This window comes from Cannabis sativa, chromosome 6 (assembly GCF_029168945.1).
Source record: "Cannabis sativa cultivar Pink pepper isolate KNU-18-1 chromosome 6, ASM2916894v1, whole genome shotgun sequence".
In the NCBI taxonomy this organism is placed as follows: Eukaryota; Viridiplantae; Streptophyta; class Magnoliopsida; order Rosales; family Cannabaceae; genus Cannabis; species Cannabis sativa.
In genome coordinates this window covers 2304638-2448816 of record NC_083606.1, presented here as the reverse complement: position 1 = coordinate 2448816, position 144179 = coordinate 2304638, and the positions used below count along the sequence as shown (strand labels likewise).

General features: G+C 32.6%; 11 protein-coding genes, 2 long non-coding RNA genes and 2 pseudogenes across 26 annotated transcripts in view; 10 read left to right on the top strand and 5 right to left on the bottom strand.

The window, feature by feature from the left end:
• The window catches only part of LOC115725477 (cytochrome P450 71D11), a 4228-nt gene extending 873 nt beyond the window's left edge, over positions 1-3355 (bottom strand). The window contains exons 1-5 of one of the 8 annotated variants that reach the window (XM_061116846.1): positions 2547-3355; positions 1508-2170; positions 987-1157; positions 695-869; positions 285-408 (exon numbers count right to left, since the gene is read on the bottom strand). In XM_061116846.1, the coding sequence (XP_060972829.1) occupies positions 1532-2170; positions 2547-3284 (1377 nt within the window). In that variant the 5' untranslated portion in view covers positions 3285-3355 and the 3' untranslated portion in view covers positions 285-408; positions 695-869; positions 987-1157; positions 1508-1531. The remainder of the gene's footprint in view (positions 1-284; positions 409-694; positions 870-986; positions 1158-1507; positions 2171-2546) is intronic. The other 7 variants (XM_061116841.1, XM_061116843.1, XM_061116844.1 and 4 more) reach the window with 7 other exon arrangements.
• A 7477-nt stretch (positions 3356-10832) lies between these two features.
• On the top strand, positions 10833-12995 carry LOC115724780 (cytochrome P450 71D11-like; annotated as a pseudogene).
• A 26082-nt stretch (positions 12996-39077) lies between these two features.
• Positions 39078-47711, top strand: LOC115724988 (serine/threonine-protein kinase Nek5-like). The gene is made up of 8 exons (XM_030654378.2): positions 39078-40562; positions 44863-44929; positions 45240-45285; positions 45382-45427; positions 45537-45621; positions 45700-45742; positions 45840-45894; positions 46434-47711. Exons 4-8 carry the CDS (start codon positions 45405-45407, stop codon positions 46513-46515), a joined length of 288 nt encoding a protein of 95 aa, XP_030510238.2. The 5' UTR covers positions 39078-40562; positions 44863-44929; positions 45240-45285; positions 45382-45404; the 3' UTR covers positions 46516-47711.
• Positions 41135-42877, bottom strand: LOC115723257 (nicotinamidase 1-like). Its single transcript, XM_061117711.1, has 4 exons — positions 42872-42877; positions 42121-42282; positions 41829-42017; positions 41135-41412 (listed from the first exon to the last, which is right to left on the bottom strand). The coding sequence occupies exons 1-4, from the start codon at positions 42875-42877 to the stop codon at positions 41383-41385; spliced, it is 387 nt and encodes a 128-aa protein (XP_060973694.1). The 3' UTR covers positions 41135-41382.
• Positions 47712-52057: 4346 nt separating the features above from the next.
• LOC115724989 (uncharacterized) lies at positions 52058-53793 on the top strand. The gene is made up of 2 exons (XM_030654379.2): positions 52058-53439; positions 53545-53793. Exon 1 carries the CDS (start codon positions 52592-52594, stop codon positions 53192-53194), a length of 603 nt encoding a protein of 200 aa, XP_030510239.1. The 5' UTR covers positions 52058-52591; the 3' UTR covers positions 53195-53439; positions 53545-53793.
• A 3386-nt stretch (positions 53794-57179) lies between these two features.
• Positions 57180-61287, top strand: LOC133028970 (cytochrome P450 71D9-like; annotated as a pseudogene).
• On the top strand, positions 59015-60063 carry LOC115725212 (cytochrome P450 71D10-like). Its single transcript, XM_061116840.1, has one exon. It carries the CDS (start codon positions 59132-59134, stop codon positions 59717-59719), a length of 588 nt encoding a protein of 195 aa, XP_060972823.1. The 5' UTR covers positions 59015-59131; the 3' UTR covers positions 59720-60063.
• A 5828-nt stretch (positions 61288-67115) lies between the features above and the next one.
• On the top strand, positions 67116-69132 carry LOC115724980 (cytochrome P450 71D11). The gene is made up of 2 exons (XM_030654369.2): positions 67116-68103; positions 68204-69132. The coding sequence occupies exons 1-2, from the start codon at positions 67174-67176 to the stop codon at positions 68840-68842; spliced, it is 1569 nt and encodes a 522-aa protein (XP_030510229.2). The 5' UTR covers positions 67116-67173; the 3' UTR covers positions 68843-69132.
• A 953-nt stretch (positions 69133-70085) lies between these two features.
• On the bottom strand, positions 70086-74049 carry LOC115725211 (alpha-N-acetylglucosaminidase-like). Of its 6 annotated transcripts, XM_061116837.1 has the most exons (7): positions 73573-74049; positions 72343-72410; positions 72124-72226; positions 71774-71872; positions 71251-71337; positions 71057-71160; positions 70086-70261 (listed from the first exon to the last, which is right to left on the bottom strand). In XM_061116837.1, the coding sequence occupies exons 1-5, from the start codon at positions 73621-73623 to the stop codon at positions 71320-71322; spliced, it is 339 nt and encodes a 112-aa protein (XP_060972820.1). In that variant the 5' UTR covers positions 73624-74049; the 3' UTR covers positions 70086-70261; positions 71057-71160; positions 71251-71319. The 6 variants fall into 6 exon arrangements, 3 of the variants coding, with proteins under 3 accessions (XP_060972820.1, XP_060972822.1, XP_060972821.1); XR_009688184.1 differs by lacking the exon at positions 70086-70261 and adding an exon at positions 72544-72589 and having other exon boundaries at positions 71010-71160; positions 71251-71449; positions 71774-72226; XM_061116839.1 differs by lacking the exon at positions 70086-70261 and having other exon boundaries at positions 71010-71160; positions 71251-71449.
• Positions 74050-79669: 5620 nt separating this feature from the next.
• On the bottom strand, positions 79670-81780 carry LOC115724990 (uncharacterized). The gene is made up of 2 exons (XR_004013326.2): positions 81504-81780; positions 79670-81267 (listed from the first exon to the last, which is right to left on the bottom strand). It is a non-coding gene; the product is annotated as an uncharacterized LOC115724990 (long non-coding RNA).
• Positions 81781-81789: 9 nt separating this feature from the next.
• Positions 81790-85031, top strand: LOC115724987 (tabersonine 16-hydroxylase 1-like). Of its 2 annotated transcripts, XR_009688181.1 has the most exons (3): positions 81790-82572; positions 82630-84476; positions 84590-85031. XR_009688181.1 is itself a non-coding variant. In XM_030654377.2 (2 exons), exons 1-2 carry the CDS (start codon positions 84198-84200, stop codon positions 84875-84877), a joined length of 567 nt encoding a protein of 188 aa, XP_030510237.2. In that variant the 5' UTR covers positions 82239-84197; the 3' UTR covers positions 84878-85031. The 2 variants fall into 2 exon arrangements, 1 of the variants encoding a protein (XP_030510237.2); XM_030654377.2 differs by having other exon boundaries at positions 82239-84476.
• An 18367-nt stretch (positions 85032-103398) lies between these two features.
• LOC115724983 (cytochrome P450 71D11) lies at positions 103399-105549 on the top strand. Its single transcript, XM_030654373.2, has 2 exons — positions 103399-104375; positions 104726-105549. Exons 1-2 carry the CDS (start codon positions 103458-103460, stop codon positions 105359-105361), a joined length of 1554 nt encoding a protein of 517 aa, XP_030510233.1. The 5' UTR covers positions 103399-103457; the 3' UTR covers positions 105362-105549.
• A 14933-nt stretch (positions 105550-120482) lies between these two features.
• Positions 120483-131858, top strand: LOC115724984 (cytochrome P450 71D11). Its single transcript, XM_061116836.1, has 3 exons — positions 120483-121442; positions 122252-122798; positions 131616-131858. The coding sequence occupies exons 1-3, from the start codon at positions 120525-120527 to the stop codon at positions 131711-131713; spliced, it is 1563 nt and encodes a 520-aa protein (XP_060972819.1). The 5' UTR covers positions 120483-120524; the 3' UTR covers positions 131714-131858.
• LOC133038688 (uncharacterized) lies at positions 123418-123959 on the bottom strand. The gene is made up of 2 exons (XR_009688180.1): positions 123916-123959; positions 123418-123771 (listed from the first exon to the last, which is right to left on the bottom strand). It is a non-coding gene; the product is annotated as an uncharacterized LOC133038688 (long non-coding RNA).
• Positions 131859-139128: 7270 nt separating the features above from the next.
• On the top strand, positions 139129-141064 carry LOC115724982 (cytochrome P450 71D11). The gene is made up of 2 exons (XM_030654371.2): positions 139129-140150; positions 140249-141064. The coding sequence occupies exons 1-2, from the start codon at positions 139233-139235 to the stop codon at positions 140885-140887; spliced, it is 1557 nt and encodes a 518-aa protein (XP_030510231.2). The 5' UTR covers positions 139129-139232; the 3' UTR covers positions 140888-141064.
• The last annotated feature ends 3115 nt before the right edge of the window (positions 141065-144179 follow it).

Sequence of the window (144179 nt, the reverse complement as noted above, 5' to 3'; positions counted from 1 at the left end):
CAAAAACAAACAAGAAGCTTTCAGCAACTTAAAAGTTCACTAATCAAAGATAGAAAATAAAAAAAATTCAGTTACCAGCGAACATTAACTTTAGAGAGGGAGAGAGAAAATAAAAAACTGATTTAAAAACAGAATTCACAACAATATTAGCTTTATCAAAGATAGAATATTAATTCAGTGTGATACTATGCTACCTAGTGCATTCATCCCATCTTTCTTAAGATGATATAAGGCCACATCATGTAAAAACCAGCTACAAGAATCACCGGAAGAGTTAAACATACCATAGCTATGCAATACAAATGTACTCAGAGACAGATCAGCATAATTAACCCACCCACCTTCGAAATCCTAGACCAAGGAATAAGTTTCCTTCTCTCACTTCACATGATTTCAAATTTACTAATGCTGCAAGCACAAAGTAATACAATATCATATACGTTTCTTTTTATACAGAACCATCCTAAAACATAAATACAGAACTAAATAGTAAATAGAATCGCTAAAGTGATTAAGGAAGCAAAAGTCACAAATTTATGGAAGTTAGTTTATCTCAGATTGAATCTTAGAACAAAACAAATATATAAATTAATTATGCCTAAATGAAGATGATTACTTTGATAATGCCTAAATCAACTCTAAGAACAAAACAACAAAAAAATGAAATAGATGAAAGGAATGAGCCTGACCGTACCTTTTTCCAGTGAACTTCTCCTCTCCTCTCCGATCTGATGGTTGGTATTTAACAGTGATGATGCCCCCTAACTGCAGAGGAAAACCCGCATCCCTTTAAACCCTTAAACCTTAACATAGATCGGAATTGAAGCAGAACAGATCAAAGAAAAAAAGATAGATCCAACCTAGGTTTACTGGAAAACAAATAAACAGATAAAATTCAATTAAGAGTATTAAATCTAAAGAGAACTAGAGAGAGATAGAGTTAGGAAACGGAGTAAGAATTAATAGTATAGAGAGAAGCAGTGTACGGATTGGAAATCGCGAGGAGCAACACCAGGAAGGTAAAAGGAATGAATAGAGGAAATGCTGAAGAGAGCAAGGAGCAACACATGGCCATGGCTGTACGAGTGGAGATCCTACCCATCATCTGCTTCTTCATCGAAGCAAGAGTGTGAGAGAGAGCTGCCTCTTTCGTGAAACTGAACAGTATTTTAGGTTTAGTTTTAGGATTTCACTTTTTGTTGCGTCGTTATTATCTCTTACTATTGTATTTTGTGTCGTTTTCAAAAGCTCGCTAACACAATATTCAAGTGTTAATAAAAGACGCAAAATGAAAAGTAAATTTTTAAATTTTCTGCTTATTCTCATCGGTTTAGTTTTTAGCGTCATATACCTAAATGACGCAAATAACATATTATTAGTGTCATTTTTAAAGAGACGCCCCACTTATTTGAGTACTATTCACGTCAGTCAACGCTATGAATAGTAGCATTGACTGACGTAAATAGTGTAATTTGTAGTAGTGAATTTATTGAAAAACTAAACACACCTCATTATTAGTTCATAATTCCTCTTAATTTGCAGTGCTAGTTGACAGTTCTTGAATGATAGGAATAACTTGTAGAAAAATTTTTCTCTGAAGGGTTGCTCTAAAAGACTCAGTCATGTCCAAATCTTCATTTTTCACTCCATTGGGAAGCATCCAATCAAAGTGATATAGCAACAATGCAAGAGAAAGCTCAACACTGAGGAGACCAAAAGACATACCAACACATATTCTTCTTCCACCACCAAATGGAAGATATTCAAAGTTGTTACCTAATTTCGAGTCGATACAATTACTATCATCTAAGAACCTTTCCGGTTTAAAAATCTCAGGTTCAGGCCAATAATTAGAATCTCTTCCAATTACCCATGCATTAATTATAGTGTTTGTTTTAGCAGGTATCTCATAACCATTAATCTCACACTTCTTTTGATTTTGTCTTGGCACTATCAATGGTAAAATAGGATGAAGTCTCATGGATTCTTTGATAACTGATTTTAAGTATTTCATCTCATCGAGTGCTCTCTCATTTCCCAACCCTTTTCTTCGAAAGACTTCTCTAACCTCATCTTGTGCCTTTTTCATTATCTTCGGATTCTTCATCAATTCTGACATAACCCATTCTACAGATGATGCTGATGTCTCAATCCCAGCACCAAATATTTCCTAGCATAATTATTAATTATTCATAACTATATATATTTATATATATTAACAAAAATCACAAATAAAACATATAAAATACTCTCTATATGAGATATAATATTATCTGAAATTATATGTATTTATTCGTTCGAAAAAGGGAGTCATGTGAGACATAAAAAGTTTTTAATTCTAAAGTGCTAATGTAAGTGTTTCACCAACGCAAACAACTTATAGAGTTGCCTGTGTTTGCAACCTTGTAAAGTTTAGCATTGGTAATGCTTTAATAAATATAAAATTATCATAAAATGAAAGTAAAGATATGATAATTAAATATATAACAAAGTGCTTTCACCAAGTGAATGTGTTTTTCTAATTGTTATAAAATGAAAGTACTTACAAAAATTATTGCATAGATATTCTCATTTGTCAAAGAAAATCCAAGGTCATCATTGTCATGATGATACTTAAGAAGAACATCAACGAAGTCTTCATCACTTCTCTCTTTTGGTTTTTGCTTCTTGTGCTCATGGATTATCTCTTCAAATATTTTTGCCGTCCTTTCTCGAAGCCTCTCGAGTTTAGGTTTAGAACGACTCATCTGATAAAATAACTTAAAAGAAGGAAACAAGTCAGAAAGTTCAAACCCTAATGATACCTCAACAATTTCCGTCAACAAAGACAAGAACTCTTTGTTATGAATCCTTGTTCTACCACAAGCTGCACGCGAAATAATGTTATACATCAACGTGTTGAGCCTTTCACTGAGATTAATAACATTGCCAACATTCGATGAAATCGAGTCTACAAAGTTGAGCATTTCCTCTTCTCTAATGTAGTTGAAAGACTGAACTCTTGTTGTATTCAAAAGCTCTTGCATGAAAATCTTTCTTACCTGTCTCCAATGCTCACCATATGGAGCAAAAGCAAGACTAGCACCATCATATAACATGATTTTCGAAAAAAGAATTGAGGGTCTTGATGCAAAATTAACATCATGGACTCTCATCACTTGTTTGGCAAATTCTGGTGATGAGATTACTATGGTTGGAACTTCACCAATGTTCATGTGCATCAATGGTCCATATTTCTTGGCTAAATCTCTTAGTGTATGATGGATTAATGAAGAGCCAAACATGAGGTTGTGAATGTTTCCCACAATATGTTGGAAGTGATTGTTCAATAATTTTGAGACAAGTATTACTTATATATATATAGTGAAAATTGAATAAGTTTAAAATTAAGTATTAAATCTAAAACCTTAAAAAAAAAATCTAAATTTTCAATCTTGCAAAACAAAAAAGTAAAGAAAATTGAATTAAATTTTTAAATAAAAATTTAAAAATAATATTTATATTAATTTATTTTAATTTTTATAAGAATGTAAATTATTTCTTTTAGAAAAATTAGGAGTATTATACATATATACACTTTTAAAAATACATACAGATACTTTTTTTTAACTTATTTATTGACTTTTAAATTTTTTTTAATTAATTTTTGTAACAATAATTTATTTAAAATTATTATTTTGGATCAATATGATCATCTTCACATGTGTCATTTTAGTTGAGCTTAATTAACAGTTTGCCAACATTAAAAAATGAATTGTGACAAATTTTTAATGGTAGAAAGTTTTGCTACCAACTACTTATATACATAGTTAAGTGTTACTATAAATTTTTTTTACTTTTAGTCGCAATAAAACTTGTGACTAAAAGTGAAAAAGTTGTGGCTAATTATAAACAATAATTCCAATGTGTTGTGGATAAAAAGTCCATATCTAAAGGTATATTAGTCACAAAAATTACAATTTGTTGTGACTAAATATGTTTTTAGTCACAATAAAAGTAAATTAGTGACAACTTGTATCTAAATACTATCTTTTAGTCACAAGTAACTTTTTGTTGTGACTAAATAGTTACCTTTAATGACAAAAAATGTATATTATAACTAAAAGGTTGTCACTCAAAATGACATTTTTTTGCAGTATGTTGCAGAATAAATTACACTATATAAAAAAAAAAAGAAATTATTAAATATTAAGTAGTAGTTATATTAGTCCCACCCACCTAACTTATATATTTAGATCTCAAATATTAAATTTTCTCAATATGTAATTAATAGAGAGTTTGGTCCTATTCTTCTCAAGTTAAAAAAAAAGTAAAGCTTAATTAAGGTTAATTAATAAGGTTGGCTAAACTAGGGACAGGAAAATTTAGCTATATAAAAACAAGTTTGAAAATTTTTAAACTATAATTTGATATACTTAAGATAAGCATATTGCTATGGGACATCAATGTACTTAGTACCATTATATATGAGGTGGCCTCTATGATTACACTATAAAAAAATCTTACTTTTAGTCACAACAAAACTTATGATTAGAAGTAAAAATGTTATCATTAATTACAAATTATTACTCTTATGTCGTGACTAAAAATTCCGTGACTAAAGGTATTAGTCACAAAGATCACAGTTTGTTGTGACTAAAAAGTAATCATTAAAAATAATTGTTTTTTTTTTATAATGTTAGTTAACGATTTTTTATAACTTTTATTAAAATAAAATAAGTGAAATTTAATACTAAATTATACCAGTAATGATATTATATCTTTCAAGGGTGCTAGACACTATAAGTAACCTTTAACATTTCTCTTTAAAAGATTCATCAAAACCTTTTGTTTGCACCCTTTAACTACCCTATGTAGTATATTTAATTTTATGGTCATTTTATATCATTAATTGATTTTTTATTAGTTGACTTTTTACTTCTTTAATTTAATCTACCGGTTACCACATTCAATTGTTGTACTTTTATGTTTACCTAACAAATACAACAAGAGAGTAGAAAATGATTTTTTTTTTTTGTGTCAGTCAACGCCCAAATTTGTTGTAAAAAGACCGCTTCAAATTTTTTTCATTAGTTTTTGAATGACACAAGTTTGCGTTTGTTAAACCAATATTTTTTATTTTTTACGTTAGTTTTAAACTGTCATAAGTAGCGTCACTTTATAACCGACACAACAAATTAAGACTTAAAAACAGAAAAATATTAAATTCTGGGCCAAAGCTCATTGTACAAACCCTAGAAAAAACCCTGCCCTTAAATGCACACTTTTCTTATTTGAATAGCAGTCGCAAGCCAACCCTTTCTCTCTTTCTCTTTCTTGGGTATCTCTCCAACAACCAGCCATATCTCCTAGGTTTATTTAACTCCGAAAATTTAAAGTATAAAATTAACCTATATGTTATATAACAAAAAAGAAAAATAAAAATCTTAAAAATTAAGCTAATAATATTCTAAATCCAAGACAACATCCATCAATAGATCCCTATATAATAATTATTGGGGTATCAACCCAAGTTCTACATTGGAAGAATAGACAAGAGTTGTCTTGGATATATATGTTATACCTTCTCCATTAGTATGAGATCTTTTGGGAAGGTGTCCAAAAACAAAACTATGAGGACTTACGTCTAAAGCTAACAATATCATACTAATGTGAGAGTCAATGTGAGATAGCAGTCTGATAAGGTGGAAGAATGGGGCCCAACAAGTGGTATCAGAGCCAAAGGTTTAAGAGTGTTTGGATAGTAAGTTGGATTTGCAACGCTGTCTTGGTTTTGGTTGCCGGCTGATTTTTTTTATTTTTATTATTACATAATTTTTGTTTAGATTAAATTGTAATATTCATATTTATTATTTATTTTGAATTTGTATATTTTTTTTTTCTAAATTGTATCTTATGGATCATATTGAAAGATGTAAATTTTTCATTATCTAATAATGCTTGATTTGGTATATATAGTTTTAATTAATTATTATATTTTAATTTGACAATATATTGATTTTATTTATTTTAATTAATATTATTTTTTGATGGAAATTAATATTAATTATTATATATTTACTATTTAAAAATATATATTAAAAAGTAATTTAATTTAATCTACATAATATATTTGCCAACAGTTATAAGGAGTCATTTAAAGTAACTTTTCTCAACAGTTCTAAACCGTCATTTAAAGTGATTTTTCTCAACAGTTATAAACCGTCTTTTAAAGTTCTGCATTTTTATGACACGTGCCCACATAGTCAATGGTTTTAGTAACTGATGAGAAAGTATAAAAGACACTTATAAACCGTTAGAAAAAGTCAATTTTTTAGTAGTGTTGTGTCAAAAGTCTTCCTAACAAAGGTAATGGTCAGGCGGCAAGTTCCGTCGGTAATAGTGGTGGCATAAGGTGGTTTCGTTGGAGGGAGACTACGAGTATGTGGTCCTTGGTTTGAGGGGAGGATTGTTGGGGTATCAACTTAAGTCCCACATTGGAAGAATAGACAAGAGTTGTCTTTTTTTTGTAAAGGAAACCGATACAGGTTAAAATAACAAAGGTAACAAAGTTACAAAACCAGAGGAGGATTTTCTTCCATCTATAATAGTTCATTGTCTATTCTAAGGGCATGCAGAGATACCCCAGGAGAACTAGACAATAAAACTATAATATCAAAAAAGAAAACGTACTGAGAGTTGTCACTTCCGATCCACTAGTAGAACACCTACAATATAAAGAGAAAAAAAATTAATACATAATAAATATTTAATAAAAATAAAATTCCTCTTACAAATAAAATAAAATAAAATATGAAAATTTTATATAAATAGTCACATAGAATTCTCTTATGTAAATACTAGAACTTATCTATTCTCATCTCCATTGCTGACGGTGACTGCACTACATTTGATGTGTTATTATAAGACAACCTGACCTTATAAAATTAAAACTAGCCATATAATAACTTTACAAAACTAAAACTAGCCATGGTAGCCTTGAAAAACTAAAACTAGTCATACTGACCTTATAAAATTAAAACTAGCCATACTGGCCTTACAACCAAAAACTACCTAAAAAGAAGGTCAAGTGTATCTAAATCATAAAGGCTACAAAAGAGTAAAGAATAGATGAGGAAAATAAATATATGTAATATATAAAATTTAAAATAAAACAAAATAACTTAATTTTAGAGTTAAAAATGAAAACTTTTTAAAATAAATAGTAGTAAAAATAATAAATAGTCCACAAAATTAGAGATAGAAAATACTGTCAAAATACTTTTTAAGATATCTGAAAATTATTATAAAATTTAATAACATTTCATACCTTAAACAAAGGTAATTAAAAATTACAAATTTCACCATCAAGAGCTATCTTTACGCGTGAAATAATACCATAATTTCGGACCCGTCGGAATATCTAATTCTTCATTGCGGTTTGACGGACTTTGACGCTGTGGAGAAAGGGTGGTGGTTAGAACAGAGGCACCATCCTCAGCCGCAATCCATTTCTAAAAGTCCCTCAATAGAAAATTTAAAAACGAGTGCAAAAACACTCAACAAAATAGATACTGATTATGAAGAAAAACTAAACAATATCAAAAAAAAAATGGAAAAAAAAAATCACATTCTTCTATTCAAAACAAACCTATAAATAACGAGTGAGATAAAAAGCTTTAAGTTTGAAACTGAGAAACCTAGATTTGGTGAACCCGTGGAGGAGTTGAATGATAGGCATAGGTGACCAACGCATAGTTGTATTATGGCCGCCTGAATCTAGACGTCGGATACATCCGGATTGAAGCATCTAACCTCGAAAACCTGAGATTCTGATCGGTTTGGAAAAATTGAGTAACCGTACCAACCACATTACCCGCAACAATCTCCCGATGTGCCTGATAAAAACGGCCAGGCATACCCATCCGGGCTTGGAGCTCTCAACTGACCCATAGACTAGATACATATGTCTGTTTTTGTTTATTTTTACTGTCACTCTCACTCCGTACTTGGCTCTTCCAATTTATGTAAAGACACTCTCTATTTACCTCTCCATATTTTTTTATTATGACAAGAGTTGTCTTGGATATAACTGTTCTACCTTTTCCATTAGTATGAGGCCTTTTTTTTGAGAAGGTGCCTAAAAACAAAACCGTGAGGGCTTAGACCCAAAGCGGATAATATCATACTAATATGAGAGTCAAGGTGAGGTAGCGGCGTGACAAGGTGGAAGAATGGGGCCCAACAATAATAAACACACTGAAAAAAAATATCTACTTTTAGTGACTATTTTTTAGTTCTAATATAAATTTTTTGTGACTAAATGTGATTTAGTCACAAAAAAAAATTACTTGTGACTAAAACATATTATTTAGATACAAGTACGTTATCTCTAATTTAGTTTTATTCACAACAAGTATTGTGACTAAAAACACATTTAGTAACACCAAATTGTAATTTTTGTAATTAATACCTTTAGCCACAGACTTTTTAGTGACAACATAAAAATTATAATTTATGATTAGTCACAATTTTTTATTTTTAGTCATAAATTTTATTGTGACTAAAAGTAAAAAAATTTGTAGTGAGGCTTTGTCAAAGTTAAATGGAACATTTAATCAATTTTAATATGTTGAAAATTAGCAATTAATATTAATGTTAACTTGTAATTAAAGATGGTGTAATACAAGTCCAATTCCAATGAGGCATGATAATTAAGGCAACCATGCCATTAATAAAAGAGAAATGCTAAAGGGCACCAGTGGTGTCTAGCACCCTCTTATGTGTTAATATCGCTATTGGTCAAACTAAGTATCGGGTCCCACATAATTTAATATAATAACTTTTAAGAAGTATCGCTAGCCAATCGCAACGTGACATGTCGAGAAGGTGCTAGGCACCACTGGTGCCTAATAGCAATGCTCTTAATAAAATACGTGCTCTCACTTTATACTTGTGCCATTACAAAAGTTTGGTTATTAATTAAGTCAAGCCAAACCGAGACAAAAGCACAACTAACAAAAATTTAAATCGTACAATGAGATACTTATACTCTAAGCTATGTCATTAACTACTAATTTAATCTTTAAAAAATGTGATTAAGATAAATTATTTTTTTTTTAAAAAAAAATATATATATATAGTTATTGAATTAGTAGCAAATGAGACAAGGATTTTTATAGAAGTTTGGCCCCCTTAAAGATAATACTATACTATTAAGATGATCACTATAGCTGGGATCAGATATAGCTCTCTATAAGGATACAAAACATGGATCAAGTAGAAAGATCTCTAATGAGAGAGATAAAAAGCCTTAGAGGCATGTGAGAGATGAAGTGAGAAGAGAGAGAGCCCTATTGGGCATGTACAAGAGAGAGAGAGAGGAGAATAAGTTTTCGGACTTAGAGTGATTTGGAGGCTAGGTTAAGGTTTAGTAACTTGGGTTTTCTAAGTTAGAGTTAAGACCTTTATATAGGAAGCCTAAAACCATAATTTACAATGAAACCCTTAGATATTTACACATTAAATTAATTAAATATAAAAGACTAAATTACCCCTCAAAAGTAGATATTTTCCATTAGTTTGTTGGGCTGTTAAGGGCCCAATTCACAGGTAGCTTGCTGTTTACGTTTTAGGTTGTACATAGAGTCCTGCCGGGTTGATAGACCTACAAGGGAGGTACGTCTGGTCGGCCATGGTCCTGCTAGGTCAATCCTGGCCAGCCATGGTCCAGCCATGACCTGGTAGGTCATGTGCCTGCCACGATCCTGCAGGTTACTATGAATTTACCAAGAGGAGACTAGTCCTTGGATGTAGAGGCAAGCCTTTTCCAAGTGGAGAATAACTTTGTACACTGTTCTCTTGCAGAGGCGAGGTTCCCTTGGTCGAACAAAAGTTCCCATGGCCCGGAAGTCACCTTTTTGGCAGGCCAACTTGTGCCCAGATCTTGGCCGGCCTATATGTTCACCCTGGCCGGCCTATAGGCTCCTCTTGGCCGGCCAGTCATGTTGGTACAGCCCCTTGATGGCTCGTTCCACTTCTTTCAGTTGCTGCTTGATAATTTTGACATACCTTGTATGGAGAGCCTGTCTTGCTACTGGGAAGGATGTATTCCACCTGTACTCTGTCTTCGGCTTACGTGAATATGCCACATTAGGTTGAAAAAATTTAGGTTAACATTAGCCCTCTAAATAGCGTAAATCATTGTAGCTTATTTAAATATTCACTACCTTTTTTTTTATTAATTATGTACATCAATTTTTTCTGTAATTTCTTATATCATTTAACTCGTTATTATAGTGTCTTATGTGAATTGGTATAGAGAATAGAAAATGAAAGTCCTAATTACTACAAGTTCTAATTGATAATTCTCAACAGATTAATTCTATGCTATGAACAGAATTTAAAATCAAAGAACACAGAATTTACAAGCTTCTTCTGCATTGGAAACGCATTCCAACCGAGTAGTGCTTATTGGGTTCCCTTGAACGGGGTACAGTAACTTCCACTATAAAATCAATTCAATTACAAATTCCAGTTCTGATTCTTCAAATCAAACAATGTAATCTAAATTGACTTTTATACAAAGTTACCTAACACTTGAACAACCTCAAGCTTTGAGATCTAAACTCTTTTAGATCTCTGTACACAAGAACACTTAGCATACACACAGCTAAACCACCTTCAGCACAGTAATCTGAACTCCCTTCAAATCAAGCAAATTCGAACTCCATCTTCAACCTCAGGAAGATCTCTGGAATCTCTCTCTACAAACAACAAAACAAAAACAAAGATATATTGTGCCCTAGAAAATTTTTAAACGTGGCTTTATAGCTCAATATATAGTTTCCCAGTTGCCCTAACCAGAATCTTATTAACGAACATTATTATTTATTTATTTGAAAGGAAAAGAAATTTAATCAACCAACTAACTTTACTAAACTTACTTTTTAGACTTAAATTATTATAGTACAAAAGTTACCTACTCTCAAGGTAATAGTATACTAATAATATATTATATATAGAACAAAGTATATATTATTGGCGATTTCACAAACTAATAATTAAGCTCTTATTTAAGCCCTATCATCATGACTCTCTACATGGAGTTCCAACAAATACCCTCTTTCCAAGTCCTTTTCTTTTCAGTTTTTATGTTTATTTTGGTGAGCATACTCTTGAAGAGAGCTCAAACAATCAATAACTCAGCTTCAAAACTACCCCCAGGTCCATGTGGAGACTACCCTTTCTGGGAAACTTGCACCAACTTTTGGGCCCTTTTCCTCATCACACACTCAGAGACTTAGCCCAAAAACATGGACCATTATTCATGTATCTCAAAATAGGACAAGTTCCAACCATAGTAGTTTCATCACCCGAGTATGCGAAAGAAGTCATGAAAACCCATGATATTTCTTTGGCATCAAGACCCAAAACTCTTGTTGCAAAAACAGTGTCATATGATTCTACTGACATTTTATTTGCTCCATACGGTGAGTATTGGAGAGAGCTTAGAAAGATTTGTTTCCAAGAGCTTCTAACCCCATCTAGGGTTAAAGCTTTTCAACCCATCAGAGAAGAAGAGTCCTTTAATATTGTAAAACTTGTTGCTTCAAAAGTAGGCTCACTTATCAATCTTAGTGAAATGACCAGAAGATTGTCTTATAACATCATATCTAGGGCTGCCTTTTGCAACGAAAGCAGTGATTATGATGAATTCATATCAATTATGGAGGAAATTGTTAAATTGTCTGGAGGGTTTGCATTTGGAGATGTGTTTCCATCTTTGAGTTGTCTTGATTGGTATACTTTAAGTAAATTTAATTATTATAAACTACGGGCATCAAGAATAGTGGAAAGAATCATCAAGTTACATACAGATCAAGACAAGGAGATTAAGTCATCAACAAAGAAAAGTGGAGAAGAGGAAGACTTGGTTGATGTTCTTTTGAAGTTTTATAAGAGTGAAGATCATCATAAGTTCACATTAACTAGGGACAATCTTAAAGCAGTCATTTTTGTAAGTTCTCTCTATATATATATATATATAGATATTATTATCAATTTTTGTGAAATTTAATTAACATTCTTAATTGGTGACAAAATTTTCAGAACATATTTGGAGCGGGGAGTGACACATCAGCAACAACTATAGAATGGGCTATGGCAGAACTGATGAGAAATCCAAGAGTGATGAAAAAAGCTCAAGATGAGGTTAGACAAGTCTTTGGCGAAAAAGGATTAGTAAATGAATCTTCAATCAATGAGATGAAATACTTAAAATCAGTTGTTAAAGAAACTCTAAGGTTGCATCCTCCAGTTGCCTTGTTAATTCCAAGAGAAAGTAGAGAAAAGTGTGAGATTAATGGTTATGAAATACCTACAAAAACTCGGATAATTGTAAATGCATGGGCAATTGGAAGAGATCCTAAATATTGGATTGAACTTGAGAGTTTTATGCCAGAGAGATTTGTTGATAGCTCTATTGATTTCAAGGGAAATAATTTTGAGTATATCCCATTTGGTGCTGGAAGGAGAATATGTCCTGGTATATCATTTGCTCTCATTAATGTTGAGTTTCCTCTAGCATTTTTGCTATACCATTTTGATTGGAACCTCCCCAATGGAATGAAAAATGAACATTTGGACATGACAGAGAAATTTGGTATTACAATCTGTAGAAAAAAGGATTTGTACGTAATTCCTTCCAAGTATGATCCACCTTCTATGGTCAAAGCACAGAAGATATAAAGTAAAGTAGTTTGCCCTAGGTTGGTTTTTCTTCTTTTTTATTGTGTTGAACTATATTACTTACACTTTTACATGTTGACTGAAATAAACCAAAAAGCATATTGGAGATCTAGTAACTTTGTAATACTAAGTAAATGATCTGTATCAGTTGAAATAATTATATCAATAAATATTTACTAAATAAAAGTAATATTACATACTTTTTTTGAAATTTTTACATCAAAAATACCAAATAGTTTTTTTATTATACATATACCTGTGCACACTCAACCTGAGTTACTCTTTTACACTTTAAGTTCTTTTACACTGTCACACTCTCATGCAAGTAGACATGAAAATTGGGCGGTTAATGTATGGGGAATACAATTCCCGCCCCCATCCCCGTCCCATCCCCGTCTAATAACCAACGGATTCGGGGTAGGGGAATACCCATCGGTTATGGAGAACCCATCGGGTATCCAGTAAGGTAAAATGAAAAAAAAAATAATTGAAAAAAAATTAAATTAAACCAATATTCTCACAAATCTATTTTTTTTTTTTTGGGTATAAACTTATATATATTCATGGCTATTTACTCGATCATCATTGTCCCCTTCTCCATTGCCAAAAAAAAAAATTAAAATAAGTGTTAAATCTATAGCAAATAAGTTCAGAGGAAAATACCCAGTTGTAGAAGATGATGACTCCGACTTTATTGCGCCAGTATTGAAATAACGAGATCATGGACCTGCGAAGAAGAAATCTAAAGTGTCTATTCATCAAAAAATTTCCCCAACTTCTGAGAATAGGAAAGGGAAGGTTGAAGTTGATGATGGGTTGGAGGTTTGTTTTTAGTTTTGTTTTAATTTTTCCCCAACTTTGATTTTTTTTTTCATTTAATTTTATTTTTTGGTTTGTGTATATTGTTTTGATTTCTTTTTAGGGTTTATATTTTTTAGTTATTTTAATTTTTGTTGGTTTGTGTATATTATTCTGTTCCTTTAAATTGGTTTATGTTTTGGTTATTATGTTCTTTTTTTTTGTTTTTTCAGATTTTAGTGTTCTTATATATTTTGTTGTTTATATTAGGTTTGTTTCCATATATCTTTATGGCTTTGTCTTTTTGTTTTATACATTTGTTATGTGTGACTGTATTTTTATTATTATTTTGTAGTTTTTTTTGACAATTTTAAAAGTATTTATAGACATTATTGTTTATTCTTGATCATATTCCTCTTTAGATTCTTCACATATTTTCTGCTTATGTTCTCTGTGGAATTCATGCATATCTATAATATCAAGGACTAAACATAAGAATTACCATAGAACGTTTACAAATTTAGTCCTTAAGATTATTACATATCAAACTGTGTTACTACATACACTTATTCTGTTATTTTTAACATAAAGAATACTATTTCTGGTAATTTATTAAAGATGTTCCGAAATATACAGTTCGGTCAAATTTTGAACATTTCAGAGTACAAATTCCATCCCCAAACTGCTCACATCGTTTTATTGAAGGAGGTTAATCAACCCAATCTGAATTTTTTTTAGGAAAAGGTTGTTGCCCGTTATATTCAATTTAGTGCAGAGGACTCCTATTTGATATCTGGTTTGGAATGTTATGGTGATTGCAATAATTTGTTATTTAGCCAAGAATCAAACCAGTTTGTCAATATATCCATTCCTAGAACTAAAACTATTGACTGTTGTCAATTAATAACATTTTCTTTATGGGGTCAAGCCAAATGCCAAATAATTCATAATAAAAAAAGAAATGTTAGGGCTTTCAATTTCAATTGTATCTATTGATTATGGTCTAATATGATTATCTTTCTATTACCATTTTCTATACAATAGTAGGTTTACTAAGGTAATTTATAGTCTTCTCAAATATATAAACCTCAATTACATGTAAACTTTCTACTCTCGTGATAAATTAAACATGCAACAGGCATATTAAACACAAAAACCCTATAAGCTATCTAAACTATTCAGGTACTCTCGTCCTATATCGAAATCCAGTTCTATTTCACTATAGCATAATTGACACTCACTTCTCAGACCTCGCATCAAAATCATAGACAGTTTATTGGTGATCAGGCAATTAAAATAAATTAAATACGAATGAAATAGAATACATAGAAACTGTAGAAAATAAATCATATTAAAACCATAAATAATGTCAATAATATCCATCTAAACCCTAATTAAATATTTAGCTAATCATGTTCATGGAAGCAAAATCACACATGTTTAACTAAAGAAAAGAGAAGAAAAGAATGCTGAAAACCCTCTGAAGAATGCCTCTAGTATTGCAGTTGATCTCTAAAATTCGTACTCTGTATCCTTCTGTTTATTTCCTTCCCTATTGCCTCTCGAAATCAACTGAAGTTTACTCTTTATATAGCCATTAAGGGACTAAAAAGATAGAAAATCACACATGCTGAAATCCTATTCAGCTTTGAATTAGGAAGCCACACCAAGCCCACATTGAGAAAAAAATAGAATTTTTGTATCATCATAGGGGCGGGCCGCGGCACCCACTTTGCTGGGTCGCGGTCCGTGTGTGGTTTTCATGCAGTGGTAATTGATTTTTGAATAGGCGAGCCGCGGCATGCCCATTCCTGGGTCGCGGCTTAATCTTTTTTTTTTCTGGGCAGGATTCCGATTTTTCACATTGATATTTTGTGTGATCTTTTATCTTTTACTCTCATCTTTTTCGTTGATATTTTTCAAATCTTCATCTATTTTAAATCTACAAAAATAAAAGATAACAAGCGTAAAATTACTCCAAATACGATTAATACTAAATTAAAACTATACTAAAATTAATCTAAAATTAGTACTAAAAATAACCTAACAAAAGTTTAGAGAACCTTATATTGTTTGCAACAGAATAATATGGCTCCTTCCACTCAGATCTCTAATCCTTGTTCCTTTCTATCACAGGGTAATTAAAAGATCTGAGCCTAGATCTGTTAGAAATTATTTTACCAGGATCTATTTACTATCATGTATGTTGGATTAACAACCTAATATGAATTCTAAAACAATGAAAAGAAACACATATAAAGTTAGAAAACCTTACAGTGGGTGCAACGGAATAATATGACTCCTTCCATTCAGATCTCTAGCCCTTGATTCCTTTCTAGAGCATAATCAAGATATGAATCTGAATCTTCTTTTCTCCTTCTTTGATGCAGAATTTCCATAGTCTTACATACTATGATTGAGGTACCACTTGATGTGTGTGGGCACTACTCATCTCACAAGGATTTCGAAATTTTTCTCTATTTTTCTCTCATAATTTCGTGGCTTATCAAGCATACAAATACATGCAAGAGAAGAGAACAAGGGCTGCTATATATAGGGAAAAGGGAGAGCACAACTTTTCAAATAAACAGTTTCCTCTTTTACTGTGTAATTGATTAACTGCCTTATTTAGTGTGATCCACCACTTTCCTATTACTGCTAGGCTTTGATTAGCAATTACATGGCAATTAAAATTGAAAATAATAATTGGGAAACATGCAAAGGGAGTGGCCGGCCATGGAGTGTTATGGGCCTCACTTGGATTTTGCAGTTTCCTCAATTTTATTTCTATTTCTCCAAAAATGCTATTTTTCCAATTCTAATCATTTAAATGCCAAAACTAATTATTTAATAACTAAAATAGATTATTAAATAATATTGTCATTTAAAATAATTATTAATTAGACATACAAAGTCTCTTAATTAATAATTAAACCTAGAAACCCTTTTATTTACGATTTCATCCTTACTAAGTGAGAATTCATAAAGTAGACATAGTCTAACTTTTAGAATTATAATTGATTAATTAAAGTCAATTAACTGAGTCTTACAAGCTGTATGGTCTCAACTAGTATGGGGACCATGTGTCTATACAATCGAGCTTCCAATAAGTCGAACCGAATTTACCAATATGTCTATACCATGTGTACTCATTGAATCCACACTTAGAACTTGGAATTGCACTCTCAGTCATATAGAACGCTCTATATGTTCCATGATATAGACACGTCATTAATTATCCATTGTTATAACCCTAATGTGATCAATGATCCTCTATATAGATGATTTACACTGTAAAGGGATTAAATTACTGTAACACCCTACAATGTATTTTATGTTAAATAAATTAACAATTAACCCAAGATCTATTTGTATATAACATAGAACACAATAGTAGTATATGATAATTGAGTATGTGTACCTGATTGATCCATAGCAATTATCTCTGATTGATCCACAGCAGTTACTCCAATTTGATAGTGCAATACTATCAACTAAGTCTTCCTCCCTAGATCTCTAAATCAGAAGTAGTTTATTTTCTCTGATTATCAAAAGGTATACAATTGTGATGAGACAATATGTATTTATAGAGTTAGGGAGGGGACTTAGCTACAAAACCCTAGTTGGGCTGGGCCTGCTCATCAAAGGCTTCAGTCAACTAGAAAAGCCCACACTTCTGCTTCACCTAGACTTTACTCACAGATGCTAAGCCCATTAACAATTGATCACCAACAACATGGGCTAATACAGCAAAGAACTATCCAATCAACCCAAGTTTTAATAAAAACCAATAAAATATAATGTAAGCCCAAATAAAAGTCTAACATTCTCCCACTTGGGCTACATTGATTTTAATACATATATATTATATATCAAAATAATTTTGTTTGAAAATGACTCATGGGTTGAACAACAAGAAAACATTTGTGGCCACTTTAAAAATTGATAGTTCTCTGATAGCATCTCAACATACCGGTCCAATTTAACCTTTGATAATGAACTATGACAGTCATATTGTTTTTAGCTCAACAAAAGACATTCATAATCACAAATACCAAAGTATTAAATCGACATGGTCAATAAGTCTAGTAGTGTGGTAAGGAATTATGTTCAACATGTGATCAATATAAAATAACATAATATCCTTATCAGTCCTCAATTTCACTGATACCGTGATGCTTAATAAATAAGCCAGTGAAATTAAACATACACCACTTAAAATAAGTAAGTGTCACTAAACTTGCTTAAAGAATTAAGCCAACAACATATCATTGTCAATAAGCAAATAAATTTAATAGACAATGATCACAACAATATGAACCACATGCTTTCAATTCAATCATTCTCGAGAATATAACAAAACATAATTGAAAACATATCCATTCAATAATAAAATATTGAAACATAAAATGTAGTTCATAACTTTATTCAGAAAATTATAAATAATAATTTCTAAAAACAAACAGAAAACAAAACTCCCACTAACCCAAAAGATCAAAAGATTCTAAAATGCCCATATTAACAACATGTTTATTAAACAAAGACGGCACTTAACCCTTTGGTTAGAGGATCAGCTAACATCGACTCGGTCTTGCAATTTTCAATGACAATGTCTCCTTTCTTGACCAAGTCTCTGACAGTGAGATACTTTATTTCCATATGTTTAGAAGCACTACTAATCTTGTTATTCTTTGAAAAGAAAACAGCAGCATTATTATCACAATAGATTAGCATAGGTGTGGAAATAGAATCAACCACTCGTATCTCCGAAATAAAATTCTTCAGCCACAAAGCTTGCAAAGATGCCCCATAACATGCAACAAACTCAGCATACATAGTAGATGACGTGATCAAAGTCTGTTTGACACTCTTCCAAGAAATAGCAGCACCTGCCAAGGTGAAAATATAGCCAGAAGTTGACTTTAAATCATCTACACAACCACCAAAATCTGAATCTGAATAACCAACAACTCGAATATTGTCAACCTGCTTATACACAAGCATAAAACTCTTCGTTCTTTGCAAATATCTCAAAACTTTCTTGGCTGCAATCCAATGATCAAGGCCAGGATCAGATAAATATCTCCCAAGAACATTGACTACGAAAGCTATGTCAGGTCGAGTGCAAACCTGAGCATACATCAAACTCCCTACTACACTTGCATAAGGGATGTTCTTCATTGCTCCTCTTTCCAAATCGTTCTTAGGACATTGCTGCTTAGTGAACTTGTCCCCTTTCAGAATAGGAACAGAACCAGCTTTACACAAATCCATGTTGAACCTTTTGAGCACACGATTAATGTAAGCTTCTTGAGATAAGCCAAGAACTTTTCGATTCCTGTCACGATGGATCTCAATCCCCAAAACATAGGATGCCTCTCCAAGATCTTTCATATCAAAATTGGAAGACAGAAAATTTTTGGTCTCATTTAGTAGTGACAAATCACTGTTGGCAAGTAAAATGTCATCTACATAAAGAACAAGAAAAATATAACGACTCCCACTGATCTTCATATAAATACACTGATCAAACTTGTTCTCTACGAAACCAAACGATGTCACAACCTGGTGAAACTTCAAGTACCACTGGCGAGATGCCTGTTTGAGACCATAAATGGATCGTTTCAACTTGCAAACTAAGTGTTCTTTTCCATTCTCCTTGTAGCCTTCAGGTTGAGACATATAGACTTCCTCATTCAATTCTCCATTCGAAAAGCGAGTTTTAACATCCATTTGATGCAACTCTAAATCAAAATGCGCAACTAAGGCCATAATAATTTCGAATGAATCTTTAGTGGAAACAGTGAGAAAGTTTCAGTGTAATCAATACCTTCTCTTTGAGTAAAGCCTTTAGCCACTAAACGCGCTTTAAACCTTTCAATCTGTCCCTTTTTATCCCTTTTAGCCTTTAAAATCCACTTACAACCTATTGGTTTAAAACCATCAGGTAATAAAACTAGCTCCCATACACCATTTTTCTTCATGGAGTCGATCTCATCATCCGTAGCTGCTAACCATTTTGAAGATTGTGGACTATTAAGTGCTTCACTAAAAGTGACAGGATCCACAAAATGATCAATATCATATTCTCCTTCTCCAAGATAAACAAAATTATCATGACACTTTGTTGACTTCTTTTGTCTCTGAGATCTTCTTAGAGGAGGTACTTCTGGAATAACTTCTCTTTGTTGATCATTGTTTTGAATAACATCTTCCACAACTGGAATTTCTTCAATAACAGGATTCTCATTAACAATAGGAGCTTCATCATTAATAGGCCCTTCATCAATAATAGGACCTTCATCATCTTCGATATCGGGAGCAATATATTCATCAACAATGGGAGCATTACCAACTGGAGTAGGATGGAGACTACTATTATCATCTCTTGAAAATGACATAGGAATACAAATTCCTTTAGAGGACTCCCCCATTTCAAGAGATGTTGAAGGAATTTTTTCAGCAACATCAAATTCCAGAAATTTAGCGATTCGAGATTCAACAATTCGCGTACCACGAGTGGGACAGTAAAAGCGATAGCCTTTTGAGCGCATTGGATAACCAATGAAATAACAGCGATTTGTTCTCGGATCTAACTTTTTCAAATTAGGATCATAAATCTTTACTTCAGCTGGACAACCCCATACTCGAATTAGGCTTCCGCCCAGTCCACAACTCAAAAGGGGTCGTGGGAACAGATTTACTGGGAACACGATTTAAAATATAAGTTGCAGTCATAAGTGCTTCACCCCATAAAAACTCTGGAAGATTTGTTCTACTCATCATACTTCTAACCATATCCATGAGAGTGCGATTTCTTCTTTCAGCAACGCCATTTTGCTCTGGTGAACCAGGCATAGTGTATTGAGCAACTATACCATTTTCTTGTAAGTACTCTGCAAAAAGCCCCATGTGTTGTCCAGATTCTGTATAACGACCATAATATTCTCCTCCACGATCAGAATGAACAACTTTGATGACTCTTCCTAATTGTTTCTCAACCTCCTTTCGAAAAATTTTGAGTTTATCAAGGGCGTCAGATTTTTCTTTAATTAAATAGGTGAATCCATAACGAGAAAAATCATCGATAAAAGTGATAAAATACTTATTTCTGCACAACGTGGTGGAATAAGGACCACTGATGTCTGTGTGGATAATTTCCAATAAAGATTGACTGCAGTTTGCAGTCTTCTTTCTTGTTTTAGTCAATTTTCCACGAGTACAATCAACACAAGTATCCCAATCAGAGGCATCAAGAGGAGGAAGTATTTCAGATTTAATTAAACGATCAACCCTTTCTCTGGAAATATGACCCAATCTTTTGTGCCATAACAATAAGGATGTTTCCTTAATATGAGGTCTTTTACCCACAGTATTCACAACATTAAAAGAGGAATCTAAAGGAGCCAATGACAACTTGTAAAGACCATCAGAATAAAAGCAATTTCCAATAATTCGAGAGTCAAGCATAATGTCAACATTATCATTTGCAAAATGAAAAGAATATCCTTGTTTAACCAAAAGCGGAAGCGAAACTAAATTCCTTTTAAAAGTAGGAACATAAAAAGTATTGTTCAGAATAATCTTATCACGAGACTGTAATTCAAGAATAAATGTTCCAACATAGATAACGTCAACTCCAACATCATTGCCCACTTTAAGCTTGGACTCCCTCTCACTTGGCTTCCTGAGATCCCTTAGCCCCTGTAAGGAAGCAGAAACATGAACAGTAGCACCACTGTCTAACCACCAAGAATCAATAGGAACATCAACTAGATTAGATTCAAAACAAACACATGCCAATGGATTACCTGATTGTGCTTGCTTCTTTTCTAACCAAGTCTTAAATTTGTGACAGTCTGTTCTCCGATGCCCCAATTTTTCACAAAAGTAACACTTCACATTAGAGTATTTGGACTTTCCGTTGTTATTCTTCTGTTTATTCTTATGCTCCTTACCATTACCATTCTGTTTAGTAGCACCATCATTTTTATTCTTGAATTTTCCTTTTCCTTTGTTGGGCTTGAGGTGAGAAACATAGTTAGCAGATTCATTCTTCTCCCTTTTAAGCTTGCTTTCTTCAGCTACACACTGAGAAATTAGGTCGCTGATAGTCCATGTTTGATTGTAAGTGTTGTAGGCTGTCTTGATTAGGCTGAAAGAGGCAGGAAGAGCATGAAGAGCTCGATGAATAATGAAAGAGTCAGGAAGAGGAATATTATGATCTTTCAACTTGGACTGAACATTCACCAATTTCAGAATAAAATCTCGCACTCCTTTTAATTCATCATACTTAATGGTTGTCATTTCATCCATAAGATGTCCAAATTCGCCGTTTTCTCCAGTGTCGTATAATTTTTCTACAGCATTGAAAAACTCTTTGGCATTTGTAGTGTCTGGCAAACCACTCAATAGATGTTCAGGAATGGATCTTTTCATAGTAAGAAGACTGAGACGACTTGACTTTTCCCATTGTGCATGATGAGTTTTCTCGGCAGCTGTACTGGAGTCGCAAGTTCACAGTTTTTCTTCTCGTAGGCACAAGTCCATATCCATTATGCCTAAAGTAAATTCCACATCTCGTTTCCATGTCTTGTAGTTGGAAGCATTCAAAATATGGATGGAAGCATTATTGTTGTTCACAGAAAAGGAGACTGAAAAATTCAAAAATTAAAACTTGAATAAGCAATATGAGCAATGTATTAGAAAATATTGTAGAATCAACTGGTCATTATAAACTCCCCTTTGGGGTGAGAATATAACACACACATGATTTACCTTCATGAAGTTAACAATAAAGAAAAAAAATACATATCATTTAAGAATTTTATTACCTTTGGGCAAATAAATTTCTTAAAAATATGTATTAATTCAAACAAAAAATAATAATAAATTTATATATTTAAATTATTACCTTTGGGCAAATAATTAAAATATATACATTTAATATTAACTCACTTCATGGAATGTGAACTAATATATGTAAATACTACCTTTGGGCAAGTAATTACACATATAGTCAACCAAAAATATAATATTTTCTTCAACATGTGAAATTTGGTGATAAAACAATCATTGAAAATTAATAATTTTCAACCAAATTTCCAAAAGAGATATATAATTGCTTTTATTATATTGATAATCAAAAAATAAAGTGTCCACCATAACACATTATTTTTGTATCAAACAATCAAGTTTTATAACTTTAGAACAACAAATAATCAAAAGATGTGAATATAAGAAAATTGGTGGAGACTACATAGTCAAGATAAATTAAACAAGAGAGTGACTATGTTTTATGGAACGAGAAGAAACTCAAAAAATTTTCTATGATTGACAAATTTCGAAAAATTATCAAAAAATATTTTTAATAATTTTTTAACTACATAATTATCATTAAAATAATAATAATTATTAAACGGAGTCAAAAAATTAATTAAAAATCATAGAAAAATCAGAAATTAAATTCTAATAACGCTGAAAAAAAAAATCGTCGAAAACGGACCTCCCAGCCGGCCCCACGCGCCCCCACGCGCCGCCTGCGCGAGTGGGCTTCGCGGCTGGGAGTGGTCTTCTTCCTCCAGCCGGGTCTGAAACCGGGTACGCGACCCGGATCTCCTCCAGTCGGGTCTGCTCTCTTTTTCCGACCAAAAATCGACGAAAACATGGGGAAATTGATGGGTTTCGATCGGGAATCAATTTCTAGTTGATTTACACTATTAATTTTGTGTATTAAAAACTAAATGGGTAGATCTATGGCTAAAATCAATCCCAAAATTGAAGAACACAAAAGAAAAAAAAATTGTAATGCTTATCTTATATAAATCCGAAATTAATTATGTAGGAACATTGATAAACAATTAATTATGAGAAATCTATTATCAATTGTAGATCAAAAACAATAAAATCAAAATACACAAAATATAATTTCATATTATAATCATATAAACCCTAAAACTTTAAATTTAAAAATTCTCTTAATATACACAATGATTTCATGCATATAATATATCAATTGAAAGAGAATTTAACGATCAATAAAACCCCTAAAGTTTTAAGATTTATAAACAAAAAATTGCACATAAAATAATAACGAAATTGATATGAAATTATGGATAATTAACATATACAAATTAATTATACTAATTATAGGTTCTAAATCATATACAATAGGCAATCTGATACCACATGTTAAATAAATTAACAATTAACCCAAGATCTATTTGTATATAACATAGAACACAATAGTAGTATATGATAATTGAGTATGTGTACCTGATTGATCCATAGCAATTATCTCTGATTGATCCACAGCAGTTACTCCAATTTGATAGTGCAATACTATCAACTAAGTCTTCCTCCCTAGATCTCTAAATCAGAAGTAGTTTATTTTCTCTGATTATCAAAAGGTATACAATTGTGATGAGACAATATGTATTTATAGAGTTAGGGAGGGGACTTAGCTACAAAACCCTAGTTGGGCTGGGCCTGCTCATCAAAGGCTTCAGTCAACTAGAAAAGCCCACACTTCTGCTTCACCTAGACTTTACTCACAGATGCTAAGCCCATTAACAATTGATCACCAACAACATGGGCTAATACAGCAAAGAACTATCCAATCAACCCAAGTTTTAATAAAAACCAATAAAATATAATGTAAGCCCAAATAAAAGTCTAACATTTTATCCTTAAAACACTTAACCCTATATAAATGATATTTCAGCTAACTGAAATGAGATCTCTACCATTTATCTTCGTTTGGTTAAGCTCGAATGAAATCATCCTGTACTTTCTATTTGCCAAATAGAAGCTATAGATTCCATATTTATGTTAGCGCTCCTACTCAATTGCACTACCGTGTTCACAAAATGTATGTATCACCCTGACCCAAAAGTAGGCTTAACTAACAAATCAAAGAACACGAGTAACACTCTTGAGATTGAACCTAACCATATCAGGATTAAGATCATTTGATCTAGGATCAACATGTGATATTGAATTGAATAGATATTACGATAAATTTTAATATATCTAATCAAAGTTCAATATCGGTCCCTTCCGATGTATACTCCATACATCCGATACTGGTAAACTTTGCCAATGTCCTGGAAAGGACATAACACTTTTCCAAGGTGTAAGAATATCTATCGTTGATTATACCATGTCAGTCTAAATCCAGTGTTCTGACAAATCAGGGAATAAACTTTTGAACATATACTTAAGATTATATTCCATTGTGCTGACAACACTATAATCTTTAACAAACTCATATGTTTTGGACTTAAAACGAATTCATACATTATATACATATAATCATGAAATAAATCATGTGAACCATGCAACATAAAATTTTATTTCTGATATTTATTAATAAGTAAATCTGATTATATTGAAATGAGTTTTATTTAGGGCATAAAACCCAACAAGATCTCCTTCAGGTGCTGGGTTCTTCACAATTTTCCACACTATGATTGAGTACTTGAGTGGGCATGTACTCTATCACTATAGGGATAAAATTTTGATGAAGAAAGAGAGGGAGATGAATTCAAAATAGAGAGAGAGAGAGAGAGAGAGAGAGAGAGAGAGAGAGAGAGAGAGAGAGAGAGAGAGAGAGAGAGAGAGAGAGAGAAGGCCATTTCTTTTATCTAACAAACTAGGAAATTAAGCCGCGCTTTGCGCAATATTATTCAACATATTTTTTTTTATCTTTTTATATTGTTTTTATTTTTTGTATTGTTTAAGTAGTATAATATAAACTATGATATTGTGTTATTTGAATTATGAAAAAAAAGTAGCAGAATATAACTTTTGAAATAAATTTAATTCAATTGTTTTTTCAAAATATGTAGATAGATATTGTTAATTTTTGACAAATACAGAAAAGGATGGAATCAACATAAAATTGCATGTGTTTTTAAAATTAAATAGAAAAAAAAAAAGAGAACAACTCAACAAATTTCGAAAAAAGAATAATAAACAATTACAAAAATAATTTAACAGCTATTTATGAAATTTTTGATATTTTATTTTATGGTATTGGAATTTCTTCTCCACATAGGTGATTGTAGGAGGTTAGTTGTAAAAAGAGTTGCTTAATATTATATATTTATCTTTGAAGAGTGAAATCGAAGGATTTATATAAAAAATATTAGTGATGGAATTTTACTATATGAAATGTTTAGATAAAAGGATTAATTTTGACTAATTAGGTGGATGTGACATTTGTACCTTAAACTCACTACAAGAAATGTCACTTTTGCCAGCACATTTTTGTGTTGGCAAAAGTTAGTATTGCGTTGGTAAAATAGAATTTACTTGTGATGTGTTGGCAAAAGGGGTTGGCAAATCAATGTTGGTATTAGAACTTTTGCCAGCATAAAATGAAAAGCACTAGCAAAGATGACTTTTCCCAGCGCGTAAATGCGCTGGTAAAAGTTAGATTTTAGCAAGTGCAAATGTACGCTGGCCGTAAAACTTTGACCTCTTTGTCAGTGCAGTTTACGAAATGCGCTGGTAAAAGTTACTTTTACCAGCGCAGTAGCGAACTGTGCTGGTAAAAGTGACATTTTTTGTAATGACTGTAATTATAAAGATAACAAAAATAATGAATAATACTAATTTTTTTTCATAAAGAAATGTTTAATAATTTCTCTTATTTTGTGATTTCATTAAGTAATATAGCTAATTAAAAATATAAGTATGGTTTGAAGTTGCTTGTGCATTATTAAAAAAAAATTGACAACGTGAAAAATAAAAAGAGAGATTGAGAGAAAAGGTAACATAAAATAATGGATTCTTAGTGCATGTGACATTAGCTCGATTTATATATAGATAGATGTATAGATATAGATATATATATATACCATATAAAATAAAACGAAAATTTGAAAAGTGCCATTGGCACATTATCATTCTAGTATATATTTTGACGCACCTTCATGAAAATTGCATCTGCCTCAGGAATCGACTTGAACATGTCACCGCCAACGTGAATAATCCCTGAAAATTAAAACATACTAAATAATCAATAATAATAAATATTGAATTTTTGTTTTAGAAAATTATAAACATTATTAAATTATTTATTTATTTATTTAGACATCTCTACTGAAATTGCTATAAATTATTCATGTCACATATTCAATTTGAACATTACTATAAGACACTCATAGTACATAGAGAAGTGTTATTATATAATTAGTTACCACTTTCTTATAATATTTACATGATGAACCTTTATCATTTCTTTATTTATTTAGGTTCAATATTCAATAAAAGTAAGAGTCCCTATTGAACAACATCTATAACAGCATTTTTTTCATTATTATTATTTTGTTACTTTACATAAAAAAATATTAAGTTGATGAAAAGTAAAATAAATAAATATTTTTTTAATAGTTTGAGTACTTTTATCACCTGTGCACCACCAACGGAGATAGAGATGCTCTTATATATAACCTCGATTTATTTATATAGATTGGTAATAAATGTTAAAATATGATTAGTTTCTTCATACTCTAAATGCTAAAGTTTTTACCACCATTATTATTAATGGTTTTTAGGTCAATGTATTTATTTTTAATAACATTAATTTGTTATTATAAGTAAATACCTCAATAATTAATATGGAACTATAGTTTTTATTTGTTTACATATATGACATAAAACATTCATGCTGTTTAGAGTATTTTTAATAAAGATGCAAATATTAGTGATTTATTACTAAAATATAAAATAAAATGTAAAAAATTTACTTTAGTGTGATGTGCTAAAAATTTATCAAAATTTGTCACACAGTAAAATTTTATATTTTCTTCGGATCGCAATGAATACATTACTTTTATATTTACTTAGTTATTATGAAGAGGTTTGTATAATATAAAGGGTTAATGTATATGAAGATAATGAAATATTATGATATAATATTATGGTATTCAGCCATTCAAGGTAGAGAGAAAAGTAACCTTTTGCTTTAATGATAAAATTCAGCTCAAAAGCATGCTGAGGTATAGGCCATCCATTTATAGAAATGTTCAGAGTACAAAGAAGAAAGAAGAGAACACTTGTCACTCTATTACAGACCAATGGACCACAAGGATAACAGAAAAGTTCACTGAGGACACGATTACATATTGATGGGACCATACAATACAATAGCAGAGTAATTAAACAATAACAGAGTAATTAACAACAAAGAGGATGATTACTGATTAACCAGTTTCTTAACACCACCCCTCAAGCGAGAGGGTGATAGAGTTACACCAAGCTTGTCTATAAGGAACTGGAACCTTGAATGAGACAATCCTTTAGTAAAGCAATCTGCAATTTGGTCTGATGATGGCACGTACTGAATGTTTAGCTTTTTCTGTAGGACTCTATCTCGAACAAAATGGAGGTCAAATTCAACATGCTTTGTTCGAGCATGGTAAACTGGGTTTGTTGCAAGAGCACTTGAAGTCATATTATCACACCATACCACTGAAGATGTAGGCAGAGGAAACTTAATCTCATTGAGCAAAGACTCAATCCAAATAATCTCAGCTGTAACATGTGCAAGCGCCCTGTACTCGGACTCAGTGCTTCACCTTGAGACAACAGATTGTTTTTTAGATGACCAGGACACAAGTGTGTCTCCAAGGTACACGAAGTATCCTCCTACTGACTTCCTGTCATCTGGACAACATGCCCAGTCAGCATCGGAGTACCCAGTTATATTCAGGTTGTTGCTATGTTGTATGTGTAGGCCATGATGTTGTGTCCCTTTCAGATACCTTAGGATCCTCTTTGCAGCATTGTAGTGTGTTGTTGTGGGACACTTCAAGAACTGGCTTAGCTTATTTACAGCATAAGCTATATCTAGTCTGGTGTGGACAAGGTACTGCAGCCCTCCAATTAGACTTCTGTAGTGAGCTGGATTTTCCAGAGCAGTACCTGTTGGAATTTATTTTACTAGGATCTTAGATCTACTCACAAGTATGTTGTTTAACATCCTAAATATGAACTTTCTAAAACGATAATAAACACATATAAAGTTTAGGAAACCTTACATTGGTTGCAGCGGAATAATATGTCTCCTTCCACTCAGATCTCTAACCCTTGTATCCTTTCTGTCGCAAAGTATTATCAAGATCTGAGTCTGAATGTCCTTCTCTTTGATTTGGGATCTTCACGATCTTCCAGACTATGATTGAGGTACCACTTGCTGTGTGTGGGCACTACTCTATCACTCAAGGTATTTCGAAATTGGAAGAGGAAAAGAGAGAGAATGAGGGGTTCGGCTATAGAGAGAAAGTGAGTGGCTGAATTTTCTGAAAGGCAATCTCTTGAATTACTGAATAACTCTTTGGAACCACTAGGTTTAGGTTAGAAATTATTTGGCATTAAAATAATAAAAATAATAATTGGAAAAATACTATACAAGTGGTTGGCCATGGTGTTAATGGGCCCCACTTGGTATTTTGCAGTTTCAACAATTTTCATTTTTATTTTCTCAAAAACGCCAATTTTTCAATTCTAACCATTTAAATGCCAAAACTAATTATTTAATAACTAAAATAGATTATTAAATAATATTGTCGTTTAACATAATTATTAATTAGACATATAGAGTCTCTTAATTAATAAATAAACCTAGAATCTCTTTTCTTTACAATTTCGCCATTGCTTAGTGAAAATTCACAAACTAGACATAGTCTAATTCTAGAATTATAATTGATTAATCATAAATCAATTATTGAGTCTTACAAGCAGTGTGGTCTCAACTAGAATGGGGACCATGGACCTATATTACCGAGCTTCCAATAAGCCGAACCGAATTTACCAAGTAAATTCCCTAACTTATTAATTCCTTGTTGAATCCACTCTTAGAACTTGGAATTGCACTCTCAGATATATATAGAGCGCTCTATATGTTCCACGATATAGATACGCTATCTCATTTAACCATCGTTATAATCTTAATTTGATCAAAGATCCTCTATATAGATGATTTACATCGAGAAGGGATAAATTTACCGTTTCACCCCTCAATGTATTTGACTTCTTAAAACACTTAGCTACCTGTAAATGATATTTTAGTGAACTAAGATATAATCACTGAAACAAGAGCTCATCCATTTACTTCTATTTAGCTAAGCTCGAAAGGAATCATCACTTGACTTGTAAACACCTGTAGAAGCTATAGATTTCATATTTATGTTCAGCGCTCCCACTCAATCATACTATCATGTTTCCAAAATATACGTATCACCCTGACCCAAAAGTAGGCTTAACTAATAAATGAAAGAACATGAATAACACTCCTGAGATTGAGCCTAAGCATATCAGGATTTAGATTATTTTGATCTAAGATCAACTAGTGATATTGACTTGGACAAATACAATGGTAAGTATTATAATATCTTGACTAAGTTCAATATCGGTCCAGTCCAATGCATACTCCATACATTCGAAACTAATATACTTTACCAATGTTCTGGAAAGAACATAACACTTACTCCAAGTGTAAGTATACTTCATCGTTGATTATCACATCAGTGTAAATCCACAACACTGATGAAACAGGGACTTAGCCTTTTGAATCATATAATTACAATCACATTCCACTGTATTGACAATACTGTAATTGTGAATGAATATATGTTCTGAACTTAACTGATTTTGTGCATATATATATTAAACCATAAGCATGAAAAATACATGTTAACATAAATCACTTCAAATCTTTTAAATTGATAACTAATCAGATTAGATTGTAATGAGTTTTATTTAGGGCACAAAACCCAACAGTACCATCGGTTATAAACAGAGGCTTACCAGCAACCATTGGGGTTGGACAAGGTTTTGTATTCATCATGTTGAATTTATTCAACAGTTCAACAACATACTTTCCTTGAGTGAGATACATTCCTGTACTATCCCTGTAGACTTCAATACCAAAAAAATAATTCAATGCTCCAAGATCTTTCAGAGAGAAATTTTGATTAAGTTTCACAACAAACCTTTCAAGTTTAGTAGCATTGTTACCCGTGATGATAATATCATCAACATACACAAGAGCCATAATAATGAACTTTTTGGTTCTGAGTATGAAGAATGATGTATCTGCCTTTGAGTGATGGAAATCCCACTCAATCAGAGTCTGTTTCAGCCTATCAAACCAGGCCCTTGGTGCCTGCTTCAAACCATAAAGGGATTTTTGGAGTTTGCACACATAATTAGGTCTTTTGGGGTCTATAAAGCCTTCTGGTTGTGTCATGTAAACTGCCTCTTCAAGTTTCCCATTTAAGAATGCATTATTGATGTCAAGTTGTCTAACTTCCCAGTCGTTTGTGACTGCAATTGTGAGGACAATTCTGATTGTGGAAGCTTTGATTACTGGGTTTAAAGTCTCTCCAAAATCCAAGCCAGGTCTTTGACGAAATCCCTTAGCCACAAGACGACCCTTGAGTCTTTGCAGAGATCCATCATCATTGTTGCCAACCACATTATACTCTGGTGAATGAGGAACCAGAATCCATGTCTTGTTCTTAATTAGTGCCACATTTTCATCTGACATGGCTCTTGTCCGACCCTTGTGTTTCAAAGCTTCAGCAACAGAGATAGGTTCTCCTCCACTGTCTTCCCACTGTGTTTTGCTCAAGTAAATTTTTGGCTTGACCACACCTGACTTCGATCTTGTTGTCATGTGATGACCAACTTGTGGGACTGTTCAATAGTAGTCTCCTGATTCTGATCTGCATACAACTGCTGAGAACTAAATTGTTCTTCTTGACTATCCAAGATAGTAGTGTTGGCAGGGTCAATGTTTAAATCAACAAAAAGATGTCCAGTAAGATCTACCTGACTAGTGTGTGATGAATCATGTTCCTTTCCTGGTGATGATGCAGCAGTAGCTTGTGGAGTGCTTATACCAGTAGGTAGTTCAGTGTTTTGAGGGACATCAGGTATGTTTTCTTCTGACTGAGGCTGAAAACTTGGTAAAGTGGACCAGGTACTTGGTGTTGTGACATTAACAGACTATTTTTTTTATGTGTATTGAGGAAGCCATTTTTAAATGGGAATTCATTCTCATTAAAAATAACATTCCTAGAAATATATAATCGACCTGTTGAACTCAAACACTTATATCCTTTGTGATGTTAACTGTAGCCTAAATTGACACATTTAGTTGAATGGAACTAAAATTTGTGATTTTGATATGGCCTTAGACAAGGATAACATGTTGTACCAAAAGTTTTTTAGGAATTTATAATCAGGTTTCTTTGAATACAACACTTCACAGGGAGATTTTCCATTCAACACAGGAGTAGGCAGTCGGTTTATGACGTATGCTGAAGTTTGAAAAGCATCAACCCAGTATTTCAGTGGCATATTGGCTTGAGCAAAAAGTGTCAAGCCCATTTCCACAATATGTCTGTGCTTTCTTTTAGTACGACCATTTTGTGCAGAAGTATGGGGACAAGGATGATTAAAGTCTATACCACATTCATTAACAAGGTTAGCAAAAGCCTGATATTCTCCTCCCCAATCAGACCTGAGTTGTTTGATTTTAGTGTCAAATTGATTTTCAGCTAAAGCTTTAAATTGAATGAAAGCACCTAGAGATCATGACGTTAACTTTAATCTATTGAAGACATAGAAAGTAAATTACATATGCAACTATAAAACACATCATCAAATCGAATGTGTGTGGTGCGTAGGGGCTTGTGTGTGCAACACAAAATGAATTGATGCAAGAGACACACATAGTGAGAAACACTTTTTAAATATTATTTTGATATTAATAAAGGACGAAATGCATCCAAAAAAATAAAAATAAATAACCTTACTACTTATAATTTGATATTTTTTGTTTTGTTACATGAAAAACTTTAAGAATTTGCTTTCAAAACCACAAAACAAATTATTTTTGTGTCATTTGGAAGTAAGATTCTCTTTAAAATTAGAATTAATTAAACAATATATAATGATTGGCCAAAGGAGGAGATGATGATCATATTACAATAATAAGAAAAGTCATTGTTGTTGATGAGAATCGCTAAAGGTGATTTTTTCAACACTGTTTAAGGAGTTATTGATTTGGTTCCACATTATTTTATAAATATATATATACACATATGTAATACATACTTGAATTGGTTAAATGACGATCAAATTAATATATTTTAACAAAAAAAAAGTATGGACTCACACACTTCATAATCATATTTGTAATTATTAGAACAATTACAAAAAAGGACATTTGATGATTTTAAAATGCTAAAAGGAAGTAAAATGAAAAGTAGCAATTCTCAAATTGCCTAAATTGATGAAGAGATTATCTAATGTGAGATTACATCAAAATAATAATTTATACTATAATCACAGGTATCATTCTTACAAACCATTTTCGCTACATCTATCATCCTAACTCACTCAAGGAGATCCACGAAACCTAGAAAACAATCCATAATGCTGAATCATAGAGTCAGGTTCTTTTTATTTTAATTATGAGATTGAACACATATATTAATAATGAAAACAAATGATAATTCATAGAACACAATCTAAATTAGGAAAAAAAAAAAAAACTAACAAAAAGAAAGAGCTTACATGGAGGTGGCTGGCGAGAGGTGATGATGACGAAGAAGAAGAAAAAGAAACAGCTTCAAATGCGGAAATAGCCACACACTGCTATGGCAGAGCCATCCTCATGATGATGGTGGTGGAACAGAAGGGGCGATATGGTGGTTTTGGACAATGAATTCTAAAAGTTAGAAAGCTTCAGTTATGTTATGACATGAAACCCTAGGAGAATTTGTTGGGAGATATTATAATGCGTTACAATTAGTGACAAACTTAAATGAGAGAAATAAAGTCTTAGAGCTAATTAAATAAGGAAATAGAATAAAAAAACTAATTAAATTAGAAAATTGAGATAATTAGGATTAGGAAAAAAAGCTCATAAACTTGCCACATCACCTCTCTTTTAACCTTCTTTTATATATCTTTATATATTAAAAGTGCCTATCTAACGGCAATTCTTGGTTTAACGATTCTTTTTTTTATTTAGCCTTATACGATTAACTTAACAGAGTGTTAACGTTAAACGTTAACAAATAAATAAACCCAATAATTAAACCCAAAAAATTAAACAATCTTTTTCAAAATTAAAAAAAATATCTTACCCACATATCTCTCTAACAACTTACACAGCTTCATTCAAATTTCAAAAAATAAACCCAATAATTAAACCCATAAAATTAAATAATATTTACGATTAACTTAATATCTCTCTTTAACAAACTACAATGTTTGAAATTTTTTTATTCATTCAAATTTTAAAAAATAAACCCAATAATTAAACAAAAAAAATTAAACAATCTTTACGATTAACCCATTCATCACCGCCAAACACAACAAAACCCCTCTCTCTTCATGACTAATATAATTCATTTTGAATGGTATTGATTGTTTATTTTTTTTTTTTTGGAATTCTTTTCTCAACGAAATTTGAGTGAGCGATTGAGTATTCACGATGTTGTAGTTTAAGCAGAAGAACCAGACTAAAAGGGCCTATTATACTCGTTGTCAGTGAGGAAGAACTTGGCACTGTTGTTATCGACACTGCTTTCAAATCATATACACACAAAGGCCATCTTCCAACTCTCGGCTCATATCTTAATGATTTCCTTCTATACTGTCCCAATATTGTTGGATCAGATGGTAAGCAATTTTTAAAACTTTATTCATTAATTGACACTACATAATCATTGGATTAGACTCCTTTTTTTTTTGGTTGTTCCCATTGTCAATGTGAATAAGTGTTATATCAAGTAACTTAGATGAAAAAATAACAATTATGTTGACTATTCATGACAAAAGTGTATCATCAATGACGATCATATGTATGTGCAAATAATTCTTGTCTAAGAATCTAATTTTCGAGATTTAGAGGCAGACACTAAATGGACTTAACAACTGGAGCAATTTGGTGATGATCTAAATTAGAGACTATGCTATTTGGCAATATATGTCCTCGTTACCAAATTAAATTCTTAATTTTTGGATGTATTTTATGATGAAATTGCTCAATTAGATAGAAATTTCTCATACTCTATTTTGCGGCTGTAGTTAGTGTTGCCAAATAATTTCTTGTTCCAATTTGAATGGATAATATTTCTATCAACTAAAACATGTATTTTTTGATTTCGGAAAAGAGAGAATGGTATTGAATTGGATTTTTATGCATTTGGTTTGTTTTCATTTTGTATTAAACATAACATTATTTAATATAATAATTAAAAATTATAATACATTATTTTTTATAAGAAATTATAATACAACTAAGTATACGTGCATCGCACCTAATTTCAGCACCTATTCATTCTTAAAATTCATGATTTCTGGTAGGCTGACAGTGGTAGCTTCTTAGGAATACTTGTACACATTAATTTTGATTTTGCTCTGTTTTTGACTCCATATCTAAGATTTCTTCTTGGTAGTGAGAATGTTCCTTCAAGTGTTAGTTATTCTTAATTTTGTAATATTTGAACTGGAACAAATGAAACATATATTATAACCTTATTATTATTGTTTCCAATATGTTTTTACTAACATTTGTAGTTTAATTTAAACTCCATTATACTGGACATAAAAGTTAAATTTAAATTTATTATTCAAATCTCTCTAAATTAAATATTATTTATTTTTAATTCATTTATTTCCTTCCGAACTCATAATATAATACTTAATATAAAACATAGCATACGTGCATCGCACGTAACAATATACTAGTATATATATAGATTAGACTAAGGAGCTAATGTTATGTTGTTGTCTCTTGTCAGGTTACAAGCATAACACTATCTATTTATATGAATTTTTTTAGAGTTAGGTTTAAATTATATGAAATTAAAAAAGATAAATAAATGGCTAAAAATACACTTAAGTGGCTGACCATACAATGGGTCCCACTAGTTGCAATTTTGCAATTTTATTCAATAATTCATCTTTTTTTTTTTTTCACTAATGTCATATTTTCTAATTTCAATCCTTTAGATGTCAAAACTATATATATATATATATATATATATATTTGATAATTATAGTTACTTATCAAATAAAATTTCTATTGAACTTTTTTGTTAATTAGACCTTTCAGTCTCTTAATTAATGAATAAACCCTAAAATTTCTTTTCTTCACAATTAAGCCCTTTCTTAGTGAAAATTCATAAATATAAGGCATAGTCTAATTTAGAATTATAATTGATGAATTAAAACCAATTAACTGAGTCTACAAGTAGTATTATCTCAACTAGTGTGGGGACCATGAGCCTATATAATCAAGCTTCCAATTAGTATAGATCTAGAATTTACCAAGTAAATTCCATAACTTATTAATTCTTCCTGACTCCACTATAAATTTAGAATTGCACTCTTAATTATATAGAACACTCTATATGTTCCAAGATATAGATACGCTATTAGTTATCCATTATTATCAGCTGACATTGTACTTTACTTTGGAGTATAATATAAAAATGTTAAAATTGTTTTACAAAAATAAAAATCCACAAAATGCAAAGCAAATAAATAAAAGTTGAGACAAACAAAAATACAAATTAGAAAGATAGTGTTATTCAATCATTACATTTTTATCACAAACAAAAGTAAAATTAAAGCTACAAAGAGGAATCACTGTCATTTCCATCATTCACCAAGTTCTGGTTTTCATCCTCAATAAGTTCAACTAGTAAATCATCAATTTCTTCAGTAACATAATCTTCATCAAGTTCAAATTTTTCCGTCTCAACATCCATTGATTGGACGTTAGGTTCAACATTTACAGCTTGTTCATTGGATTGTAAAATCAACTCCCCGAGATCAACCATCAACACAAAATTTGATGAGTTCGAATAATGTACGACATCAACATTTGTCTCGTCTTCATGGTTGTCAATGTCCCAAATTTGTCGATAGTTAACATCTTCAACAACATTCCAATCACGATCTCTAAGTGGATCTTGAAGATAGAAAACTTGTTTAGCTTGATTAGCAAGTATGTACGACTCATCTTGATACCAAATTTGGTATATTTATACTGGTTATATTATTTTCAATGATTATTTTCTTTTTTATTGGATTAGTGTTATACCACTTACATTCAAACAATGTCACCGTATATGCACCAGTATACGATATGGTTATTACATCTTCAAATGTGTCGTAATAATTAAACCCTTCAGTCCAACAACACTAACTCCTCTATTTTGTGTGTTTCGCTTTTCATCTCTTTCGGTCGCAATAAATCGAACACCATTCACTATACAACCCTTAGAAGGTTGTTTAATAATCTGAGCCGAATGCTAAAGCGAGCAATTCATCACCATTTTGTAAGGAGCTAAGTTTGTGCAATGCATATATCTAAATACATAAACTGTATTAATATGACATGAAAATATATTTTCGAAATAAAAGTTTAAAATGCTCTCATTGTACCGTCTTATAAAACTACGGGCGAAAAGTTCTTCTATGCAAAACATTGGGGTTACTATTAGGATATTCTTGTCTGATTTTCTCCAAATGTTCACTGTTAAATGTGATAGCGTCAAGGTACGATAGAGAAAGAGAGAGAAGAAAATAGGGGTGTTCATCAAACCGCTCAAATCGCTCGTACCGTAAAAAAAAATGCAGTTTGGAATTTTTTGTGGTGCGCTCGCGGTTTGAATTTTTCTTAACTCGCGCAATGTGGTGCGGTTTGTAGTTTTCAATTGTTAATATGCAGTTCAAACCGCACCGCACCACACATTATAAAAATATCAATTTTTATATTTATTTAGGTCCGATATGTGAATGTCCAACCCAAAGCCTACTAATTATTGTATTATTAAAACTTAATTTTTTTTCATATTTATTTTCAAGCCTTATTGTATTTTTGATTAGTGTAGCTCAAGCTTTGTTGTATTTGTGATAGTTTAATTATTGGTGATAGTCCAAACCGCAAAAACTGTACCACACCGCACTATTTTTTGCGGTGCGGTTTGCGCAATTTTGTAGTTTCGCGGTGCAGGTACGGTTTAGGAAATTAAAAAAATTGCATGTGCGAATTGGTTTGAAAAAATTATCAAAAATTGCACCACCCGCACCGCAAACACCCATAGAAGAAAAACTTAATATTTAAGAAAGTTTATCATTGAGAGATAACAAACTTACTCTATAGAAGCTTGTATTTCTGGAGAATTGTCATTTTATTGCTATAATTATTTTCTGGTTTTCCATACTTCTGTCATCTCTGTTTTTTCCTTTGATCATTGTTTGTGATTTGTTAAATCTTGTCATTGCTAATTGTTCAATTGCTTAAAGTTTAGTTGATTTGATTCTAAAATTTTAGTTGTAATTTTCCCACATCTACATAATTAGTAAGTAGGCCACAATGATTTACGCTATTCATAGGGCTAAAGTTGGGTATCTATTTGATCACTACAAAAAATCTTATTTTTAGTCACAACAAAATTTGTGATTAAAAATAAAAAAAATTGTGACTAATTATAAATTATTATTCCTATCTTGTGACTAAAAGGTCCGTAGGTAAAAGTATTAATTAGTCACGAAAATTATAATTTATTGTGACTAAATGTATTTTTAGTCACAATACTTGTTGTGACTAAAACTAAATTAGTGATAACTTGTAACTAAATACTATGTTTTAGTCACAAGTAATATTTTGTTGTGACTAAAAGTCACATTTAGTCACGAAAAAATTATGTTTTGACTAAAAAAATATCACTAAAAAATAGCAATTTTTTGTAATGGATATATATATATATATATACACTATTGGTAAATGAGTGAATTTTATTGCACAAGAACAAACAATGTAAGAGATAACTACTAAATCATTGAACTCATCTGCTCAAACCAATTGTCCTCTAACATCTCTTTTAATTCCATAAAGCTACATTCTTGGCACCCAAACATCTTATTTGTTTTGCTTCTTACCACTTTCCTCTTCTATACATTTACTAAGAAATAATGTCACTTTTGCCAGCATATTTTAATTTGTGCTGGCAAAAGTTTGGTATTACGTTGGTAAAATAAAATTTACTTCTGATGTGTTGGTAAAAGGGGTTGGCACGTATTAGAACTTTTGCTAACACAAAATGAAAAGTACTAGCAAAAATGACTTTTCTCAGCGCGTAAATGTGCTGGTGAAAGTTAAATTTTAGCCACTGCAAATGTGCGCTGGTAAAACTTTGACTTTTTTGCTAGCGCAGTTTGCGAAATGTGCTGGTAAAAGTGACATTTCTTGTAGTGATATATATTCGTCTTTTCTTTCACTTTTCTTCTACCAAACATACCGTTAAAGTCTCTATTCTCTGTAGCACTCAACCTAGACTCTCATAGTTTTTTTGGTCCTTGTATTTGAAAATCCCACTCAGTACATTTTTTCCAAGGAATCTTCTAATTGCACATTTTCTACTTTATCATTAATTTTATTAGATTAAAATAACACTAAAGATCCAGTTATATATAGGGTGGTTGAAGGGTGGGAATAGCCAATGTTTTGAATTGATAAATTTAACGAGGGTGCATAAAAGGCCCTAATGGTGCTTAATTAACACGACCTACGTATCATATAACTATTGGTATAATTAAGAATATGGTGTCATAAATTTAAATTAATAATTAGCATGAAATAGCACTAACCATTTGCAAGATACAACCTGAAAGTAGTGTCAAATAACAATCCTCATCTATTAGTTATATATAGAATTTGAAAAATTTTAAACATGCTGGCTTTATAGCTCAATATAGTTTCCTAGTTGCCCTAACCAGAACGTTATTAACAACCTTTTTTATAAGGAACATTATTTATTTATTTATTTGAAATGGAAATAAACTTTATTACTTAACTAAGCTTACTTTTTCAAACTTTAATTAATATAGTACAAAAGTGACGAAACTCTCAAGGTACCTACACTAATAATATATTATTTATAGAACAAAGTATTATTGGTGTTTTCACAAACAAATTATTAAGCTCTTCAAGCCCTATCATCACTATCTACCACATGGAATTCCAACAAATAGTACCCTCTTTCCAAGTCGTTCTCTTTTCAGTTTTTATGCTTATTTTGGTGAGCATACTCTTGAAGCGGATCAGTTATTGCTTGTTTGAACTCTAGAGGGTACTATTTGTTGGAACTGATCAGTTATCTAGAGGTCAAACAAGCAATAATTGATCAACTTCAAAACTACCCCGAGGTCCATGGAGACTACCCTTTCTAGGAAACTTGCACCAGCTTTTGGGTCCTTTGCCTCATCAAAAATTCAGAGACTTGGCCAAAAAACATGGACCTTTAATGTACCTCGAAGTCGGACAAGTTCCAACCATAGTAGTTTCATCACGAGAGTATGCTAAAGAGGTCTAGAAAGTCCATGATAATGCTCTTGCATCAAGACCAGATACTCTTGCTACACGAAACTTGTCATATGATGGCACTGACATTACATTTGCTCCACATGGTCAGTATTGGAAAGAGGTAAGAAAGATTTGTGTGCAAGAGCTTCTAACCTCATCTAGGGTTAAAACTTATCAATCCATTAGAGAAGAAGAGAGTCCTTTAATAGTGTAAAAGATATAGCCTCAAAAGTTGGCTCACCTATCAATCTTACTAAAATGTTGAAAAGTTTGTCTTATAGCATCACATATAAGACTGCCTTTGGCAACCAAAGGAGTGATCATGGTGACTTCATATCACTTATGAAGGATATTGTGCAATTGTCTGCTGGGTTTGCATTTGGAGATCTCTTTCCATCTTTGAGTTTTCTTGATTGTATACTATAATTAAATTAAACCATTTGAATCGAAGGTCATCAAGAATAGTGGAAAGAATCATCAAGTCACATATCGATCAAGACAAGGAGATCAAGTCTCCCCAAAGAAAAGTAAAGAAGAGGAAAAATTTGTTGATGTTCTTTTGAGGTTTCATGAGAGTGAAGATCCTAATAAGTTCACATTAACAAAGGACAATCTTAAAGTAATTATTCCTGTAAGCTCTCTTTCTCTCTCTCCCTATGTATATATATATCCTTATATTACTACAAAAAAAACAACATTTAGTGACAATCTTTTGGTCACAGTATAAATTTTTCGTGACATACTAATTAAATGTGACTTTTCACTACTACAAAATTCACTATTCACGTCTGTTTTTAAGTGTCACTTAAAGAATTTACGTCGGTTTATAAAACCGACGTATATACCGTAGTCGCAAATAGTTTTTTATTAGCGTCATTTTCAAAACGACGCAAAAATTTTTTTTCGACATTTATAAACTGACGCTAAATACTTACTTTTCTATTTTATTTTAAGCGTCGGTTAAAAAATGACGCTAAATGTTTCGTGGCATTTTAAAACTGTCACAAGAAACTTATTCCGTCGGTTTAAAAATGTCATATTTATTACGAAAATACTTGTTTTTTTTACCTATTGCGTCACTTATAAAATGAAGCACAAATATAAGTAAGGGAAAATTGTAAATTTTTCATGCAATTTTCTCCACCTGCATTATCAAATTTTAGAATAACTCTATATAATAGTAAATACATAATACAAAAATAATTAAAATAACATTTTTAAAACTTATATAAAATTAGTAATCGATTCTATTAACTAATCACACAATACCAAAATTGTTAATAAAATCGATTCTAAAACTTAAATTCCATGTATATCGTAAACTAAAGATAAACTAATAACATATGCAAAAGATAACAATAATCATAAAACTTGTTACTTTTGTTATAAACAAAAGTGTAATAACCTTAACTACTTAATCTATAATCAAAGGCTTCACAAATTCAGCCCACTCATCCCGTACGACATTGATGCATTAGATTCTGCAATGAGATCAAACAATTAAAGGCTAAGTTACCACAATCCAAAAAAACATACAATTCAAGTTTCTGTTACTTTTTTTGGCTGATTGGTTCTATGCCGATATAAAGGGCTTTCGATCTTAAGTCACTTTACAGGAAAAGTAAAAGTTTATAACTCGCATCTTTAATGTATTTCAACAAAATAAAAGCATTGAACCTCCAAAAAACTGGCATAAAATTAATTAAGGTTTTAGTCTAATTCACTACAGAAAAATAAGAACTCAAATTCAAGATATTTACTGCTTTATTGCTAAAATATGAAGATTTAACTGAGCAAGAGTTTAGTAAAACACTTAAAAGTGTTACCAAGCAAGCTCTACCCTTTCAGGTTAACACCAAATTAAGACACTTGAAAATTTGATAGTTGAAAAAGGTACCTGAGGGACGTGAGATATTAGATCCTTGGATGTTCTTGCCACATGAACTGGGATATCATAAGTGGCACAGCCACGAGAATACACAATCACATCCTCAAGGGGAGGAAGGTGCCGACAATTTCTTGAAGACAATGTGGAACATACAAAGTCTAGTACACATATATCTGTACATATACCCACCACCGAAATCTTCAAAAACCAACAAAAGAGGTTGCAAATTATTAGTCAAGAAACAACATAAACCAAAAGAAAATGACAAGAGACAAGACAAATAGAATCTAATAAATCTCACCGCTTTAATTTGATTATTCTTAACCCAATTGACAAAAACATTGGAGCGATCTTTTTCAATTGAGCCCCCCTCAATGCAATCTTTACATCTAAGTGTGACATTAGATTCATTCTCTAACCATTGTAACGCTACACACAAAAGACAAAATAAAACATTAATAAACTAAAAACACCATGGAGTGAAATGCTAAGAATAATTTCAGGTTCAGACTTTGGCTTTATTCACTCAGACTTTTTCTTGCACTGCCACTTGGCTATCATATCATATCATTCCATTTCCATAAAGAGACTATAAAAGAACCTTTTTGTAGTAATCAGAAAGAGACCATTAGATTTGAGTTGGAGAAAGTCACTGACTTGTCATGAGGGATATTGATAATAATTTGTATAATTTGTAGTAGTGTTTGGTCATAACAAAAACTTACTTGTAACGAAAATATAGTATTTAGATAACTACAAAAAATTGGGTCTGTAAAGAGGACATTTGAACAAGGACATGTCGTCGTTATTAGTATTTTCCCACAAGCGGGAGAAATTCGCGCTTTTTTTTTGGCTAAGTTCCTGTACCGTGGATATGTCCTCGGTATTGGTTTTGCCGTGGATTTTTTTATTTCCTTTTATTTATTAACTTTTCTTTGTCTTCTCTAAACCCACAAAGTAAAATACGTACCCAAACCAGAGAAAAGCTCAGACCAAATCGATGATCCCCAAACTCATATCTGACCAAATCGATCGATGATCTTTCGCCGTACCTGCATTGTAACGTCCCCGCTTCAAGCCTCCATTGTGTCCTTACACCCACGGAATAATGGCTCTTATACACGAGTACGTCACCCTAGCTGCTTCATGGACTGATGACTGACCCTACAGACCAACACGAGTGTTTCCAGCGTGCTTTGTCCTCACTCACACGCATCCTGGGAAAACTTCCCAGGAGGTCACCCATCCTTGAAATTGCTCCAAGCCAAGCACGCTTAACTGTGGAGTTCTTTCGAGATGGGCTACCGAAAAACAAGATGCACCTTGTTGATATAGGTAGTACCAATCAATCCATTTAAGCTCTCTTCAACTATGTAGTCCCATACCTACACAGTCTCAGAATCATCCCACTTGGTCTGTAGGGTCAGTCATCAGTCCATGAAGCAGCCAGGGTGACGTACTCGTGTATAAGAGCCATTATTCCGTGGGTGTAAGGACACAATGGAGGCTTGAAGCGGGGACGTTACATGCATCCCTCGTAGGAGGCGTCTTCCTTCACCTCCGGCGATGTGGTGACTGGTTAGTGTTCTGTACTAAACAATTCGAAAATCCAGGATTTGAATTGATGTCCCTTCATTAAGATTAAGTCCTCCTAAATTGCATTGATTTACCCTAAAGATTTCATTTCAATTAGAATTTGGTTATTCACCATGTACGAGGATGCCCGCTAAGCATCCATGGCTGAATGGTTAAAGCGCCCAACTCATAATATAGGCTCGCTCCAGTTCGCTATTCTTGTGATTCTGAATGCGGTGGGCTGGCTTTCAAAGGTTTGGGACGATCAGGATGGCTTGGTCCAGCTCCCTTTAATCCTTGATGGATCAATTGAACAACTTTACAGATTTTTATTGAATTTCGAACCGCTATAGAAGCGAACGACTTGATCGCGAACTATAGTCTTTGTTTGTTCGACTGACCGACTCGAATCGATTGGGCTTCGTTTCGGGTAGTGTTTAGTCATAAGCCTGTCTCTTTTGGTTTTCACTTGTCTGCTTTCGTTCCACTCCTTTCCAACTCATTTCTGTTCACATCTTCTTAAACCGAAACGGCTGGGGAGAGGAAAGGTTCCCTTTTTTAGGGTACTCCCGGGAACAGATCCAGTGGAGACGGGGTGGGGCCTGTAGCTCAAAGGATTAGAGCATGTGGCTACGAACCACGGTGTCGGGGGTTCGAATCCCTCCTCCTGTCAATCCTCCAGGGCCCAGATAACTCAATTTTCTCCCATGAACTATTTGTGTCAATGGATTAGTTCGATCCAAAACTTGAGATAATGGGTGTAATCCGAAAAAAGATTCAAAAGTTGTTGTTAATGTAGTTGAAGTTACCAAATTCTGAGGGAATCTATATTGATTAACTGCCTCCATTATGTTGTTGCTAGCAAATACCATTATTTTTGGTTTTGGATCTTCCAAATCATTCCCGCAGGAGGTCCGGACCCATTTTTTTCTGATCCTTCGATAAAAAGATTCATTTTCTTCATAAAAAATAGGAGGTAGAACCAATAAATATTTCTTTTTCGATTCATCCCTGGAGTTGAATACCTCATTCAAGAATTGTTTTTGATCCAATCTGTAGGAATCAATAGAAAGGGCAAATCCCTTATGATACACCAGATCCGGCTCGGTTATTGATAGAGTGAATAGATCTGCCATTTCTTGAATTGTTTATGTTATTTTTTATTTCTGAAATCAGATTCAAAGATAATTATTGAAACTGTCAAAGCCCAGTTGCTCAATCCATCTCTTCAGCATCTTGAATCCATTATCCATTGCTTACATCATAGGTGATTGTGGTCCATAAATTGTTTGATTCTGTTTTCCAATGTTAAATAAATAATAGTGGGCCGCCATTCTTGTTAATCACAAGGCCGAGAAGAAAAAGTAAGTGTGTGTCTGTGTGTATGAAAGTAAGTGTATATTTAACTAATTGTTACTAAATTAGTGTAATGTTGAATCTTAATCTCATGAGAGTTTGTGCATTTCAGGTATGTGTTGAAGAAGATCAGGCTCGCTCGCCAAACTGAATGATGCCGGCGATCAGCTCACCAAGAGGTAGCTTTTCCATTAAAATAATTTTGATTCGTTTCTTATTTATTATAAATTTGTTGTTGACTGATTTTCATACATATACATATATTTATGCTATGAGTGTATGATATTATTTTAATTCATTATGTGTATTTGGTAATTTGGAAAGACAGATGGCTCTTATTGCCCGAATTCAGCATCCTTATATTGTGGAATTTTAGGAAGCTTGGGTTGAGAAGTTTAGAAACTTTTTAATTTCTTAATGCAGTTGTCAAAATCATAAGTTTTGGTTGTATTGTTTTGTGCTGATCGAGTTATGTATTTGTAATGTAAGGTTGCTATTTTTGCATTGTCACCGGATACTGTAACGGCGGGGACATGTGAGTTTTAATAAGAATTACATATTCAAACTTTACCTTATATGAAGTTGCAATTTTTAGATTTTCTCACATTGTTGTTTTATGAACGTTATGTAGGGCTGAACTGATGAAAAAATCAAATGGGGTTTATTTTCCTGAGGAGGTAGTCTTATCTCTGTTTGTGTTTTATGTACATAGATGTATAAATGGTGTACATATCATTTTCTTATGAGGTTAACTATATCTGGCATGCGATTCTGAAAATTGTGCAGAAAATCTGCAGGTGGTTCACACAGCTACGTACTACTGGCGGTTGAGTACTTACATTCGAACTATGTTCTACATCGCGACTTAAAAGTATTTTTTTTTTCACATTTTTATTTGTTTGCTCATATTTCAGCTTTTGTAAACAGTTTGTGGTGTATTGTTTTGCAGTGTTCCAATATCTTTCTCACAAAGGACCAGGATGTTCGTCTTGGTAAGTTAGAGTTCCAATAGATTGAACAATGATTTTTGGGAACTAGTTTAATATGTCTTTACTATCGTTTTTCATTTCTTCTTTTATTTGTATACAGGGGACTTTGGACTAGCTAAGACTTTGAAGGCAGATGACTTGCCTTCCTATCCTCGGTATGCACTGTATTTACATTTTTCATGAAATTTGTTTTTAAAACTTTTCAAGAGCTGCTAGACATCTTCTATCTAAAAAAACAGAGCTGCTAGAGCTCATGCTTGTGTTTTTTATTTTTATTTTATGTGTAGAGTTTAGTGTCAAGTTTTTAGATATGTAATATATGTTTAAGTTTCAAAGTTAAGATCCAGGTTGGGAACTCTTTTAGAATATATACAGAACTGTAGGTGTTTTCATTTTCTTCCTTGCCATAGTGAATTTCTCACTTTGTTAGTTTCTGAATTCTAGTATGTCTTGCAATTTATTTATTATACTCATAACTGTGTGCCAAATACAACATAATATTTTTATTATATATATATATATAAAACTTAGCTCTATTTATTAATAATTATAAACCTTAACAGTTACTTTTTGAATATACCATGAATCCAAAATTCATATTGAATGTTTCTTGGACCATATGAATTTAAAATAAATCTATTTGGAAACTTTAGTTGTATAGGGAACTAAGTACTTGGTTTTACTTTCTGAACAGGTGGTTGGAGCTCCAAATTACACGTGTCCTGAATTGCCTTCTGATATTCCTTATGGCTTTAAATCTGATATTTGGTCTTTAGGTATGTGCCTTGTTTTGTGTGTATGTGATATACTTGCAGTTTTGTCATCCTGCTATTCCCCGTCCTTATAAGTGTTGCCTAATTAAGCTTAATGTGTTTTTATATTTGATGATCATACAATAAATTAATAACGTACATTTTCACCGTCATTCTAGGATTAACAACTATATGCTTTAGAGGTTGATCAGTATCACCACCACCACCAGCATGTTTAACATTAAAAAATATAATAATGATAATAATTTTTCAATCTAGTTAAATGTAGCTAGATTAGCAGACTAGATCGACTTTTCTAATATTTAATTAGCTAATATATGTGCCTCTTTTTTGGGAGTGAATATTTTTTCTCATACATTATTATAAATTATAAATATAAACGGTAGTCGATTGTTTGAATAGTTGGTTTTCTGTTTTGCTTGAAAAGTTCTCAACACTGTAAAAATTTGAAAAAGCAAAGACATATATATATATATATAGAGAGAGAGAGAGAGAGAGAGAGAGAGAGAGAGAGAGAGAGAGAGCATACCAGAGTATCAAAAGATGAAGAAAAAATCGGTGGTCGATGGCAAGCACAGGTGGAGGAGGTGGAGGGGCTCTCGGCAGTGGAGGGGCGCCGGTGGTGTTGGGTTCCATCACCGTGTGTGAGAGAGAGGGAGATGGAGTGAGTGAGATCGAGAGAGGGAGATGGAGTGAGTGAGATCGAGAGAGGGAGATGGAGTGAGTGAGACGGAGTGGGTGAGTCGTGAGGGTTTCAGATGGAGGGAAAATGATGAGCAAAATAGAGGGAATGAAAAATGGGTTCGATATAGAGGGGGTTTTAATTTTTTTAACCCTATACCCGACGGTTTTGAACCGTCGGGCAAAGAATGGGCCACATTTTAAAATTGTGGCAAATACTTTGCTCGACGGTTCAAAACCGTCGGGTATAGTGTAATATTTTTTTAAAAAAAAAATTTGCTCCGCATTTTTAAACCGACGCTTAATCTATACGAGTGATAAAAACCGTCGCCTATAGTGTATTATAGGCGACAGTTTTTAACACTCAGATAATTTTTTCAGCGACAGTTCAAAAAAAAAGCATTTTTCAAACCGTCGGGAAATCTGCCTTTTGTAGTAGTGATGAATGATCATTACGTACCCATTAGAACTTTATATCCATCAACTGATTTGTAACAAAAAAATGACTCTCGATTTGGGCACATGTGATAGGTGCATCTAGAATCGAGAATCCACTCCATGTTCATTGAAGATCCTGAGATGGAGAACAATTCTTGGTCTGTGGAACAATCATCGCCATCTTTAACGATTGTATCAAAATCCTTCCCGTGGTGATGGTGTCGGAAGTCCTTCCTATCTCCAGTGTGAGACTTGTTTTAGCCTTGTTGCTCTTTGTACTTCTTGCAAGATCTTTGCAAGTGTCCAAACCTTCCACACTACTACAAAATTAGGCTTTAGAGGCGGTTTTTAAGGGCTTTCAGCGTCAGTTTTGGCAAAATTTGCTACCGACGCTGTAGGGGTAAAAACAACCGACACCATAGGACCCCTATGGCGTCGGTTATTATGAAATAACCGACGCCATGAAGACCCTATGACGTCGGTTGTTTCATATAACCGACGCCATAGGACACATATGGAGTCGGTTATTATGAAATAACCGGCGACATAGGGTCTTCCTATAGCTTTTTTTTTTTCAGCTTTACAATTTTGTATTTTAGCATAATATATATTATTTTATTATTAATATAATTAAATTAAGTATAAATTATATATAATAACCATAAGTAAAAATTAAATTGAAAAGTTGAATAAATACACATCTACATTACTCTAAGTGTTTGTATATTAGCTATCTTATTATTAATATTTTATATTTTATATTATGTGTTTGTATTTTTAAAGTATATTAGTATCATTTTTATAATTTTTTTTAGTATACTAGTATCATTTTTGTAGTATATTATATCTTTGTAAGGAAAGGGCTAAACTTTGTATGAAATTTTTTAAAAACTTTGAACATTAATAATTTTTGATTCAGCTGTCCGTTTTAGGCCTTTTTTTTTTAACTTGGGTATTTTTTTGCGTTCTACGCAACCCAAACAGCCAATGGCGGTTTGGCCAACCAACTTTTTCAAAAAAATGTTGTTTTGTATACTAAATTCATGTTATGCACCCCTTTCACCTAATTTTTTGTGTTTTATTTTGCTATTTTACTTAAAATAAACTAGAATTCTTATTTTAAGTATTAGAATCAATGTTTATAATGTATTTGTTAATTCTACCATAATGAAAATTGCAATACTAATTTCATTTTATATCTCTTCTAATATTTGAATAAAATTTATAGTAGCAAATTTATACAAATAATAATGTGTTTTGGTATATTGGTAAAGACTTATTAATTTATCTTTTTGGTCACAAGTTCAAATCCCAATAGACCCTTTTTTGTATTTTTTTTATAGCTGACTATATCTATCCTTAGCACTCAACAATATCTATCCTATGTATTACATCAATATTATTCTAAAATTACTCTAAGTATTTAAGGATTATCTAAATATATATAAAAAACATTCTTATAAAAGTAGGTTAAAGAAAGCAAACCCTAGTGATAGAGTAGTGCCCACACACATCAAGTGGTATCTCAATCATAGTCTGGAAGATTGTGAAGAATCCAAACTGAAGAGAAAGACATTCGGGCTCAGATGTGATACTCGGGGACAGAAAGTATACAAGGGTTAGAGATCTGAGTGGAAGGAGACATTACATTCCGGTGCAACCATTGTAAGGTTTCTTATACTTTATATGCGTTTATTTCATATCGTTTTAGAAGTTCATATTTAGGTTGTTAAATAACATACTTGTGAGTAGATCTAAGATCCTTGTAAAATAAATTCTAACAACTGGTATCAGAGCCATGGTAATTGATTTACTTTCAAAAAATTTGGACTTAAAACGATTTGTGTGTGATTTGGATAGTTTCATGTTGATCTGTGTGTTATTTGAGGATTGATTGATGTTTATAAAATTTTATGAAAAATAATTAAATTTTCGTTTCTGAAATTATTTTTGTTGGATAGTTTAAAAAAAATTAAGCAATTCACTTTTTTACAGAACTCAATTTCGGTTTTATTTGAATTATTTATGAATATTTTTTAAAACTTTATTTTATTGAATATTTAATTTATAAAATAACATGAAATTTAAAAGATAGTTAGCATTTTTTTTAAAAGATATTTAGGTTAGTTGAAACCTAATTTTTTTTTTCAAAATTGTAGGTTTAATTTTAAATTTTTTTTTATTTTATTAATTTTATTTAAAAACCCGAAAACATTTTTTTATTTATTATTTATTTTCGATTTTTTTTTTAAAATTAAATAATTCCTACATCCAACTATCCAACTTGTTGCAGGAGTTTGTGTTTTAGATTGTTTGTAAGTTTTCTAAAACCTATTATTGCTTGATCTAAATTGTCATGATTAACTTGTTGACAGATCCAATGATCTGATTTTAACCCATGGTTTAATTGTAAATAGGTCAAGTAAATAATTTATAACTGGTAAATTTTACATTCTTCTTTCATCTGTGTATGACCTAGTAACATGATAGAATCCATCCAAATCTGTGTGCCTGTATGAGCCTATATGTTTACTTTATGTTTAGATGCATATAGATTGTTCATTTAATTTTAATTAAGATGAACTAGGTTGCTAAATAAAATGTCACGTCATGATAGATTTTATTTAGGCCCATTTAGGTTTCTTGGTCTATTCAATTAATAACAGTTGTTCATTTTAAGGTTAAATTCCTCTCTTTTGGGCCTTGTGTGAGAGTTAGGGGGCCAATAGCAGTGGGTACGACATACTGAACCCAACCCTCCCTCACATGAACAACTCCAACTGTGAAGGCCCATTTGCTTAATTTGGATAACTGTACTAGGTTAATTAAATTAGTTTAACCTAATAAAATTGATTAGCAACATAACTAATTTCAAAGTAAATGGAATTAATTTTTCATTCGTATATTTTGAAATTAATTTAAGAAAAAACACATTAGTTTAATGAATTTTTCTAGACAAACTATATGTATTTTTCTTGTATTTAATTAAATATAGAATTATAACTAATTAGATTCTTTCTCAAGCCTATTTTAATTATTTCATTAAATATTCCTATTTAAGTTGTAAATTAGTTATTCCTAACTAATTTAATTTATCAACTTAAATTTGAATATCTTTTGAATTTAAAAATTAAGTTGAGGAATTCTAGGAATTGGTTATTGAAGATTCTTAAGATCTTTTTTAAGTTGATATTTCTTTCAACTTAAATTGGAATTTTTTTTTTAAAAAAAATTAGGTGGTTACAACTTAATTTTGATATTTAATTAAATTTTATTTTGAAAATATTTAAGTTGGATTTTTTAGATTCTTTCTATAACAACTTAAATTAGATATTTTTCAAATTTTAGAAAAACACTTAGTTAATTGAAATATATTCTAGATAGTTATTTCTAGTACTAGTTATTTTTCTAATATTAAATAGGAAAATATTTTAGATCAAAATTAATTGTTTAATAATTGATTTTGGATCAATCTAAATATAGTATTTTTTCCTAGTATATATTAGAATTAATAATTAAGTTTTCATCTATACTTAATTATTTATTTCTTATATTTAATATATTTAATTAAATTGAAAATTAAATATCTAAGTTGATTTTTATCATGATAGTTAAATATTATTATTTTCATGATATTTAATTAAATCGAAAATTATTTTGAGTTGGATTTTTTTTATAACAACTTAAATTTACATAATTTTCAAAATATATTTTAATTATATCATTTTTTTTTTGAAATTACATTTAATATGTATTTTTTTTTTTTGAAAAATAGATTAAAGTTGAAAGTTAATTATTAATTAACTTTGGACCAACTTATATCAATAATTTTTTCATTCAAATGAGTAATTAAAATATAATATAAATCAGAAGATGAATTAATTAGTCAATGAAAATCTAGAATATAGATATTATCTGCTTGAAGTATTTTTCTAGTAATATTTAATTAAATAGAAAATTAATATTTAAGTAGACTTTCATGATGATACTTAAATATTTGATTTTTTCTTTATATTTAATTAAATAGGAAAATTATATTTTAGTTGAAAATTAATTTCATTAATTAATCAACATAAAATTAGTTATTATTTTCCACGATTCATTTTATTTTTTTAAGCATTTTAAAAATTGTATGTTATATACTTTAATTTTTCGAAATGCAATATATATATGGAAAATTAAAATTTGAGTTGCTAATTAATTTAAATTAATACAACTTAAATGAAATAATTTTTTAAATATTTATTGAAAATTATTGCTAAGATGGAAATAATTAATTTTATTTCCTATCCATCTAAGTATAATTTTGTAAATATTGAATTAGAATTTTATTTATAGTTTATTCTAAATTTGAAATTTTAATTAAATAAATATATATTTAAAATAAATAAATTGAAATTAATATTAGAAGAAGATACATTTTAAATAATGAGCTTTATTGATATTATGATATTCGATCTCCATTATTGGTTCTACATAGTTAGTGTTTTAGTGAGTAATCCTCCCTAATGGAGGAACGTTCATTAGCAATCTAACACCGTAGAATCTCGAAAGATAAGTATTTTCTTTGTGAGTGTTTATTTTAGTATGGATCACCCTAATGGTGGCGACTTTAATAGGGCTTAAAGAGTACGAAATAATGGTGGAAGCTCATAAGATAGAATTGCCTTGACTCTCGCCTAAACGGGACAATGCTGAATTCTTATCTTGATCGAATAAAAGGTTGCTAGAATGTTTATCATTTTAGATGAGATGACAACTCTATTCAATGAATGGTATTTTTGACTCTCGCCTAAACGGGACACTGCATCAGTTTGTTGAAAACCTTGGAAATTATTTAAGTCTGTTACTTTAGTATTTTCGCTTACCATTCCTATTTGCTATATGCTAACAATTTCTGAATGAGATTTTGTTTTAAACCTTACTTGATTTCTATTTATTGTTATTTGTAGTATCCCACATGACAATGACCAATCCCATGTTGTCACTATTGACTGATAATAAGCTGAGTGGATCTAACTTCCCAAAATGGAAAGAGAACATTAACATTGCTCTCATAGAAAGTGCCCTATTTGTGTTAACTGAACTGTCTCCTGGGCAGCCGGGTGATAATGCAACCAAAGCTGTAAAGGAGAAGTACGAGTGTTGGCAAAATGCCAACGACAAAGCTCGATACTTCATACTTTCTAGCATGGTAGACACCTTGAAAACAAGGTTTGTAAAGACTGACATAACTGCAGGAATCATGACTGAGTTAACTAATCTATTCGGTATGGCATCAATCCAATCTCGCTTTGAAGCGACAAGGAAGTTTATAAATGCACGGATGAGTCCTCATCAGAATGTGCGTGATCACCTTCTCCAGATGGCAAGTTATTTCCAGGAAGCTCAGAATCATGGAGCCGAAATGGATCACACGACTCAAGTTAGTTTAATCTTGAATAGTCTGACTCCAGCTTTTCTGCCCTACACTTCGAATTATGTCATGAACAAGAAGGAACAAGACTTTCACACCTTGGTTAACGACCTTCAGACATATGAAAATTTGATTGGAGGACCGTAGAAAAAGGGACCGAAAGCTCCTAATTCTGGAAATGGTAATGGAGCGACTAAAGCTGAGGCAAACTTTGCCTCTACTTCCAAACCCAAGAACAAGAAGAAATGGAAGAATAGAAAAAATCTTGTTCAAGCTGTGAGAACAGTTAAAAAGAAAAAGGCTGCTAATCCTGGTAATGCGAAAATGCTTCTATTGCAATGAAAAAGGCCACTGGAAACCCCAGTGCCCTAAATTGCTAGCAAAGAAACAAGGTATTTCTTTTCCTATAAACTGATGTGTTTTAGTGAATTATTATCCACTTGGATTATTAATTTTGGACCTACTAACCATGTTTATTTATTTTCTTCTTATTTCAGCCTCAACTGCTTGAACTCGGATGCTATCTTAGTGAGTTGAATCGGATAGTTGGACAGAAGGGTGGAGATAGTATAAGATGAAGATGAAGCTCAGAATCTTCTTCAATTTTTTTTGAATTAATTGTTTTAGTTTAAGAACAATTTGGATTTCAATTTTTAGTTTGAGATTTTATTCCCTATTTTTCATATTGTTGCAGACAATTCCTTTAATTTTGGAGAATTTTATAATAAAGTTTTCTATTTTTGAAATGAATTGCATTTATGAATTGAGCTTTGTTTATCTTATCTTAAATATATCAATACCAATTATATTTATATGTTTTAATGCTTGTGTATGTGTTTTTATTATTGATACAAATTCTATAGTATCTTCACTCTTCATCGAGTTAATCCTACATAAACACTTAGAAATTCTTTTCTATGTTTATGAATAATTGTTAATTCTAAAACAATTATTAAGAATTTGTTTAATAGAAAGATCTTTTGATCTGATATTGGTGGAAAAAGTTAAGAATAATATGCAGTTCAACGATCTTTTATATCTAATGAACTCTGGATTATATTCATAACTCCACATGATCTCTATAACACTAAGAGACAAAATATGATCTATATATCCCTTAGGGGTGGATCATAATCTTTAAATACTTAGGGGTGGACTATACTATTGAAATATGTAGTTCATTTTGAACTCTGGACTATTTCAGTACACAATACTATATGACACACATATTTGAAACATGGATGTAATAAATGAATTAGCAAATTATCAGTATAAATTCGTGATCTAGATTAATGTTCTATTATTGTTGCAATAGAAATTGACACCAGTAAAGTTCCTTGACATTGTATCACACTACCTTATTTGAGTGGGATAATTTTAAAATTCTTTACCCATCTTCATTTGGTTGATACGTGTGAACACCATTGATAAAGTAAACTAACCATTCATATGGATAGAAATGACTTATCAGTATTATGAAAATAGTATTCTTGCATAGTCTATTCGAATGACTTGGGCAAGAATTCCTAATCCTCATAAATAATGTGGTTATTTTACACTCAATCTAAAATACTAGGATGCTGTGTTGATGACTTAGTCTAGAAACTTATAGTTTTAAACTAAGATAATATGTCACAACAAGATATCCCTCAAAACAATAGTAAGAGGTTAAGTATACTTTTATGTATGAATTTAATCAGACTCCTACTGTTGAATGGGAGCCATCTGAGATATAATCAAAACAAGGAACATTAAGGGATAGTCAAGAAAGATTTATGAATGTGACCTATATGTTATATATAAGGATGTATATATATTAGTAGTCCTTATATCTACACCAACTCATAAAATTCGAGATGGTGATTACTCTGGGGGTGGAGGTATTATTCTGGAAGAGTGTAAAAACTCATATATAATAATTCAAGCTTCATCAGTGAAGATACATAACTTTACAAATTCGTAATATCAGAAAGTTATTCAACTGAAGAGAATTCTACACTGTACTATCTCTATTTCATTCTTTAATAGAATGAGAGAGATATCTTCTGTTTTTTTTTACAGATGTCCTTAATAAGCAGTAAAGATTTCAGTATCCCTTGATGAGTAATGCATATAGTAAAGGATGTTGCGTAATGTTTTATGAACATGGTTCCAGAAATTTGGATTGAGTCAAATATACTACACTTGATCTGAAGATCAAGACAACAGATTGATTGGAATGCACAACTTGTTTTATGTTAGTGCAAGTGGGAGTTTGTTGGGATTTTATGCCCTAAATAAATTAAACCCATTACAATCTAATCTGATTTGTTATCAATAAGAGATTAGAAGTGATTTATGTAAACATGTAGTTTTCATGCTTATCGTTTAATATATGTACAAAATCTATTAAGTCCAGAACATAAAGACATTCACAATTGTAGTAATGTCAACACAGTGGAATGTGATTGTGATTATATGATTCGAAAGACTAAGTCCCTGTTTCATCAGTGCATTGGATTTACACTGATGTGATAATCAGCGATGAAGTGTACTTACACTTTGTATAAGTGTTATGTTCTTTCCAAAACATTAGCATAGTATACTAGTCTCGAATGTATGGAGTATACGTTGGACTGGACTGATATTGTTCTTAGTAAAGATATTATAATACTTACCGTTATATCTTTCCAAGTCAATATCACTAGTTGATCTTAGATCAAAAGATCTTAATCTTGATATGCTTAGGTTCAATCTCAGGAGTACTATTCATGTTCTATGATTTGTTAGTTAAACCTACTTTCGGATCAGGGTAATACGTACATATTAGGAACATGAAAGTATGATTGAGTGGGAGCGCTAAACATAAATATGTAATCTATAGCTTCTACAGGTATTTAGAAGTAAAGTGATGATTTCCTTCGAGCTTAGTTAAATAGATGTAAATGGAAGAGCTCTTATTTCTGTGATTATATTTTAGTTCACTTAAATATCATTTACAGGTAGCTAAGTGTTTTAAGGATCAAAAATACATTGAGGGGTGAAACGGTAAATTAGTCCCTACTCGGTGTAAATCATCTATATAGAGAATCTTTGATTATTTAGATTATAACGATGGTTAAATATGATAGCGTATCTACATGGTGGAACATATAGAGCGTTCTATATGACTGAGAGTGCAATTCTAAGTTCCAAGAGTGGATGCAACAAGATATTAATAAGCTAGTGAATTTATTTGGTAAATTCTTGATCAGCTTATTGGAAGCTCGGGAATATAGGCCCATGGTCCCCATTCTAGTTGAGACCATACTGCTTGTAAGACTTTTGATTTTAATTAATCAATTATAATTCTAAAATTAGACTATGTCTAGTTTATGAATTTTCACTAAGCAAGGGCAAACTTGTGAAGAAAAGAGATTCTAGGTTTTATTTATTAATTGGAAGACTCTATTATGTCTAATTAATAAATATAATAAATGACTATATTATTTAATAATTTATTTAAGTTATTAATTAATTAGTTTTGGCATTTAAATGGTTAGAATTGGAAAATTTGCGTTTTTGAGAAAATAGAAATGAAGATTGGTAAAATTACAAAATACCAAAGTGGGGCCCACTATATCATGGCCGGCCACTTAATGTGGATTTTTCAATTAATATTTTCATTATTTTAAGGCCCAATAATTCATAACCTAAACCTAGTGGTTACTTATAAATAGATAGTGATGACTCACACTTGTTAAGAGATTGAAAATCAGAAATTTTGCTTTCAGAAAAATTTGAGCCTTCACTTCCCTTCTATAGCCGACCTCACTCTCTTTCTCTTTCCTTCTTCAAGTTTTCAAAACCCTAGTGATAGAGTAGTGCCCACACACATCAAGTGGTATCTCAATCATAGTCTGGAAGATTGTGAAGAATCCAAACTGAAGAGAAAGACATTCGGGCTCAGATCTTGGTGATACTCTGCGACAGAAAGGATACAAGGGGTAGAGATCTGAGTGGAAGGAGACATTACATTCCGCTGCAACCACTGTAAGGTTTCTTATACTTTATATGTGTTTATTTCATATCGTTTTAGAAGTTCATATTTAGGTTGTTAAACAACATACTTGTGAGTAGATCTAAGATCCTGGTAAACTAAATTCCAACTAAAATACCATCATTCCCAGCAGCCCTCCTTTTCTTTTCATTCATCTTCTTCTTGTTTGTGGAAATAATAAGAACTAGTACTACTAGCTCATCACCATCTTCAAAACTCCCTCCAGGACCATGGAAACTTCCCATTGTGGAAAACATTCACAACCTCATGTTTGGCTCTTCATTAATCCATCATACACCAATAGATTTAGCCAAGAAATATGGACCATTGATGCACTTGAAAATTAGTGAAGTTCCAACCATAGTAATCTCATCACCAGAATTTGCCAAACAAGTGATGAGAGTCCATGATGTTAATTTTGCATCAAGACCCTCAATTCTTTTTTCGAAAATCATGTTATATGATGGTGTTGGTCTTGCTTTTGCTCCATATGGTGAGCATTGGAGACAGGTAAGAAAGATTTTCATGCAAGAGCTTTTGAATACAACAAGAGTTCAATCTTTCAAATACATTAGAGAAGAGGAAATGCTTAACTTCATAAACTCGATTTCATCAAATGTTGACAATGCTATTAATCTCAGTGAAAGGCTCAACATGTTGATGTATAACGTCGCGTGCGGCCTGTGGTAGGACAAGGATTCACAACAAAGAGTTTCTGCCTGTGTTGAAGGAAGCTATTGAGGTATCATTAGGGTTTGAACTTGCTGATTTGTTTCCTTCTTTTAAGTTATTTTATCAGATGAGTCGTTCTAAGTTTAAACTTGAGAAGCTTCGAGGAAGGGCAGAAAAAATATTTGAAGAGATAATCCATGAGCACAAGAAGCAAAAGCCAAAAGAGAGAAGTGATGAAGACTTGGTTGATGTTCTTCTTAAGTATCATGACAATGATGACCTTGGATTTGCCTTGACAAATGAGAATATCTATGCAATTAATAATCTGTAAGTACCTTCATTTTATATCAATTAGAAAAACACATTTTATATTCATAATCATTACTTTCATTTTATGCTAATTTTTTATATATGAAAGCATTACCAATGCTAAACTTTACAAGGTTGCAAACAGGCAATTCTACAAGTTGCTTGTGTTGGTAATGCACTTACATTAGCACTTTAGATTTAAAAATTTTTTATGTCTCACTCTCCCTTTTTTTGCATGACATGAAAAAAGTACATATAATTTCGGATAATATTATATCTCATATATATAGAGTATAATTTGTGATTTTTGTTTTTATATAAATATATACATTAAATACAGAATATTATATATTAATTTGGTAATTTCAATATTATTTACCATTTAGTAAACCTTATACAATAATGGTCATCATAAAAAGTTAGTTAATTAATATACACTACAAAAAACTATTATTTTTAGTGACAACTTTTTAATCACAACATAATTTTTTGAGACTAAAACGTAACTTTTAGTCACAACAAAATGCTACCTGTGACTAAAATATAGTCTTTAGTTACAAGTTGTCACTATTTTAGTTTTAGTCATAACAAGTATTGTGACTAAAAACACATTTAGTCACAACAAATTCTAATTTTTATGACTAAATACCTTTAGCCACAGAATTTTTAATCCTAACTTAAGAATGATAATTTATAATTCGTAACAATTTTTTTACTTTTAGTCACAAGTTTTGTTGTGACTAAAGTAAGATTTTTTGTAATGAAACTAACATGATATATAAGACAATATGGTCATCATGTTATTTTCTATTTTATCAATTTTTTTTCTGCTCACATTTTTCTTCTTATTATTCTTTTATTTTCATCACTATATATTTTATCTTTCGTATAACTTTATATTGCAAAAAAAATTAAATATATTTAATAATTCATTAAGTAAGATATTAAGCTAAAAAAAATAGAAATTAAACATTAACTTATAAGTTACTCCAATTTATATATAGCACTTATGAATTATTAACAATTATGCTTAGGAAATATTTGCTGCTGGGATTGAGACATCAGCAACAACTGTAGAATGGGCTATGTCAGAATTGATGAAGAATCCGAAGATAATGAAAAGGGCACAAGATGAGATTAGAGAAGTCTTTCACAGAAAAGGGTTGGGAAATGAGAGAGCACTCGATAAGATGAAATACTTAAAATCAGTTATCAAAGAATCCATGAGACTTCATCCTATTTTACCATTGATAGTGCCAAGACAAAATCAAAAGAAGTGTGAGATTAATGGTTATGAGATACCTGCTAAAACAAACACTATAATTAATGCATGGGTAATTGGAAGAGATTCTAATTATTGGCCTGAACCTGAGATTTTTAAACCGGAAAGGTTCTTAGATGATAATAATTGTATTGACTCGAAATTAGGTAACAACTTTGAATATCTTCCATTTGGTGGTGGAAGAAGAATATGTGTTGGTATGTCTTTTGGTCTCCTCAGTGTTGAGCTTTCTCTTGCATTGTTGCTATTTCACTTTGATTGGATGCTTCCCAATGGAGTGAAAAATGAAGATTTGGACATGACTGAGTCTTCTAGAGCAGTCCTTCAAAGAAAAAATTTTCAACAAGTTATTCCTATCACTCAAGAACTGTCAACTAGCACTGCAAATTAAGAGGAATTATGAACAAACAATCAGGTGTACGTTTATACATACAGATCAAGACAAGGAGATCAAGTCATCAACAAATAAAAGTGGAGATGAGGAAGACTTGGTTGATGTTCTTTTGAAGTTTCATGAGACTGAAGATCATCATAAGTTCACATTAACTATGGACAATATTAAAGCAGTCATTTTTGTAAGCTCTCAATATATATATATATACATAGTTTGTCAACTTTTATATAGATATTATTATCAATTTTTGTGAAAATTAATTAACATTCTTAATTGGTGACAAAATTTTCAGAACATATTTGGAGCTGGAAGTAATGCATCAGCAACAACTTTAGACTGGGATATGGCAGAATTGATGAGAAATCCAAGAGTGATGAAAAAAGCTCAAGATGAGGTTAGACAAGTCTTTGGCAAAAAAGGATTAGTGAATGAATCATTAATCAATGAGATGAAATATTTAAAATTTGTTGTTAACGAAACTCTAAGGTTGCATCCTCCAGCTTCCTTGTTAGTTCCAAGAGAAAGTAGAAAAAAGTGTGAGATTAATGGTTATGAAATACCTATGAAAACTCGGATCATTGTACATGCATGGGAAATTGGAAGAGATCCTAAATATTGGATTGAATCTGAGAGTTTTATGCCTGAGAGATTTGTTGATTTCAAGGGAAATAATTTTGAGTATATCCCATTTGGTGCCGGAAGGAGAATATGTCCCGGTATGTCATTTGGTCTCGTCAGTGTTGAGCTTCCTCTAGCAATATTTTTGCTATACCATTTTGATTGGAACCTCCCCAATGGAATGAAACATGAACAATTGGACATGACAGAGAGATTTGGAATTATAATCTCTAGAAAAAAGGATTTGTTCTTGATTCCTTCTAAATATGATCCACCTTCTATGGCCAAAGCAATGATGATATAAAGTAGTTTGTCTTAGGCTGATCTTTTTTTTTATATATATATATATATTTTGAACTCTTTATATGTCAGAATACACATATTCTGACTGAAATAAAGTAAATGTATCACTTTTAAATAATTATATCAATAAATATTTACTAAATAAAAGTTCTACATATGTGTTTTTTTTACTTAATATTATTATTAATATTTTGAAAAGGGGAAATAAATTTCTAAGGCGAAAAATTTACATAATATATACCAAAAATTTGAAAAAGTTCAAAATTAGAAAAATACTTCAACATGAATTTTTTATTTTTTTTTTTATTTTTACGCTTTAAATTAATTATTTACAAACCTTTGCAGCAAAAATAATAAAGCATTTTTCTGGTTGTTTTATAGTTGTATTGTAGTTATCATCAAATTGTTTTTCTAGTTATTTTTTATTTTTTTTTTATAGTTGATTTATAGTTGTCATAAGGTTAATATTTCGTTTTTTTCTTATTTTTTACCAAGCAAGGTGTATTTATATCCGTATCTTCTTTTCCGGTACGTAAAAATGTATTCATATTCTTATCTTCTTTTTCACAAATTTAATCTATTTTTCCTTTTTCTATACAGACGAATTTTATTAATTCTCACAACCACCACTCTAACTGGATTTCATTTTGCTGTGACTTCCATGGTCGGTCTCATCTAATGCTACCATTTATTCTGCATCCAAATTACATGTACCTCTCTGGGAGCTTCTCTAGTTCTCCATAGTTGCAAACATGTCCATCACTGGAGGTGAGGCTCCAATAATGTTGTTGGAGATAAGACAAATTAATTTTGTTAGAGCTGAATATTCCTTTGGTGTATGCATGCATAAAGGGTGTACCAGAAGAGAGAAAATTAGTGAGCTGCCATCGTTGAGTGCCATGACGAAGAAAAGACCAACTTTGTAATCTGTGAGGAGAGTGTGTTCTTGAGTGTTCATCAATGTATGTTCAACTCATTTTATGTGTAATCTCAAACTCAAATAGTGGAAGTAGGATGTAGGAGACACATTGTCTCTAAACCTGGATAAACTTCGGGTATCTTTTTTCTAGTTTAATTTGATTAATTTTCTCTACTACTTCATTACTTTTAATTGCTTGTGTTACTTGATTATTATTACATTGGTTCGGTATTGATTGGTGATCAAACATATTGCATTATTGTGTTTCATAACAATAGCCAGTGTAGTTAGAACTAGTAGGTTGTTAAAATGTTAGGAACCTAGGTAGTTAATGTTAGTTGGTTCCTATGGTATAGTTCTTACAAATGAATAGGTCTCTAAGAGCATCAATTTTGGAAAGTTTTTCACTCGCAAATACCAGTACCGGAAGGAGCCTTATCCAATGATAGTTGAGTCCAGATAGGAGTTCCAAAATGGCTATCATGCCAAGTCCAAGTCTAGTCTTCAAGATAGCTAGCCTCACTCTAGGATGGTGTTCTAGTTGGCTAGTTGTCCCTCCTGTAATGGTTGTTCCAGATAGTCGACTCCAGCTGTTCTATCCTATCCAGAAGCATAATCAGCGAGTGTCCTTGGTTTGAGAGTCTGGGAGATCATATATGCTCTCGGAGGCTCTGATACTTAAGCTGACGTGGAGACTTTGCTTAAAGAGGAGTGTGTTAGGTTAGTTAAAAATAACTAATAACTTAACAACCAGCTCATTTCTTCCAGCCACTGACTTTAGGATCTTTATCCTAAGGCTATAAATACCACCTTGTCTTGTTATTACAAGATGGACCAGAGACAAGATTCAAAACTTAGTTCAAATGATATTGAGAGTTTGAGAGAGAAAAGATTGAGAGGTAGAGAGAGGGGTACATAGAAAAGAGAGAGATTGGGTTGTAATTTAACTACTTAATTAAAGAAATTATAAAAAATACTTATGTTTACACTATATCAAAAATAAGTTTATATAAAAATTATTTAAGCTAAACTCAACCTTTTTTATCATTTTTTGCCGATTTTTTTATTATTATTTTCTTTTCAGCTGATGAAACAACCCTAATGAGAGATTTTTCTAATTAAATAGAAAAATTAAGAATAAAAATTTAATTTTTCTAATATTACATATTTATGGTTAATACCCATTAAAAATGCACCGATATATATAATATAGTTACTCAACATTAACCCTTTTAATAGCGTAAATCATTGTAGCTTGTTTTAATATTCACTACTTTTTTTATTATTAACTAGGGAATAATATTGTGCTTCAAGCGGTTTTTATATTATTTGGGAATCAAATTTTATATTTTTTAGTAATTTTTTTTAAAAGATTTTACTTAATTTGTATTTTAAAAAGAAAAATATATTATACTTGAACCTATAATTATCATTATTATTATTTAAAGTGTATTACAACTTATTTATTTATTTATTGTATTATTATATATGCATGTATAGTAATAATAATTAAAGAAGATAGGTATGTGTGTTTTTTTGTCTGTTCTCTTATTAAATTGTTGTGATTTCATTATTTTTTCTTCTAGTATATAATTATCAGTTAATAAAAGTAATAATAATATTAGTATAATATTCATTATGCTATATACAAAATCTTCAATAAACTTAATTAATTAATAATGATAATAATAGCATAATAGTGATTATTATATAACTTCTTCATTAAAATGAAATTGAAATAAATAAGAAATTATATATAATGTTAACGTAAAGCTAATTGGATAGGATGAATAGAATAAAAAATTAATTAAACTTAATTTTTTTTTTTATGTAAGAATTAACTTGAAAAATTAAAGAAGCAAATATTAAGAAAAAAATTCTCAAATAAACTACCACATAGATAGCTATTATACATATAGTTGTTTTAATAAAAAAAAAGTTGAAAAAAAACACAATAAAAAGAGAGAAAAAAGAAGAGAAGACATTATTATTATTATTATTATTATTATTATTATTATTATTATTATTATTATTAGAAAGATAATAATAATAATAATAATAATAATAATAATAATAATAATAATAATAAATGATAGAATGCTATGTCATACACAGTAACAACACAATTATATAGATAGATATTGATGCCACATAAATAGATAAAACAAAGAATGTCAACTAAAATATATGAGGGATGCCACATAAATCATTTTAAATTTCATATATATTTTTTTTAATTTTTAATGTAAAACTAAAAAAATAATTTTTTAGGTAAAAACATCAATTTTTATCTCTAATTTTAGCCATTTAAATAATTTAAACTAAATTTAAAAAAAAAATATAATAAGAAAAATGCTATTCTACAAAAAACAACTTGTAGAAATAAATATTTTCTATATTCTAAAATTTAAATAAAAAAAGGTAACAAAAAATTATAATATATATATATATATAATCAACAATTCTCAAATAGTCATATAAGTATGGTCACCTCTTACAGATAAATTTTTGACTTTGGAAAAAATAAAAAATATAAGAGAAAATATTTTAATTGTAAAAAAATATTTTTAACTCGAACAAATGACAATATAATAATCTAGAATAGTAAAATAAAATTCATAAACTAAAATTAATTTCATAAATATATATAAAATTAAAAATTATTATTATAAAGTTAATTATTGAAAAATAAATAACTACTTATACATATATAACAAACTTATTGGGTAAGATATTAATCAACCACAAAAAAAAAAAATATATATATATATTTCTTAGACAAAAGTAAGTAAAATAATAAAACTATTATTTATAACTTACATGGATAGCACCTAAAAAGTTTTTATTCAATGTGTGACTTTTAGTTTGCATATGTAGTGTATTTTTGAAAGAAAGTAAGAGTGTGTTAGAAAAAGGGAAAAATACGAGGAAAAAAGAATAGGATGCCACTTGGACTCTTCTTGGACTTTCTTTTATATCTATTCTATATAAAATGTGATTATATAACCGAATTTTTGGTTTATGAGAAATTATTGGGTGACTTTTTTTTAAAAAAAAAAAAATTCAACTTTGTTTTTGATATATATTTCTCATAACTTTAACAATACTATAACAGAATTGTTAATTAATATTATTTTATTATTTATTTAAAATGATGAATTTAATCCTTACGAAAAATAATGAATTTATTTTTCATACTTTTTAAAAAAAAATATTTATAGTAGTAGACATTTGTTATTCTAACGTACACTACAAAAAACTTTACTTTTAGTCATAAAAAAAATTTGTGACTAATTGTGAATTATTATTCGTATGTTGTAACTAAAAAGTCCGTGGCTAAAGGTATTAGTCACAAAAATTACAATTTGTTGTGATTAAATATATTTTTAGTCACAATATTTGTTGTGACTAAAACTAAATTAGTGATAAATTGTAACTAAATACTATATTTTAGTCACAAGTAACATTTTATTGTGACTAAAAGTAGCATTTAGTCACAAAAAAATTATGTTGTGACTAAAAAATTGTCACTAAAAGTAGCAGTTTTTTGTAGTGGTAGGATTGAAGGGAAATGACCTCCGAAAAAAAAATAACAAATATCAATATATTCTCCAATTGCCAAGTCTTCTTCAACATGGTACTATCTTCTCACTTTTTGGTTCTCTCTTAGTTAGATGTCTATCTAGAGCTTTGTTTGTATTATTTTAGGTGCCGAATTCAAGTATATATCAAAGGAACAGGTGTTGATGGACGTATTGTCAAAGCTGATCATATTAAAGATTTGGTTAATACTTATTTGTCTTCAATCTTTTAATTGTGTAACATCCATTGTTTCTCTCTAAAATGACTGAGATGCTCTTTAAATATATATTAGTGAATTTAGATGATCAATGCCAAATATCAATATACTAATTTTACACTGACATTCCTCACTCTCAAATATAAAAGGTAGTACTATTTTTCATTGTAGGATGATTGGATTCTCTTATGTTGTCTACCCAATAAATTCTAACAATTCTCTGCTATACTCTTGACAGGTCACAATTTTAGATATATAATATTATTATTATTAAATTACAGAACTTATGCTTGGTGGTTGATTGATTCATGCTAAATTAGTTATTATTAAATTACAAAATGTGACATACTTGTTACTTGTTTATTATCTTCTTTTATTCTTACAATGTAACTCCTTTTAACTATATTTGCAAGCTACTGCGTTGACCCTTTGTATAGTTCCTCAACGGAATACATGGACTGACGAATAAATCTGCCAATAATCATGTAATTATTTCACAAATGTTGAAAGTAAAAACATAAGATCTAATTAGCAACTTTTGTAAAAACGTAGGATTTAAAATAGTATTTACCTAAATATGATAGAAAGTAAAGAGATTGTAGAAAATAGGAGAGATAGAAAGGAGAGTACATATCCTCTGTAGTTGTTTGGTAGATAAGAATGAAGGAAAAGTGAATTAATATAAAATTCATATCTTACCCTTACATAATTATTAATATAAATTTAATTCTTATAGGAAAGTTTTTTTTTTTTTTTTTTTGATTCAAGCGTTTATATATTACATCATGTTTTACCTGGGACTCGAACCCAGGACCTCCAACACTCACACACCCACCTATGGCCACTTGAGCTAGCCCCAAGTGGTTTTCTTATAGGAAAGTTAATTTAATAATTTTATACCTATTGTAATTATAAAATATTTTCTCCTTTCTTAATTCCCATTTTGGAGAGAAAAGAAATTATTAGAATCCACTCAAAATATTTCTTACCAAACATCTTATTTCTACTTTTCTTCTACCAAACATACGGGGAAGGTAAGGTCTCTATGATCTCTGTAACACTGAACCTAGACTCTCATAGAATTTTTAGTCCTTTTGTATTTGAAAACTCTCACTCAATGCATTTCTTCCAAAGAATCTTCTTATTGCTCATTTTTTCCCACTTTATTATTAATTTTGTTCGATAAAAGTAACACTAAAATAATTGAATGTGCTAACCTATCGATTATTAAAACAAGTATTTCAACTCATAAAACACGAAAAATGGTTACTAAAATGACCTAATTAGATCTAGTATATAGGGTAGTTGAAGGGTGTGAATAGCCAATGGTTTGAAAAATTTAAAGTGCCTAATAGACACTATATAGTGGTACTTAACACCACGTAAGGGATCATATTAATATTGGTGTAATTAATTAAGAATATGCATCACACAATTTAAATTAATAACAAGTATGAAATATTACTAACTATTTGCAAAATACCACAAATGCCAATAGCAATGGTCATCTATTAGTTATGCAGTTTGAAAATTTTTCAAAGGTGGCTTTATAGCTCAATATGCAGTTTCCCTGATGCCCTAACCAGAACTTTATTAACCAAACTTTTTTTTTAACGAACATTATTTATTTATTAATTTGAAAGGAAAAGAAACTTAATTAATTAACTAACTTTTCAGACATAAATTATCATAGTACTACGTTACCAAACTCTCAAGGTAATAGTATACTAATAATACATTATATATAGAACAAAGTATCATTGGTGATTTCACAAACTATAATAATTAAGCTCTTATTCAAGCCCTATCATCATGACTCTCTACATGGAGTTCCAACAAATAGTACCCTCTTTCGAAGTCCTTCTCTTTTCAGTTTTTATGTTTATTGTGGTGAGCATACTCTTGAAGAGAGCTCAAACAACAAGCAATAACTCAGCTTCAAAACTACCCCCAGGTCCATGGAGACTACCCTTTCTGGGAAACTTGCACCAACTTTTGGGCCCTTTTCCTCATCACACACTCAGAGACTTAGCCCAAAAACATGGACCATTCATGTACCTCAAAATAGGACAAGTTCCAACCATAGTAGTTTCATCACCCGAGTATGCGAAAGAAGTCATGAAAACCCATGATATTTCTTTTGCATCAAGACCCAAAACTCTTGTTGCAAAAACAGTGTCATATGATTCTACTGACATTTCATTTGCTCCATATGGAGAGTATTGGAGAGAGCTTAGAAAGATTTGCTTACAAGAGCTTCTAAGCCCATCTAGGGTTAAAACTTTTTATCCCATTAGAGAAGAGGAGGCCTTTAATATTGTAAAAGATATAGCTTCAAAAGTTGGCTCACCTATCAATCTTAGTAAAATGACCAGAAGATTGTCTTATAGCATCACATCTAGGGCTGCCTTTGGCAACAAAAGCAACGATCATGATGAATTCATATCAATTATGGAGGAAATTGTTAAATTGTCTGGAGGGTTTGCGTTTGGAGATGTGTTTCCATCTTTGAGCTTTCTTGATTGGTATAATTTTAGTAAATTTAATCATTATAAACTAAGGGCAGCAATAATAGTGGAAAGAATCATCAAGTTACATACAGATCAAGACAAGGAGATCAAGTCATCAACAAAGAAAAGTGGAGAAGAGGAAGACTTGGTTGATGTTCTTTTGAAGTTTCATAAGAGTGAAGATCATCATAAGTTCACATTAACTAGGGACAATCTTAAAGCCATCATTTTCGTAAGCTCTATATACATCGTCAACTTGTTGTATATATAGATATTATTATCAATTTTTGTGAAAATTAATTAACATTCTTAATTGGTGACAAAATTTTCAGAACATATTTGGAGCGGGGAGTGACACATCAGCAACAACTATAGACTGGGCTATGGCAGAAATGATGAGAAATCCAAGAGTGATGAAAAAAGCTCAAGATGAGGTTAGACAAGTCTTTGACGAAAAAGGATTAGTCGATGAATCTTCAATCAATGAGATGAAATACTTAAAATCAGTTGTTAAAGAAACTCTAAGGTTGCATCCTCCAGTTGCCATGTTAATTCCAAGAGAAAGTAGAGAAAAGTGTGAGATTAATGGTTATGAAATACCTACAAAAACTCGTATAATTGTAAATGCATGGGCAATAGGAAGAGATTCTAAACATTGGATTGAACCTGAGAGTTTTGTGCCAGAGAGATTTGTTGATAGCTCTATTGATTTCAAGGGAAATAATTTTGAGTATATCCCATTTGGTTCCGGAAGGAGAATATGTCCCGGTATATCATTTGGTCTCATCAATGTTGAGCTTCCTCTAGCATTTTTGCTATACCATTTTGATTGGAACCTCCCCAATGGATTGAAAAATGAACAGTTGGACATGACAGAGAGATTTGGTATTACAATCTGTAGAAAAAAGGATTTGTACGTAATTCCTTCCAAGTATGATCCACCTTCTATGGTCATAGCACATAAGATATAAAGTAAAGTAATCTGCCATAGGTTGCTTTCTCTTCTTTTTTATTGTGGTTGAACTATGTTACTTACACTTTTACATGTCTACTGAAATAAACCAAAAAGCATATTGGAGATCTAGTAACTTTGTAATATTAAGTAAATTTGTATTAGCTGAAATAATTATATCAATAAATTATTTACTGAATAGAAGTAATATTACATACTATTTTTTCAAGATAGTTAGGCCTTGTGTACTTATCAGTATATATTGTAAGCTCTCTTACAAACTTAATAATAAGACAATCTCTTGTTCAATTCTCTCTCTCTCTCTCTCTCTCTCTCTCTCTCTCTCTCTCTCTTCTTCTTCTTCTTCTCTTTTCTCTCAAACATAACATGGTATCAGAGCTTTGATTTTCAATGGATCTTCGCTGCAAGTGGTAATGGAGGCGCATCAAGATCGAACCATGCTCTTCTCCATAGATCATACCCGGTTTCGTTTACACATTCCCTGTCCATTAAGCTTGATGAGCATAATTATGTAGGGGTGTTCAATAAAATTTACAAACCGCCCAACCCGAATAAACCGCCCAAACCAAACCGAATAAACCGATAAAAAATACAACCCGAAATAATACAATAAAAATCCAAACCGCCCAATGAATATATTGGGTGGTTTACAAATTATTCTAAACCGCCCAATTAACCCGAATAAACCGAATTAAACCGATTTATATATTTTTTTTTATAAAAGTTATATTATATCACATAAATTACATTTATTAGTTAAACTATTTTGTATTTAAAGTTTAAACATTTTAGTGTTTAACTTAAACTTAGACTTTATAGTTAATAGTTTTTATTGTATTTGGATATTGACGTTAAAGTTTAAAATCTCTACCATATTTTATTACTTTTTTTATTCAATTATTTTATGTTTACTCAATTATATTTATCTTATATTAAGGTTTTTAAAATTAATTTAAACTATAGTATTTTTTAACTTGAAATATAAATAATATATTTTTATTTTTTAAAAAATCTAATTATTTGAATAGTAGAAACTAACAATAATAATTATAAAAAAAAAAGTGAAGAACGGTTTGGACGGGTTAACCCGACCAAACCGACGAAATCATTGGGCGGGTTGAACTTTCTCTAATTTTTGATTGGGCGGGTTATGGTTAAATATTTGCAACCCGATATTTATATTGGGTTGATAAAAATATGCTATAACCCGACTAAACCGACCGACGTACACCCCTATAATTATGTACCTTGGAAATAACAAGTTCTTGCATCAATTAAAGGAAGTCATTTTCAAATATTCTTGGATGCTACTCGAATTCCTCCTAAATTTCTCACTTATGAAGCTCGAAATGTCATCCATCCTGCCTTTGAAGACTGGGAACAGCAGGATAATCTACTGGTTTCTTGGCTTCAATGTCTAAGAAAAAAGTCCACAACCATGTTGTATTTCTATTGTCAAAGTCAACAACTAAAATTTTAAAAAAGTTAAATATATATAGATAAATCTGTTAGTAAACATCTATACAATAAAATAAGGAATAGAAAAGTATTATACAAATAAAGTATTCAAGCCAATCTATCAAATAGGGAGCAAGTAGAGGGAGAGATGCAGGGCCTTCGATATTAATGGTATGAAAAACAAGAGAGTGTGAGAGAGAATTTATTATATAGGCAATGTATACTAAATAAATAAAAAGTAAAGAGACCAAAGAATAAAGATTCAAAAGGTCAGGATATTAAGAAAAAAGAATGCAGAAGAAAAAGAAAAAGATATGTGCAACTAGAGACCAATCCAAATCTCACTCTATATGGAGCCAATCATTGATTAGATACTTGTTAAAAAAAATCATTGATCAGATACAGTAACATTACAATAAATTTAGCACAGCTCAAATTTCAATTATAATGATACAAATTTCCTTAAATTTTAAAATAATTACAATAAAATATCAACCAAAAATTAGGAAAGCTAATAGAAAAAATAAAGGAGTATTATAGTTAAGCTTCATGCTCAACATCAGTGTCAAGCAATTTAGTCAAACCCATCTACATAAGCTCTATAAAATAGCCTGACTCTAGCGCAGCAAGAACAACCCTTTCTCAGTTGCTAAGGAAACAAATACAACACAAATTTAAAGAATAAAGATCTTTTTTGAACCTCCAAAACACCACCCCCACAAGAATTTAAAGGATACAAAAGAGAAAGTTTTACCTCTCAAGAATTTGATAAGGATCTACTACAAGCTCGAGCTTTCCATCAATCCATATGGAATATCGAACATTAGGGAAAATCCTGTGCAGTAGAAGCTTTGGTATCTGCAGAAGAATATATGTTAGAACTTCATTCATCACCATTTCTACCATAACTCTTCAAATATTCAAAAGGAAACTCCAACAATGACTAACCTTTCCATTACGTCTTGAATCATTGTATGGAATATTATGAACTACAATATTCTCCACAATCCAATCCGATTACCACTTTCTAAGACACTGAAAATTTTCAAATAAGTTTCTGTCTCTTCATCAATAAACATGTAGAAAGGAACATTTTTCCTTGCCAAGTCACTAACATTCTTTGGCTGTTGTACTATGTCATAATTTCCTAGCAAAGGTGTGAGTTGTAACCATGAGAAAATGCAAAAATCCAAGCTTAAAAGCAATATAATTTTGCAATGTTCTAAGCTTAGAACATTGTACACTAAATAAATAAAAAGTAAATTTATTTACGGGTATGACTCCGTATGTATATTATGGAAAACTATCAAAAACAATGGCCTGATCCATGTAGAATTAATGAACAATGTAGAATTCAGCTAGAACAGCTTTCTTGGATGAATTAATATGTTTTTGGTCTAAAAACTCTATTTGTGTTTTCATTCTAACTATCAAAATATTAATAAAAATAAATAATAGAACTTGAGATTACCTTGACATCAACTTTCTTGTGTAGGAAAGCCATTTCAGACATGAGATCGTAAACAATAGGATTCTGCTCTATGCCTTCCATTGACATTCCAACACCAACCTAAAAGAGAGTATGGACCAAATACATGATTCATATCACATAATTCAAAAGAAAAGATTCGAGAACAAAAATTATTTAAATATGGTAGCAAGCATCTACTCAAGTAATGTTCATAGAGATTTTAATACCACATCTATTTTAGAAAATTCAGATTAATTATATCTCTCGGAAAGGTATAATGGCTAATGACAATGATGTGACTGCAACCTTGTGGTATGAAAGAAAAGCCGATCAATTATAAAAAGACTTGCCATGGTTGAGTTTTCACTTGTGCGAGCATCAATAGATCTAGAAGCTATTGCATCTAAAATCCCATACATCTCAATATTTCCTGCAAAGTTGTGCAGCATACACCTATAAAGGAAAATAGCAACAAATCAAGACCAAACAGGGAAATTCTGCCCATGAAATTATAAATACAGTAAGCCAATAAAGAATAAAAGCTTTGAAGCATCTTGATACGTTAATACCTGGAAGAGAGTGGCGAGAGCTGAGGTTGCAGCAGCATATGTTGAATATCACAATAAAAGCAATACCACTGGGCAAAGAGGATAAGAAACAAGATCCTTATACCAAATTTCAAAATCTAACATATGCACCATATTGTTCAAGTCCACTATATTAAATTAGAAAATGGAGAAAAGGGTAATCATAGGTTGAGAGCAAATTACCTCAGCAATTAGAAATTTTGAAACAGATAATCTAGGTTCAGTAAGACTTCAAAGCAAGGTATGTAAATGTTCAGTAGTTCCAATGTCAATGAAATTACAACAAAAACCATTAGCATAAAACATGCAAATATAAAACACACTCACAATTTAGTAAAGAGTAGCGAGTAAAGACAATGTTACAATTTTGAATTTTGAATTTATAACACAACAGAACTACAAACCTAAAACGATAATAGGTAACAGGAAAGTGATGGCCAAAACATCATCTTCTCATGAACAAACTTAGGAAATTTTAACGCCACAATATACAATGTCTTTTCCTTTTTCAAATAAAACAACTGTGGCCAAAAGGAACAAATCTTTTACTTTTGTTTCAAAGAAATGAATCAAAATATCAAACGTTTTACATAACGTAAAAGCATAATAATCTGAATTCTAGGGAGTACAAGCTGTTGGAATAGGAGGCAAAGATACAAATTTATTCACAATCAAAGCAACTGTAATTGAATAAAAACTATCAAATAATTATATATTCGCTTAACGTGACCGCAACTACTAAGTACATACACACAAATACCAAATCTAAATTTCCTTTTCATTACTGAAAATAAAACCTTATCACCCATCTTCAAAGAAAATAGAAACACTTGAATGGAATGTTTGAAATGTCAATGCACATATTTAAAGAAAATGACTGTCAAACTGACAAAGTAAATTTTTCTTTAATTATTCAGTTAAAAGAGTAAATTACTCTTCAGATAATACCACCCGAAAAGATATATGCCAAAACAATAGTAAACTAATTTTATTTTTTCTGAATTGATAAATTTGATTTCATTCTCTGATGTTACCACAAGATTTATTAATAATTTTCATTTTAAATAAAAATAACAATAAAATAAATTATAAGCTAAGACCAAATAGATACTTACAAATCTTAAAGATATATACAGAAATAAATAATTCGGCCCTGCCACAACGATTATAACAGCCATAGACAATACAATAGCGATAAAAATTAATGTATACCTGAATGAGAGGGGCAGGCTTGGCCTTCGACGACCGATTAGGTGGCTGCATTGATCAAACAGAGAGATTGGAGAAAAAACTGAGGAGAGAGGGTGAGAGGGGGCTCTGGGTCTCACCAAGAGAAGGGGTTGGGCCACCGTCGTCGTTGGGTGTGAAGCAGAGGTTAGGGTTGGGTTGAGTCTGGTTGAGGATAGGGAGAGTCGGTGAGCTGAGGTTGTGAGAGAAAGCTAAGAGAGAGGTTGATTTGGGGAAGAAGACGAGAGAGAGAGTGCTAATTATGAGATAGAAGGCACATTAAGCGATAGAATTCGGGAAAAGGTGATTTCTCTGTGAAATTTAGGGGTGAGGATTTGGTAGAGAGGGAAATTGAAAATACAGAGGGAAAAATTTGGGATTTACCGCCAAAAATAAAATGTTTAAAAAATAAATATGGTGTACCAGGTTTGTTTTTAAGTAATGAATAATTATATTTTTCTCAAAAAAAAATAGTTATATTATTTATTATCTTTGTATATTGTTTAATATTTTAATAAAAATATTTTCATTATATTAAAAATAATATATCAAACTAATATTAATATATCCGAGAAAAAAAATTAATTTTTATATATTGTCCATACATATATGAGCAAATGTAATAGGTAAAACATAATTCAATACTACGCTGTCAACTGATTTCAACTAAATTTTAGTATTAGTTTTAATTTGCTACTTAAAAAACCTTATTATTAAAAATTATTAATAAAACTTAACAAAAAGTACAACCAAACAAAGAAATATACTAATATATATATTTTTTAAAAAAATATATAATTTATGTTAATCACATTTTTTTAAAGATTAAATTAGTAGTTAATATATATTCAATATAGTAATAATTAATCTTATGTTTTAAGGTCACTAAATAATTACTTGGTACATATAAATTATCAATAATTGTAAAAATAAATTATTTTAAGTTTTATATTTTAATTGTAAAAGATCATTAACTTTTACTGACTAACTATTTCGTCACAAATTTCAAATTTTTAGTGACTAAATTATTAGTCTCCCCTCTATTATAATTTGGCGCCACAGTTTTAGTGACTAAATACTATTGGGAATTTTGATTTTATATGCTTAAATAATTAAAAAATTTTATTATTATACCAAAAACTTAAACCATAAAAAAACTATACTTTTTTTTTCAAAACTCCAAAAATACCCCCCTCACAATTCTCTCTCTCTCTGCATCATCTCTCTCTCTCTATCTCACATCCCAACCGCCCACCCTCACCACCACCTCCGACCTCCGACCCTCACCGCCACCTCCGACCACCCGCACCAACACCCCGACCCAGCCCCACTCTCTCGGACCGCCCAAAAATCGCACCCCGAAACCCACTCTCTCTTCCTCTCACTCTCAAATCGCAGAAAAAAAAAGGTCCCAGGTCCGATGGTCGGACCATGGGTCCGATGGGGTCCGACCAATCGGACCCATCGGACCCATGGTCCGACCATCGGACCTAGGACCATTTTTTTTTTTTGCGTTTTTAGAGAGAAAAATGGTCCCAGGTCCGATGGTCGGACCATGGGTCCGATTGGTCGGACCCCATCGGACCCATGGTCCGACCATCGGACCTGGGACCTTTTTTATTTTCTGCGATTTCAGAGAGAGAGGAAGAGAGAGTGGGTTTCGGGGTGCGATTTTTGGGCGGTCCGAGAGAGTGGGGCTGGGTCGGGGTGTTGGTGCGGGTGGTCGGAGGTGGCGGTGAGGGTCGGAGGTCGGAGGATGGAGGTCGGATACCCTATGTAGTATATTTAATTTTATGGTCATTTTATATCATTAATTGTTTTTTTATTAGTTGACTTTTTACTTCTTTAATTTAATCTACGGGTTAGCACATTCAATTGTTGTACTTTTATGTTTACCTAACAAATACAACAAGAGAGTAGAAAATGATTTTTTTTTGTGTCAGACAACGCCCAAATTTGTTGTAAAATGACCGCTTCAAATTTTTTTCATTAGTTTTTGAATGACACAAGTTTGCGTTTGTTAAACCAAAATTTTTAATTTTTTACGTTAGTTTTAAACTGTCATAAGTAGCGTCACTTTATAACCGACACAACAAATTAAGACTTAAAAAAAGAAAAATATTAAATTCTGGGCAAAAGCTCATTGTACGAACCCTAGAAAAAACCCTGCCCTTAAATGCACACTTTTCTTATTTGAATAGCAGTCGTAAGCCAACCCTTTCTCTCTTTCTTGGGTCTCTCTCCAACAATCAGCCATATCTCCTAGGTTTATTTAACTTCGAAAATTTAAAGTATAAAATTAATCTATATGTTATATAACAAAAAAGAAAAATAAAAATCTTAAAAATTAAGCTAATAATATTCTAAATTCAAGACAACATCCATCAATAGATCCCTATATAATAATTATTGGGGTATCAACCCAAGTTCTACATTGGAAGAATAGACAAGAGTTGTCTTGGATACATGTGTTATACCTTCTCCATTAGTATGAGGTCTTTTGGGAAGGTGTCAAAAAACAAAACTATGAGGACTTACGTCTAAAGCTAACAATATCATACTAATGTGAGAGTCAATGTGAGATAGCAGTCTGATAAGGTGGAAGAATGGAGCCCAACAAGTGGTATCAGAGCCAAAGATTTAGGAGTGTTAGGATAGTAAGTTGGATTTGCAACACTGTCTTGGTTTTGGTTGCCTGCTGATTTTTTTATTTTTTTTTATTTTTATTATTACATAATTTTTGTTTAGATTAAATTGTAATATTCATATTTATTATTTATTTTGAATATGTATATTTTTTTTCTAAATTGTATCTTATGGATCATATTGAAAGATGTAAATTTTTCATTATCTAATAATGCTTGATTTGGTATATATAGTTTTAATTAATTATTACATTTAAATTTGAAAATATATTGATTTTATTTATTTTAATTAATATTATTTTTTTGATGAAAATTAATATTAATTATTATATATTTACTATTTACAAATATATATTAAAAAGTAATTTAATTTAATCTACATAATATATTTGCCAACAGTTATAAGGAGTCATTTAAAGTAACTTTTCTCAACAGTTCTAAACCGTCATTTAAAGTGATTTTTCTCAACAGTTATAAACCGTCTTTTAAAGTTCTGCATTTTTATGACACGTGCCCACATAGTCAACGGTTTTATTTAGTAACTGATGAGAAAGTATAAAAGACACTTATAAACCGTTAGAAAAAGTCAATTTTTTAGTAGTGTTTTGTCAAAAGTCTTCCTAACAAAGGTAATGGTCAGGCGGCAAGTTCTGTCGGTAATAGCGGTGGCATAAGGTGGTTTCGTTGGAGGGAGGCTACGAGTATGTCGTCCTTGGTTTGAGGGGAGGATTGTTGGGGTATCAACTTAAGTCCCACATTGGAAGAATAGACAAGAGTTGTCTTTTTTTTTTAAAGGAAACCGATACAGGTTAAAATAATAAAGGTAACAAAGTTACAAAACCAGATGAGGATTTTCTTCCATCTATAATAGTTCATTGTCTATCCTAAGGGCATGCAGAGATACCCTAGGAGAACTAGACAATAAAACCATAATATCAAAAAAGAAAACATCAATACTGAGAGTTGTCACTTCCGATCCACTAGTAGAACACCTACAATATAAAGAGAAAAAAAAATTAATACATAATAAACATTTAATAAAAATAAAATTCCTCTTACAAATAAAATAAAATAAAATATGAAAATTGAATATAATAGTCACATAGAATTCTCTAATGTAAATACTAGAACTTATCTATTTTCATCTCCATTGCTGACGGTGACTGCACTACATTTGATGTGTTATTATAAGAGAACCTGACCTTATAAAATTAAAACTAACCATATAATAACTTTAGAAAACCAAAACTAGCCGTGTTAGCCTTGCAAAACTAAAACTAGTCATACTGACCTTATAAAATTAAAACTAGCCATACTGGCCTTACAACCAAAAACTACCTAAAAAGAAGGTCAAGTGTATCTAAACTATAAAAGCTACAAAAGAGTAAAGAATAGATTAGGAAAATAAATATATGTAATATATAAAGTTTAAAATAAAACAAAATAACTTAATTTTAGAGTTAAAAATGAAAACTTTTTAAAATAAATAGTAGTAAAAATATTAAATAGTCCACAAAATTAGAGATAGAAAATACTGTGAAAATACTTTTTAAGATATCTGAAAATTATTTTAAAATTTAATAACATTTCATACCTTAAAACAAAGGTAATTAAAGATTACAAATTTCACCATCAAGAGCTATCTTTACACGTGAAACAATACCATAATTTCGGACCCGTCGGAATATCTAATTCTTCATTGTGGTTTGACGGACTTCGACGCTGTGGAGAAAGGGTGGTGGTTAGAACAGAGGCACCATCCTCAGCCGCAATCCATTTCTAAAAGTCCCTCAATAGAAAATTTAAAAACGAGTGCAAAAACACTCAACAAAATAGATACTGATTATGAAGAAAAACTAAACAATATCAAAAAAAAAATTGGAAATAAAAATTGAAAAAAAAAATTACATTCTTCTATTCAAAACAAACCTATAAATAACGAGTGAGATAAAAAGCTTTAAGTTTGAAACTGAGAAACCTAGATTTGGTGAACCCGTGGAGGAGTTGAATGATAGGCATAGGTGACCAACACATAGTTGTATTATGGCCGCCTGAATCTAGACGTCGCATACATCTGGATTGAAGCATCTAACCTCGGAAACCTGAGATTATGATCGGTTTGGAAAAATTGAGTAACCGTACCAACCACATTACCTGCAACAATCTCCCAATGTGCCTGATAAAAACGGCCAGGCATACCCATCCGGGCTTGGAGCTCTCAACTAACCCATAGACTAGATACATATGTCTGTTTTTGTTTATTTTTACTGTCACTCTCACTTCGTACTTGGCTCTTCCAATTTATGTAAAGACACTCTCTATTTACCTCTCCATATTTTTTTATTATGACAAGAGTTGTCTTGGATATAATTAAGTGTTCTACCTTTTCCATTAGTATGAGGCCTTCTTTTGAGAAGGTGCTTAAAAACAAAACTGTGAGGGCTTAGACCTAAAGCGGATAATATCATACTAATATGAGAGTCAAGGTGAGGTAGCGGCGTGACAAGGTGAAAGAATGGGGCCCAACAATAATAAACACACTAAAAAAAACATCTACTTTTAGTGACTATTTTTTAGTTCTAACATAAATTTTTTGTGACTAAATGTGATTTAGTCACAAAAAAAAATTACTTGTGACTAAAACATATTATTTAGATACTACGTTATCTCTAATTTAGTTTTATTAACAACAAATATTGTGACTAAAAACACATTTAGTAACACAAAATTGTAATTTTTGTAATTAATACCTTTAGCCACAGACTTTTTAGTGACAATATAGAAATTATAATTTATGATTAAACACAATTTTTTTATTTTTAGTTATAAATTTTATTGCGATTAAAAGTAAAAATATTTGTAATAGGGCTTTGTCAAAGTTAAATGGAACACTTAATCAATTTTAATATGTTGAAAATTAGCAATTAATATTAATGTTAACTTGTAATTAAAGATGGTGTAATACAAGTCCAATTCCAATGAGCAGGATAATTAAGGCAACCATGCCATTCATAAAAGAGAAATGCTAAAGGGCACCAGTGGTGCCTAGCACCCTCTTATGTGTTAATATCGCTATTGGTCAAACTAAGTATCGGGTCCCACTTAATTTAATATAATAGCTTTTAAGAAGTATCGCTAGCCAATCGCAACGTGACATGTCGAGAAGGTGCTAGGCGCCACTGGTGCCTAATAGCAATGCTCTTAATAAAATACGTGCTCTCACTTTATACTTGTGCCATTACAAAAGTTTGGTTATTAATTAAGTCAAGCCAAACCGAGACAAAAGCACAACTAACCAAAATTTAAATCGTACAATGAGATACTTATACTCTAAGCTATGTCATTAACTACTAATTTAATTTTTAAAAAAATGTGATTAAGATAATTTTTTTTTTTAAAAAAATATATAGTTATTGAAGTAGCAAATGAGACAAGGATTTTTATAGAAGTTTGGCCCTCTTAGAGATAATACTATACTATTAAGATGATCACTATAGCTGAGATCTGATATAGCTCTCTATAAGGATACAAAACATAGATCAAGTAGAAAGATCTCTAATGAGAGAGATGAAAAGCCTTAGAGGCACGTGAGAGATGAAGTGAGAAGAGAGAGAGCCCTATTGGGCATGTACAAGAGAGAGAGAGAGAGAGAGAGAGAGAGAGAGAGAATAAGTTTTCGGACTTAGAGTGATTTGGAGGTTAGGTTAAGGTTTAGTAACTTAGGTTTTCTAAGCTAGAGTTAAGGCCTTTATATAGGAAGCCTAAAAACCTAATTTACAAAGAAACCCTTAGATATTTACACATTAAATTAATTAAATATAAAAGACTAAATTGCCCCTCAAAAGTAGATATTTTCCATCAGTTTGTTGGGCTGTTAAGCGCCTGATTTGCAGGTAGCTTGTTGTTTACGTTTTAGGTACATAGAGTCCTGCCGGGTTGATCGCTTGGCCGCCCATAGACCTACAGGGGAGGTCTGGTCGGCCATGGTCCTGCGAAGTCAATTCTGGCCAGCCATGGTCCAGCCATGACCTGGTAGGTCATGTGCCTGCCACGATCCTGCAGGTTACTATGAATTTACCAAGAGGAGACTAGTCTTTGGATGTAGAGGCCAGCCTTTTGCAAGTGGAGAATAACTTTGTACACTGTTCTCTTGTAGAGGCCAGGTTCCCTTGGTCGAACAAAAGTTCCCATGGCCCGGAAGTCACCTTTTTGGCAGGCCAACTTGTGCTCAGATCTTGGCCGACCTATATGTTCACCCTAGCCGGCCTATAGGCTCCTCTTGGCCGGCCAGTCATGTTGCTACAACCCCTTCTTTCAGTTGCTGTTTGATAATTTTGCCATACCTTGTATGGAGAGCCTGTCTTACTACTGGGAATGATGTATTCCACCTGTACTCTGTCTTTGGCTTACGTGGATATGCCACATTAGGTTGACAAAATTTAGGTTAACATTAGCCCTCTAAATAACGTAAATCATTGTAGCTTATTTAAATATTCACTACTTTTTTTTATTAATTATGTACATCAATTTTTTCTGTAATTTCTTATATCATTTAACTCGTTATTATAGTGTCTTATGTGAATTGGTATAGAGAATAGAAAATGAAAGTCCTAATTACTATAAGTTCTAATTGATAATTCTCAACAGATTAATTCTATGCTAGGAACAGAATTTAAAATCAAAGAACACAGAATTTACAAGCTTCCTCTGCATTGGAAACACATTCCAACCGAATAGTGCTTGGGTTCCCTTGAACCGAGTACAGTAACTTCCACTATAAAATCAATTCAATTACAAATTCCAGTTCTGATTCTTCAAATCAAACAATGTAATCTAAATTGACTTTTATATACAAAGTTACCTAACACTTGAACAACCTCAAGCTTTGAGATCTAAACTCTTTTAGATCTCTGTACACAAGAACACTTAGCATACACACAGCTGAACCAACTTCAGCACAGTAATCTGAACTCCCTTCAGATCAAGCAGATTCGAACTCCATCTTCAACCTCAGGAAGATCTCTGGAATCTCTCTCTGCAAACAACAAAACAAAAATAAAGATATATTGTGCCCTAGCAGAGCAAGAATCAAGAAGATAATTCTAACCGAAGAGAGTTAGTTAGAACAACAGACACCATAGAATATATATCCTAAAGATAATAAAAACTGACTAACTAACCAACCAGCTAAGTACACCTGGCACAATCTAACAAACACCAGAAAGCTGACATGGCACTAAAAAAGATTTAGCGAAATCAGATGCAACTAACCACAGAAAAGATCTTAGAAAGACAATACGGATGCAGAAATACTAAACAAGAGTATTTATATAATTTGCCACTCAAAGACATGACACGTACAGAAAATATGATAGAAAGTATAGAGATGATAGAAAATAGAAGAGATAGAAAGGAAAGTACATCTCCTTTCTAGTTGTTTGGTAGATAAGAATGAAGGAAAATTGAATTAATATAAAATTATTACATTACCCTAATTAATTACATAATTAATATAAATTTCTTACGGTGAAGGTCTCTATGATCTCTATAGCACTGAACCTAGACTCTCATAGAATTTTTAGTCCTTTTGTATTTGAAAAGTCTTAGTCAATGCATTTCTTCCAAAGAATCTTCTTATTGCTCATTTTTTCCTACTTTATTAATAATTTTGTTCGATAAAAACAACACTAAAATAATTGAATGTGGTAACTTATAGATTAAAACAAGTATTTTAACTCATGAAATTATACGAAAAATGGTTACTAAAATGACCTAAAGATCTAGTCTATAGGGTAGTTGAAGGGTGTGAATAGCCAATGATTTGAAAACTCTAAGGTGCCTAAAAGACACTATAGTGGTACTTAATACTGCGTAAGGTGCCATATCAATAGGGAAATTTCATTTTTAATGCTAAAAAAAATACCCTCTAACAAAATTTAGACTCTAATTAATTTATACAATTAAATGCTATTATTTTCAATTTTTATCCAAACTACCCTCCCTTTCATTTTCCTTCTCTCTCTGTCTCTTTCTCTTCCTCACTCTCTCTTCTTCTTTCTCGCACCACCAAGACCAGCCAAACCCAGGCACCAAGACCACCCAACCACCACTACCGAACCTCCTTTCCTCCACCACCGAACCTCTTCATCTATCCAAAAACCCAGACGAAATCCAGAGGCCCAAGACCGGTCGGACCTCCATAGCACTCAAGCATCGAAAAACCCAGAGGCCCCGAACCTCTGTCTCCGTCTTCATCTTCGTGTTTATTTTTTTTATTGGATTTTTTTTATTACATTTATCGATAGGTTATCGATAGTTTATCGATGACATTTATCGATAGGTTATCGATAGTATATCGATGACATTTATCGATAAGTTGTCGATAGGTTATCGATAGGTTATCGATGATTTCTGTTTGCACACAAAAAAAGCAGTGTACAGACAAAACCATCGATAAACTATCGACAAAGTATCGATAACCCATCGATAATTCCATTTTGGCCAGAAAATCATACCCTCCACCACCATCTAATGTCTCAAACAAATACGAATTCAATGAGCTTCTGCTTGGGGGAGGGTTAAGTGGGCGGTGGCGAACGGCGATGGTGGTTGAGAGAAGTCGAGGAGGAGGAAGAGAAAAAGATTTGGGTAGTTGAGATTTGGGGGTTGTTGGATTAAGTTTTGGGTAGATGAGGAGATTCGGTGGTGGAGGAGAAGAGGTTCAGTGGTGGTGGTTGGTGGTCTGCCTGAGTTTGAGGGAAAGAGAGTGAGGAAGAGAAAGAGACAAAGAGAGAAGGAAAATGAAAAGGGGGTATTTTAGGTAGAAATTGAAAACAATAGCATTAAATTGTATAAATTAATTATGAGTCTAAATTTTGTTAGAAGGTATTTTATTAAGCATTAAAAATGAAATTTCCCTATCAATATTAGTGTAATTAGAAATATGATGTCACACAATTTAAATTAATAACTATAGTATGAAATATTACTAACTATTTGCAAGATACCACAGATGCCAAATAGCATTAATGGTCATCTATTAGTTATGCAGTTTGAAAATTTTTAAACGTGGCTTTATAGCTCAATATATAGTTTCCCAATTGCCCTAACCAGAATCTTATTAACGAACATTATTTATTTATTTATTTAAAAGGAAAAGAAATTTAATCAACTAACTAACTTTATTAAACTTACTTTTCAGACTTAAATTATTATAGTACAAAAGTTACCTACTATCTCAAGGTAATTGTATACTAATAATATATTATATAGAACAAATAAGTATATATTATTGGTGATTTCACAAACTAATAATTAAGCTCTTATTTAAGCCCTATCATCATGACTCTCTACATGGAGTTCCAACAAATACCCTCTTTCCAAGTCCTTCTCTTTTCAGTTTTTATGTTTATTTTGGGTAGCATATCTCTTGAAGAGAGCTCAAACAAGCAATAACTCAGCTTCAAAACTACCCCAGGTCCATGGAGACTACCCTTTCTGGGAAACTTGCACCAACTTTTGGGGCCCTTTTCCTCATCACACTCAGAGACTTAGCCCAAAAACATGGACCATTATTCATGTACCTCAAAATAGGACAAGTTCCAACCATAGTAGTTTCATCACCCGAGTATGCGAAAGAAGTCATGAAAACCCATGATCAAGACCCAAAACTCTTGTTGCAAAAACAGTGTCATATGATTCTACTGACATTTTATTTGCTCCATACGGTGAGTATTGGAGAGAGCTTAGAAAGATTTGTTTCCAAGAGCTTCTAACCCCATCTAGGGTTAAAGCTTTTCAACCCATCAGAGAAGAAGAGTCCTTTAATATTGTAAAACTTGTTGCTTCAAAAGTAGGCTCACTTATCAATCTTAGTGAAATGACCAGGAGATCGTCTTATAACATCATATATCTAGGGCTGCCTTTGGCAACAAAAGCAATGATCATGATGAATGCATATCAATTATGGAGGAAATTGTTAAATTGTCTGGAGGGTTTGCATTTGGAGATTTGTTTCCATCTTTGAGTTATCTTGATTGGTATACTTTAAGTAAATTTAATCATTATAAACAAAGGGCATCAAGAATAGTGGAAAGAATCATCAAGTTACATACAGATCAAGACAAGGAGATCAAGTCATCAACAAATAAAAGTGGAGAAGAGAAAGACTTGGATGATGCCCTTTTGAAATTTCATAAGAGTGAAGATCATCATAAGTTCGACAATCTTAAAGCAGTCATTTTTGTAAGCTCTCTCTCTCTATATATATATCCTCAACTTAATTGTTTATACATAGATTTTATTATCAATTTTTGTGAAAATTAATTAAGATTCTTAACTGGTGACAAAATTTTCAGAACATATTTGCAGCTGGGAGTGACACATCAGCAACAACTATAGAATGGGCTATAGCAGAAATGATGAGAAATCCAAGAGCGATGAAAAAAACTCAGGATGAGGTTAGACAAGTCTTTGGCGAAAAAGGATCAGTAGATGAATCTTCAATCAATGAGATGAAATACTTAAAATCAATTGTTAAAGAAACTCTAAGGTTGCATCCTCCAGTTGCCTTATTAATTCCAAGAGAAAGTAGAGAAAAGTGTGAGATTGATTTCTCTTCTTTTTTATTGTGTTCAACTATGTAACATACACTTTTACATGTTGACTGAAATAAAGCAAAAAGCATATTGGAGATCTAGTAACTTTGTAATATTAAGTAAATGATCTGTATCAGTTGAAATAATTATATCAATAAATATTTACTAAATAAAAGTAATATTACATACTTTTTTTTTGAAATTTTTACATCAAAAATATTAAATGGTTTTTTTATTATACATATACCTGCGCACACGACCTGAGTTACTCTTTTACACTGTCACACTCTCATGCCAGAGTACTATAGACCTGGTTGACACCTATCAATCCAATCTCTCTCTCTTTTTTCCTTCCTTTTTTGTTTTCTTTCAATTTTATTTTTTAAAATTTTTTCCATAACCGATCTCCTTCCCTCCCCAAGATCAAAACCAACCACTACCCAAAGATTTTTTGTCATTTTCTTTTCTAACTTCCCTTAACCGATTGTCTTCTATTTCTTTGGGTCTAAACTTATATATATTCATGGCTATTTACTCGATCATCATTGTCCCCTTCTCAATTGCAAATTTTTTTTTGAAATTAGGTGTTAAATCTGTAGCAAATAAGTTCAAAGGATGTCCTGTTGTAGAAGATGATGACTCCGACTTTACTGCGCTAGTATTGAAATAACGAGATCGTGGGCGTGCGAAGAAGAAATCTAAAGTGTCCATGCCTCAAAAAGTTTCCCCAACTTCTGAGAATAGGAAAGGGAAGGTTGAAGTTGATCATGGGTTGGAGGTTTGTTTTTAATTTTTCACCAACTTTGATTTTTTTTTTCATTTAATTTTATTTTTTGGTTTGTGTATATTGTTTTGATTTCTTTTTAGGGTTTATATTATTTAGTTATTTTAATTTTGGTTGTAATATCCTTTTTTGTTGTTGTTTTTTATTGTAATTATTATGTTCCTTTCAATTGGTTTATGTTTTGGTTATTATGTTCTTTTTTTTTTTTTTTCAGATTTTAGATTTTAGTGTTCTTATATATTTTGTTGTTTATATTAAGTTTGTTTCCATATATGTTTATGGGTTTGTCTTTTTGTTTTATACATTGTGTGACTTTATTTTTATAATTATTCTGTAGTTTTTTTTTACAGTTTTAAAAGTATAATTTTATTGACATTATTGTTTATTCTTACCATATTCCTCTTTAGATTCTTCACATATTTTCTGCTTATGTTCTCTATGGAATCCATGCATATCTATAATAGCAAGGACTAAATATAAGAATTACCTTAGAACTTGATCTTGAACGTCCTGAATTGGCCTATATATTTGTGGTGGGGGGTTACTCTTTTAGGTTTTGTGTTCATCTATGTTTATGTTTATGTATTTCTTTCTAGTTTTGTTATATGTGACTCTTTCCATCTGTATATGTAGTATTATTTTTTTTTTATTTTTTATATTTTTTTTTAAGTTTTGAAACTTTAAATGTTTACCCCTTCATGATTTTATTTCTCTTTTTTTGTATGCAGGATTACAAATTTAGTCCTTGAGATTATTACATATCAAAGTGTGTTACTACATACACTTATTCTGTTATTCTTAACATAAAAAATACTATTTATGGTAATTTATTAAAGATGTTCCGAGATACACAGTTCGGTCAAATTTTGAACATTCCAGAGTACAAATTCCATCCCCAAATTGCTCACATCCTTTTATTAAATTGAAGGAGGTTAATTAATCACCCCAATCCGAAAGAATTTTGGGAAAAAGTTATTGCCCGTTATATATTCGATTTAGTGAAGGGGACTCCTATTTGATATCTGGTTTGGAATGGTTTGGAGATTGTAATAATTTTTTATTTAGCCAAGAATCAAACCAGTTTGTCAATATATGCTTTCTTGGAACTAAAACTATTGACTGTTGTCAATTAATAACATTTTCTTTATGGGGTCAAGCCAAATGACAAATAATTCATAATAAAAAAAGAAATGTTAGGGCTTTCAATTTCAATTCGATCTATTGATTATGGTCTAATATGATTATCTTCCTATTACAAATTTCTATACAATAGCAGGTTTACTAAGATAATTTATAGTCTTCTCAGATATATAAACCTCAATTACATGTAAACTTGCTATACTCTCGTGATAAATTAAACATGCAACAGGCATTAAACACAGAAACCCTATAAGCTATCTAACCATACAGGTACTCTCGTCCTATATCGAAATCTAGTCCTATTTCACTATAGTATAATTGACACTCACTTCTCAAATCTCGCATCAAAATCATAGACAGTTTATTGGTGATCATTGCAATTAAAATAAATTAAGTACGAATGAAATAGAATACATAGAAAATGTGGAAAATAAATCATATTAAAAGCATAAAACAATGTCAATAATATCCATCTAAACCCTAATTAATTAAATGTTTAGCTAATCATGTTCATGGAAGCAAAATTACACATGTTTAACTAAAGAAAAGAGAAGAAAATAGAGAAGAAAAGAATGCTGAAAACTCTTTGAAGAATGCCTCCAGTATTGCAGTACGTTGATCTCTAAAATTTGTACTTCGTATTCTGCTGTTTATTTCCTTCCGTATTGCCTCTCGAAATCAACTGAAGTTTACTCCTTATATAGCCATTGAGGGACTAAAAAGATAGAAAATCGCACATGCTGAAATCCTATTCAGCTTTAAATTAGGAAGCCACACCAAGCCCACATTGAGAAAAAAATAGAATTTTTGTATCATCATATGGGCGGGCTGCGACCCGTGTGTTTTTTCATAAAGTGGTAATTGATTTTTGAATAGGCGAGCCGTGGCATTCCCATTCCTGGGCCGCGGCCCGTGTGCTTCATTGCCCACGTTTTTCACGCGTATAATCCTTATTTTCTAGGCAGGATTCCGATTTTTCACATTGATATTTTGTGTGATCTTTTATCTTTTATTCTCATCTTTTTTCGTCGATATTTTTTAAATCTTCATCTATTTTAAATCTGCAAAAATAAAAGATAACAAGGGTACAATTGCTCCAAATACGATTAAAACTAAATTAAAATTATACTAAAATTAGTACTAAAAATAACCTAACAAAAGTTTAGAGAACCTTATATTATTTGCAGCAGAATAATATGGCTTCTTCCACTCAAATCTCTAATCCTTGTTCTTGTGATAGTCTATCACAGAGTAATAAAAAAATCTGAGCCTAGATCTCCTTCAGGTGTTGGGTTTTTCACAATTTTTTACACTATGATGGAGTACTTGACTTGATATGAGTGTGCATGTACTCTATCACTATAGGGATAAAATTTTGATGAAGAAAGAGATGGAGATGAATTCAAAATAGAGAGAGAGAGAGAGAGAGAGAGAGAGAGAGAGAGAGAGAGAGAGAGAGAGAGAGAAGGCCATTTCTATTATCTAACAAATTAGACTAAGGAGCTAATGTTATGTTGTTGTCTCTTGTCAGGTTACAAGCATAACACTATCTATTTATAGGAATTTTTCTACAGTTAGGTTTAAATTATATATATGAAATTAAAAAAGATAAATAAATGGCCAAAAATACACTTAAGTGGCTAACCATACAATGGGTCCCACTAGTTACAATTTTGCATGTTTTATTCAATAATTCATCTTTTTTTTACTAATGCCATATTTTCTAATTTCAATCCTTTAGATGTCAAAACTATATATATATATTTGATAATTATAATTACTTATCAAATAAAATTTCTATTGAACTTATTTGTTAATTAGACCTTTCAAAGTCTCTTAATTAATGAATAAATCCTAAAATATCTTTTCTTCACAATTAAGCTCTTGCTTAGTGAAAATTCATAAATATAAGACATAGTCTAAATATTTAGAATTATAATTCATTAATTAAAACTAATTAACTTAGTCTACAAGCTGTATTATCTCAACTAGTGTGGGGACCATGGGCCTATATAATCAAGCTTCCAATTAGTAGATCTAGAATTTACCAAGTAAATTCCCTAATTTATTAATTCCTCCTAACTCCACTATAGATTTAGAATTGCACTCTTAATTATATAGAACACTCTATATGTTCTAAGGTATAGATACACTATTAATTATCCATTGTTATTAGCTGACATTGTACTTTACTTTGGAGAAAAATATAATATAAAAATGTGAAAATTGTTTTACAAAAATAAAAATCCACGAAATGCAAAGCAAATAAATAAAAGTTGAGACAAACAAAAATAAAAATTAGAAACATAGTGTTATTCAGACATTACAGTTTTATTACAAACAAAAGTAAAATTAAAGCTACAAAGAGGAATCACTATCATTTCCATCATTCACCAAGTTCTGGTTTTCATCCTCAATAAGTACGTTCAACTAGTAAATCATCAATTTCTTCAGTAACATAATCTTTATCAAGTTCATTATTTTTCCACTCAACATCCATTGATTGGATGTTAGGTTCAACAATTACAGCTTGTTCATTGGATTGTAAAATCAACTCCCCGAGATCAACCATCAATACAAAATTTACTGAGTTCGAATAATGTACGACATCAACATTTTTCTCGTCTTCATTGTTGTCAATGTCCCAAATTTGACGATAGTTAACATCTTCAACAACATTCCAATCACGACCTCTAAGTGGATCTTGAAGATAGAAAACTTGTTTATCTTGATTAGCAAGTATGTACGGCTCATCTTGATACCAAATTTGGTATATTTACACTGGTTATATTATTTTCAGTGATTATTTTCTTTTATATTGGATTAGTGCTATACCACTTATATTCAAACAATGTCACTGTATATGCACCAGTATAAGATATGGTTATTACATCTACAAATGTGTCGTAATAATTAAACCCTTCAGTCCAACAACACTAACTCCTCTATTTTGTGTGTTTCGCTTTTCATCTCTTTCGGTCGCAACAATCGAACACCATTCACTATACAACCCTTAGAAGGTGGTTAAATAATCTGAGCCAAATGCTAAAGTGAGCAATTCATCACCATTTTGTAAGGAGCTAATTTTGTGCAATGCATATATCTAAATACATAAACTGTATTAATATGACATGAAAATATATATTTTTGAAATTGTTAGGTTATTTTTAGTATTAATTTTAGATTAAGTTTAGTATATTTTTAATTAAGCTTTAATCGTGTTTGGAGCATTTTTACGCTTGTTATCTTTTATTTTTACAGATTTAAAATAAAAGAAGATTAGAAAAATATCAGAGAAAAAGATGGGAAAAAGATAAAAAATATCATGATATTTAAAATAGAGAAAATTGTGGAAGCCGAAACTTCAAGCCTGAATTCGACGTTGTTATGATTGGATTTTGGAAAAAGTCAAAACATGAAAGTTCTAGATCTCTCTTTTATCTTTCCGGAACATCTTGAATCGTCCAATTCCAAGCAATATTGAGAGAGTTATGATCAAAATACTATCAGTCAACGCAGCAGAAAAAAAATATCTCGTTTGAGGTTTCCCAAAAATTTAAATCCGAATGGGAATTTAAATATTGCGTTTTTTTCCATATTTTTAGGCCTTCAATCCATATATAAAGGGAAGAATGGAGTTGATTTCATCAAGCAATTTTAGAGAGAAAAAAAGGAGAGAACTCAGATACAGAGTGGAGAGATCAACTGCAAAATTGGAGGCATACTTCTCAGGGTTTTCGGCATTCTTCTCTTCTTCTCTTCTCTATTATTATCTCTTTTCTTAAAGTTAATATGTGTAATTGTGCTACAATGAACATGAGTAACTAAACACTTTATTAGGGTTAGATGGATATTGTTTGACATTGTTTATGGTTTTAATATGATTTATTTTCTCCCTAATTTCTATGTATTTTATTTTATTTGTGCTTAATTACTTTTAATTGCTTGATCACCAATTATCTGTCTATGATTTTGATGCGAGATCTGAGAAGTGAGTGTTAAATATGCTATAGTAGAATAGAACTGAATTTCGATATAGGACGAGAGTACCTATATGGTTTAGATAGCTTATAGGGTTTATGTGTTTAATGCCTGTTGCATGTTAAATTTATCACGAGAGTAGAAAGTTTGCATGTAATTGAGATTTATATATCTGAGAAGACTATAAATTACCTTAGTAAACCTGCTATTGCATAGAAATTAATATTAGGAAAATAATCATATTAGGCCATATTCAATAGAAATAATTGAAATCGAAGTCCTAGTTTTTATTAACTTTCAATTCTCTTGAATAATTGTTTCTTACTAGTTTCTTATTTTTAATTCTTTCTTTATTTTTATTTAACCAAATGGAAGTAAAAGTTTAATTTTAACGTACTTAACTACACTCCCTGTGGGATCGACCTCACTCCTGGTGAGTTTACTACTTATAACGATACGTACACTTGCGTGTGCAAAATATCGCAACAGAAATAAAAGTTTAAAATGCTCTCATTGATAGAAAAATTAATAATAAACCCAAGATCAATTTGTATATAACATAGAACACAATAATAAGATATAATAATTAGGTATGTGTACCTGATTGATCCATAACAATTATCTCTGTTTGATCCACAGCAGTTACTCCACTTTGATAGTGCAATACTATCAACTAAGTCTTCCTCCCTAGATCTCTAAATCAGAAGCAGTTTATTTAACTGATTATCAAAAGGTATACCATTGTGATGAGACAATATGTATTTATAGAGTTAGGGAGGGGACTTAGCTACAAAACCCTAGTTGGACTGGGCCTGCTCATCAAAGGCTTCAGTCAACTAGAAAAGCCCACACTTCTGCTTCACCTAGACTTTACACACAGATGCTAAGCCCATTAACAAGTGATCACCAACAATATGGGCTAACACAGCAAAGAACTATCCAATCAACCCAAGTTTTAATAAAACCAATGAAATTTAATGTAAGCCCAAATAAAAAGTCTAACACTCATTGTACCGTCTTATAAAACTACGGGCGAAAAGTTCTTCTATGCAAAACATTGGGGTTACTGTTAGGATATTCTTGTCTGATTTTCTCCAAATGTTCACTGTTAAATGTGATAGCGTCAACGTACGATAGAGAAAGCGAGAGAAGAAAATAGGAGTGTTCATCAAACCGCTCAAATCGCCTGTACCGCAAAAAAAATGCAGTTTGAAAATTTTTGTGGTGCACTCGCGGTTTGAATTTTTCTTAAACAGCGCGGTGCGGTGCAGTTTGCAGTTTTGAATTGTTAATATGCGGTTCAAACCCCACCGCACCGCACATTATAAAAATATCAATTTTTATATTTATTTAAGTCCAATATGTGAATATCCAACCCAAAGCCCACTAATTATTGTATTATTGAAACTTAATTTTTTTTCATATTTATTTTCAAGCCTTATGGTATTTTTAATTAGTGTTGCTCAAGCTTTGTTGTATTTGTGATAGTTTAATTATTGGTGATAGTCTAAACCGCAAAAACTATACCGCACCGCACTATTTTTTGCAGTGCGGTTTGGGAAATTAGAAAAACTGCATGTGTGAATTGGTTTGAAAAAATTATGAAAAACTGCACCACCCACACCGCAAACACCCATAGAAGAAAAACTTAATATTTAAGAAAGTTTATCATTGAGAGATAACAAACTTACTTTATAGAAGCTTGTATTTCTGGAGAATTGTCGTTTTATTGCTATAATTATTTTCTGGTTTTCCATACTTCTGTCATCTCTATTTTTTCCTTCGATTATTGTTTGTGATTTGTTAAATATTGTCATTGCTAATTGTTTGATTGCTTAAAGTTTAGTTAATTTGATTCTACAATTTTAGTTGTAATTTTCCCACATGTGCATAATTAGTAAGTAGGCCACAATGATTTACCCTATTCATAGGGCTAAAGTTGGGTATCTATTTGATCACTACAAAAAATCTTATTTTTAGTCACAACAAAACTTGTGAATAAAAGTAAAAAATTGTGACTAATTATAAATTATTATTCCTATTTTGTGACTAAAAGGTCTGTGGATAAATGTATTAATTAGTCACAAAAATTATAATTTATTGTAACTAAATGTATTTTTAGTCACAATACTTGTTGTGACTAAAACTAAATTAGTGACAACTTGTAACTAAATACTATATATGTTTTAGTCACAAATAATATATTGTTGTGACTAAAAGTCACATTTAGTCACGAAAAAATTATTGTGACTAAAAAATTATCACTAAAAAGTAGCAATTTTTTATTGGTAAATGAGTGTGAATTTTATTGCACAAGAACAAACAATGTAAGAGATTACCACTGTAAAGTCTTTTTTTGGCAAGTTAGTTGACAAAATAATTTTTCCATTTATGGTAAGATTGCTATGCATTCATATTCGATTTCTTGCCTTATAAATTCGGATTGTAGTTGCCATTTTCCTTGTTTGGAAAGTTGCACTTTCAAATTTGAACTTTCCTTTGTTGAAAAACTTCTCAAAAGAGAAGGAATTCTCTTTTGGAAAGTTGTCTTTTTTAGGGAAACTTTGTTTATTGCCTTTTCCTTATTGATTTCGATTGTATCTTGATACAATCAGAATATCTAATCTGTTTTTGGCAGGAATCAAACATTAAAAGAAGATCGGACCCGATTTTAGTAAGTTTCCCGTTTCTGGGCAGATCCGCTGCGTCAGCATCCGAATCTGATGTAGCAGATCGTGTTTCTTTTGGAAAGTTTTTGTACGGTTTGCTAATTCGAACTTGTGGTTGCCTCTTTGGTTTCTATGATCTATAAATAGAGCCTAGAGAGCAACCATTCGAATTACCTCTTCCATTATTCATTTTCTACATTTATCTTTTGAGAGAAGAGAGTCTTTCTTTGTTTTGTGAGAGCCTAGTTGTTCATCTAGGTTCTAGTTGTTCTATTTCTGTTCTTACTCTATCCTAGAGGTTGTGAAGAACTACTTGACTGAACAAGAGATTGGTCTTCGGGAGAAGACTTGATAAAGCCTTACTTCGGGAGGAAGTAAGCACTTGGTCTTCGGGAGAAGACTTGTTGAAGCCTTACTTCGGGAGGAAGTAAGCACTTGGTCTTCGGGAGAAGACTTGTTGAAGCCTTACTTCGGGAGGAAGTAAGCACTCACACTTCAAAGACGAAGGGAGTTCGGGCTTGAAGGTGTTTCAAGAAGTCAGATTCATAAAGTGGATTACAAAGGATTGCGGCAATACTTTAGAGGGAGTCTAAACTTGTTTAAGTCAATTGTCTTTGTAATTTTGATACTTTATTAATTGATTTCATTCTCTGGGCGTGGCCCCATGGACTAGGAGTGTTCGGGAGAACACTGATACCACGTATAAATCTCTTGTGTCAAGTTATTTATTTTTACGCAAATATTTTATATTCTCGCCTCGTTCCGTTTTGCCGTAGCGTAATTACTTTCTCGCCGCAAACGCTTACGCTTTTTATATTTTCGTATATACAATCGACATTTGCAAAAACACAGTTTTTCAATTGGTATCAGAGCAGGACACTAAACTCTTAGTGTGGTCCTATAACGTTTTTGTTAGAATGTCATTTTTTGCAGAAGGAAGTTCTATTTCTAGACCACCGTTGCTTAATGACTCTAACTATCCTTATTGGAAAGTTAGAATGAGGGCCTTCATCAAATCTCAAGATGAGAAGGCTTGGAGAATCGTTCTATCAGGTTGGTCTCTTCCAGTTGAGATGCATTCTTCGAGTAATACTACTATAAAATGCGAATCGGAATGGTCTATTGAAGATGATAAACTATCTCGCCTACAATAGCAAAGCCTTGCATGCTATCTTTAATGGTGTAGGTGAGGGTTACATTAAACTTATATCATCTTGTGTTTACGCTAAGGAAGCTTGGGAGATTCTTCAAACTCGGTTTGAAGGAACTTCGATGTGAAAAGATCTAGATTTATCATGCTTCAAACTAAATTTGATGAGCTTAGAATGTACGATAATGAAACTTTAACCGAATTTTATGAAAAATTATCTCGACATTGCTAATGAATATTTTGCTCTTGGAGAAAAGCTTGATGATTACGTTCTTGTGAGAAAAATTGTTAGAGTTCTTCCGTAAAGGTTTGATACGAAACTTTTGGCAATGGAGGAAGCTAAAGATGTTAGCACTATGAAAGTGGAAGAATTGATGGGTTCCTTACGTACTTTTGAATTAAATCAACAGATTAAACAAAAGGACAAACCCAAATCCATTGCACGATAAAGGTAAAAGTATTGCTTTGAAAGTTGCGATAATGAAAATTCGATAGTGAATGTGATGATGAGATTGCTTTATTAACTAAGAATTTTCGAAATATATGAAAAAGATGGGAAATAAAAAGAATATTTCGAAAGGTTCAAAAGGTAATACTTTCATTAAACCATCTGTCTCTAACAAAAAGGGAATTCAGTGCAGGGAATGTGAAGGTTTTGGGCATATTCAATATGAGTGTGCAAACACTTTGAAAAAGAATAAGAAAAGTTTCAATGTCACTTGGAGTGATGATGAAACCGAAAGTGATGAAGATATTATCGAAAATGTTGCCCTAACCTCTCGTTATGACTAATGTGTTGTGTGATTCACAGTGAAAAATAGATTGGTATGTCCGAATAATACCACCAAACAAGAGGAATCGATTCGGATGAGTCCGAAATCCGTGAAGAATCTCTTGCCGAATCATACAAAGTCATGTATGAAAAATGGATTCAAAGTTGCTTCTGAAAATAGAGAGTTGAATAAATTGAATAAAAAATTGTCTCATCAGATTGAAATGTGTGAGTTGAAAATAAAAGAATATGAGACAAGTGTTTGTGATAAAGATGAAAAAATCTCTCTATTGAAGAAGGAACTTGAAAACTTTAAGAAAAATGTTCAAATGCTTAATCCTGGATCTTCTATTTTTGAAAAAGCTCGAATGCGAGTCGAGAGGTTTTGCAGGCCTTGGATCTAATGGAATGGAAAGTTGGAGTCACGAAGTTTGTAAAATCTAGTGTTCCAACGAATCACCATGAGGCTACAAACTCGCCGTAACGCATGTTCGTGGCAAAGAAGAACACTCTTCGATGCTGCAAAATCTCCAGGATTTTCGAAAAGGGTAAGATCTCAGGTAAAAAGATTTGTTCCCATTTGTCATTTTTGTGGTAGAAAAGGACATATCAGACCTAAATGTTTCACATTGAAAAACCTGTTTAAAACAAATTATTTTGATAATTTGAAAAAATCTCAAAAGAAACATAAAGGTTTGAAACAAATATGGGTGAAAAAGAAGTGTCTAGCTGGTTTTTCTGATAAAACTACTGCATCTCAAATGTGGTATTTTGACAGTGGTTGCTCTAGACATATGACAGGTGACAAGGATTTTTTGACTAACATACGGCCTATGCAATGTGGAGAAGTCACTTTTGGTAATGGCTTATCAGGAAAAGTTGTTGGTATGGGAACTCTAAATTTTGAAGGGTTACCTAGGCGAAAAATGTGATGTTAGTTGAAGGACCGAGGGCTAATTTACTTAGCATCATCAAATACGTGATCAAGGGTTTATCGTTTCTTTTGATAGTGATCATTGTTATGTTATGAATGATGACAATGAATGTATCTTGCAAGGATTTCGATCCAATGATAATCGTTACACTCTAACCCCCGTGTTTACTTGTCACTCGGCTATCAACAACACCACGGATCCGTGGCATGCCAAGCTTGGGCATATTAATTTTAAAAACCCGAAAAACTGTCAAATGCAGGTATTGTTCGAGGTCTTCCCAAGCTTGGTAAGGAAAGTGAAGGTAAGTGTGAACCGTGTCAACTTGGGAAGCAATTAAAAATCACTCACAAGCCTGTGTCTGATATCAATACCTCAAAGGTATTGGAATTGCTTCACATGGATCTTATGGGTCCAATCCAAGTTGAAAGTTTGAATGGTAAACGATATATCTTTGTGTGTGTTGATGATTTCTCTCGTTTTACTTGGGTAGATTTTTTAAGAGAAAAATCTGACACTTTTGATGCCTTTAAAACTCTTTGTCTGAGATTAAGAGTTGAGAAAGGTTGTAATTTTGGGAAAATTGTTCGAATTCGAAGTGATCATGGTAAGGAGTTTGAAAATTCTGTGTATGATGATTTTTGCAAGTCTACAGGTATAACTCATGAATTTTCAGCTCCCAAAACTCCTCAACAAAATGGAGTTGTTGAGAGGAAGAATCGAACTTTGCAGGAAATGGCAAGAGTGATGTTAAATAGCAAGAAGTTGACAAAGCGATTATGGGCTGAAGCTATTAACACAGCTTGCTACATAATAAACAGAGTGTTTATTCGTCCAGGTACCTCAAAAACATCTTATGAAATCTGGAAAGGTAAGCGCCCCAATGTAAGTCATTTTCATGTTTTTGGATGTGTGTGTTATGTCTATAGAGATCGTGAGCATATTGGTAAATTTGATGCTAAAAGTGATGTTGGTGTATTTATTGGATATTCCTTAAATAGTAGAGCTTATCGTGTTTATAACATGAGGACTCAAACTGTTTTGGAATCAGCTAATGTGGTTGTTGATGATTTTAGAGATTTTTCAGAATTTTCCACAGAAGCCAAGATAGATAGTCTCATGGATACTCCTCCAAAAGCTGTAACAGCAGATCCTGATGCAGCAGAACCCATTGCGGATGCTGCAAATGACGAATCTGCTGCTGCAACTGAAATTGGAGAACCAGAGCCGTCTATCTTGACTCATCCAAACATCATCACAGACTCTATTCAGAAAGAACCAAGCACCAGAGTCAAACTGAATCATCCAAAAGATCTCATCCTTGGAAATCCTGAAGAAAGCATGGTAACTCGCAGAAGGTATATAAATTTAATCAGCTTTCTTTGCTTTGTTTCTCAATATGAGCCGAAAAATGTGAAGGAAGCCATGACCTTTGAGGAATGGCTCAATGCAATGCAAGAGGAACTCAACCAATTTGTTCGCAACAAGGTATGGATTTTGGTCCGAAGACCAAAAGGTATAAATGTTATTGGAACAAAGTGGTTGTTTAAAAATAAAAGTGATGAGTTCGGTACAATTGTAAGAAACAAGGCTCGTTTGGTGGCACAAGGGTACACTCAGGTAGAAGGTATTGATTTTGATGAAACTTTTGCTCCTGTTGCAAGATTAGAATCAATACGTTTACTTTTATGTATTGCTTGTATTCTCAATATTAAATTGTTTCAAATGGATGTGAAATCTGCCTTCCTAAATGGTATTTTGAATGAGGAAGTTTATGTTAAGCAACCAAAAGGATTCGAAGATCCTCAATTTCCAGACCATGTATACAAACTTGAAAAAGCTTTGTATGGTCTGAAACAAGCTCCTCGAGCTTGGTATGAAAGGTTGACTCAATTTTTACTTTCTCATGGCTATCACAGAGGTAGTGTGGATAAAACTCTTTTCATCAAACATATAAAATCTGATTTTATCATTGCTCAAATTTATGTTGATGATATAGTTTTTGGTTCTACATCTAACCATGAAGTGCAGGTATTTGTTGATCAAATGAAAAGTGAATTTGAAATGAGCATGGTTGGTGAGCTTAATTTCTTTCTGGGTCTTCAAGTGAGACAAATGGAAGGAGGTACATTTGTATCTCAAAGCAAGTATGCTAAGAACCTTGTCAAGAAATTTGGCCTTGAATCGGCTAAGCAGGTAAGTACTCCTATGAGCACCACACTGAAATTAACAAAAGATGAGAATGGAGTAAAGGTAGACACTACACTCTATCGTAGCATGATTGGAAGTCTTTTGTATTTAACTGCTAGTCGTCCTGATATATGTTACAGTGTGGGAGTGTGTGCTAGATATCAAAGTAATCCTATGGAATCTCATGTATCATCTGTAAAAAGGATTATTAGATATGTTAATAGCACTCCTGATTATGGAATTTGGTACTCGAAAGATACCAATTCAAATCTTGCTTGTTTTAGTGATGCAGATTGGGCAGGAAATGCTGATGATCGAAAGAGCACAAGTGGAGGGTGCTTCTTTCTTGGGAATAATCTAGTATCTTGGCATAGCAAGAAACAGAATTCCATCTCCTTATCCACTGCCGAAGCTGAGTACATAGCTGCTGGCAGTTGTTGCACTCAACTATTGTGGTTGAAACAAATGTTGATTGATTATGGGTTTGATTTGGGTGTTTTGACTATTTTTTGTGACAATACTAGTGCCATAAATATTTCCAAAAATCCTGTTCAACACTCTAGAACAAAGCACATTGATATAAGACACCACTTTATTAGGGAACTTGTTGAAAATAAATCATTACAATTAGAATATGTTGATACTGAAAAACAATTAGCTGATATTTTCACAAAGGCCCTAGATGCAAGTCGCTTTGACTCCCTCAGAAAATCATTGGGAGTTTGCATTGTTTAATTTTATCTGTTCATAATTCTTGTACAATAATATTATGTGATTCTTCTCTAGCTCTTAATCATCTATCATTGTATTTTGACAAATCATGTTTATGCTTTTGGTTTATAATTAGTTAGGATCTCAGTCTGATCATACCTTGTGATGTTGTGCTAAAAGGTTCATGTTACTCTCTATGTGTGTCTAGGATTAAATAATGTTCTTATACAGAGTTGAGCAATTTTTGTTTCAGTCTTGTCAGGCCCCTTGCTGGAATAGAGCTACCCATACTGAGGTGTGAAAGCCATCTGATGAGTAAGCTGGAACATTGTAATTAGCAACTATGATGAGGATGCACTACCATAGAAAAGGGCTACCTTCAGTATGGTGTGAAAGCATCCAGTTGCGGGATCAATTTGAAAAAGGCGAAAATGAAAATCTTGCCAAGGACAATGATCCTATTTTCACTGCACACACTTATGTCTGACAAGTGTGTTCAAATCTGTAAGTCTCCTCTATTAAAATTAAATTGATAATCCTGGTTCACAATTTTCAGTAACATGCATATCTTTTTCCTCAACATCAATTAAGTATGATTATTTCATGAGATACTAATTAGTTATTTTTCTTAAAAGCATAACATGTATTCTACTTTGTCAATTGTCAATGATATTTGATTTCTCTGCTTGATTCGAATCACATATACTTATTGTACACATTATATTTTATTTTCGGTTTTAATTTAAAAAAAAAAAAAAAAAGGAGGGAGGCGTGTGACTTGCTTCATGGGTTAAGAAAATCGTGTGCATAAATGGTAAGTATCAACATTCATTCTTCTTTGAGTTATTTTTGATATGTTTCCATTTAAAGAATGATCTTTTATATGGTAATGTGTCTTTAATCTTGAAAGATTGACTTATTTTTGGAAATATTGTTGGTAATTCTAGTTTCCTTTTATTTTATTTGTTTTTTAAAAAAAAAAAAGGGGAAAGAAGTTGCAAGGAGTGGGCAGTTTCCTTGTGTAATCGTGGGCTGGTGGTTTCTCAAATATGTTGAAATTGGTTTCCTTTTTGCTAAACTCTCCCATGTTTATTTCAACCAATTTTTGTCATTCTCTCTCACCACCTACCCGATTCTATTTCTTTGTCTCTCTTGCTTGTTTTCTGTTCATTGTCTCTTTCATATCAAAATGGTGAGAACAAAGAACCTAGGGCATCCCAAAAAGGAAAATGGTGGAATCTAAACAAGCCCCCTCAAATGCTCTTCTTGTTGCTCCAATCGTCTTGCTGCCATGGAGGAGGTTCAGCAAGAGATGTTCAAGCAGTTGTCCTCATTGATCAAGCTTTATGGGGCATAAGTTTTCTTTCTTTTTGTTTTTGTTGGACATATTTCTATATTTTCATTTCTTTTTGTCTTTGGCCCTTATAGATAAACAAAAAGGGGGAGTAATTGTATACTCAACTGTCTAGGGGGAGTTGAGGTTTGTGTTTGTGTTCATCTTTGGTCAAAGTTAGCTGTTTATTTTGGTTTAATGTTGTGCTTCTCAGGGGGAGTTTTTATGTTTATTTTGCTAACTTTGTTTTGTAGGTGTTTGTTAATTAATAATATTTTGATTATCTAAAGTGCCAAAGGGGGAGATTGTTAGGTCCTTTTTTGGCAATTTAGTTGTCAAAATATTTCTTAATTAATGTGCATTTTATTGAGCATTCAATTTGTTTTGTTTGGTACCTGTGAACTATTTGGTTTAAAAGTTAGCATGGTTCTTTAGTTATTGTTGGTTTTCGATTGTGTTACTCAGGGGGAGTAGTTATTTGTTATGGCTAACTTTATCTTGCAGGTACTTTGTGTTAAAAATTATTTTGTTCATCTAAAGTGCCAAAGGGGGAGATTGTAAAGTCTTTTTTTGGCAAGTTAGTTGACAAAATAATTTTTCCATTTATGGTAAGATTGCTATGCATTCATATTCGATTTCTTGCCTTATAAATTCGGATTGTAGTTGCCATTTTCCTTGTTTGGAAAGTTGCACTTTCAAATTGAACTTTCCTTTGTTGAAAAACTTCTCAAAAGAGAAGGAATTCTCTTTTGGAAAGTTGTCTTTTTTAGGGAAACTTTGTTTATTGCCTTTTCCTTATTGATTTCGATTGTATCTTGATACAATCAGAATATCTAATCTGTTTTTGGCAGGAATCAAACATTAAAAGAAGATCGGACCCGATTTTAGTAAGTTTCCCGTTTCTGGGCAGATCCGCTGCGTCAGCATCCGAATCTGATGTAGCAGATCGTGTTTCTTTTGGAAAGTTTTTGTACAGCTGCTAATTCGAACTTGTGGTTGCCTCTTTGGTTTCTATGATCTATAAATAGAGCCTAGAGAGCAACCATTCGAATTACCTCTTCCATTATTCATTTTCTACATTTATCTTTTGAGAGAAGAGAGTCTTTCTTTGTTTTGTGAGAGCCTAGTTGTTCATCTAGGTTCTAGTTGTTCTATTTCTGTTCTTACTCTATCCTAGAGGTTGTGAAGAACTACTTGACTGAACAAGAGATTGGTCTTCGGGAGAAGACTTGATAAAGCCTTACTTCGGGAGGAAGTAAGCACTTGGTCTTCGGGAGAAGACTTGTTGAAGCCTTACTTCGGGAGGAAGTAAGCACTTGGTCTTCGGGAGAAGACTTGTTGAAGCCTTACTTCGGGAGGAAGTAAGCACTCACACTTCAAAGACGAAGGGAGTTCGGGCTTGAAGGTGTTTCAAGAAGTCAGATTCATAAAGTGGATTACAAAGGATTGCGGCAATACTTTAGAGGGAGTCTAAACTTGTTTAAGTCAATTGTCTTTGTAATTTTGATACTTTATTAATTGATTTCATTCTCTGGGCGTGGCCCCGTGGACTAGGAGTGTTCGGGAGAACACTGATACCACGTATAAATCTCTTGTGTCAAGTTATTTATTTTTCTGCAAATATTTTATATTCTGCCTGTTCCGTTTTGCTGTAGCAGAATTACTTTCTTCTGCTGCAAACGCTTACAGTTTTTACATTTTCGTATATACAACTGACATTTGCAAAAACACGGTTTTTCAACCACTACATCATTGAACTCATCTGCTCAAACCAATTGTCCTCTGCAGCTTATTTTAAAATAAGAAAAGCTTATTCACTAACATCTCTTTTAATTCCATAAAGCTACATTCTTGGCACCCAAACATCTTATTTGTTTTTCTTCTTACCACTTTCCTCTTCTATACATTCACTAAGAAATGTCTCTTTTGCCAGCACAATTTAATTTGTGCTGGCAAAAGTTTGGTATTGCGCTGGTAAAATAGAATTTAATTACTTTGGATGTGTTGGTAAAAAGGGTTGGCAAAACGTTGGTATTAGAACTTTTGCTAACACAAAATGAAAAGTGCTAGCAAAAATGACTTTTCCCAACGCGTAAATGTACTGATCAAAGTTAAATTTTAGCCACTGCAAATGTGCGCTGGTAAAATTTTGATTTTTTGCCAGCGCAGTTTGCGAAATGTGCTGGTAAAAGTGACATTTCTTGTAGTGATATATATTCTTTTCTTTCACTTTTCTTCTACCAAACATACCGTTAAAGTCTCTATTCTCTGTAGCACTCAATTACCTAGACTCTCATAGATTTTTTGGTCCTTTTGTATTTGAAAAATCCCACTAAGTACATAATTTTTTTCCAAAGAATCTTCTAATTGCACATTTTCTACTTTATTATTAATTTCATTAGATTAAAATAACACTAAAGATCCAGTTATAGGCAGGGTGGTTGAAGGGTGCGAATAGCCAATGTTATGAATTGATAAATTTTAATTTATAGTAAGGTGCATTAAAGGCACCAATGGTGCTTAATTAACACCACCTGTGTATCATATGACTATTAGTATAATTTAGAATATGGTGTCATAAATTTAGATTAATAAATTAGCATGAAATAGCACTAACAATTTGTAAGATACCACCTGAAAGTAGTGTCAAATAGCAATGCTCATCTATTAGTTATAGAATTTGAAAAATTTAAACATGCTGGCTTTATAGCTCAATATAGTTTCCTATAGTTGCCCTAACCAGAACGTTATTAACAACCTTTTTTTTAAGGAACGTTATAAACTTTATTACTTAACTAACCTTAATTAAGCTTACTTTTTCAAACTTTAATTAATATAGTACATAAGTGACGAAACTCTCAAGTTATCGTACACTAATAATATATTATTTATAGAACAAAGTATTATTTGGTGTTTTCACAAACAAATAATTAAGCTCTTCAAGCCCTATCATCACTCTCTACCACATGGAGTTCCAACAAATAGGACCCTCTTTCCAAGTCCTTCTCTTTTCAGTTTTTATGTTTATTTTGGTGAGCATACTCTTGAAGAGAGGTCAAACAAGAAATAACCCAGCTTCAAAACTACCCCCAGGTCCATGGAGACTACCCTTTCTGGGAAACTTGCACCAACTTTTGGGTCCTTTGCCTCATCAAACATTCAGAGACTTGGCCAAAAAACATGGACCTATAATGTACCTCGAAGTCGGACAAGTTCCAACCGTAGTAGTTTCATCACGAGAGTATGCTAAAGAGGTCTTGAAAGTCCATGATAATGCTCTTGCATCAAGACCAGATACTCTTGCTACACGAATCTTGTCATATGATGGCACTGACCTTACATTTGCTCCACATGGTCAGTATTGGAAAGAGGTAAGAAAGATTTGTGTGCAAGAGCTTCTAACCTCATCTAGGGTTAAAACTTATCAATCCATTAGAGAAGAAGAGTCCTTTAATATTGTAAAAGATATAGCCTCAAAAGTTGGCTCACCTATCAATCTTACTAAAATGTTGAAAACTTTGTCTTATAGCATCACATATAAGACTGCCTTTGGCAACCAAAGGAGTGATCATGGTGAGTTCATATCACTTATGAAGGAAATTGTGCAATGGTCTGCTGGGTTTGCATTTGGAGATCTCTTTCCATCTTTGAGTTTTCTTGATTGGTATACTATAAGTAAATTAACCCATTTGAGACGAAAGTCATCAAGAATAGTGGAAAGAATCATCAACTCACATACAGATCAAGACAAGGAGATCAAGTCTCACACAAAGAAAAGTGAAGAAGAGGAAAAATTTGTTGATGTTCTTTTGAGATTTCATGAGCGTGAAGATCCTAATGATAAGTTCACATTAACAATGGACAATATTAAAGCAATTATTCCTGTAAGCTCTCTCTCTCTCTCTCTCTCTCTCTCTCTCTCTCTCTCTCTCTCTCTCTCTCTCTCTATGTATATATATATATATCCATATATTACTACAAAAAAAGCAACATTTAGTGACAATCTTTTGGTCACAGCATAAATTTTTAGTGACATACTAATTAAATGTGACTTTTGGTCACAACAAAAACTTACTTGTAATGAAAATATAGTATTTAGATACAGGTTGTTACTAATTTAGTTTTAGTCACAACAAGTATTGTTATTATAAATACATTTAGTCAAAACAAATTGTGATTTTTGGTAAGGAAATCAATTGTATTAACATTCTTAATTTGTAAAAAAAAAAAACAGAACATATTTGGAGCTGGGAGTGATACATCAGCAGTAACTATTGAGTCGGCTATGGCAGAAATGATGAGAAATCCAAGAGTGATGAAGAAAGCTCAAGATGAGGTTAGAGAAATCTTTGGCAAAAAAGGGTTAGATGAATCTTCAATAAATGAGATGAAATACTTAAAATTAGTTATTAAAGAAGTTTTAAGGTTGCATCCTCCAGCTTCCATGTTAGTTCCAAGAGAAAGTAGAGAAAAGTGTGAGATTAACGGTTATGAAATACCTACGAAAACTCGGATAATTGTAAATGCATGGGCAATTGGAAGAGATCCTAAATATTGGATTGAACCTGAGAGTTTTATGCCAGAGAGGTTTGTTGATAGCTCTATTGATTTCAAAGGAAATAATTTTGAGTATCTCCCATTCGGTGCCGGAAGGAGAATATGTCCCGGTATATCATTTGCTCTCAGCAATGTTGAGCTTCCTCTAGCATTTTTACTATACCATTTCGATTGGAAACTCCCCGATGGAATGAAACCTGAACAGTTGGATATGACAGACAGATTTGGCATTGTAATCTATAGAAAGAATGATTTGTACTTGATTCCTTCAAAATATGATCCACCTTCTATGGACAAAGCAAAGAAGATATAAAGTAGTTTGCCTTAGGCTGATTTCTCTTCTTTTTTACTATGTTGAACTATATATATATATATCAGAATACACAAATAATCAGATTGAAGTAAATCCTAAAAGCATGTAGATATCTAGTAGCTTTGTAATATAAAGAAAATTTGTATCACTTTGAAATAATTTTATCAATAAATATTTACTAAATAAAAGTACTGCATATGTTTTTCTTACCTTTTTTTTTTTATGAATCAGCTCATCTGGGTTTTTCATTAACATAAAAATGTACAATATCTATGTAGCACTTTTTTCACATATAGGCTGCATTTGTATTCTATTACAAACACTAAAACCAAGTTAAATCTGTGCTAGTAACTTTCATAGGCATAATATAGTTCTAATTCTAATTCTAACATCAACCTGTATTTGTTTTACAATTAGTGGAATTCTTTGAACACTTTGATTCCAATAGGCTTCATTATTGACACCTCCAAATATGGTATACCAATGCTGCTACCGCAACTCCATATACCTATTTCTTAAATTTTTACACTTTAGCTCTTTTAATCCCCTTTAAAATCAGTATAAGGGAAAATGTCAAAGTTTGCCACCCCAAACACCTTTGGATCTCGTGCAGGTCAACCCTGAATTGAAATGAGCTATAGGTAAAAAAAAATTTTATTTGGACACTTATTATAAAGATAAATAATATTTTTAAAAATTATTAAAAAAATATGTATAATTTTTAAAAGGAAATTTTTTAATGTGGCCCCTAAAAATGAGTGGGCCCTAAGCGCGGGCCTAGCCAGCCTATCCCCAAGGCCGGCTCTGCCTGTAGCCTGAGTTTAGTCAAGGTGCATTTAAACAACAAATGTTCTCTTGTTTATCTATAGTTCCCACACAAAACACATAGTTCATCTTAACATATATTATACTTGAACAATCTGGTTTTCAATTGTAACTTATCCAATGAAGCAATCCAGAGTATAAATCTATGTTTAGGGATTGAAAGTCTATTCCACACCTCTCCATGCCAATGGACATTTGGGGAAGAACATGGAATTACTTTGTAGCATTCTTGGTTCTTATATATGGCTGAATCATAAACCTCGAAACTATGCTAAGGATTTTAAATTTCTCTTTCACTCTTATTATCTGCCTCGAGTACTAGCTATTGTTACTAGGGGCTTCATAATACCACTCGTCATTATCTCCTAAGTATACTTCATGTACCCATTTGACTTATAAGTTTTCAATTGGCTACTACCCAAACAAATTCACCAATGGTTGCCTCATTCTATATTTGAGTGTTTCTAAAATCAGAGCCACTCACACTTTGTTTTGCACATGTTTTCCCAGGAAATATGCCTAGAACAATGAGAAATGCAATTCATTTCCAAAGAAAGCTCTTGCAAATTGAGGTCACTCTCTTCAGCACTTTCTTATGAATTATCATTATATGTGCCAAGTACGAATGTATAGCAAGGATTGAGAACCGAGTTAACTAAAGATTCACTTTCTATATATGATAAGTGTCTCGTACTCCAGACACAAATCCTTTGAACCATCTTCTCTATCATCACCTCACATTCAACTGCGGGGAGTAACACAAATTGGTGTACGTATACCAAGATACCGAAATGGAAATCACCCTAAGCCAGTTCATGTCCAATCCGAGCATTGAACATTGGAAGGCCTTAAATGGTTATTGAGATATTCGAAGGGCACTTACGATTATGGTCTGACATACGAGAAAGGAAAAGGAAAATTAGAGTTAAAAAAGTTTATGGATGCTATAACTATGCCACAAATAGAGATACCAAAAAATCAACCACTTCTTACGTTTTCTTGACAAACTGGAACTGTATAAGCTGACTGAAAGGCCTAGTTACAATCTGTGGTTGCTCATTCCACCGTGAAAGTAGAATTCATGGTGACAACGGAAGGATTTAAGGAAGCATTATGACTTCGGAGAGTTCTTCACGAATTGAAACAAATTAAAGGGGGAGTGACTGTGTATTCAGACAGTTAGTCATCCATCCATCTTTGTAAGAACTCAGTCTATCATTAAAAGATATAGATATAAGACTAAATAGGATTAGAGAGAATACAGATGAATGGCTTGTTAATTTAGAGAATGTCAGAACATAAGATAATCATGTTGATGTTCGGACTAAGGTCTTGACAGTAATTTGTTCAAGCATTGCTTGAACTTGATCAATCTTAGAAGTTAGTATACTGAGATTCCTGGAACACCAACCATGATGGCTGCATTCTTTCTTCACCATCATCATACTTTTTAATTTGAAAAAACTAGGTGAAATTTGTGGTATATTTCCTCAAATGAAAAGGTCTCCAAAAGCTATTATCTTTCTTTGAAAATTGTTGACTCGAGGAAATAAGTCCTAGAAGGCTTTCATATCCTTTCAAGAAGGATCTTCGGGAAAGCTAGCCTTCCTCCAGAAAGGAGTTCTGGATGGCTATATGTTCCTCCTAGAAGGGAGTTATAAAAAGTCGACTCAAGATGGCTCTTTCCTATCTAGGAAGTCCCTTGAGCAAGTGACTTGGTTCGTGATTTATATGCTCCCAGATACACACATACTTATGCTGGTGTGGAGATCTCGCTCAAAGGAGAGTTGGTTAAGTTGGTTATTATCTAACTAACTTAACAACCTCGCTTCTTACAGCCACCAACTTTAGGAACTTGATCCTAAGCCTATAAATACTACCATTGCTTATCATTTTGAGACACAACGACCAGATTAAGTTGATATATATATATAGAGAGAGAGAGAGGGAGAAGATTGAGAGGTAGAGAGAAAGGTACCCATAAAATAGAGAAATTGGGTTAGGGTTTTGTTTAAAAAATCTTCTGTAGATGAAGAAGATTCTTGAGTAAAAGTGTGAGAGTTGAAACACTTTTAGATAATTCATTACAGAATCGATCTCGACTGTATTGTGCATGTTCTTACTCAATCAATAGAGAATTTGGTGGTGTGGTGAACTGGAGTAGAGCCACAGATCATATCGATCTATCGGACTTGAACTAGTATATCTTGGTGTTAATATTGTTTTATTACTTTAATTGTTCTTTGCCTTATTTTTAAATTAGAAAAGCTTTCACTAACAACTCTTTTAATTCCATAAAGCTACATTCTTGGCACCCAAACATCTTATTGTTTTTCTTCTTACCAGTTTTCTTCAATACATTCTTTCCTTTTACTCTTCTTCTACCAAACATACCCTTAAGGTCTCTATTCTCTGTAGCACTGATCAACTTAGACTCTCGTAGATATTTTAGTCCTTTTGTATTTTAAAGATCCCACTCTGTACATTTCTTCCAAAGAATCTTCTAATTGCTCATTTCTTCTACATTATTATTAATTTTGTTAGACAAAAATAACACTAAAATAATTGAATGCGGTAACCTATAGACTCAAACAAGTATATATTTTCACTCATAAATAACAAAAAAAAAACAAAAAAAGGTTATAAAAATGACCTAAAGATCTAGTGTATAGGGATAGGGTGGTTGAAGGGTGCGAGAATAACGTTTTGAATTGATAAATTTAATGTTATCAATTTCAGGGTCAATAGGCAATCTGGCGGTTGGACCTTGACATCTCATAAACTAGTTGAACCTGAAAATAAAAAGATAAGAATTTGAAATAAACAAAATTAGTACTAAAATTGAAAAGAGAAAAAAACCAAATTAGAACAAAATTTAATTTTTATTAATATTAACTAATAATCCCCGGCAACGGGCCAAAAACTTAATGTGGTAATTTGCAACACGCAAGTATACGTATCGTTCTAACAAGTAATACTCACAAAGAGTGAGGTCGATCCCATGAGGATTGTAGTTAAGTACATTAAAATTAAATTCTTACTTCTATTTGTCTAGATAAAATTTCAAAATAAATTTTAAATGAGAAAAATAAGAAAAATAGCAAAAGTAAGAAGCAGGTAAATTAATATAAAGGAATTAACAATGGATAAGAGTTAGGGCTTTCGATTTCAATTGCATCTATTGATTATGGTTTAATATGATTATCTTCCTATTACCAATTTCTATGCAATAACAAGTTTACTAAGGTAATTTATAGTCATCTCAAATATATAAACCTCAATTACATGCAAATTTTCTATTCTCGTGATAAATTAAACATGTGAGAAGCATTAAATACAGAAATCCTATGAGCTATCCAAACCATATAGGTACTCTCAACCTATATCGAAATTCGATTCTATACTATAGCATAATCGACACTCACTTCTCAGATCTTGCATCAAAATCATAAATAGTTAATTGGTGATCAGGCAATTAAAAGTAATTAAGTACGAATGAAATAGAATACATAAAAACAGAGGGAAAATTAAATCATATTAAAACCAAAAATTAATATCAAACAATATCCACCTAAACCCTAATGAACTGTTTAGCTACTCATGTTCATCGTAGTAATTTCACACATATTAATTTAGAATAGAAGAAAAAAATAGAGAAGAAAAGAATACTGAAAAATTCAATTGAGAAAGCTTCCAATATTGATTTTGCTCTCTAAAATTCGTACTCATTGATTGTTTGTTGAAAAAAAGATAAAAGACACTGAAGACTTATTTTTTTCACGATTAGGAGGGGTGGGCTGCGGCAAGGGATTTCCATGCGCCTAGGTATGACCCCTGTTTATTTGGGCAGTGAGTTTTCTGCTGCATTGACTGATAATATTTTGGTCATAACTCTCTCGATATTGCTTAATTAGAATTGGACGATTCAAGATGTTCCAAAAAGATAAAAGAGAGATATAGAACTTTTATGTTTTGACTTTCTCCAAAATCTTATCAAAACATAACCTCATTTAGGCTTGAAGTTTCAGTTTATTTTTTTACACAATTTATTCTCTATTTTATAGATCACATTTTTCTAAAATTTGACCAATTTTATACATTCCAAGTGTTAAAACCTAACATTAATGAAAACAAGCATAATTCTATTCTAAAAAATGATAATAAAAAAGAAAATTAACTCTAAAAATAACATAAATAATAGACAAAAAATATCCTAACAATGCACGACAACTCTAGGATCATCAAAGTTTCTTTGGTCGTGATGTAAAGCGAAAATATCAATAGTTTATATGTTCTCCAAGGAGATACTATCCTAGTCAGAGAAGCAAGAACGGTAAAAGTGCTATAATTAGATATTCAACTGTGGCATCACAAACTTGGACTTATTAGTAAACAAGGCCTCAAAGAATTGCACAAACAAGGTATAATTGAAAATTTAAATTCTTGTGCCTTACAATTTTGTGAGGCTTGTGTTTTAAGAAAACAACATAAGTTGAAATTCAGTCCGACAAGTAGGGGTGTTCATCAAACCGCTCAAACCACCCGCACCGCAAAAAAACGCAGTTTAAAATTCTTTGCGGTGCGATCGCGGTTTGAATTTTTCCTAAATCGCGCGGTGCGGTGCGGTGCGGTTTGCGGTTTTGAATTGTTAATATACGGTTCAAGCCGCACCGCACTGCACATTATAAAAATACCAGCTTTTATATTTATTTAGTCCAATATGTGAATGTCCAACCTAAAACCCACTAATTATTTTATTGTTGAAACTTAATTCTTTTTTCATATTTATTTTCAAGCCTTACGATATTTTTGACAAGTGTAACTCAAGCTTTGTTGTATTTGTGATAGTTTAATTATTTGGTGATAGTCCAAACCGCAGAAACCGCAATGCATCGCACCATTATTTGCAGTGCGATTTTTGCGGTTTTTTAGTCTCGCGGTGCGGGTGTGGTTTGGGAAACTGGAAAAACCGCATGTGCAGGTTGGTTTGAGAAAATAGTCAAAAACTGCACCACCCGCATTGCGAACACTCCTACTGACAAGGCACACAACTAAGAAGATACTGGATATGTGCATCCCGATCTTTGGGGGCCATACAAGGTGCCTACTCACTCTGGTAAGAAATATTTTATTTCAATAGTTGATGACTATATATATAGTAGGTGTGTTTGGACCTATTTGCTAGAAACTAAGGATGAGTGCTTGGACAAGTTTAGAATTTGGAAAACTCAAGTAGAAAACAAAACAGATCTTAAAGTTAAGAACCTTAGGACGGATAATGGGTTAGAGTTTATTAACTCCAAATTTGACAAGTTGTGTCAAGAATTTAGAATCACTAGGGATATATAGAACTGTAGTGAAGACCCTGAAGAAAAATAGTATTGCTGAAAGGTGGTGTCTCCGTGTAATGAAAGAAAAACATAAAACAAAAACACTACATGCATGAAAGTGGATTACAGAACGAAGCTCCCAAAAGAAGGTGCACAGACAGATCTAGTGTGGAACCACAAGAAAATGCTCAGACGTCGAAAGTTGATGCAGAGCCCAAAGATAACAAAGACAGAATAGAGGTTCCAAAAGGATTTGGCCAGACAAGTCTAGAAGGTTATCAGTTGGCACGTGATAGAACCATGAGAGAGATTCACCCTCAGGCAAGGTTCATGGAAGCAGACTTAATAGTATTTACACTAGCGATAGTATAAAAAACTAAAATTAAAGAACCTAGAAGCTACAAAGAGGCAATTTTAGGTGGAAACAATTCAAAATGACTCAAGGCCATGGATGAGGAGATGGATGCACTTCGAAATAATAATAATTGGGTAGTTGTGGCAAAGTCAGAGAACAAATAGATTGTGGATTGTAAAAGAATTCTCAAGGTGAAAGAGGGAATCAATGAGAATGAGTCAGTGCGGTTTAAAGCCAGGTTAGTGGCTAAAGGCTTTACTCAGGTGGAAGGAATAAACTACACTAAAATCTTCTCACCTGTGGTAAAGTACAAGATGATAAGACTGATTTTGCCTCCGCCAGCTCTAATGGAGTTTGAAGTTAAACATCTTGATGTTAATACTGCCTTTTTAAATAGATTCTTGGATAAAGAGATCTACATAAAGCAACCACCTAGATTTCAGGTGGAAGGGAAATGAGTTGAATTGGTATGCAAGCTTAATAGATCTTTATATGGATTGAAACAGTCCCCAAGGCAATGGAATAAATGTTTCGATACTTATATGCAACAAATTGGGTTCAAACGATCAACATATGAACACTGCTTGTATTTTAAGAATCTGGAGCAATCTACAGTCATGTTCTTATTGATCTATGTGTGGATGATACGTGCATCATGAGTAAGGATAAATTTGTGATCAAAAGTATCAAAGCCAAGCTTAAAAGAGAATTTGAGATGAAGGAGCTTGGACTAGTTCAGAAGATACTTGGTATTGAGGTTTCAAGGAACTAGAAGGAAGAGACTATTATCTTGCAGCACTTTAGGTACATCAAGAAAGTTATTCAGGAGCTTAACATGGAAGATGCATGCAAATAGTACATTCATTCTTTTAGGGGGACAGTTTGTTTTGTCAAAGGAACAATGCCCTAACAGTTCAAAGGAGAAAGAGGAAACAAAGGATGTATGGCCCTATGCTATGGTCTTAGGATGTTTAATGTATGTGATGGTGAGCACTAGACTGGATATAGGTTATGCTCTAAGCATTCTAAGCCAGTTCATGTCCAATCCGAGCATTGAACATTGGAAGGCCTTAAATGGTTATTGAGATATTCGAAGGGCACTTACGATTATGGTCTGACATACGAGAAAGCAAAAGGAAAATTAGAGTTAAAAAGGTTTATGGATGCTATAACTATGCCACAAATAGAGATACCAGAAAATCAACCACTTCTTACGTTTTCTTGACAAACTGGAACTGTATAAGCTGACTAAAAGGCCCAGTTACAATCTGTGTGGTTGCTCATTCCACCGTGAAAGTAGAATTCATGGTGACAACGGAAGCATTTAAGGAAGCATTATGACTTCGAAGAGTTCTTCACGAATTAAAACAAATTAAAGGGGGAGTGACTGTGTATTCATACAGTTAGTCATCCATCCATCTTTGTAAGAACTCAGTCTATCATTAAAAGATATAGATATAAGACTAAATAGGATTATAGAGAATACAGATGAATGGCTTGTTAATTTAGAGAATGTCAGAACATAAGATAATCATGTTGATGTTGAGACTAAGGTCTTGACAGTAATTTGTTCAAGCATTGCTTGAACTTGATCAATCTTAGAAGTTAGTATACTGAGATTCCTGGAACACCAACTATGATGGCTGCATTCTTTCTTCACCATCATCATACTTTTTAATTTGAAGAAACTAGGTAAAATTTGTGGTATATTTCCTCAAATGAAAAGGTCTCCAAAAAGTTATTATCTTTCTTTGAAAATTGTTGACTCGAGGAAATAAGTCCTAGAAGGCTTTCATATCCTTTCAAGAAGGATCTTCGGGAAAGCTAGCCTTCCTCCAGAAAAGAGTTCTGGATGGCTATATGTTCCTCCTAGAAGGGAGTTATAAAAAGTCGACTCAAGATGGCTCTTTCCTATCTAGGAAGTCCCTTCAGCAAGTGCCTTGGTTCGTGATTTATACGCTCCCAGATACACACATACTTATGCTGGTGTGGAGATCTCGCTCAAAGGAAAGTTGGTTAAGTTGGTTATTATCTAACTAACTTAACAACCTCGCTTCTTACAGCCACCAACTTTAGGAACTTGATCCTAAGCCTATAAATACCACCATTGCTTATCATTTTGAGACACAACGACCAGATTAAGTTGATATATATATATATAGAGAGAGAGAGAGAGAGAGAGAGAGAGAGGGAGAAGATTGAGAGGTAGAGAGAAAGGTACCCATAAAATAGAGAAATTGGGTTAGGGTTTTGTTTAAAAAATCTTCTGTAGATAAAGAAGATTCTTGAGTAAAAGTGTGAGAGTTGAAACACTTTTAGATAATTCATTACAGAATCGATCTCGACTGTATTGTGCATGTTCTTGCTCAATCAATAAAGAGAATTTGGTGGTGTGGTGATGATGAATAGAGTCACAGATCATATCGATCTATCGGACTTGAACTAGTATATCTTGGTGTTAATATTGTTTTATTGCTTTAATTGTTCTTTGCCTTATTTTTAAATTAGAAAAGCTTTCACTAACAACTCTTTTAATTCCATAAAGCTACATTCTTGGCACCCAAACATCTTATTGTTTTTCTTCTTACCAGTTTTCTTCAATACATTCTTTCCTTTTACTCTTCTTCTACCGAACATACCCTTAAGGTCTCTATTCTCTGTAGCACTGATCAACTTAGACTCTCGTAGATATTTTAGTCCTTTTGTATTTTAAAAATCCCACTCTGTACATTTCTTCCAAAGAATCTTCTAATTGCTCATTTCTTCTACATTATTATTAATTTTGTTAGACAAAAATAACACTAAAATAATTGAATGCGGTAACCTATAGACTAAAACAAGTATATTTTTTCACTATAAAAAACAAAAAAATAAAAAGGTTATTAAAATGACCTAAAGATCTAGTGTATAGGGATAGGGTGGTTGAAGGGTGCGAGAATAACGTTTTGAATTGATAAATCTAATGTGCATAAAAAGGCACTAGTGGTGTCATATCACTATTAATATAATTAAGAATATAGTGTGAGACAATTTAAATTAATAACAAATATGAAATATCACTAATCATTTGCAAGATACCATCTGAAAGTTGTGCAAAATATATAGCAATGCTCATCTATTAGTTATAGATAGTTTATAGATTTTTAAATATGGCTACTTTATAGCTCAATATATAGTTCCCAGTTGCCCTAACCAAAACGTTATTAACAACCATTTTTTAAGGAACACTCTTCATTTACTTATTTGAAAGCGAAATAAACTTTTTTTTTTTTTTAATGAATCAGAATATATTCATTACTCCAAAAACTACTTTGTACAACTTATAAGCACCTCCATTTAGAAGGGCTTAAATTTATCTATACAATGGTATATTTACAAAAGTTAAAACCATTCATCTTTTTTTATTTAACTTTTTTTGGTAATACAAGAATTAGACTATTTTTAACTAACCTAACCTCAAGCTTACATTCTAGACTTAAATAACTATAGTACAAAAGTGACCAAACTCTCAGGGTGTAGAAGCTTAACAAGCTAACATTAATGGTAAAGACCAAACAGAGGTAAAGACCATTTACAGTAAAACTGTAGAGAAGAGAAAACAGAGGAATGATAGCAAGAAAGCTTAACTCACAACTGTGAGTTAGTACCTTTATTTATAAGCAAAAGAAGATACAAAGTAAGGACAAGAATCAGTTAAAATAACTGACTGCAACTAACAGAAATTACTACAGTATTGATTGGTTAATATCCCCCCTCAAACGAAAAGGGGTAGCAGCCATTTTTAGTTTGCCTTTGAGATACATGAACCGATCAGTGGACAAAGCTTTGGTGAGTGAATCAGCCACCTGATCTACAGCAGGAACATATCTGACCGAAAGTTCTTTTGCAAGTATTTGATCTCTAACGAAGTGAAGATCAATTTCGATATGTTTAGATCGAGCATGGAAGATTGGATTGGCTGCAAGTGCAGCAGCCCCTTGATTATCAACCCAAATAACCGGAGGAGAGGCAAGAGATATGTGTAATTCGGACAGCAAGTTAACAAGCCATTTGATTTCAGCAGCTGTGTTAGCTAAACTTCGAAACTCACTTTCAGTGCTAGATCGTGCCACGACGTTTTGCTTCTTTGCTGACCAAGAGACAAGGTTACCACCAAGAAAAACAACATAACCACCTGTTGATTTTCTATCATCAATCGCACTAGCCCAATCCGCATCAGAATAAGCAGAAATGTCCATACATGCAGCTGGTCGAAGTAATAAGCCTTCAGTTATTGTCCCTTTGAGATATCGAAGTAGTCGTTTGCATGCCTCCCAATGATTAACAGTAGGTGCATGAATAAATTGACTAAGCTTGTTGATGATGAATGCGACATCAGGCCGAGTTAAAGTAAGATACTGCAGTGCACCAAGAGTACTTCGATAAAGACTTGGATCTTGGAAAGGATCACCATCGGTTAGGGACAATTTTTGATGAGAACTTGCTGGATTTGGACAACTTTTGACACCATCAAGTTGTAGTCGAGTAAGTAAATCAGTGATATACTTACTTTGGGAGAGGTACATACCACTTGCATCTCGGAAAATTTCAATTCCCAAAAAATAATGTATAGGACCCAAGTCTTTTAAAGCAAATGAAGTATTGAGATCAGTCACCAATTTGGAAATGAGGGCAGAATTAGGTCCAGTTACTAGTATGTCATCAACATACACTAGTAAGATGATCAAGTTAGAGCCCGTGCCATAGACAAAAAGGGAAGTGTCAGATCTAGAAGCTTGAAATCCCCACTGTAGTAGAGTGTTCCTCAACTTTTCATTCCAAGCTCTAGGAGCTTGCTTTAAGCCATAGATAGCTTTATGGAGATGACACACATGATTTGGTCTTGTGGGATCCTCAAAACCCTTTGGCTGTCTCATGTAGACCGTCTCATGTAAATCACCATTCAAGAATGCATTACTAACATCCAATTGTTTGACAGGCCAATTTGAAGTGACGGTAGAGATAAAGCTGTCCTAACCGTGATTTGGTTTGACCACAGGACTAAAAGTCTCTTCATAATCAATCCCAGGTGTTTGGAGATACCCTTTGGCTACTAATCGGGACTTGTAGGTGTTTAAAGACCCATCAGCATTAAGCTTAATTCGATAGACCCACTTGTTGTCAATAACATGCATATCCGGATGATATGGAACAAGAGTCCATGTATTAGACCTGATCAATGCTGTATTTTCTCGCTGCATAGATTTGAACCAGTTTGGATCTTTGATTGCTTGCTGAACTGATCTTGGTTCAGTGGGAAATAGAGATTCTTTGAGTGGATGTCTAGTAGCCAAGTATGCCTTCGGTTTGTAAATCCCACTTTGAGACCTTGTTTTCATATGATGGACGCGAGAGATAATGCTAGAAGTAGGAGGTTGAGGCTGTTGCATACCAGAATTTGCACCTGCATTTGTAGTTGCTGAAGTCGGATCAGTGGTGACATCTGTTGCAGACACAGATGCAACAGCAGTTTGCTGCAAAGTGGAGGCAGTGGGCAGGGATATATTGGAGCTGTTGGTATGTGTTTGAGGTGAAGGAATATCTGGGATAGGTGAATCTGGTATGGGAAGTGGATGGTTATTTTCTGGTATGGATGCCGGAGGAGGAGATATATGTGGCTGAGGCCGAGAGGGTGGAGGCACAGGTACTCGGGTAGAGATTTGTGGTTGGTGTTGGTTGTATATTGTGGGATTGGTTGAGAAAGTAGGACAACCAAAAATAGAATTAGCACCAGCAGTATTATTAGAAAAAAGAATGAGGAAATGAAGCCGAGGGAGATTGTTGTACCTGATTGATGAAGGCTGGAAAATAGCTCTCATTAAAGACTACATTTCTGGCGATGTATATCCTTCCATTTGAATTTTCACAAAGATATCCTTTGTGATGAGAGGAATAACCAAGAAATATGCATTGATCCGATCTATAGTCAAGTTTGTGATTGTTGTATGGCCTCAAGTGTGGGAAACAGGCACAACCAAAAGGCTTAAGTATTTTGTAATCGGGTAGACTTCCAAAGAGACATTCATAGGGACTTTTAAAACCAAGAACAACACTTGGAAGTCGATTGATGGTAAACACTGCAGCTTGAAAAGCATACCACCAATATGATAAAGATAATCCAGATTGAGCAAGAAGCACCAAACCAGTCTCAGTTATGTGCCTATGCTTCCTTTCAGCTCTTCCATTTTGTTCATGATCATGTGGACAAGGATGCTGAAAATGAATTCCTTGGGCACTTAAGAATTTAGCAAAAGATCTATACTCCCCTCCCCAATCAGATTGGACACATTTAATTGGCAAATTAAATTGTTTTTCTGCCATATTTTTAAATTTAAGAAAGACATCAAAGGCTTGAGACTTAAGTGTCAAAGGATAGATCCATGTATACCTAGTATGGTCATCTATAAAATGAATGTAGTATTGAAAACCCTCTTTAGAAGAAACATGGGAAGGACCCCATAAATCAGTATGTATTAATTCGAGAGGGTGGGAAGCATGACTAGTAGACAATGAATAAGGTTGTTTATGACTCTTTCCTTTTTGGCAAGCAACACAAAAGTGTAGATCTTTTAAGGTGCCAGAATGAGGAATTGATTGTAAAATTCTGCTTAAAATTGCAGCAGATGGATGGCCTAATTTTTGGTGCCAAACATTCACATCTTGCTGTAATGTAGTAGACAAAGCAGTAGAAAAACAATTTGAGGGAGAAGGAAATTCATTGTCTTTATTATCATTGAGCATAGTACAAGGAGCTACTGTAGGACCAGTAGCATTATTACATTCAGTAGTAATACTAGGAATACTAGGACTATATTGAAAGCGAGACACAGTAGCCAAATTGCATTGTAATGCAGTAGCTGAATGGTTGGTATCACCAAGCACATAGAGGCCATCTTTAACTGGTCCCTTGAGAAGAACAGCTCCTGTGAGTTTGTCCTTTACAAAACAACAATTTTTGTGAAATTCAAGATAGACATCATTGTCATGAGTTAGTTTAGAGACACTAACTAAATTCTTTTTCATGGTAGGCACATTAAGAACAGAATTTAATTGTAAAGGATATGGACTATTGGGAGACAAACGAGTAGACCCTATGTGAGTGATGAATAATTGCTTACCATCACCAACAGCCAAGGATTCGGTGCCAGTGTAGGGAGAGGGAGATTCAAGATTTTCAGATCCATTGGTCACATGAACATTAGCTCCTGTATCAATAAACCAGAGATTATCATCACCAAAGTCAGGTAAAACAGAGGAGTTGTATACCTGATAGTCACTTTCCATTTCCAATTCTGTGAGATAAGCACGAGGTGGAGCAGCATTCGGCTTTGGTGGGACAAAATTTTTATCGAACCTGTAGTGGCACACAGCAGCAGTGTGACCACTTTTGAGGCATAGTTGACACACCAAACGATTTGGAAAAGAGAAGGATCCACGATAACCGCCTCTGCCAACAGTTCTTGAAGATGTGTCATTGACATTTCCTCGAGCATGTGGAGGGATGTATTTGCTTGAGTTGAATCTATTATTTCCAACAGCAAGATTGGCTTGAAGCTTCATGGAAATATCAGATACGGAGCTATGGTGTTCAAGCCGACTCTCATGAGACATGAGAAGAGCTTGAACCTCATCAAGAGACAAAGAATCACTTCTTGATGTGATTCCAGAAACTACGGGATCAAATTCAGCACCGAGACCATTCAAGATCTGAAGAATGATGTCTTGATCACGAATGTTAGACCCAGCAATAGTCAAGGAATCAGCAAGCATCTGAACTTTATCCACATAATCAGAGATGGAGAGATTGCCTTTGTTCACATTAGAAAACTGACCTTTTAATTGAAGCAATCGAGCACGAGATTGACTAGCAAATCTCTGCTCCAAGGCACGCCATACAGCAAAGGAATTGTGATGATTAGCCACAGAAGCAAGAACTCCTTCAGTCATGGAGGACCGAAGCCAAGAGAGAAGAAGTTGATCCCGTTTCTTCCATTGCTGATATGAGGGGTTGAGAGTGCCATCGATCAAGATTTGAGGAGGAGAAGCATCACTGAAAAGAATGTCATCAAGATCGTGCCCAATGACTGTAGGAACTACTTGAGACTTCCAAGAAAGGAAGTTTGTGCGATCCAATTTGATGGTAAGAGATGTGGATAAAGAACTGGAAAAAGGATTCCAAACAGAGGAGCTTGAATTGGAAGATGGTGCAGGAACTACTTGTGGAGAGGCAGTGATAGAGGAAGGAGTAGGATCGGGAGATGGAATCGTTGACTCCATTGGAGACTTCTGATACCATGTAGAAGCTTAACAAGCTAACATTAATGGTAAAGACCAAACAGAGGTAAAGACCATTTACAGTAAAACTGTAGAGAAGAGAAAACAGAGGAATGATAGCAAGAAAGCTTAACTCACAACTGTGAGTTAGTACCTTTATTTATAAGCAAAAGAAGATACAAAGTAAGGACAAGAATCAGTTAAAATAACTGACTGCAACTAACAGAAATTACTACAGTATTGATTGGTTAATACAGGGTAATTAGTACCACTAATAACATATTATATACATATATCGAACGAAGTATTATTGGTGATTTCACAAACAAATAATTAATACATGGAGTTCCAACAAATAATACCCTCTTTCCAAGTCCTTCTCTTTTCATTTTTTATGATTATTGTGGTGAGCATACTCTTGAAGAGAGCTCAAACAAGCAATAACTCAGCTTCAAAACTACCCCCAGGTCCATGGAGACTACCCTTCCTGGGAAACTTGCACCAACTTTTGGGCCCTTTGCCTCATCACACATTCAGAGACTTAGCCAAAAAACATGGACCATTTATGTACCTCAAAATTGGACAAGTTCCAACCATAGTAGTTTCATCACCAGAGTATGCTAAAGAGGTCATGAAAGTCCATGATAATGCTCTTGCATCAAGACCCAATAATCTTGTTACGCAAATCTTGGCATATAATGGTACGGACATTATATTTGCTCCATATGGTCAGTATTGGAAAGAGGTAAAAAAGATTTGTGTGCAAGAGCTTCTAACCCTATCTAGGGTTAAAACTTTTCAACCCATTAGAGAAGAAGAGTCGTTTAATATTGTAAAAAATATAGCTTCAAAAGTTGGCTCACCTATCAATCTTACTCAAATGTTGAAAAGTTTGTCTTATAGCATCATAGCTAGGGCTGCCTTTGGCGAGAAAAGAAGTGATCATGATGACTTCGTATATATTATGAAGGAAACTGTGAAATTGTCTGCAGGGTTTGCATTTGGAGATGTGTTTCCATCTTTGAGTTTTCTTGATTGGTATACTATAAGTAAATTCAAAGATTTGAAACTAAGGTCTTCAAGAATAGTGGACAGAATTATCAAGTTACATATAGATGATCAAGACAAGGAGATCAAATCACCCACAAAGAAAAGTGGAGAAGAGGAAGACTTGGTTGATGTTCTTTTGAGGTTTCATAAAAGTGAAGATCCTAATAAGTTCACATTAACAAAGGACAATCTTAAAGCAATTATTGCTGTAAGCTCTCTCTCTCTCTCTCTCTCTCTCTATATATATATATATAATATATGGGATTATTTCATAAAGTACACAAAAACAACAAAAAAATTACAAAAAAACAGTTTCACAGAATTTTAAATATTTTTACGATTTTTTGATTTTATTTACAAAAAATATGGTCTTTTTATATACTCTTGTTAATTTGTTGTTGATTTTTTGTTATCTGTTTATTATTTTTTATTGTTGTTTTGATATTATTTAGATGTTACTTTCATGTTACTTTTATGTAGTTTTCTTATTGTTTTCGTGTTGTTTTTATGAAAAACCATCAAAATATAAAAAAAATAATTCTATAAACATATACGTGTAATTTTTTTTACAAAATATAGTGTCTTATGTAATTACTCCTATATAATATATTTTCTAGGACTGGCCCAAGAATTTCGGGGGGCTTAATTAGAACAAAAGTTTAAAATTAGGCCCTTTAAATAAAACAAAATTCGTGTGCATTACTAACTTTTTTCAAATACGTTCTATCTTTTTTTTTTTTTCTAAGACACGTTCTAAATGTGCATTACAATTCTATTACCAACTTTTTTTAAGGAAAAAAAAATTCTAAAACTTTCAATTATAAAGTTTTTATTTACATATATATAATAGAAAAAAAAAAAAATAGGTCATTACATAATAAGAAAATAAATAAAATTGAGCCTCATAAAATGGAGGCCTAATGCAATGATCCAAGCTGCTGCAAAATGCTTATATAAAAATTATTATCAAATTTCGTGATAAATTAACATTCTTAATTGGTTAAAAAAAAAATGCAGAGCATATTTGGAGCTGGGAGTGATACATCATCAGTAACTATGGAGTTGGCTATGGCAGAAATGATGAGAAATCCAAGAGTGATGAAAAAAGCTCAAGACGAGGTTAGAGAAGTCTTTGCCGAAAAAGGGTTTGTGGATGAATCTTCAATCAATGAGATGACATACTTAAAATCAGTTGTGAAAGAAACTTTAAGGTTGCATCCCCCAGCTGCCATGTTATTTCCAAGAGAAAGTAGAGAAAAGTGTGATATTAATGGTTATGAAATTCCTATGAAAACTAAGATACTTGTAAATGCATGGGCAATTGGAAGAGATCCTAAATATTGGACTGAACCTGAGAGTTTTATGCCAGAGAGGTTTCTTGAAAGCTCTATTGATTTTAAGGGAAATAATTTTGAGTTTATCCCATTCGGCGCTGGAAGGAGAATATGTCCCGGAATATCATTTGCTCTCACCAGTATTGAGCTTCCTCTAGCATTTTTGCTATATCATTTCGATTGGAAACTTCCCAATGGAATGAAACCTGAAGAGTTGGATGTTAGACTAAGTGTATAGGCTAAGTGTGACTTTGTAATATGCCACATAAGCAACTGTTTTAACTAACTCTGTCAGTTAGTTAAAACAGTTACTTTAGTCGGTTTCTCTAGCACCTAGTTCTAGCTATAAATACCATCACTACAAGAAAAAATATTTACGATAACACTGAAAAAATGTAATTAAATGTATTTTATAACATTTTAGCAACTGTTAAGACAGCCCATGTAATTAAAAGTATTGACATTTAATTACATTTTTTACATGTTATTAAATAGCATATTGTAACATTATTTTAGTGTTATATATTATAATAGTTAACATTAATTTAGTGTTATGGTTCATTATGTTACATTTATTAATAACATTTTCAAAATGTAATCGTATATGTTTTAATTACATTATTATTATGTTATGTATGAAGATATATTACATTTTTATGTTGTTATAATTTCTTAATAATAACTATTTTTTAATGTTATCATTTCTCTTATGTTATATTCATTTAATAACATTTTTAAATGTAATCATATAATTTTTAATTACATTATTATTATGTTACATATTAAGAAATGTTACATTTTAATATTGCTAATTTCTCAATAATAACACTTTGTCCAAATAATGAAATAACAATCTAATATATTTTGTATATTATCAAAATATTCAATACATGTATTCCAAGTAAACAATAACATGATCAAAGCTCATGTAATTTCTAATGAGTCAAAAATCTATTTGTAACATTTAACATTTATGGTCGATATACATAATATTACATGAGTCTGAAATGCGCAGTTTGCAGGTGCAGCCAAGCCTTTGCGGCAAAACCAAGTGGCATAACCCTCTCGGCAAGCAACAAATTTAGGATTGACCTTCTATGAAACAATGGAAGAATCCCTGTGGTGAACTTGACGAGGGTAGTTGTTTCCCTACCCAACCATGTAGCTTGTAGCTCTGGGGTTGTCTCCCAAAATTTAATCAACCTAAAAAAGTAACATGTAACATAATCAATGGTTGAGACATTTTGTCAAACACATAACAAACATTTCAGTTTAAATACTTTATAAGAAATTTTTGAAAGAAACATCATCAGGGATTTTTACAATAGCTCATTTAGAGTTGATTACCTGAGCTTTAAAGAATGAAAGAAGTTGAGAGGGAGCAACATTGCCGGAAGCACACTTGAGGTATTTACCGGAAGAAGTGAGGTAGTCGAGTAGATAGTTGTTCCATCTCTCGCTTGAAAATAAGACCAATAGGAGTCTTCGAACATTCCGGCTACTCTTTACGATACAACCACACATAAATGACTCGCTTTTTACCGGTACTTCTCGAACACTGGTGCATACCGACCAACTGTTCCTTGCATTAAAAACTATACAAAGAAGTATGATTATTAACTAGTAACCAATTTCTTTTTTTCGAACAAGATATTGATGAAAATTAAAAAAATAGAAAGTATCAATGTTAACATGAGTATTCATAAACTAAGAACACCTCATAAATCACTTATAAAAACCTTTTATCAATCATAGTATATAATACTTTTCAGTATTCTAAAACAACTTCCTTAACAATTACCCTATGTGCATCTCCATCGAACACATCAAAAGATATTACGATTTAAGCTACATTATTAAGGTTAGACACTAGTATCCATGGGCTATTAACTCTTTTAGCTATTATTGATCAGAGTTACTTACACTTTTTTTTTTGTTGGACCTCTTTCATATACGGTAGAAGCGAGAAAGAATCTCGGTTGATCATGTTGCTCATCTTAAACCTTCGATGGAGGTTACGCTACAACACAATGTGTTATTATCTCTGTATATATGTGTATATATATATATATATTAGTAAAAATACCATCTCTGTAAGAGAGTGTGTGTTGTATTTACATGATATAAATATGGTGTTTTTATCAAAAGTAAAAACTAACTAGTCTTCAAAGTTAGCTATAAGTCACTCATGACAGCTATTTGCTTTTCTTTCTAGTTGAAAAATATAAAAATCGCACAAGACACGATTTAGGCAAAAACAAGAATACGTAAAGTAACAAACAAACAAACAACAAAACTCCCGCCTAACCAAACGGAAAATAATACCTAAACGTAATCTCCGTATCATCCGTAACCCCGCCTTGATAATCCAATCCCAAATAAAGCCAATAATATATTAAATAAGTAGTTGCAAGAGGAACAAATTAACAACTTTTAACCAATTTATTCTCATCCCAAAAGAGTGAAACATTATATTGTGTTATAGGAGAAAGATCAAGCTCAACAAACTCTTTTCAATTGCAGAATTAGTCTAATAACTAAACAAATATATTTATTAATTTGCTAGAGTACTTTAAGTTTCCGTTTTATTTGTTGAGTTTGAAAAAGAAGAAGAAGAAGGAAAGAGTTTTACACTAATACACTGTTGAAAAGGGTAGCATCACATCCATACCTGAGATACCATTGTTTCCCATGCTGCACCAGCAATGCTATGTCAACCAAAAAATATGAAAATAGAGAGTTTGGGTGAGCCAAAGTTAAGAATAATTATGTGATGGGTTGTATACATGAAGAGAATATAATTCATCTTAAGACAAATTATTAAACAATTTACAATTAACTATTTCTATCTTGTTCAAACCTGCTCAACAATTTCATGTGGCTGAAGATTCCTTCAAAAGCCCCAATTTCCAGTTGCACAAAATGAGTAGTGCAAAGGGCAGCCAACCTAATTAATCAAAGGAATGGTAATTGTAATAAATTTTACCAAATATATATACATAGAGAGACACAGAAACAAAATTCCCAAAATAAAATGTGCTCAAATAAAAACCAATACATAAGGCAAACACAACTTTTACCAAGCACCTCGATACAACATTTTAACAACGACAAAATTAGGCCTTTTTGCAAAGCAGTTAATTAGCCAGCAGTAGCATAAGAAATAAAAACTCACAATTTGAGTTGAAACCACATTCCTTTTAACATTACATTATATTCTTGACAATATTTGCAAACTCTCATAAATACTTTACAAACATCTTTGATTAGTCATAACATAACAAAAAAAAATTAAATATATGGTGCCAAGAAACAAAACAAAGTTTTGAAAATGATAAAACAAAATCTCTGTATCTATCATCCCTTACCAAAAATAATTTATTATACACCTCCAAAATCTAATCTAAATAAAAAGAATACAAATCTAAAGTGGAGAGCCAAGAGGAGGACTGCTTGTTGCTTTGAAAAACATGGAGAACCGGATGAACTATGATAATAGTGCTACTGAGATTGATTTAATTTAATTGCTTTAACACTGACTGGCTGATCAGAGATCATATAAATAAATTACAGTAAGTATATAAGTCATAGAAGAAAAGCAGAGATTTCAAAAAATTACAATCGGAACTATGGATTGTGTACATACCTCCTCATATACAGTCTATTTAATTAAATTCAAAGATTATCTCGTTACAATCGGAACGAAATAAAAGAAAAAATTGATCAAGGTCTAAGAAAGCTTTTGATTAGCCACGAAATCAAATCAAACGAAAAATTAATAAAAATTTATATATCGACAGGTGTAATGATTTCTAATTAATCAAAGAAACTCACAGCGATTTTAACGAGTTCATCAGTGTAAGCCCCGGCGCGGATCGGGATGGTAACTCGGCGCAGATGACTGTTGATCGATCCAGTTGAAAGATGAGGCGTTGAGCTTGACGAAGCCGCAGGCAGCCATGGCTCCATATACACAAACGACGAGAGAGAGAGAGAGAGAGAGAGAGAGAGAGAGAGAGAGAGAGAGAGGGAGAGAGAGAGAGAGAGATTGTGAATTGCGATAATGAGAAATTGGGGAGAGCGATGGAGAGAGACAAGTGACGAAAATGGCTTTTCTCTATTTTTGAAATTAGAAAATCCTCTCAGATTTTTCTCAAACCTTAATAAATATACTTATAAAAAAAACGTTAAGAAATTAATATAGGAGATTAGTAGTCAGTAACGCTTTTTTTTTTCTTGGATTCGTAACGTTTTTTCTAAAGTGTTATTACTAAATGTAATTATATAGGAAAATTCTTGTAGTGCATGTAATTGTAATGTTGAGTTTAATTCTTTTACTTGTAATTCAGATACATAATCAATAAAGATAGAAAGACTATTATTCAATCCTAGTTCTAATTTTTTTCTGGTTTAACAAATTGGTTTTGCTACTGGTTTCGAGATTGAGTGTTTTGTGGGATGTTCTTAGTGTGTACTGAACTCTCTTGGTGTGAGAGATTGAACTCGAATTCTCCAACAAGTGGTATCAGAGCTGGGGTTGATCGAAGATGGATCTTGAAGCTGTTTGAAGTCAATTCTTGATTGATCAAGAAAGGTGATTTGCTCTGTCGGTTCAAGCTTCAGAACCAGGTGATCAATCGAGCAAGAAGATGGGGAATGTCAAATTCGATCTTGAAAAGTTTACAGGGAAGAATGACTTTGGGTTGTGGCGTGTCAAGATGAGAGCACTTCTGGTTCAACATGGTCTGCAGGATGCTCTATTGGGGGAGAAGAACTTACCTGGTGATCTGACAGAAAAGGAGAAAACAGAGCTTCTCGATAAGGCACACAGTGCCATTATTTTAAGTCTAGGTGACAAAGTTCTCAGGGAAATCTCAAAAGAAGAATCAGCAGCTGGTGTTTGGAAGAAATTGGAGAGCTTGTACATGACAAAATCGTTGGCAAACAGGTTATTTCTTAAACAGAAACTGTATTCTTTTAAGATGACACCAGGAAAAGAAATTGAAGATCATTTGGATGATTTCAATAAAGTGATCCTTGATTTAGAGAATATTGGAATCAAGGTGGAGGATGAAGACCAGGCCATCATTGTTTTAAATTCTCTTCCAACAGAAAGCTATGAGCATTTTGTTGACACCATGATGTACGGTAGAGAGTCTTTGACACTAGAGGAGGTTCAGAGTGCTCTAATGTCAAAAGAAATGAAGAGAAAGGCAGATAAACAAGAAGACAATAATGGTGAAGGGCTCTTTGTCAGAGGAAAAGGTTCAAAGAAGGAGAACAGGGATCAAAGCAGTGGAAACAAAGGCAAGGCTAATGCCAAGTTCAAAAGAAGATGTTTTCTATGTAACAAGACAAGTCATTTAAAGAAAGATTGTCCAATTCTAAAAGATTACAACTCCAAGAAGAATGGTACTGCAGATGTAGTCTCTGATGGAGATGACAGTGATGGTTATGACAGTGCAAGTGTGTTGGTAATCTCTAAAGACAAGTCAGATACTGGTTGGATCATAGACTCTGGGTGTTCTTTCCATATCTGTCCTGACAAGAAGCAATTCATGAATTACAAGATTATCAACAGTGGCTCTGTGAAGTTAGGTGATAACCATTCATGTCCAATTGTGGGAATTGGATCAGTGAAGCTTCAAATGACTGGTGGTGGAGTTACAGTTCTTGAACATGTGAGACATGTTCCTGAAATTAAAAGAAATCTGATCTCGATGGCAATGCTTGATCATGATGGTTACTCAGTAAAGGTTGAGAATGGCTCATTGAAGGTGACAAAGGGATCTATGGTAGTGATGAGGGCTACTGTAATGAATGGCATCTATGTATTACAAGGAAACACATTCAATAATCAAGCAAATACAGTGGCTCAAAGGAGTGAAGAACCAACTCTAATTTGGCACAGAAGACTGGGTCATATAAGCTATGGTGGCTTGAAAATTCTGAGTAAACTTGGAGTATTTGGCAAGGACCAGATACAACCTATGGAGTTGTGTGAACAATGCATTCTTGGAAAAGCTACAAAGGTCAAGTTTGGCACTGGAAGACACACAACAGAAGGAATTGTTGATTATCTACACTCAGATTTGTGGGGGCCATCAAGAACAAAATCCAGAGGAGGGGCCAGGTATTTCTTGATTTTCATTGATGATTTTTCAAGGTTTGTTTGGATTTTCATATTGAAAAATAAAAATGAGTCACTAAGTAAGTTTAAAGAGCTGAGAACCATGTTGGAAACACAAACTGGAAAGAAGGTAAAGAAGTTGAGAACAGATAATGGGCTTGAGTTTTGTGCAGATGAGTTTAAAGAATATTGCAAGCAAGTGGGAATTGGCAAGCATCTAACAGTACCTAGAAACCCTCAGCAAAATGGACTTGCTGAGAGAATGAACAGAACTATACTTGAAAGAGTTAGATGCATGCTTATTCATGCTGGTTTGCCAAAGTCATTTCAGGCGAAGCGGCGATTCTGACTGCTATTTGATTAACAGATGTCCTTCATCTGCAATCGAATTCAAAACACCTATTGAGGTGTGGAAAGGCAAGCCTGCAAGGTATGATCACCTAAGGATATTTGGTTGTCTTGTGTATGCCCATGTCAAGGAAGGAAAGTTAGATCCAAGGGCAAGAAAATGCATTTTTCTGGGTTATCCAGAAGGTGTTAAGGGTTACAAAGTATGGAGCATTGAAGAAGGCAATCACCAAAAGAACTTTGTAAGTAGAGATGTGATCTTTGATGAGAAGACCATGTACAAAGATCTTGCAAATATCCAAAGGAATGACATACCAGAGAACAATTCTAATAGCCCTATACAGTTTGAGGTGGAGTCCAACAGAAGAGAGCATGTTATGGACAGAACTACAGAACCAGAGAAAGAAGAAGGAGAAGAGGATGAAATAGTTGAGTCTGAAGGTGAACCAGATGCAGATGAAGACACTCAAGATTATCAATTAACAAGAGATAGAAAAAGAAGAGCTACTAGACCCCCTGACAGGTTTGGTTTTGCTGATGTGATTAATTATGCTCTTAGCATTGATGCAATGGGGAATGAAGAACCAGCTACCTATGAGGAAGCAATGCAATCTGATGATAAGATTGAGTGGAATAATGCTATGGATGGTGAAATGACTTCACTAACCAAGAACAAGACCTGGTATTTGATTAGAAGACCTAAAGGGCAAAGGGTTATAGGCTGCAAGTGGGTATATAGGCACAAGGATGAGATTCCTGGAGTAGAAAAGGCTAGATTCAAGGCCAGATTGGTTGCAAAGGGTTTTTCACAAAGAGAAGGGATAGACTACAATGAGATCTTCTCTCCTGTGGTGAAACATACATCAATAAGATTGTTGTTGAGTATTGTTGCAATCAATGATCTGGAATTGGAACAGCTAGATGTGAAGACAGCTTTTCTACATGGTGATTTGGAAGAGAATATACTAATGAAGCAGCCTAAGGGATATGAAGTAAAGGGAAAGGAAGATTATGTTTGTCAGCTAAAGAGATCCTTGTATGGATTGAAGCAATCACCAAGGCAGTGGTACAAAAGGTTTGATGAGTTTGTACTTAGAAATGGTTTCAAAAGGAGCTCTTATGACAGCTGTGTTTATGTCAGAAGCAACAAATTTACTGCTTATCTCTTACTGTATGTGGATGACATGCTTATTGCATGTAAAGACATACAAGAGATAAACAAAATTAAAGCTATGCTGAACAAGGAATTCGAAATGAAAGACCTTGGTTCAGCTAAGAGAATCTTAGGTATTGACATCATTAGAGACAGACCAAAGAGAATTCTTAAGTTGTCTCAACATGGTTACATATCTAAAATTCTCAACAGGTTTGGCTTTGATCAAGTCAAACCTGTCAAGACTCCCTACACACCATTGTTCAAAATGTCAAAATCACAGGCACCTAAGGATGATGAAGAAACTGAGTATATGAACAGGGTGCCTTACTCAAGTGTGGTGGGCAGTCTCATGTACCTGATGATCTGCACCAGACCAGATATCAGTTATGGTGTCAGCATGGTAAGCAGATTCATGGGACAACCTGGGAAGGAACATTGGAATGTGGTAAAATGGATTATGAGGTATTTACAAGGTACTAGACAACTGGGATTGGTCTATGGAGCAAATTCAGAATCTGTCAACATAACAGGCTTTGTTGATTCTGATTATGCAGGTGATCTAGACACCAGAAGATCACAATCTGGGTTTATTTTTCAGTCAAGTGGATGCTCTATTTGCTGGAAATCTAACCTACAATCCATTGTTGCTCTGTCTACAACAGAAGCAGAGTACATTGCATGTACTGAAGCAGTGAAAGAAGCCCTGTGGCTCAAAGGAATCTCCATGGAATTTGGCCTAGATCAGAGGTGCATAACTATCCAATGTGACAGTCAAAGTGCTTTGCACTTGAGCAAGAACCAAGTCTTCCATGAGAGAACTAAACACATAGATGTAAGGTTGCATTTTATCAGAGATGTGCTAATTGGAGGGAAAGTCAAATTGGAGAAGGTATCTACTGAGAACAATGCAGCTGATGTTCTAACTAAGGCACTGCCTACATCTAAGTTCATTCACTGCTTGAAGCTGCTAAATGTGTTGGATGTCCAACAAAGTTGATTCACAACATTGTTTGGATGCTATTTTGTGGATATTACTTGTCAAGGTGGAGATTTGTTAGACTAAGTGTATAGGCTAAGTGTGACTTTGTAATATGCCACATAAGCAACTGTTTTAACTAACTCTGTCAGTTAGTTAAAACAGTTACTTTAGTCGGTTTCTCTAGCACCTAGTTCTAGCTATAAATACCATGTAATTGTAATGTTGAGTTTAATTCTTTTACTTGTAATTCAGATACATAATCAATAAAGATAGAAAGACTATTATTCAATCCTAGTTCTAATTTTTTTCTGGTTTAACAAATTGGTTTTGCTACTGGTTTCGAGATTGAGTGTTTTGTGGGATGTTCTTAGTGTGTACTGAACTCTCTTGGTGTGAGAGATTGAACTCGAATTCTCCAACATTGGACATGACAGAGAGATTTGGTATTACAGTCTGTAGAAAGAAGGATTTGTACTTGATTCCTTCTAAATATGAACCACCTTCTATGGCCAAAGCAATTAATATAAAGTAGTTTTCGTTTTCAAATTATATTATATCAATAAATATTTACTAAATAAACGTAAACCTTTGTATATCAAGTAACTTTGTAATATAAATTAGCAAATCTGTATCACTTTCAAATAATTATATCAATAGATAATATTTACTAAATAAAAGTACTAGATATACGTTTTTCACTTATTATTCTTTATTCTTTGCTTTCATAGTTACTGCCCATATCAAACATGAAGCTCGGCCCCAAAAACCCCCAAATTACACTACATACCAAAAACTGCTACTTTTAGTGACAACTTTTTAGTCACAACATAATTTTTTTGTGATTAAATGTCACTTATAGTCACAACAAAAAGTTATTTGTGACTAAAATATGGCATTTAGACACAAGTTGTCACTAAAAATTGCATACAAAAAATTGCTACTTTTAGTGATAACTTTTTAGTCACAACATAATTCTTTTGTGACTAAATGTGACTTTTAGTCACAACAAAAAGTTATTTGTGACTAAAATATAGCATTTAGACGCAAGTTGTCACTAATTTAGTTTTAGTCACAATAAGTATTGTGACTAAAAATACATTTAGTCACAACAAATTGTAATTTTTGTGACTAATACCTTTAGCCACGGACATTTTAGCCACAACTATAGGAATCATAATTTATAATTAGTCACAACTTTTTTTACTAGATTTTTTGTGTAGCTTCTCTCTCTCCTTTTTCACATGAATCGTCTCAGCCCATTCTCTCTCTCACGAGGAAGACGTCAGAACTAGTATAGTCGCACTCTGGCGATGGGTTTTTACCATGGATTCAAGATGTACGCCCGTGGAAGCCTCATCTACCTTTCTCATTTTTTCTCAATCCAACTTCCCTCTCTCCTGAAAAAAGAACACTATGGCAGATGGTAGCGCTAGTGAAGATGGTCGTTGATGGAGATAACTCATGAGATGGTGATGGTTGTTGCCGACATCTCCCTCTCTCTTAGAGGTTGCATTTTTCCACAATTTATAACGATTTTTATTTTTATATTTTTTATAGTTGAATCATTTTGATTTCACTGATCTCCGAAATCAAATTGGGGTAATTTTTTGTTCAATATTTGATGTTCTTTTGGATATTTCATATTATTTTCTTTTTTTATTGCTTATGGGTAATTTTGTTAGCGAACCTTAAAATCTATACCTTCCACCTAAGTAAAATCCTCAGTGTGTTCTATATATACTTCCTTAACAAGTATAGTTTATACCTTCCACCTAAGTAAAATCCTTAGCCACTAGCCTGGCTTTGAACCTCACTAGTTCATTCTCATTGATTCTCTCTTTCGCCTTGAGAATCCATTTGCACTCCACAATCTTCTTGTTCTCTGGCTTTGACACAGCTACCCAAGCCTTGTTATCTCGTAGAGAATCCATCACTTAATCCATGGCCTGCAGCCATTTCGACTTGTTTTCAACCTAAAATTGTTTCTTCATAGCTTCTGGGCTCTTCAATTCAGTTTATTGAATTGCTGCCAATGCAAATGCTATTATGTCTACTACTAAGAACCTTGCTGGAGGATGAATCCCTCTCTGGGTTTTATAACGAGCCAACTAATAACTTTTCAGATATGTCTGTCCGAACCCTTTCAGCACCTCTATTTGGACTTCGTTATCTTTTTCTTTCACCTCCACAGCAATTTCTGTCTATGCATTCTTCTTGTTCCACACTAGCTATCTTTCGCTTGTGAACCTTCTTCCAAGAACTTCGTTCCGTCCTCTAATTCTACGCTTGTGGTGTCTTTATTTTCTATTTTTACTATAACACATGGAGACACACTATCTTTCTCGAAGTTCAAGTGGAGATATTCTAACTCATTGAAAACAATATTTCTAGCAATCACAACCTTTGTTTGACCCTTACTGGAAATTTAAATTCTATAACCCTTCATTATTCTTAAGGCATACTTAAGAAAATTCTCTTCACGGATCTAGGTTTTAGCTCGTAAATAAATTGGTGTACATATGTTACACCCAAATACTCTTAAACGCGTTAGGTTATGGGTTCTATTGTACCACATTTCATAAGGTGTCTTAAGGTTTATAACTCTATTCGGGCTCCTGTTAACAAGGTAGGTTGTGGTTGCTAAGGCTTAACCTCAAAATTATTTTTCTAACCCAGAACTGAACAATAAATTAATATCTAACTTTGTTCAACAAGGATATCCTTCAGTAACTCCATTTTACTCTAGGATCTTCACTACGGTTCTATGCCAAGTGATTCCAAATTCTTGACACATCTTGTCAAATTCCAAGTTAACAAACTCTAACCCATTATCAGTCCTAACGTTTTTAATTTTATGATCAGTTTAGTTTTCGACCTGAGTTTTTCAATTTCTAAAATGTTCAAGGCACTCATCCTTAGTGGTTAACAAGTAGGTCCAAACACAACGACCATAATCATAAACTATTAAAAGAAAGTATTGCTTACCAGAGTGAGTAGGCACCCTGTATAGCCCCCAAAGATCAACGTGCACATATTTAAGTATCTTTTTAGTGGTGTGCCTTGCGGGAGTGAACTTTAGCTTATGTTGTTTCCCTAAAACACAAGCTTAACAAATGCTAAGGCACAAGAATTTAAATTTTGAATTATACCTTATTTATATAGTTCTTTGAGGCCTTGTTCGCTGATATATCCAAGTCTCTGATGTCATAACTTCATATCCGATTCTAGCCCTTTTACCATACTTGCTTCTCCAGCTGGACCAGTTTCTCCTTAGAGAATGTATAAACCATTAATCTTTTCACCTTTCATAACTTCCAAAGAACCTTTGGTTATCCTCAAGCTTTCGTGTAAGGACTTTTTTCCGTATCCTTCATCCTCAAGCGCACCAAGGGATATGGATGTGCCTTACGTTTATTAGCACCTTGATTCCGCAATCATACTATTTGATGGCCACCTTCCTAGTTCCAATGACCCTGCATGAATGATCATTACCCATTAGAACTTTTATCTCCATCAATTGATTTGTAAAAAATGACTCTCGATTGGGACACATGTGATAGGTGCATTTGGAATCGAGAATCCACTCCAAGGTCATTGAAGATTCTGAGATGGAGAACAGTACTTCGTTTGTGGAACAATCATCGCCATCTTCAACGATTGTATCAGAATCCTTCCTGTGGTGATGGTGCCGGAAGTCCTTCCTATCTCCAGTGTGAGACTTGTTTTAGCCTTGTTGCTCATTGTACTTCTTGCAAGATCTTTGCAAGTGTCCAAACTTTCCACAGAAGTAATAATGCCTTGTTTCCTTCTCTCTGGACTTCGATCTTGATTGAGAGTGATGGTGTTTACTTGTCAAACTCATTTTCTTGGGTGATCTTCCTCTTGCCAAATACACTTCTTCTTTCTTGGATTCCTTTTCTAATTCATGTAATTCAAAATCTTTCAACTTAAGTGCGGAAAGAACATCTTCCAATGCAATAACATCGCTGCCATACTTAATGGTAGCCTTGACTTCCCAATATGCGATTGCAAGTGATCTTAACAAGATGATGGTCTGGCTTTCTTCATCAATCTTGTGATTTATTTTAGTCAAACCTACAATAATCTCATCAAATCTATCAATATTCTCATCTAAGGAAAGGGAAGAAATCATTCTAAAACCGTATAACTTTTTTTAGCAAATTAATCTTTCTAGAATGTCGATGGTTTTAAGTATACTTCTTCCAATTTATCGCAAACTCCTTTTATCGTCTTCTCTGCAATGAGTTTTCTTCGAACACAGTTTGATAAGTACATGATAATTAATCGTGTAGTATGCCATCTCCTCCATTTGTGCTTTTTCCTTAATTTGGTTTCTTTTCTGCAAGACCCTTTGGAAACTTTCCGCTGCACAAGGATCCCCTTCAAACTTTCAATCCATAGAGCAAAGCCCCCAGTTCCATCGAATTTCTCCAATTTGAATCTTCCCATTGATGACATTCAAAGTTTCTTCAAGATTACAATGGAAAGAATCTTGATTCTGCGTTCTTAATCGATCACTTAGCTCTGATTTGTGGGAAAAATCAAGACTAAAAGGTGTAGAATCAAATCAATGAAACTTTAAATAATCAAACAATTAGCAATGACAGGATTAACAATAGATACAATAATCAGAAATAAAAACAGGGGCAAACAGAGTGTCACAACCAAAAAATACTAAATGTAGAAAATAAAGAAATTAACACCAAGATATATACTAGTTCAAGACCGATAGATCGATATGATATATGACTCTACTATAACTCTGGAACACCACCATAATCCTTCTTTATCGATTAAGCAAGAATAGGTACAATAAAATCGAGACGAGATTCCCTGTAGAGTTCTCACAAAGTGTTTCAACTCTCACACTTTACACCCAAGAATCTTCTTCATCTACATAAGATTCTTTTTACAAAACCCAAACCCAATCTCTCTCTTTTTTCTGCACCTCTCTCTCTCTCTCTCTCTCTCTCTCTCTCTCTCTCTCTCTCTCTCTACCTCTGAACCTTAACCTGAACAGAGTACGTACTCAAACTTGTATCTCAATGGCATCATCAAATGTTGAGTCAGGGGGTGGTATTTATAAGCTTAAGACCAAGATCCTAAAGTCGGTGGCTGCAAGAAACGAGGTTGTGAAGTTAGTTAGAAACAACTAACTTAACTAACTCCTCATTTGAGCAAAGTCTCCATGTCAGGATAAGCACCAGGGCCTCTGGGGTCATGAAGGAGCTTTTGGGCTCAAGGACCACGGACCCTTGCTGAAGACGCTTCTAGATAAGATGAAGGCATGTTGAAGTTGACTATCTGAAATTGTCATTCTAGGAGGGATAACTAGCTAGATGGAACTCCTTTCAAGAGAGGGACTAGCTATCCTGAAGACTGGACCCGAAGTGAACATGATAGACATCTAGGAAGACCCTTCGGGACTCGACTATCATTCCACAAGACTCTTTTCGAGACCAGTAACAACTATCAAGAAATAACGAATACAAAAACATTTTCATTTAGAGAAACTATACCACAGGCTCCTTATAGCAGACAGTTTAGAACCGACGCCAAATGTATAGCCGTCACTTCCCAGCTGGTGTATCACTATTCTCAACAGTCGAGAAAAATATTAGCCAGTTTTTGAACTGTGCCTATTCCACCCAATTTTACGTCAATGACATAGGCATCGGTTATAAGACTCGACAACAAAACTTTAACCGACTATTTTAAATAGTAGGAATGCATGTCATGATGTCAAGTGGATCAAGAAGATCCATTATTTGAAATTTTGAAGGGAATTCTATGTTGTAGTCGCTAATGCTATGATGTATTATATTTAGGGTGCCAGGAATTTAGTTTTATCGAAATTTCAGGTGTACAAGATGTATCCTGCAAAAATAATTGTAAAAATAGAAGCAAAAGAGATGTTAGTATAAGATTTTCTCATCTTAAAAGGAGAAACAAGTAAGGCAGATAAAAACGGTTTGAGCAGATGAACTCAATGATGTAGTAGTTGATTTTTTACATTCTTTGTAAAATGTTACTCTTTCACTACAAAAAATTGTTATTTTTAGTGACAATTTTTTAGTTACAACATAATTTTTTTGTGACTAAATGTGACTTTTAGTCACAACAAAATATTACTTATGACTAAAACATAGTATTTAGTTACAAGTTGTCACTAATTTAATTTTAGTCACAACAAGTATTGTGACTAAAAATACATTTAGTCACAACAAATTGTAATTTTTGTGACTAATACATTTAACCACGAACCTTTTAGTCACAACATAAGAATAATAATTTATAATTAGTCACAATTTTTTCACTTTTAGTCACAAGTTTTGTTGTGACTAAAAGTAAGATTTTTTGTAGTGTTTTGCAATATATAAAACATATATATATATATATATATCAAATAGATACCCAGTACTCTCAATTCTAGACTCATAGATTTTTTAGTCCTTTTGTATTTGAAAAATCGGATGATCAGCATTAATTCTTTCAAATAATCTTCCAATTGCTCCATTTTTCTACTATATTATTAAATTTGTTAGGTAAATAGCACTAAAATAATTGAATGTGGTAACTTGTAGATTGAAACACGTATTTCAACTCATGAAAAACAAAAAAAAAAAAATTGTTATTAAAGATCTAGTATATATGGTAGATGCATGAAGGGTGCGAATAGCCAAGGTTTCGATGAATCTAAGGTTCCTAAAACGCACTAATTAATGATGATAAGCATCCATTTAAGGTGTCATATCGCTATTGGCGAGATTCAGAATCGGGTCTTACACAATTAATTAATTTAGGATTAATTTAGTACACCGTATTACACCGTATTGTATTGTATAGTATTATATTGAATTGTGTTTTATAAAATTACACAGTATTGTTTTATTAATTTTTTTTATGTAAAACTATATCTAGTATTAATTTTTATGGACACTTAAATATATAATATTTTAGTATAAATTAAAGTTTAACATAGTACTATATAAAAATATGATATATAAACTAATTTAATATAATGCAATACAATTATACAACCTAATACGACGTTCCGAACGAGCACTTAAGTTATTATAAAATATGACTAGCCATTTGTAAGACACATCAAGTACCTAATATATATAGCAATGCTCATCTATATATTATCGGGTTTGAACATGACTTTATAGCTCAATAGTTTCCATGCCCTATCCAGAACCTTATTGACTAACCCTTTTCTAAGGAACAATCATTTATTTATTTATTTAACATGAAAAGAAACTTTATTACTTAACTAACCTTAATTTAGCTTATTTTTTAAACTTTAATTAATATTATTAGAGTTAGTCCCACATTGCTAATGTGTGGAAATAAATTGTGATATATAAGATGAATGGGCTACTCCTCTCATTGCCAATTGGTTTTGGGATGAAATCATTCATCTTATTCCTCAAATTCTAACATGGTATCAGAGCCGCTTGTGATCCGTTGTGAGCCCAAATTGCCACTGGTCCAAAAAGTCGTTTGTGATCCGTTGTGAGCCAAAGTGTCGCCGGTCCAAACAGATACTTTCGTTGTCTCCCCTTTGGAACCTTTCAGCCAATGTGTGCCAATTTCCAGTGTTGGGGTCTTTGACCTGTTTCAAAATCCATAAATTTCCCGACGTGTACACCCACAAATTTCCCGATATTTGGCCTTGTGGGATTCTTTCAAATGTCACGTTCGGCCCTGTGGTTTCTTAAAGGTCGTTCGTCATACCCACACTTTCCAGGCCCGTGAGGAGGGTGTATTAGAGTTAGTCCCACATTGCTAATGTGTGGAAATAAATTGTGATATATAAGATGAATGGGTTACTCCTCTCATTGCCAATTGGTTTTGAGATGGAACCTCATTCATCTTATTCCTCAAATTCTAACAAATATAGTACAAAAGTGACCAAACTCTCAAAGTACGTACACTAATAATATATTATTTATAGAACAAAGTATTATGGTGATTTCACAAACAAATAACTAAGCTCTTCAAGCCATATCATCACTCTCTACTACATGGAGTACCAACCAATATTACCCTCTTTCGAAGTGCTTCTCTTTTCACTTTTTATGTTTATTGTGGTGAGCATACTCTTGAAGAGAGCTCAAACAAGCAATAACTCAGCTTCAAAACTACCCCCAGGACCATGGAGACTACCCTTTGTGGGAAACTTGCACCAACTTTTGGGCACTTTTCCTCATCACACACTCAGAGACTTAGCCAAAAAACACGGACCCTTCATGTACCTTAAAATTGGACAAGTTCCAACCATAGTAGTTTCATCACCAGAGTATGCTAAAGAGGTCATGAAAACCCATGATATTGCTCTTGCATCAAGACCACAAACTCTTGCTTCAAAAACCATGGCTTTTGATCACTCTACTGACATTATATTTGCTCCATATAGTGAGTATTGGAGAGAGCTTAGAAAGATTTGTTCACAAGAGCTTCTAAGCCCATCTAGGGTTAGATCTTTTCAACCCATTAGAGAAGAAGAGTCCATTAATATGGTAAAAGATATAGCTTCATCAAAAGTTGGCTCACCTATCAATCTCACTCAAATGATCACATTTTTGTCTTATAGCATCACATCTAGGGCTGCCTTTGGCAACAAAAGCAGTGATCATGAAGAGTTCATATCAATTGTGGAGGAAATTTTGAAATTGTCTGGAGGATTTGCATTTGGAGATGTGTTTCCATCTTTGAGTTTTCTTGATTGGTATACTTTAAGTAAATATAAAGATTGTAAATTAAGGTTATCAAGAATATTGGAAAGAATAGTCAACTTACATATAGATCAAGGTAAGGATATCAAGTCATCAACAAAGAAAAGTGGAAGAGAGGAAGATTTGGTTGATGTTCTTTTGAGGTTTCATAAGTGTGAAGATCATAAGTTCACATTAACAAATGACAATATTAAAGCAGTGATTTGTGTAAGCTTTATATATAATATATATTCATATCATCAACTTGTTTATATAAAAATATTATCAATTTTGTGAATATTAATTATTGGTATCAAAAATTTCAGGACATATTTGCTGGTGGGAGTGAAACATCAGCAACAACTATAAACTGGGCTATGGCTGAAATGATGAGAAATCCAAGAGTGATGAACAAAGCTCAAGATGAGGTTAGACAAGTCTTTGGTGAAAAAGGGTTAGTCAGTGAATCTTTAATCAATGAGATGAAATACTTAAAATCAGTTGTTAAAGAAACTCTAAGGTTGCATCCTCCAGCTCCGTTGTTAGTACCACGAGAAAGTAGAGAAAAGTGTGAGATTAATGGCTATGAAATACCTATTAAAACTCGGATCATTGTAAATGCATGGGCAATTGGAAGAGATCCTAATTATTGGATTGAATCCGAGAGTTTTATGCCAGAGAGATTTGTTGATAGCTCTATTGATTTCAAGGGAAGTAATTTTGAGTATACTCCATTTGGTGCCGGAAGAAGAATATGTCCCGGTATGTCATTTGGCCTAATTAGTGTTGAGCTTCCTCTAGCATTTTTGCTATACCATTTTGATTGGAAACTTCCCAATGAAATGAAACATGAAGAGTTGGACATGACTGAGAGATTTGGTATTACAACCTGTAGAGAAAAGGATTTGTACTTGATTCCTTCTAAATATGATCCACCTTCTATGGCCAAAGCAATGAATATATAAAGTAGTTTGCTTTAGGCTGATTTCTCTTCTTTTATTATTATTGTTGTTGTTGTTGTGTATTCTGACTGAAATAAACCACAAAAAGCATGTAGATCTAGTAACTTTGTCGTATATTGCAAATCTGTATCAATTTGGAATAATTATATCAATAAATATTTGTTAGATATTTGACTCAAATTAATATATTATTTTATTGATTTTGGATAATTAACATGTGTAAAATATTTTTGAATGGCTACATAGTGAAAAGTCTTCATAAAGAAGCTTTGAAATTTTAATTTTTCTATATATATTAATATATATGTGTGTTAATTCTTATTTTGTGTTAGAGAGAGATGTGTGAGAAAAAGAGTGAGTGTGAGTTTATTGTGCGGCGAGAAAGAGAGTAAGTCCCAGTGGGCCGCCTTCATACTGGCTCCATCAGATGGGATTTCAGGGTAAGACTTCGAGGTTCAATTTATGGGGTTTGATCTCTGGGTTTGGCTGTGACAATTCTTGGTCCATCTGGGTTAGAGACGAGAGGGACCGTGGTCTTTCTTTTGGTGCCGCATGAACGAGAGGAGCAAGCGACAACAATGTTTATGCTCCTGTCTAGCCTTTCCCAGTGCAGCGTGACGAGGGAGCAAGAGACAAGGTATCGGAGAGAGAGTGAGAAAGATGAGATTAGGGTTTTTAGTTTCGGGTCCATAATGTTCTATTTATACTTTACTTTATTGCTGAATTTTTTTTTTGGTATTTTTTTAATAAATAAAAATTTCTTTTATTTTGCAAAAGAGAAAAAAGAACAAATTTTTTTTTTTTTTTTCAATTTTCATTTAACAAAAATTTCTCATATAGCTAAATTAAATATAATTCTCCAATAATATTTTAGGAACTCAAATACTTTTCCAATAATATTTTAGTCCGCCAATAATTTTTTCCAAACAATACTTTTTTAATACAGCTAATTTTTAAAATTATTCTCTAATTGAAAATATATAAATTTACAATTATTTTATAAATTATCGAATTATAAATTTGAGTTATTATTTGAAAATTATTGCCTATTATTTGAAAATTTGAATAATACTTAAGATTCCTTAAATGTCGGTTCATAACTAACACTTATACTCAATTCAATTTGTATATACATATATTTAAACTTTTTTTGGTATTAGTTATGATTTTTATGCCGATTTACAAACAAACATGTTGAAATAAATCCCTATATGCACATGTCCAGATCATCATTTAACAAGAAAATATACAAAGCATTAAAATCTAAGTGGCCTTCGGCCTCTAACAACCTACTGTGATAGAACCAGTAGTTAGTTGCAAAATTTATTAAAAATGTTGCAACTAACTCCCATCTCTCTCTCATCTATCCTATAGTTGTAAATACGTACATGCAAATCAAACTGAAAAACAGTGATCAGATCAGAAAAAATTGGAAAGGAAGAGACTTACAGTGGTTAAGTCTTGGAGGCCTAGGTTTAGGGCTCGGAGATCCAAACCAAGAAGAAGACATGCATGCACAAAGAAAAGAAGAAGAAGGAGTTTGTAAGATATTCAGAGAGAGAAAGAGAGAAAAATAAACACTGGAAAATTAATGGATTACCAATCGTACCTGTGATTTGGAATGCTACTTTGTAACTCTTTGATCTTGAAGATCTAATAGTGAAAACGAGTGTAACGTCCCCGCTTCAAGCATACATTGGGTCCTTACACCCACGAAATGAATGGCTCTTATACACGAGTACGCCACTCTGGCTGCTTCATGGATTGATGACTGGCCCTACAGACCAACACGAGTGTTTTCAGCGTCCTTTGTCTCACTCACACACTTCCTGGGTTTTCCCAGGAGGTCACCCATCCTAAAATTGCCCCAGGTCAAGCACGCTTACCTGTGGAGTTCTTTCGTGATGGGCTACCAAAAAACAAGATGCGCCTTGTTGATATAGGTAGTACCAATCGATCCATTTAATAAGCTCTCTTCAACTATGTAGTCCCATACCTACACAGTCTCAGAATCATCACACTTGACCTTCCCAGGCAATGTGGGATTGCATAGCTTACCGGGTGTTTCCCCTTATGGATCACGGGACTACTAACTATCACAATCACCCCCCCTTACGGGGTCCACCGTCCTCGTCGACCACACTTCTGGCTGGGTCAAGGCTCTGATACCATTTGTAACGTCCCCGCTTCAAGCCTATTCGGTCCTTACACCCACGGAATGAATGGCTCTTATACACGAGTACACCACTATAGCTGCTTCATGGATTGATGATTGGCCCTACAGACCAACACGAGTATTTTCAACATCCTTTGTCCTCACTCACACGCTTCCTGGGAAAAGTTCCCAAGAGTTCACCCATCCTAAAATTGCCCCAAGTCAAGCACTCTCAACTGTGGAGTTCTTTCATGATGGGCTACCAAAAAAAGAAGACGCTCCTTATTGATATAGGTAGTACCAATCAATCCATTTAAGCTCTCTTCAACTATGTAGTCCCATACCTACACAGTCTCAGAATCATCACACTTGACCTTTCCCTAGGTGATGTGGGATTACACAGCTTACTCGGTGTTTCCCCTTACGGATCACGGGACTACTAACTGTCATAACGAGCTTTTCTTGGGCGAGCTCGAAGAGGATGTACCAAGCTACATTTGGGGAACCTTTATAAAATTCTGGTGCACTCTTTCTATTTTTCTTTTGCTCTTACTATTATTGTTATCTATTTGTGTATATATTTGGGGTTTGATTTTGATCAAGGAAGAGATTGTCAGATTTTCTTCGTTGTGAGCAGTCTTTGAGTTTCTTGAGAAGAAACTCGAAGCTCTGCTAGGGTTTCAATTTGTGAATCGTGTGTGTGTTAATGTTTTGGTTCTAGAGTGTTCTAAGGTAAATTAGGGTTATTGTAAAACGACTTGTCGATTGGGATTGATAGTTGTCGTTTAATACGAGTCAACTGAGGTTTGACTTAGGAAGAAAGTCAGTTTTGACCTTGAGTAATGATTGATTTGTTTCTGTTGTGTGTAGGTTAAAAGGGTAAATTTTCTACAAAACACTATTGACAAATTACAGTTGTCAATTTAGAACGGACACCTAAAACACATGGTAGTTTTTTATCGAATTTTTTGGAAACTAATTATTTAAATGCAATAGCCAAAGAAATATAATTCAAAAATAAATATTATAAGAATACTCAAGGTTTTAATAATTACGTGGTTGGTGCATTAATGAGTTTTAGTCCACGAGTTAATATTATTATGAGAGGCTAGAAAAGCCTAAGTGGTAACAATAAGGTAT

Bases quoted from the DNA above. Each gene is read 5' to 3' on its own strand.
- LOC115724980 (XM_030654369.2), top strand. From the start codon at position 67,174: ATGACTCTCTACATGGAGTTCCAACAAATAGTACCCTCTTTCGAAGTC. The intron at 68,104-68,203 runs GTAAGCTCTATA...CAAAATTTTCAG, and splicing joins ATCTTAAAGCCATCATTTTC to AACATATTTGGAGCGGGGAG.
- LOC115725211 (XM_061116837.1), bottom strand. From the start codon at position 73,623: ATGCAGCCACCTAATCGGTCGTCGAAGGCCAAGCCTGCCCCTCTCATT. The intron at 72,411-73,572 runs GTATACATTAAT...CTCTTTGCCCAG, and splicing joins AGCCTGCCCCTCTCATTCAG to TGGTATTGCTTTTATTGTGA. The intron at 72,227-72,342 runs GTATTAACGTAT...TTTCCTTTATAG, and splicing joins CTCTCGCCACTCTCTTCCAG to GTGTATGCTGCACAACTTTG.
- LOC115724988 (XM_030654378.2), top strand. From the start codon at position 45,405: ATGGGGTTTATTTTCCTGAGGAG. The intron at 45,622-45,699 runs GTATTTTTTTTT...ATTGTTTTGCAG, and splicing joins TTCTACATCGCGACTTAAAA to TGTTCCAATATCTTTCTCAC. The intron at 45,895-46,433 runs GTATGCACTGTA...CTTTCTGAACAG, and splicing joins GACTTGCCTTCCTATCCTCG to GTGGTTGGAGCTCCAAATTA.
- LOC115724983 (XM_030654373.2), top strand. From the start codon at position 103,458: ATGGAGTTCCAACAAATAGGACCCTCTTTCCAAGTCCTTCTCTTTTCA. The intron at 104,376-104,725 runs GTAAGCTCTCTC...AAAAAAAAACAG, and splicing joins ATATTAAAGCAATTATTCCT to AACATATTTGGAGCTGGGAG.
- LOC115725212 (XM_061116840.1), top strand. From the start codon at position 59,132: ATGTCAGAATTGATGAAGAATCCGAAGATAATGAAAAGGGCACAAGAT.
- LOC115724987 (XM_030654377.2), top strand. From the start codon at position 84,198: ATGGAGGAAATTGTTAAATTGTCTGGAGGGTTTGCATTTGGAGATTTG. The intron at 84,477-84,589 runs GTAAGCTCTCTC...CAAAATTTTCAG, and splicing joins ATCTTAAAGCAGTCATTTTT to AACATATTTGCAGCTGGGAG.
- LOC115724984 (XM_061116836.1), top strand. From the start codon at position 120,525: ATGGAGTTCCAACAAATAATACCCTCTTTCCAAGTCCTTCTCTTTTCA. The intron at 121,443-122,251 runs GTAAGCTCTCTC...AAAAAAATGCAG, and splicing joins ATCTTAAAGCAATTATTGCT to AGCATATTTGGAGCTGGGAG. The intron at 122,799-131,615 runs GTGTATAGGCTA...TGGACATGACAG, and splicing joins AGAGTTGGATGTTAGACTAA to AGAGATTTGGTATTACAGTC.
- LOC115724982 (XM_030654371.2), top strand. From the start codon at position 139,233: ATGGAGTACCAACCAATATTACCCTCTTTCGAAGTGCTTCTCTTTTCA. The intron at 140,151-140,248 runs GTAAGCTTTATA...CAAAAATTTCAG, and splicing joins ATATTAAAGCAGTGATTTGT to GACATATTTGCTGGTGGGAG.
- LOC115723257 (XM_061117711.1), bottom strand. The intron at 42,018-42,120 runs GTGAGATTTATT...TGGTTTTTGAAG, and splicing joins AGAATAATCAAATTAAAGCG to ATTTCGGTGGTGGGTATATG. The intron at 41,413-41,828 runs GTACCTTTTTCA...ATCTCATTGCAG, and splicing joins TAATATCTCACGTCCCTCAG to AATCTAATGCATCAATGTCG.
- LOC115724989 (XM_030654379.2), top strand. From the start codon at position 52,592: ATGACAATGACCAATCCCATGTTGTCACTATTGACTGATAATAAGCTG.